The sequence below is a fragment of the Boleophthalmus pectinirostris genome, unplaced genomic scaffold (assembly GCF_026225935.1).
Source record: "Boleophthalmus pectinirostris isolate CB_2022bp ecotype Guang Dong unplaced genomic scaffold, ASM2622593v1 HiC_scaffold_12, whole genome shotgun sequence".
Classification (NCBI taxonomy): Eukaryota; Metazoa; Chordata; class Actinopteri; order Gobiiformes; family Gobiidae; genus Boleophthalmus; species Boleophthalmus pectinirostris.
Window position 1 is genome coordinate 12,646,742 of NW_026571018.1, and position 144,179 is coordinate 12,790,920.

Below are 144,179 nucleotides of genomic sequence, written 5' to 3' on the forward strand. Positions count from 1 at the left end.
TTAACAAAGGCTCAAATTAGGTAAATCATTAACAAAAAAGTCAGGTCCAACTGGGGTAACTTAAATTAAACTGAACAGAACAAAACTAATCCAACCAGACAAAGAAAAGTGGTGTTTAAATACATGAGGACCAAATAAAACTGAACATAAGAGGAGGAATTACACTAAATAATAAACTAAAACTACTAACTTAATCAAGGTAACAAGAAGGCAAATAAGTGTAATACAGAAAATAATACACTATAATAAAGTAACCTTAAACAAACTACACAAACAAACAAAATAGTGCTCCCCTCCCTTTGTTCGGTGTGGATGGTCTCTGCCAAAGGTCCTCCGTCTGGCAACTCAAACAACAACAAAAAAAAAAAAAAAGTGTAAGTAAATAATTCAGACTTATATTAACTAAAATGTGTGCACCCAAATTAGAATACAAGTCTAAATAAAGGAATTAAATTAAATGATGTGTGCCGTAATTAACTTAATGTAAATGAAATGAAATACCAACACAGCAGACAAAACACTGAATAGATTTGATTAAGCAGGAAAGAATAATTTAATATTTATGCCGCACTGAAAAAAAATCTGTTCATTTCCATCCACGGCACTTATCAAATTGAGTTTTTATTTACGTATTTATGTTTGCGCCCTGGCTAGAACAGATGGTACAGTTCACGAATGAATCATCCAATATAACTTACTTATTTACTTTTGCTGAGTCTGTATTTCCACCAGGCTGGCGTTGGTTATACATCAGATGCCCTTCCACTCCCTTCCAATCCATTCAGACTTTGAAGGTGTACAAAAATAAACACAGTTGACACTCGCATCTGTTACGTGCATTATTCTCTAAGCTATAACATCTGTTCTACTACGGCGAAGAGTCCAGGCGGTACCGACACTCGAGAACCACAGTTTTAGTCTAATTATTCACGGCTTAATGTCTTATACTCTTCTTAAATATATATATATATATATAAACCCTTAAGCGATAAAGTCAGAAGCACGGTGTTTAAAAATCTATAGGGCTCAATTAAAATAATCCATCCAAAGTTCATTTACGACGGCTACAATTTCTCACAATGTAATTATCACGCGCAGACATCACGACGCGTTACGTGGAGCCGCGAAGACCCGCAAAAGTGTCTGTAATTTTGCCATTGAATTGTCCCTAATTGCAAATCTATGTATCATTGTCTAGCAGGACAGGTTTTCATTATAAAGCTTCCGCGATGAGATTAGCGCCTCGGCAACAATGGGAGCAAATTGGAGTTTTCCTTTTGGGTTAATTGAATTATTCCTATCCGTCAACTCCGAACTCCAGCTATTATAGGATTAACCACGAGGCAGTAATTATATCATAGCTGAAAATATCTGTCAACGCGGTGATTGATGGTGCTTTTAGCTGGAGCTGTCTCACTGTATCATGGTGGAAGAGGTTCATCAAATGCGTTATCATATGGAATACTAATGCTTATTTTAAAGATCTGCAATGTGACTTTTCTAGTGATGGTTCTACTCGATTGTCTTCCTAAAATATTCCACAATATTGCATTATTCATAGCTCCATAGAAACAAGCAGATATGATTTTGTTTTGTTTTGTTTGTGTGTGTGTTTATGTTTTATTTTTTATCTACCCTGATATGAAAATGCCAGATTTTGTGTCTTTAAATTACATTTACTTGAGTAGTAGTTTTCCCAAACACTTTTTATTCACGTTTAAAGTCACAATATGTAACATTTTAGCCTTTTTTTTCCATTCAATTGTCTTTATTGCACTGAAAAACATTTCCTTTTTCTTCATTCATCATCAAATGCATTATGATATGGAACACTAATGTTTATTTTAAAGATACAATGTGTAACCTTTCTAGTGGAGGTTCTGCTACTAGCTTATCTCCATAGACAGGTTATTGCGTTTTCTAAAATATTCCACAATATTGCATTAACTCCGTAGAAACAGGCAGGTATGATTTTGTTTTGTTTGTGTGTGTGTTTTTGTTTTGTTTTTTTATTTACCCTGATATGAAAATGCCAGATTTTATGTCTTTAAGTTATGTTCACTTGAGTAATAGTTTTCCCAAATACTTTTTATTCACACTTAAAGTCAAAGTATGTAACATTTTAGCCTTTTTTTTCCCATTTGTTTGTCTTTTTTGCACTGAAAAAGTTTCCATTTTTAGCTGTAATCTTCATCAAATGCATTATTATATTGATTACTAATGGTTATTTTAAAGATGCGATGTGTAACTTAGTAGCTTAACTCCATAGAAAGGTGATTGCTTTTCCCAAAATTAATATTTTATTTTGCATGAAATATAACTGTTTCCAGGGAGACAAGCAGGTGCTGAGTTCAGGCCATGTTACAGTCTGCTGACAGTGAGTTAGCACGTTTATCAAGGTATTTTTGAACAACAAAAACATCCATAGTGAAATAAAAGCTAGATTAGATTTAAAGGTTGTATGGAGGTTTTTTTTTTTTGTTTCAAATTGTCAGTAAAAGTTTAAAATACCATTACAGAGACGCAGCAGCCTTGTAAATATGATGACCAAAAAAAAAATCTATCAACTGTGGATGTAGTGAGGCCAGATAAACACCAGCCAATAGACAACGAGGCTCCCTCTTTATCTATTGGCTGTTAGGTTGTCAATGAAACTCCCTACGTTTCTAATGTAATTGACTCGCAGGTGTGCGGGGATTACGTGGTTTATGCAGTGGTTCTTAGAGGCTTTTTCAAACTGTCGCTTCCTCGCAATTCGCACAAAGTTTGTTGCGATTGCAGATGAGAATCCACGACTGGTTCGCCGCAAAAGAAAGTCAGTTTTTGAGGTCACTGAAAGAAGAAGTGAAGGTGAAAAGGAGCAAAGACAAACTGAGGTGATTCTTGGAGATTCCTTCCAGCGACTGCGTGACTGAAGCAGACGAAGAGTCTAAAAACTGACACGTCGTTCGCTAAAATATTTCTAGACAGGTCATTTCAACAGTAATTCTGAACGTGCACTGGATGTAAACAAGCGTGATTTCTAGAGTAAGGAGGTGGGAGGAGATATTTCTACTGAGGGAGCTGTGGAGGAGGATGGTGGTGTTACGCATGCACAATATTTGAAAAAGGACTGTCGCTGTATTTCACTTCACTTACAAAATCCTCTATACAACCTTTAAATTGAATACTGCGGAACACTGAATCACCAAGGACACGAGCAGAAAAGTTACACAGTGCACCTTTAATTGAATGCGTGGCAGACTTGTAATGTTGAAATTGACTTAAATCTTAAATTCTTCAGTTGTGCCTCAAAGCAGCAATTTAATGTCACACTGTGGAACTTTTCAGACAAAGCAATAAACACACGAGCAGACTTGACCCTCTAGTACTGGAAATGTTACACAGTGTAGCTTTAAATCCATGCATGTTAGGTGGAAGATTTGTAATGTTGAAATCATCTTAATATTCAGGCATCCCTTGGAGTTGCACCCAAATCAGTAATTTAATATCATACTGTGGAACTTTTCAGACAAGACAATAAGCACGTGAGCAGGCCTGACCCTCCACTAGAATGTTTCACAGTGTAGCTTTAAATCCATGCATATTAGGTGTCAGATTTGTAATGTTGAAATTAGCTTAAGCAAATGAGGCCTTGGTTGGAGTCGTGCCCTGAAGCTGTGTTAATCTGTATCGACGCGCTGAAAGCTCATAGAGGGAAGAACAATGAGAGAGGACTGAGCACCAACATCACTCCCACATGTCCAATACTAAACCCACAAAGCCATTATTAACATATGCACGCTATAGGAGAATGGATAAATCACATTAACTCTGTATTGATTTTGTGAAATTGTTGTTCTAGTTGTAACGTCCGAGACTCTGTGTTGTGATACATAATAATTAGAATGGGAATTTATACATGAAAACAGAAGAAAATAACGTATAGAGGGATGGTAGCCTATTTAGAGAAAGCAAAATGTACACAGTATTGATATTTTCTAGCTGCTACCGTATTTTTTGGGCTATAAGGCGGACTTTTTTCATTGTTTTGGGTGGTCCTACGATTTTATACTCAGGTGTGACTTATGGGCAGAAGTAAACAGCAAGGCCAAAAATTCAAGTTAATGCATCTGATATAAAAATGTATTCAACAGATAGCATATGTACTCTAGTTTATGAAACTGTTTACCTTTTTTCTGTACCAATTTTTGGTTCTAAAGTTACATACGTTTTAAACAGACCATGTATGAAACATGGAACAAAAATTATTTCCCAAATTTCAAAGACCTGCAAATCATGTAAATAAATGGATGTATTTCATCATATCTTGTGTTATTCGATCTTTGAACTGTTGATGAAGGTACATGATTTTTTTTTTTTAAAGGCAAGGCAAGGCAAGTTTATTTGTATAGCACAATTCGTACACAAAGTAATTCAAAGTGCTTTACAGAATAAGAAATACATTAAAATCATAATAAAAACAAATCAAAACATAAATAATCATGAAGATTAAAATTAAAAAAGAGAGACATAAATTGGAGAGAAGAGTGCGGAATGAAAACCTTTCAGTTATATGCACAGTTAAACAGAAATGTTTTGAGCCTGGATTTAAACAGCGTCACAGAAGAGTCTGTCTCACATGTTCAGGAAGACTGTTCCAGGTTTTAGCTGCATGAACCTGAAACGCTGACTCCCCTTGTTTAGTCCTGACTTAAATGTATCTAAAATGATAAAAATTAGCTTGGAAGGACTGACATATTTTATAGAAATAGTTACTTTTCATTTTGAAGTAATATTAAAGTATTCGGAAGAAAAAAGCTGACAAAAAATTATGCAAAATCATGCACCTTCTACTTGCTTGCACAATTTTCTTTCCCGTTACTTTTCCCTCCATTACCATGACCTTTCTTAATAAAAAATCTCATTACTCAAAAAGTAAGAGGTTTTTCAAAAACTATATGAAGCAAATATTCAAACCAGTTTGTTAAGGATATGTAAGTGAGAACCGCTAGTTATCACTGTTTGTATTTATTGCCCAAAAAGTGCTGCATATTTCATTCCCTCCATTACCGACATGAGTTTTTTAAATTTTTTGTCAACAACTTGAAAGAATATCACAGGTTTAACTTTACCCTGTTGGAGTGTTAACTCTTTCCTACATTCTGATACTTTACTTATTTCAATAGTCCCTCTAGTTTCTGAGTAAGAGATATTTGAATGTAAAAAATCTGCCCCTGTTTCCCTCCGTTACCGCTTGACCGGACCCTTATGTATTAAAATATATAACTTCACATTTTAATAAGAACAATCACATTATCATCTTATAACGAATCAACCAATGTGTTATTTATAAACCTTCAAACTCTGAAATTTTATGATTTAGTCGACCTTTATACTCTGAAAATCATGTTCAAAGTAAACAACAATTCCTGTCAAAATCGTTACAGAACATGTTCAAAATCCGAAAGAGCCAATATGAGCTCAGAGGTACGGCCATGTTTATCAAAAATAAAATCAGAACAAACATCATGAAATTTTGTATATCTGTTAAAGGGGTGGAGCTGTGGAACAAATGTACAGAAAACCTAAAAGTGTGCACCAGTCTCTTTCACTTTATAAAGAAGTTCAAATGTTTAACTCTGGACAGATACATGAAATATGAGACTTAGTTTGTGCTGTAGTACTTTGTTGTACTGTTACTGATTTGTTTGTTTCCTCTTGCTGTGTTTATGAAGATGAACTGGTGTCAAGAAGACGCTCTGATAAAGGAATAAAGGGTAAAGGCATAATAAGCTTAAACTTCAGTCTACACCTTTTCGGTCTGTGTATGTTAAATATGACTGACTGTGAATTAATATCAAAATATATCTGTGACCGAAATAAATAAATAATCAAACATGTTTGTTATTTTCACACTGACAGCCGCGAGAGGGCGCTCTAGACTTGTGTGCCAGTATCTGCTGCTCCTATTACTCCTGTACTATTGTCACTTTGCTACGGCGCATGTCTCCTGCTGAAAGAGTCTGTCACGTCTTGTAGGATTTTAGCAGGATTTCAGGCTCTCCCGGCGGTGGGGTTAGTTGTATCGAGCAGGTATGAGTCGATGTCCGGCTACTAAACATTGAGACATTTCTTCTTGTCATTTACGCTCTCACCTTTAACGCATATTACGGTTATTAAGATTTATCCTACTCACTAATGTTAATTTAGCATCATAACTTATTTTATCACACAGCGATAAACTGTTAATCATATTCTGCAGATTACAAGATGCAAGTAGCGAAATATGAAGCCAAAAACGGTAATTGAGCAGCAGAAAGAAAGTTTGAAGTGAGTGAGAAACTTGTGAGGGACTGGCGGAAAGCGGAGGATTCTCTAAACTGCAATGAAGAAAACAAAAAAAAGCTAATCGCACGCTAAAAGCTAGATTTAGAGTTGGCAGAGTTGCTCAGAAGTGACACCGAGGATGAAGAATTAAGTGGATTTAGTGATTTGGAGTGAGATGGAGAGTCTGGTAAATTTGTTCTGTTCTGTTGTTTATGCTATAGTTATCTGAAGAACTGTTCATATGTGACTAGGGCTGGGTATCATTAAGACGTTACCGATACGATACATACCTCGATGCATAGGCCATGATACGATACATATCTCGATACAGTGCACGTTCGATTCGATAAAACATATTTCAAATCAATTCAATACGGTTCAATAAAAAATAAAGTCTAAATTGTGCCTGTGACACTAAAAGCATTTGTTAAAGGTTGTATGGAGGATTTATTTTTTTTGTTTCAAATTGTCAATGAAAGTTTAAAACACCATTACAGAGACACAACAGCCTTGTAATTATGATGACCAAAAAGGAAAAAAAGAATGAACATCTAACAACTGTGGACGTAGTGAGGCCAAATAAACATCAGCCAATAGATAACAAGGCTACCTCATTATTTATTGGCTGTTAGGTTGTCAATCAAACTCCCTACATTTCCAGTGTAATTGACTCGCCAGTGCGCGGAGATTACGTGGTTTATGCAGAGGTTCTTAGAGGGTTTTTCAAACTGTCGCGTCCTCACAATTCACACAAAGTTTGTTGCGGTGGTGGACGAGAATCCACGACCAGTTCGCCGCAAAAGAAAGTCTGTTTTTGAGGTCGCTGAAAGAAGAAGAGAAGGGGAAAAGGATCGAAGACAAATTGTGGTGATTCTTGGAGATTCCTTTCAGCGATGGCGCGACTGAAGCAGACAAAGGGTCTAAAAACTGACATGTCGGTCGCTAAATTATTTCTAGACAGGTCACTTCAACGGTAATTCTGAACGCGTACTGGATGTAAACAAGCGTGATTTCTAGAATAAAAAGGCGGGAGGAGGTGTTTCTACTGAGGGAGCTGTGGAGGAGGAAGGTGGTGTATTTCTCATTGCTGTATTTCTCTTCCCTTAAAAAATCCTCTATACCACCTTTAAACCACTTCTTGTGCAAAGTTCAGATGAAACACACCCATTATAATCATCAAAACAGTGAAAATGTCAAATGTGTCACTTCAACGAGTTTCCTTCCTCTAAACAAACAACAAAACTGTAGCTCTGTAACAAAATAATTCAGTAAAAAATACCAAAAAATACTCTTGGCGATATATCGATACAGGAGCCCACAATATCGATACTGTATAATCACATCAAACGATACGATATGTTGATATTTCAATATTTTTGCACACCCCTATATGTGATGTTAACAGCCTGTTGTTCTCTATTATATTCTTACCATAACTTGCCTTTCTGATTTGATAAAATAAATTTCACCCCAAAATGCGACTTGTATATGTTTTTTTCTTCTTCATTACGCATTTTTTGGCTGATGCGACTTATACTCCGAAGCGATTTTTTGTCTGGAAAATACGGTAATATGTGTTTTATTTGAACACAATCTGACCATTAAAAAAAAATGACTTAGCTGGAATTACAACATGTGAGCCGATTTGTGCTGTTAAACAAGTCTCTCACACATAAAATTACAATCACAAGCTGCTAGAATTAGTCAACACATTTTCAGTTCGTCACTCTCACCTTTTTGTTGAAAATCAAACACCTTAACAGGATCATGAACGATCGTCTTCATACTAATAATTTTTTCCCTTGTGTTTTCAGCTAATCTTAAAGAGTTTTTGACATTGTTTGCTTATGTATTCACTGTGTCACCATGGTAACTACTAACCACTGTAGAGATACATGTAGAACACCCCCAGCATGATGTCCCTGCAAAGTATCAATGTATATGTGAGATAAATGTCAACCAGACTCAACCACTATTACAATTGACGAAATCAGTATCAGTATTACAATGTTTTGATTTAATGACACTTTCTCAACCTCTCAAAACTAAACCTCCTTAAAATACCAATAGATATTTGAATTATTATTATTTTTTTCTGTCATGTGTTAAAAGTTATACATTTCCATCGGATCTATAATTCTCATATTTATTGTGAAATTAAATTAAAAAACAGGATTTAACTTGATTCAACTGTTATTGGCTTAATACACATTTTGGAGATTAGAAATATAGAGACATAGATGTGACAAATGTACACAGTTTCTTTATTCATTTTTAAGAATCCACTGTAAATATAGACTTAGACAACTTTAGACTTAGACAAACTTTATTGATCCACAAGGGAAATTATTTGGAAACAGTAGTTCTCACATTGCAATATAATAACAAAGAGCAAAAATATAAATGGTAATAATAAATTTTAAATAAGTATAATAAATTTTAAAAGACAGCAAGAGACAGAATTATATAAATGTAAATGTACAAAGTCAAAATAAAATAGAAAGGTAAGTAATAAAATATAAAATCACAGCTTTATGATGATTGACAGGACATAGGGTTATCTGTTACATAAGGGTGAGTTGTTGTACAGTTGTAGGGAGTATTATCTGTTACATAAGGGTGAGTTGTTGTACAGTTGTAGGGAGTATTATCTGTTACATAAGGGTGAGTTGTTGTACAGTTGTAGGGAGTATTATCTGTTACATAAGGGTGAGTTGTTGTACAGTTGTAGGGAGTATTATCTGTTACATAAGGGGTGAGTTGTTGTACAGTTGTAGGGAGTATTATCTGTTACATAAGGGTGAGTTGTTGTACAGTTGTAGGGAGTATTATCTGTTACATAAGGGTGAGTTGTTGTACAGTTGTAGGGAGTATTATCTGTTACATAAGGGTGAGTTGTTGTACAGTTGTAGGGAGTATTATCTGTTACATAAGGGTGAGTTGTTGTACAGTTGTAGGGAGTATTATCTGTTACATAAGGGTGAGTTGTTGTACAGTTGTAGGGAGTATTATCTGTTACATAAGGGTGAGTTGTTGTACAGTTGTAGGGAGTATTATCTGTTACATAAGGGTGAGTTGTTTGTACAGTTGTAGGGAGTATTATCTGTTACATAAGGGTGAGTTGTTGTACAGTTGTAGGGAGTATTATCTGTTACATAAGTGTGAGTTGTTGTACAGTTGTAGGGAGTATTATCTGTTACATAAGGGTGAGTTGTTGTACAGTTGTAGGGAGTATTATCTGTTACATAAGGGTGAGTTGTTGTACAGTTGTAGGGAGTATTATCTGTTACATAAGGGTGAGTTGTTGTACAGTTGTAGGGAGTATTATCTGTTTACATAAGGGTGAGTTGTTGTACAGTTGTAGGGAGTATTATCTGTTACATGAAGGTGAGTTGTTGTACAGTTGTAGGGAGTATTATCTGTTACATAAGGGTGAGTTTTTGTACAGTTATTGGGAGTATTATCTGTTACATAAGGGTGAGTTGTTGTACAGTTGTAGGGAGTATTATCTGTTTACATAAGGGTGAGTTTGTTACAGTTGTAGGGAGTATTATCTGTTACATAAGGGTGAGTTGTTGTACAGTTGTAGGGAGTATTATCTGTTACATAAGGGTGACTTGTACAGTTGTAGGGAGTATTATCTTTTACATAAGGGTGAGTTTTTGTACAGTTATTGGGAGTATTATCTGTTACATAAGGGTGACTTGTTCTGCAGTTGTAGGGAGTATTATCTGTCAACTTGTTCTGCAGTTGTAGGGAGTATTATCTGTCCCTCTATAGTCTGGTGCAGTGGATGAGCAGGAGTGTCCATGATGGAGAGCAGTTTGTCCAGTGTCCTTCTGTCCGTCACTGTCACAAACGTCTCCAGCTCACGGCCGATCACGTGACCAGATTTACAGATCAGTTTGTCGATCCGCCCAGTGTCCCTTTTCCTGGTGCTGGCCTCCACAGACTGGCAGAAGATCTCCAGTAACTTGCTGCACACATTGAGAGAAAGAAATAGAGTCTCCTCATGCCCTTCTTGTACACAGCATTACAGTTGTTCCCCAAGCCCAGTCTGTCGTTCATCTGGACGCCAAAATACTTGTAGCAGTGATATACACACTACCGCTCAAACGTTTTAGAACACCACACTTTTTCCATTTTTTTTTTTTTTTTACGGTTTTACTGTTTACTGTTGACCAAAACATATTCTAAACTTTTGATTCATGAGAGTGTCCACCTTTGGCAGATATAACAGCTGAACACACTCGTGGCTTGTTCTTTTTACAACAAAAATCAAATGTTCTTCAGAAAGTTCTTCCAAAATCTATTACAGAAGTTTCCATAAATGTGTGGCACTTGTAGGATGCTTGGTTTTCACTCTTCTGTCCAGTTCATTCCAAACAAGCTCAATGGGTTTAAGTCTGGAAACTATGCTGGACACTCCATGTTTTCAAGTTTACCATCTTGTTCTTTTTTCCTGAGGTAGTTTTGGCAGAACTTGGACTTGTGTTTTGTATCTTTTACCTTTTTTTTAACCCCTGGCTGTTCAGTTTTTACCTTTGGGTCCGGTCAAGCAGTAATGGAGGGGCAGATTTTTTACGTTCTCTTATTCAGAAACTAGAGGGACTATTGAAATAAGTAAGGTATTAGAATGTAGGAAAGAGTTAACACTCCAACAGAGTAAAGTTAAACCTGTGATATTCTTTCAAGTGGTTGACAAAAAATTAAAAAACTCATGTCGGTAACGGAGGGAATGAAATATGCAGCACTTTTTGGACAATAAATACAAACAGTGATAACTAGTGGTTCTCACTTACATATCCTTAACAAACTGGTTTGAATATTTGCTTCATATAGTTTTCTACCATATGGTACAAGATTAGGTTTTTTTTCTTCCGAATACTTTAATATTACTTCAAAATGAAAGGTAACTATTTCTATAAAATATGTCAGTCCTTCCAAGCTAAATTTTTATCATTTTAAATACATTTTTTTTGTGGAAAAATCATGTACCTTCATCAACAGTTCAAAGATCGAATAACACAGATATGATGAAATACATCAATTTATTTACATGATTTGCAGGTCTTTGAAATTTGGGAAATAATTTTTGTTCCATGTTTCATACATGGTCTGTTTAAAACATATGTAACTTTAGAACCAAAAATGGTACAGAACAAAGGTCAACACTTTCATAAACTAGAGTACATATGCTATCTGTTGAATACATTTTTATATCAGATGCATTAACTTGAATCTTTGGCCTTGCTGTTTACTTCTGCTTGACTGGGCCCCTTTGTACAATTTCAAGTTCTTCATTGGACTTGCAGGACTTGAACTACAAATAAATAATTATGATGTTCTAAAACTTTTGACAGGTAGTGTATATGGGCTCTATATGAGACATATATGGTGTCATTTTAATCTTGACCTATATGCACTACTGTATTAAACTTCATGGTGCTGCAAAGTACAAAAGGTGCAGTTGTGAGAATTGAAATGCATGCGTGAGAACTGACACATATTCTCGTACAGCTAATGAGGTCCACAGGTGTTTCTGGGTACAGGAAGTACGCGGACAGACATTTTCAACTTTCATCTTTATTCAAAATCCTTCCTTTACTTCTCCAGAAAAACAGGACGTCTCATCTCCCCTTTGCTTCCTTCCATCTTTTCCTAATTTATCCCGATGTGTCTTTATGGTTCGCTTCACTGTTACATTACTACAGAACACGACAAGCTGTATCCTGTTTTGTAGTTAAGAATAAATGACCTCATCTTTGCAGAGAGTTTAATTTTAACACGTGTATGACCAGAGGTGGGTAGTGCACAGTTACATTTACTTGAGTAACTTCTGAAAATACTTGAACTAATACTTGTATGTTTATTGAAGTAACTGCAATCTTACTTGAGTTAAAGTTTTGGTTGCTACAAGTGACGAATTCTTGATGATATTAAATGGTTTGAACAGTTGTGTTTCTGTCCCTGCACCTTCAGATAGGATTTATTTATTTATTTTTTGTGCTCTACCCTTTGACAATACCTGATTTCGTGTATAAATAATAATAATATAGTAATAAATCCGATGCTATGTTCAAAAAGTTAGGCCTAATCTTTAAGTTCATAAGCTTTAAAGGTTGTATGGAGGATTTTTTTTTGTTTGTTTCAAATTGTCAATGAAAGTTTAAAATACCATTAGAGAGACACAGCAGTTGTAATTATGATGACCAAAAAAAAAAAAAAGAAAAAAGAATGAAAATCTATCAACTGTGGATGTAGTGAGGTCAGATAAACATCAGCCAATAGAAAACGAGGCTACCTCATTTTCTATTGGCTGTTAGGTTGTCAATCAAACTCCCTACATTTCTAGTGTAACTGACTCAGGATTATGTGGTTTAAGCAGCAGTTCTTAGAGGCTTTTTAAAACTGTCGCTTCCTCGCAGTTTGCACAAAGTTTGTTGCGGTGGTGGACGAGAATCAACGACCAGTTCACCGCAAAACAAAGTCCATTTTTGAGGTCGCTGAAAGAAGAAGAGAAGGGGAAAAGGAGCGAAGCCAAACTCAGGTGATTTTTGGAGATTCCTTTCAGCGGTGGCGCAACTGAAGCAGACGAAGGGTCTAAAAACTTACGCGTCGGTCGCTAAATAATTTTTAGACAGGTCACTTCAACAGTAATTCTGAACACACGCACTGGATGTAAACAAGCGTGAGTTCTAGAGTAAAGAGGCGGGAGGAGGTGTTTCTACTGAGGGAGCTGTGGAGGAGGAAGGTGGTGTCATGCATGCACAACATTTGAAAAAGGACTGTCGCTGTATTTCTCTTTCCTTAAAAAATCCGCTATACAACCTTTAAGTTCCATATCAACTTGTCAAAGCCTGATCCCGTCAGATCTCAGAAGCTAAGCGCGCCTGGTTAGTACTTGGACGGGAGACCACTGGGAAAATCAGGTGCCACAGTGGGGCGCCAGTCGCAGAAACTGTTGTTGTGTCCTTAGGCAAGACACTTCACCCACATTGCCTGTTATGAAAGTGGTGTGTGTGGTTAGAGGGACCGATAGTGCAGATTGGCAGCCTCACTTCTGTCAGTCTGCCCCAGGACAGCTGTGGCTTCAATAGCAGCTTACCACCACTGAGTGTGAAGTGAATGAATAATGCTTACTAAAGCGTCTTTGAGTGTCCAGGTTAGGTTACTCTTTCTTGAGTAGTAGTTTTCTCAAGTACTTTTTTTACTTGCACTTAAAGCCACAATATGTAAAAGGTCACATTTTTCTATAGCACTTTTCCACCTTCAAGGCACTTTACAACAAGGAACCACTCACCCATTCACACACCAGTGTACGCAGACACTGTGGGCAAGGTGGGTAAAGTGTCTTGCCCAAGGACACAACGACAGCATTCACCTGTGGGAGCCGGAATCACACCAGCCAACCTGTGGGTCAGTGGATCTGACCGCTCAACCTGTGATGTTTTATGTCGAGAGCTGGAATCGAACCGCCAACCTTTCAGATCAGTGGGCGAACGCTCTACCAACTGAGCTACTGCCGCCCCAACGCAACGTTTTTAGCCAAAAAATAGAAACTAAAATACAATCATGTTTTTCTTTTTCCTTTTAGATGTCTGAAAAACTAAAAAAATAAAGTCCAAAAAAACAAAACTAAAAAAAAACCTGCTTTCTTACAGTGAGTGTGCTTGCCTCTCCACAAACCTGACCCCTACTTGGCCTGGAGGAGGGCCTGTTTCCATGGCAATTTTGTTCCTTTAGTTATAATATAATGTCCCAGTATGGAATTAAACATTTATTTCCATGGAGAATGTTTCAAGGTATGATTTTAACCAGAAAGTTATATACTACAGCTTTAATTAAGTAATTCCTTGGACCATTACTTCCACTTAAGTACCATCATTTTGCAGTAACATTACTCTTACTTGTGTACTTTCCTTGTGTACATTATTTTGGCTACTTCACCTACTTCCACCTCTGTCCAAAGACGCAAACGAGCTAATTGAAAAGTATTAAATTGTGTAAGAGATGGGCCTCCCCGGCGCAGAGGTGGAGTGTCACGCGAATAAATCAATAGAGCAAAGTGGGGAGAGACGGAGAGACAGAGAGAAGACTGAAATATTAACCAAGTACCATCAGAGCACGAGCCACAGCCGATGAAACAGCGAATCCATTATGAGGACGGGACGGAGCTGCTGGGAGTTGTCTGAGGAATTGGATTGGTGCGAGCGAAGGGGCGTAATGCACGTTCACCACTTTTATTGAGGATTCGTTGTGCGGTAAAATTGAGAAGCCATTGGGATCGATCAGAGCCAGAGGAGAGAGGGAGAGAGGGAGAAGAGAGAAAGAGAGAGGAGGGAGGGGAGATGGAGAGAAGAGAGAGAGGGAAAAGAGAGAGGGAGGGGAGATGGAGAGAGGGAGAGAGAGAGAGGGAAAGAAGGAAGAGGTAGGGAGAGAGGGAAGAGAAAGAGTGGGAAAGAGAGATGGAGGGAGGAGAGAGAAGGGGAAAGATAAAGAGAGAACAGGAGGGAGAGAGGGAGAGAGACGGAGAGAGAGAAAGAGAGGAGAGAGGAAGGGGAGAGGGAGGAGAGAGGGAAGAGAGAGAGAAGAGGAAGGGAGGGAGAGGGAGGGAGGGAGGGAGGGAGAAGATGGAGAGGAAAGAAAGAGAGAAGAATGAAAGGGAGGGAGGGAGGGAGAGAGAAGAAAGAAAGGGAGAGAGAGGAAAGAAGGAAAAGGTAGGGAGAGAGGGAAGAGAAAGAGTGGGAAAGAGAGAGGGAGGGAGGAGAGAGAAGGGGAAAGATAAAGAGAGAACAGGAGGGAGAGAGGGAGAGAGAGAGAGAAGAGAGAGAGGGAGGAGGAGAGGAGGAGAGAGGAAGAGAGAGGAGAGGAGGGAGAGGGAGAGGGAGAGGAGGGAGAAGGAAAGAAAGAGAGAGAGAATGAAAGGGAGGGAGGAGAGAGAAGAAAGAAAGGGAGGGAGAGAGAGAGGAGGGAAAGAAGGAAAAAGGGAGGGAGAGAGGGAAGAGAAAGAGTGGGAAAGAGAGAGGGAGGGAGGAGAGAGAAGGGGAAAGATAAAGAGAGAACAGGAGGGAGAGAGAGAAGAGAGAGAGGAAGAGAGAGAGAGGGAGGGAGAGAGGGAGGGAATGAATGAAAGGGAGGGAGGGAGAGAGAAGAAAGAAAGGGAGGGAGGAGAGAGAGAGGGAGGGAAAGAAGGAAAAGGGAGGGAGAGAGGGAAGAGAAAGAGTGGGAAAGAGAGAGGGAGGGAGGAGAGAGAAGGGGAAAGATAAAGAGAGAACAGGAGGGAGAGAGGGAGAGAGACGGAGAGAGAGAAAGAGAGAGGGAAGAGAGAGAGAGGGAGGGAGAGAGGGAGGGGAGAGGGTGAGAGAGAGATGGAGAGGAAAGAAAGAGAGAAGAATGAAAGGGAGAGAGGGAGAGAAGATAGAGAGAGAAAGAGCGAGAGAAGGAAAAGAAGGGGGGAGAGAAGGATAGAAAGAAAGGGAGGGAGGAGAGAGGGAGGGAGGGGAGAGAAGAGAGGGGGAGGAGAGAGAGGGGGAGAAGAGAGGGAGAGAGAAAGAGCGGGAAAGAGAGAGGGAGGGAGGAGAGAGAAATGGAGAGATAAAGAGAGAACAGGAAGGAGAGTGAGAATGGGGGGAGGGAAAGAGAGCAAAGAGAGAGCGGGAGGAGAGGGTGGAGGTAGGGAGAGAGGGAGGAGAGAGAGCGGGAAGGAGAGAGCGAGGGAGAGGGAGAAAGAGGGAAGACAGAGAGGGGGAGGGGTAAAGAGAGAACAGGAGAGAGAGGGGGAGGGAGAGAGAGATGAAGAGGAAAGAAAGAAAGGGAGGAGGGAGAAGAAAGAAAGGGAGAGACAGAAGGATAGATAGAATGGGAGGGAGGAGAGAGAGAGGTGGGAAAGAGAGAAAGAGGAAAGAAAGAGAGAGAGAAAAGAAGAGAGAGGGAAGCAAAACAAAACAAAGAGAGAGAGAAGGATAGAGAGAAAGAAATAGAGGAAAAAAAGAGAGATGGGGAGAGAGAGAGGAATGAATGTGAGAGAGGTGGAAAAAGAGAGCAAGAGGAAGGAAAGAGAGGAAGGAAAGCAAGAGAGAGATAAAGAGAGAGAAGAACGAAATAATGGGAAGGAGGGAGAGACGGGTGATAGAGGGAAGAAAGAGAGAAAGAAAAGAAGAGAGGGGGAAGCAAAAGAAAGGGAGGGAGAGAGAGAGGAGGATAGAGAGAAAGAGAGCCAGAGGAAAGAAAGAGAGGAAGGGAGAAGAAGAAGAAAGAAAAAAGGGAAGGAGAGGGAGAGAGAGAAGGATAGAGAGAGAAAGAGACAGAGGAATGAAAGAGATAGAGGGAAGAAAGAGAAAGAGAGGAAAGAAAGAGAGAGAGAGAGAAAGGAGGGAGAAATAGGCCGAGTTAGACGAGTTATTTTTCTTCATTTCCCCAAAGGTTGGAGTTTAGCACAAAGCGCATCGGAAGAGGGCGCAGGTTTGGCTCTGGTAGATTTATAATACCTGACACAGAAGTTCTCCAAGCAGAAAAGAGAAAGAAGACTCACGAACTTGTGAATCAACTCCCCGAATCTTTTGGGTGTCATATTCTTTCACTTTTCTGGAGACCATTAATTAATTTGCATTTTACAGGCACATATATAAATCAAGCTTTTTATAAATCTGTCTCCATTTTATCTGGTTAATGTTCATTTAGGCGTTTTTTTGGACCCTGACCCACAGTTTGAGAACTCCTACTTTAGTCCCACTTTACAGAAAACAACTTCAGAGGAAATCAAATGGTTTTTTTTCAAGTTCATAACATTTGCAGTTAGATGATCTTACTCTGCACATTTACCAGCTGTAATCAAATATGAGCGGTCAGACCTCGAGTCCATGACAAGACCGAGTCCAAGCTCCTTCAAGACTGAGACAAGACCAAGTCCAAGCGCCTTCAAGACCGAAGACACAAGACCAAAGTTCAAGCGCCTTCAAGACCGAGACCAAGAAGCCAAGACTCAAGCAAGCACCGAGACAAGACAAATTCAAGACCGAGACAAGACCAAGACGCCCTTCAAGCGCAACAAGACAAGCCATCAAGCGCCTTCAAGACCGAGACAAGACCGAGACAAACGAGACAAGACCCAAGTTCAAAGCACCTTTCAAGACAAAGACAAGATCAAGTCAAGCGCCCCTTCAAGACCGAGACAAGACCAAGTCAAGACAACAAGCGCCTTCAAGACCGAGACAAGACCGAAGCGCCTCAAGACAGAGACAAGCCAAGTTCAAGACCGAGACAAGACAAGACAAGTCCAAGCGCTTCAAAACCGAGACAAAGTCCAAGTTTCAAGAAGACCGAGACAAGACCAAGTCCAAGCGCCTTCAAAACCGAGACAAGACCAAGTCGAAGTACCTCTAAGACTGAGACAACACAAAGTCCAAGCGCCTTAAAGGCCCAGACAAGGCCAAGTCCAAATGACTTCAAAACCAAGACAAAACTGGGACAAGACCGAGTCCAAGCGCCTTCAAGACCGAGTCCAAGCGCCTCTAAGACAGAGACAAGACCAAACCCAAGTGCCTTCAAGAACGAGACAAGCCCGAGTCCAAGCGCCTTCAAGACCGAGACAAGTGCCTCTAAGACCGAGACAAGACCGAGTCCAAGCGCCTTCAAGACCGAGACAAGCCCGAGTCCAAGCGCCTTCAAGACCGAGACAAGTGCCTCTAAGACTGAGACAAGACCGAGACCAAGCGTCTTCAAGACTGAGACAAGACCGAGTCCAAGCACCTTCAAGGCCAAGACAAGTGCCTCTAAGACTGAGACAAGACCAAAACCAAGCATCTTCAAGACTGAGACAAGACCGAGTCTAAGCGCCTTCAAGACTGAGCTCGAGTCCGAGACGAGACCAAGACTGTAAAAAAGCGGTCTCGAGGCCGGTCTCAAATCCAACGCCGGTCTCAAGTGCTACGACATGCTCATGTTTTTTGGTTCCACTCAAAATAAGACACATTATGATTGAAACTCCACTATTGTATTTACCAACCCACTTTCCTAGAAACGACCTAAATTAGCAATAACAATCTCACCATATAGAGATTTTCTGCCTTTTTTTTTTTTTTTTTGTCCCCTAGCTACATTACAACCTGTGCTTTACTTCCTTGTTTAACTTAATTGCTTATTTAGTTGTCTCAATCCAAGGCAGTATCACCAATCAAGCCCGCACAATCAATTCCCTCTTATTTAAAAGGAATTCTGTGGTGGAGGACGCCCATAACAGCTATTGGACCTGCTCTCCTGTTCCAATCCCCTGTTTCATTTACGCTCCACCAGCACCATGTCTTCTGTCCATTCCCCCTCTCCCCCTCCTTCACCTCTCCGTCGTCTCCTCCTCTTCCTCCTCTCCCATCTCTCCCAGCTCTCCGTGCCTGTCTCCGCTCGGCTCCGAACCGGATAATGACATTGGAAATCCCCAGGTCCAGACTCCAGTTCTGCGCAGAGCTCCATGTCTTTACTGGTTCTTCGCTGGAAAAAAAAAAGAAAAGAAAATCTATCTAGATGAGTTAAAGGTGCGTTACCTGATTTACACTGTCATAAAAATGTGAAACAGAAACGTCTATTTTAAACAGTTTGCAGTCGTCCGAAGTTATTCTTCACTTACCTTATGTACTCCGAAAATCTGAATTACTCACTGTGAAGAAAGTGCTTATCCACATCTCTCAAGGTTTTGCTGTGGTAAAACAAACAACTAGCATGCTAATGTGCACTTTCTGATCACTGTACAATACAGTGCGTACAGTGTGTGCATATGTAGTGGACTTAATTTGACCCCAAGAGCTGCTTATAGAATATATCTGTACTGAAGCAAGACATATTTTGCTGAAACATATGGGGAAAAAATTGTCCATGCAGGGTCTTAACTAAAAGATATATATATAAAAATATACAATAGAGCTTCTTTTTTGTCATTTTTATTTGACTTGTTTTAAGATATTTCAGACTGACCTAAACCACATGAGGGGCCAGGACTGATCCGGGACTGAACCAGGAGGACTAAAACAGGACTAAACCAGGACTAAACCAGGACTAAAACAGGACTAAAACAGGACTAAAACAGGACTAAAACAGGACAAAAACCAGGACTAAAACAGGACTAAAACAGGACTAAACCAGGACTAAACCAGGGCTGAAACAGGACTGAAACAGGACTAAACCAGGACTAAACCAAGACTAAACCAGGACTAAACCAAGACTAAACCAGGATTAAACCAGGACTAAAACAGCTCTAAACCAGGACTAAATCAAGACTAAAACAGGACTAAAACAGGTCTAAACCAGGACTAAACCAGAACTGAACCAGGACTGAGTGTGGGGACAGGCTCGTACGTGTGCCCATGTAGACGAAAGGACCGGCGCAGAGCTCCACACACCGCGGGGCTAAGCGCAGCCGACACCCTGTTGCACTTTGCGGACACCCTGCTCCATGGGCTCGAGGTTCTCTCTCTCACTCTCAAGTCCAAGATTAGGTCTGGTTTAGATTTGGGTTAGTCCTGATTTAGACCTGGTTTAGTCCTAGTAGTTCAGTTCTAGTTTAGACCTGGTTTAGATCTGGTTCAGTCCTGGTTTAGTCCTGGTTTAATCCTGGCTCAGTCCTGGGCACATGGTTTATGTTCTGTCGCTGAATATGAATGTCGTTAATGTTAATAACATGATTCTGCATCATTTGAGTAAAAAAAACAAACAAAAAACTTCAAATATTACAGATTTTTTTTACCTTTCTGGCATCTTTTTACTGCCAGTGTTACGTATCAATTCTTACTTAATGTTAAAAGTACAGTGTGGACACAAAATTTGATAACGTTAAAGCATTTTTAAACAATGAGAAAGAATGTCACATAGAATTATATACAATTACAGATAAAATGACTTAAAAATGTGAAACAAAACAAAAAAACATAATTTATTCCACCTCTTGTCTTTCCTTTACAGAGCCATAATCCACTTTGCATATGTGTTTTTATTTTACTCGGTTTTGTATCAGCGACGTCCAAATCAAATTGAACAGCACATATAAATAACCTTTACTGGTACAACATTTCCATTTTTCAACATAATTCAGTTTTCCGCACGCCAGGAACATCAGATCTCTCCTTTCATATTCTTTCCTCCAGTAAAGTCCAAGAACAGAGCGGACTTCAGTGCCATTATAAATACAGTCCACATTTGTCTCCCCGCATGTGTCTTATCCTCTCTTATGCAAGGCTATGGACCGGCTATTTTTGCACTCTATGCTATATGCTAACCTAGAATTAGTCCGAATAGTCCAAAAGCTTATTTTTCTGGGCTTTGGGAGAGACCGTAAAGGAAAGCAATGAGATTTACAGAGGTCAGATCGAAGTTTGTGCAGGGGACCAGTGTGGACGAGTGCTACAGCACAGACAAAATATGAATCTACTTTTACATTTTATATGTATCGGCAATTTCTGTTTAGCTTGAGATTTTATTCTTCATAAACGATAAACGATCATAAACGAAAACAAAAAAATCCCTAAATTTTTCATTCTTATTACTGTTTATTTTGTACGATCATAAACGATAAACTTTGTGCCTACGATAACATTATTATTAGTATGTACGACCATAAACGAAAACAAAAAATCCCTAAATTTTTCACTCTCTTTAAGTTTATTTTGTACGATCATAAACAATAAACTTTTGTGCCTACTTCATTACTATTATTAGTCTGTACGACCATAAATTAAAACAAAAAATCATAAAATTTTTCATTCTTATTACTGTTTATTTTGTACGATCATAAACGATAAACTTTTGTGCCTACTTCATTACTATTATTAGTTTGTACGACCATAAACGAAAACAAAAAATCCTTAAATTTTTCACTCTCATTACTGTTTATTTTGTACGATCATAAACGATAAACTTTGTGCCTACGATAACATTATTATTAGTATGTACGACCATAAACGAAAACAAAAAATCCCTAAATTTTTCACTCTCTTTACAGTTTATTTTGTACGATCATAAACAATAAACTTTTGTGCCTACTTCATTACTATTATTAGTCTGTACGACCATAAATTAAAACAAAAAATCATAAAATTTTTCATTCTTATTACTGTTTATTTTGTACGATCATAAACGATAAACTTTTGTGCCTACTTCATTACTATTATTAGTTTGTACGACCATAAACGAAAACAAAAAATCCTTAAATTTTTCACTCTCATTACTGTTTATTTTGTACGATCATAAACGATAAACTTTGTGCCTACGATAACATTATTATTAGTATGTACGACCATAAACAAAAATATGTTTCTGCACATATGTATATGTGTTATGCATATGTGTGTAAACATGTATATTGAGTATATGTACTGGATATCGATGATGCGTATAGACGGTGTGCGGGATTTTTCTCTATATCCTTATAAAAATCAAAGCAGCCAACATATCTGAGTAAGTATTTTAATCATTTCTACAACATCAAATTTAATCAACTTACACGGTAACAATTAGTTTGATTTTGTTGCTATATAATTATGTATAGCAAAGTGAAAGCAAATACATTTTTTGACAAATTCAAGGACCAATACCCATTTTTTCCCAATGTATTTGAGCAAAATATATCTTGAAGTCCAAATGTCTACTTTGTCTGACAATATAAAGCTTTATAATTAGATAAACACAGCACAATCAGGAAGTATGTGTGCAATAGCGCTGTGCAAAAATATCGAAATATCTATCTATCGCATCGCTTAATGTGATGATGCAGTATCAATATCATGGGCTGCTGTATCGATATATTGCCAAGAGTATTTTATGGTATATTTTACTCTTGTTACTTTTGTTACAGTGCTACAGTTTTGTTGTTTGTTTAGAGGAAAGACACTTGTTTATGCGACACATTTGACATTTTCACTGTTTTGAGGATTAAAATGTTTGTGTTTCATGTTCACTTTGTACAAGAAGTGGTTTAACAAAGACTTTTAGTAACACAGCCATGATTTAGCCATTATTTTTACTGAACCGTATAGAATCAATTTGAAATATGCTGTAGCGAATCAAAAGTGCACTATGTATCGAGGTATGTATCGTATCGTGGCCTATGTATCGAAGAATGTATCATATCTGCAACTTCTTAATGATACCCAGCCCTAATTAGCAATCTAGTTGTTGTTAGCTCCCCTCTGGCCTCTGAAACTTGTGAAATGTGCTAATCTCATCACACTGAATAATTAGGATGAAATGTGTTCTGAAAGTGAGGATTAAACATGCTCTGTGTAATTTTTCTGGCAGAGGGTCCGCCAACTGTTTGCTTCCATGGAGATGTCCTTGCATTAGGGCTGGGTATCAATAAGAAGTTGCCGATACAATACATATCTCGATACATAGGTCACGATACGATACATAGGACACGATACTATACATATCTCGATATATAGGCCATGATATGATACATATCTCGATACATAGGCTATGATACGATACATATCTCGATATATAGGCCATGATACAATACATATCTCGATATATAGGCCATGATACAATACATATCTCGATATATAGGCCATGATACATAACATATCTCGATATATAGGCCATGATACAATACATATCTCGATATATAGGCCAAGATACATACATATCTCGATATATAGCCCACGATATAATACATATCTCGATACACAGGCCATGATACAATACATATCTCGATATATAGGCCATAGATACATAGATACAATACATATCTCGATACATAGGCCACGATACGATACATATTTGGATACAGTGAGCTTTCAGTTTGATACGATATATTTCAAATTGATTCAATACGGTTCAGTAAAAAAATAATGCCTAAATAATGGTTGTAATACTTTTGTTACTTTGTGAAACCACTTTCTGTGCAAAGTTAAAATGAAAGACATCAATTTTAATACAAATTTTAATCATCAAAACAGTGAAAATGTCAAATGTGTTGCATAAACGAGTTTCCTTTCTCTGGACAAACAACATAACTGTAGCGCTGTAACAAAATAATTGAGTAAAATATACCAAAAAAATACTCTTGGCTATATATATCGATACAGCAGCCCCTGATATCGATACTGTATCAACACATTAAAATATATGATATATTGATATTTTGATATTTTTGACCGACATTAAACATATAAATTTAAAGAAACAATCAAGCAACGCTACCAGGCCAAGTTACAGGTCAGATCTGTGGAGAGACGACTACACTGACAATGAGAACTCGTGTTTTTAAGGCATTTTAAGCGATAAAAATCCCTGTAATGTAAGATAGATACATTTTGAGCCATACTGTGGAACATTACAACCAAAAGCAGTTACATCTCCATGGCGACAATCAGGTGGTGGACCCTCTGTAAGTGAAAAGCTGCACAGTGCATCTTTAACTTCGAACCACCGCACAAATTAGTTCTGCTTTTCACTATAGTTAAGTCAAAATCTGTCAAAAACGTTAAAGGTTCAGTGAGGACACATCCAGTAGCTCTTTGGTCATTTTTATTTCAGAGGTTTGTAATAACAACACGACCACAAACGTCAGCCCGGGACGGTCTTTAGTGTGCCGTGTGAAAAGCATCAATCACTAATACTCACGCTGACGACTGGAAAGCTTCTCGCCGCTGCCAGTATAAGCCCCAGTCTGCATATGTTGGGCTGTTTCATTGGAAAATTATCGGTCAAAAGTTCTATGTACGTGCAATTACGGGTTTATCGTAACCTTCCATCAAACTCCTTTCTACTTAGAGTTATTCAAACAATGTGGTTCTGGGGTTTTGGGTGAAATTCAGTTAACTGTGAAAAAATGAATCCCGAACAAGTCAAGAATAGAATATAATAGAAAACGTATTGTGTTTAAAGACAATATTGAAATTTCATCCCGATTATCACGGGCAAAATAATAAACATTTCACTAGTTTCGAAGTCCCACGTTTAAAGAACTGTTATTAGTCGTTTTCAAAGCGACAATTTATGCAGATTAAGTTAAGTTTAATTTGCCTTTCTATTGCCAAAAATAGAAAATCTTCAGCTAACTGTCTAAATAATCTCACTAAATAATCAATAAAGTAAATAGATCCATTACAGATTTTCTAGTGAAGGGTCCGTCACCTACTTATCTTCACAGAGATGTTATTGCTTTGTCTAGAATAGTCCATTCAGGTTCATTTGGTCTTCTGATAATTTATGTTCTTAGGTTGTTTTTTCAGACCAAGAGTTTGTTTTCATACATGACAGTTTCGTCTGCTCACTAACGCTCTTCCTCAGAGTGGTCACATGTCTGGTCAGCTGATTTATACAGGTTTTGGCACTGTCTTGCTACCGACGGAGGCAGGACGACGGCGCCATCTGCAGTCCGACTTCCTCAGGACAGTGTCCCGGGTATGTGAGAGTAAATAAGCCCCCTCGTCCCGGTTTATCATCCCGTTTGCGCATTTCCGTATTTCAATTGCTTCTTTAATCCAGCAGCGATGTTTGTTTTCCTTTGTCCTAATGATGTTTGCTCTGTCCCAGTCCAAAATGTGGTTCTCTCTTTTACAGTGCTCAGAAATGTCCGATTTGAGTTGTTCCTGTTCTGCGTTGTGTTTTGTTGCTCGTGTGCACGCCTTCGCTGTTTCCTTTTCACATTTTGTCCATTTTTCGTGTACTCAACGCCCTCCCTGTTTCCCCGATGTATGTTTTATTGCAAGACAAGCAGCGTATTTCTTACATGGCATTGTCTAGAATGTTCCACCATAGAGATTACAAGGGAGACACTATAAGCTACATTACAGGTCAGATCTGTGGAGAGGCAACACTTTTCACAACTAGAATTATTGTATTTTTGAGCAATGGAAACACCCGTAAGGAATTAATGCTAGATAAATGTGTTTCATGTCAGTTAAAGTTAAAATAGATGTGTTTGATGACAAATCAATTTTAGTACATTTGTCTTTGATAAATTGTGGGTTAATATTTATTGTGATTTTAACCAAGCGTGATGGATAAATTTAACAAATAATTTATATAACAAACCATTCTGCACTGGAGCTCTGTAACACTTTATTTTGTAATTGTGTTTTTATACGTGTTTATTGTGCATAATGTAGATGAATGAAATGTGAAATGTGGGACCAGCCTCTCAAACCTGCAAAACAAATTTACCTACAGGTACGAATAAAGCAACCGAACCTAACATAAACTAAGACCATCCTCCAGAAAAGCTGCGTAATGCACCTTTAATACAAATCTTTATCAAATAAGACACCATTGAGCGATTAATCTACGATATCAACCGATTAATTGAATAAAGGACTACAGAATTCCAGCCCTGGTGATTTGGTCTTCACTGTCAGATTTCCGCCTCTGCTCTGTATTCAACAAGAAGTGAGATGTTTAATCATTTACTAACAATAGCGTCAGAGTAGCTGCCTTCAATCAGCCCAGTGCTCCAGTGTGCTGCCCTGATGGAGCTATAGGGGAGAGTGGAGGGGGGAGGAGGAGGAGGAGGAGGAGGAGAGGGGCTTCAGAGCCAGCGGAGAGGGGAGAGGGGCTGGTGGAGGAGAGGGGGGAGAGGGTAGAGGGGCGTGAGGTTGTCGACTGCGTGCTCAGAATACAGGAGCCATCCCTGTTGTAACGCGCGTGTAACAGCCCAGTGATCGGAAACCAGGTGCTATTGTGCGCTGGAGACCCGAGAGGCGAGAGCTGAGATAGAAAAGAAAGACACCGAGGTTTAATTTGCTTCTGGGCTCTATAAAGGTTGGTAAAAGGAAAGAAAGTGAGATATTAGACATTAAAAGTAAATATGAACTGAAATTACATATGAAATTATATAGGGAACAAAAATCGAAGAATAATACATCAGATATTTTTCTAAAGAAAGACGGCACGAGCTTAAAGGTTGTATGGAGGATTTTTTTTTTAGTTTAAAATTGTCATTGAAAGTTTAAAATACCATTACAGAGACGCAGCAGCCTTTTAATTATGATGACCAAAAAAAAAAAAAGAATGAAAATCTATCAGTTGTGGACGTAGTGAGGCCAGATAAACATCAGCCAATAGAAAACGAGGCTCCCTCTTTTTCTATTGGCTGTTAGGTTGTCAGTCAAACTCCCTACATTTTTAGTGTAACTGACTCGTCGGCGCTTGGGGATCACGTGGTTTATGCAGCGGTTCTTTGAGGCTTTTTCAAACTGTAGCTTCCTTGCAGTTCGCACAAAGTTTGTTGCGATGGCGGACGAGAATCCAAGACCAGTTCGCCGCAAAAGAAAGTCCGAAGGGTCTAAAAACTGACGCGTCGGTCGCTAAAATATTTCTAGGCAGGTCACTTCAACAGTGATTCTGAACATGCACTGGATGTAAACAAATGTGATTTGTAGAGTAAAGAGGCGGGAGGAGGAGATGTTTCTACTGAGGAAGGTGGTGTCACACATGCACAACATTTGAAAAAGGGACTGTCGCTGTATTTCGCTTCCCTTAAAAAATCCTCTATACAACCTTTAAGTTAACAGCATTATATTATACCTTTAGTTCAAGAGAGATTGTAAATTCCAGGGCTGAAATTATCCAAATGATTCGAGTGAAGGTGTATGGAGCACTTCCTGTATTATCAAATGTGAAAAACAGAACTAAAGCAGATTGCAGTGGTCCAAAGTTATTTCTCACTTTCCTTTAAAAGTGGAAAAAAAAAATGCATAGCACACTCAGATGGCCGATGTCCAAAACCTTTTTTTTTTATTTTTAAATTACATTTCGGTAAAAAGCCTTCGTCAGATCATTTTTCTTACTGTGGTCCAAAGCAAGAAAAATGGGTCTGGAGGGTCATTAAACACATCTATCTAGCATTTATTCATTACAGGTGTTTCTATTGCTCAAAAATACAATGATTCTAGCTGTGAATAGTGTTGCCTCTCCACAGATCTGACCTGTAATTTAGACTATAGTTAAGGTAAAAATCCTTTGTCAGGTTATTTTTCTTGCTTTGGACCACAGTATTTTTTTGCATTTTATAGAATGTTTTGAATGTAAATATTTTGTAGAATATTTTTATGTAAATATTTAACTATTTTGTATACTGTGGTCGAAAGCAAGAAAAATGATCTGACAAAGGCTTTTTGCTGAAATGGACATGGGTCATCTGAATGTGCTATGCATTTTTTTCACTTTTAAATTGCTGTTCTTTGCATTTGCATCTCTACAAGAACTTTGGTGTGCGTTGTCTGTTTCATTTTGTTCCTCACTTTCCTAATATCCTCATTATCCACCGCAATGAATTTATGAGAGATTTTCACAACATTCAGAGAAGACAGAAGTTTTGTAGCCAGGCTGGCGCCACCTAGTGCCTCCGCTCAGTTTCATTTCTCTCCAGCGACTAGGTCAGGAATCTAGACAGTTTGCAAGAACCCTGGAAGTGCGAGTTCAGGCACCAGACAATCAACGAAGAGTCATACATTTTGTGTTGGCAACGATTCCCAAGATCGAGGATTTAAACCCTGAGCAAAGAGAATGTTTGTTGAATTTCATCAAGGGGAAAGACATTATTGCCCTTGTTCCTGTGGGATTTGTGAACCAGTTAGTTCTGTTAGCGGTGCATTACATACGTCACAACCAAATAGCAGCGATTGGTTGAATAAAAAAAGTACCCTCCTACCATCGAGCGAACGAATCCTAATGCTGCGAGGTCAGACGGTTTCCACGAAGTGAAACCGGCTGGTGAATCAGGCTAGAAGTTTTACTATCACGGTAGCAACATTGACAACTAGCATGTTAACAGCAAACTTCCTGGTTTGCACACAATAAAATGCTCATTAAATAGATGTATAGAACACAAAGTCGTCTCATTTTGAAAGACCTGCTTTTACAGTATATAAGTCGATACATTGAACCTCATACCCCCAATGCAAACAGAGCAAACACATCATGCTAAACAATACAAATTTCACTTAAATTTTAAAATGTCAGTTAAAAAAAATGTTATTTCTCTTCTCTATACCTGTTCATTGCAACAAATTATACATCAAATCTTAACACTATTGGACTATTAAGAGTAATATATAATGCATTAGATACACAACACTGTTCCACTATTGTTTACTGACATTCAAACCACTCTACGGGTTTCAGCTTTTTGTTTAAAAGGTGACATTTTGAGGACTATTCACCATGCAAAAGATATCTTATTTAGTACAAAACTATTAATCGCTATAGCAACTGTCCCAATTCTTCATCAGCCTGAACCCAGTGGATTGTTTTCCCATTCCAAACCCTGCCATAGTGACCAGACTTACACCATTTAGAGCTGAAAAACACTCGTAATGCAAAGTGGGTTACTCCGACCTAAAAATCCACTTTCTCAGACTAACAGATGATCCAAATGACCATAGACCCTTCAGAGCGGCAGGATTTATGCTCTTGTTCTTTATTAAGAGCCACACGCCACATCTGAATGACAATGCTTCAGCCATGTGTCGCTCCATCTGGTCTCCACAGGCAGCTTCAACCCCACTTTTACAGGTTACACCACTTATTTCACTAAAACATTGTTAAATCTCCAATATGTTGGCTAAAAATGATTACCTTTGTTTTTCTAGTGTTTAAAATGATAGTTAAGGTTATAATTTTACTTCTTGGTTGGACACTGGCAGCAGATTTGATATATAGTACATAGGCTACTAGTAAATAGAGATACACATAACTGTTACCTAGCAACCATAATGCAACAAGGGCCAAAACATGTCTAAATTGCACAATAGGTATGATTAGTTTTATAAAAATTAATTAAGTTTAAATTGCTAGAAAAATGCCTTCTTTATACATAAATTATCATTGTTTTTATATGAAGTTTTCTGTGTTAATGACATAAGTAGAGAGTATCACATTTAAAAATTCTCCACTATTTCATGTATTTTTGTACTTTTAATCCTAAAAATGCAGTGCTTGTCTACATGGAGATGTTATTTCTTTGCTTGGAATGTTCCACAGTATGGCATTAAACATATCTCACTTACATTTGTTCAATTGCAGATGTTTTATAGCTCAAAATACTTTGATAGACATACATTCTTTCCATGTACAGGCTTGCTTCTCCATAGATCTGACCATTAATTGGTCTTCATTAGGGCTGGGTATCATTAAGAAGTTGCCGATACGATACATATCTCAATACATAGACCACGATACGATACATATCTCGATACATAGCCCACGATATGATACATATCTCGATACACAGGCCACGATACGATACATATCGATACATATATATATATCTCGATACATAGGCCACGATACGATACATAGATACATATATCTCGATACATAGGCCACATATATATGATACATATCATATCTCGATACATAGGCCACGATACGATACATATGATACATACATATCTATACGATACATAGGCCACGATACGATACATAGATACATATTCAGTCCTATACAATGAATTTAAAATCGTTTTGATACGGTTCAATAAAAAAATAAAGGCTAGATCATGGCTGTGATACTAAAAATCTTTGTTAAATCACTTCTTGTGCAAAGTGAACATGAAACACTCCCATTTTAATCATCAAAGCAGTGAAAATGTCGATGTCATATTGAATTGTATCGAATCGAAAGCTCACTGTATCGAAAGAATGACAAAATGCTGCATAAAAGAGTTTCCTTCCACTAATCAAGCAACAAAACTGTAGCACTGTAACAAAATAATTAAGTAAAATACTCTTGGCGATGTATCAATACAGCAGCCCACGATATCGATACTGTATCATCACATTAAACAATACGATATATTGATATTTTGATATTTTTACACGCCCCTAGTCTCTATTGTGATTACCAAGTTTATTTTTTTTTTATAATAATCAAGTCAAAACATTAATATCTCCATGGAGACAAGTAGTTGGCTGACCCTCCACCAGAAAAGTTACAGAGCGCACCTTTAACTTCCTTATTAAGCATGCCTCATCAGACATCATGCAGCGAGCCCTTTTTACAAAACAAACTCCAGTGCAAACCGGGGTCAAACGTCCCCTCCCCTCTCTCCATTCTCTTCACAGAACTGCAGCTCTATTCTCCGCTGCCATCTTGGGGCCCTGCTGTTATGACTGGACATGCCAGGGGCCCCCAGAACTCATTGGTGTCAGGAAATGAATTGTAATTCCATTTGGCCGACAAACAGGTCCATTTGTGTCACGTTGAATGTATATTTTTCTTGAATTAAGCCTTCGGGGGTGAGATCATTTCAGCCGACTGCTCCCGAGTCATTTGTCCTGGAGATGGCTGTGGGCTGAGGCTGTTTTTGAAAAGGATTGAGGTTTTGATATTGTAGTTTTCAGCACCATTGTTTTGTTTTGTTTGTTTTGTTTTGGTGGTTTTACAGAAGAAGATTTTAGTTGTAACCAAGCAAAGTGCAATTAGATTTTAAGTTGTGAAAAATTAAACGAATTCTAGTGTAAATATTTCCACATTTCCACTAAACTCCATACCAATACTACCTTATACTAAACAGAGACAAAATGTAGTCAGCTTTTCTGGATGGGTCAGCCACCTCTTAGTCTCCATGGAGATGTTAAGCCATGTTCCACAATATGGCATTACATTTATCTCATTTCATTGAACAAGACAATGTACAGTGACAAGATGCTTGTACCAGGTTGTAGATTAGGAGTGCGGTGTCTAGGCATAACCTCCTTGTCTCCGTACCGATAAGGACATGGTCAAGTTACAGGTCAGATCTGTGGAGAGGTGACCCTGCTCACAATAAGAATTCATGATTTTGAAGATATCTATAAGAAATAAAAGCTGAATACATTAGAAATAAACATTCAATACTGTGGGAAATTGTAGACCAAGGATGTCAACCTCAAATTCACATAGGGCAAAAATAAAAAAAACTGGAAAGTTGTGGGCCAAACTAAATATTTATTGAAAAATTTCAACAACATCAGCATGTTTTCTCTTCTTTTGAGATATGTAATGTTTCCAGTGAGCCATGTTTCTGATAAGGCAGTAACAGTAAACATATATTTAAAAGAGTAAAGGAAATGTGTGGAATATAATCATATATTGGGCGGCAGTAGCTCAGTTGGTAGAGCATTCGCCCACTGATCTGGAGGTTGGCGGTTTGAATCCAGCTCTCAACATAAACATCACAGGTTGAGTGGTCAGATCCACTGACCCACAGGTTGGCTGGTGTGATTCCAGCTCCCACAGATGAGTGCTGCCGTTGTGTCCTTGGGCAAGACACTAAACCCACCTTGCCCACAGTGTCTGCATACACTGGTGTGTGAATGTGTGTGTGAATGGGTGAGTGGTTCCTTGTTGTAAAGCGCTTTGAGTGCCTTGAAGGTGGAAAAGCGCTATAGAAAAATGTGACCATTTACCATATCGTGGGATAAATTTGGCTCTCGGGCCTGAGTTTGACATGTCTGTTCTAAACTAAATAGTAACATCCCTATAGAACTATTTTAGAATTAATGTGGAAAGCCAAAAACTGATAATTTTCCAACTCCAATCATTTTTATTTTTTAAAAATCGCCCCATTTTCACACACACTTACTCCTTCCAATGTTTTTGACTGTTATATAAATACCAAAACATTTCTTTTTACTATGCATTAGCAGATTTAAGATATAAAATTGTACAAATTTGTGAGCAATTTTTAGCTGAAACAAGGAATTTCCTGGGAACTCCCCAATCGAACCTGACCAAATGTTAATAATGACCCTTTCAGGCTGGTGGTGGTGGTCTTTGAGGAAGGGAGGGGCCGTCTGTGGTGCGATCAGATAAGAGGTAATAGAGGTAGTACAGTCTGTCTCTATTTAAGCACATGTGTGAGGTCACTGATAAGTCTCCACTAATGTGAGTACATTAGCATAGCACGAGCGGCCCACTGATCACACAGGACTATTCATTAGGATTAAACGGGCTTCAGGATGGACCGAGGAGACACTGATACGAGCGGCTTTGAGATCCGCTTTTGATAAACCTCTGAATCAAGAGTGGGGAACTCAAACAGTGTGTTAGATGTTTTTAATTGGTGCCTTTTAAAACTTCTTAAAGCAAATGTGAAAACCAAAACTTGATTAATTAAACTATAACATGGGATCTCTACAGGATAAAGTTTAATTCATAAATTCAGTGTGTTTTTTCATAGCCCAAAATCACAACAGTCTCCTAAATCTATGTTATAATGTTGTTTCCTCATCAAAAACAGGCCTGGAGTTGGGTTTTGTCTCATTCACACATGTGTAACTCACAAATCCTGCATATTTACGCTGAGTTTTCCACCTTCTGACGTCATGTTGTAATACAGGAAGTGCTCCACTGTGTTTTTAAACTCCATACACCTTCACTAGAATCACTGTCATCATGATTTCAGCCTTACACTGTCAAAACACAATACCCAGCTAAATTACAATAACTTAAATTAAGAACATTTTACTTTATTTGAGGTGATTCAACTTGACAAATAAAATTATCTACCAATGGAATAAGTGTGTTTTTCTTCATTCAAGCAACATTACATTTTGTTTCTTATTTTAAGAGCAAAGAGTTTCTTTAGTGTAGTAAAAAATGTATTTTCATATTTGAAGTACAAAAAGTCTTGTTCCACTGGCAGATAATTTTACTTGTCAAGTGAGATTTCCTCAGATCAAGATAAAACTTTCTTTCTTCAAGTCATCTTAACTTGGCTAGATTTTAGTTCAAAGAGGTTCATTTGGTCTTTCAATAATTTATGTCATTAGGTTCTTTTTTCAGACCTTCAGGCCTTTTTAATCCAGCTATTGGCTAGATTTTGTTTTTTGCAGTGTAAAATTGACCATCTTTACTGAACTAAAGGTATAATGTAGCTGTTAACTTGTAAAGTACCACTTCATGACATCAAAAGGTGGAATATTTTTAGATTTGAAGATATAAACAGATTAAAAGAATTACTCATGAACATGTGTGAATGAAACAAAAAACAACTCCAGTTATGTTTTTGATGAGGTAACAGCATTATAACATGGCTTAAAGGTGCATAAAGAGTCCGTCACCTTCTTGTTTCTATGGATATGTCATCGTTCTGCCTGAAATGTTCCATGGTATGACATTAAACATCTCTACCTTACATTTATTCAATTACAGGTAGTTTTATAGCTCAAAAATACCCATAAAAACAGGCATTCTGACTGTGAGCGGGGTCGCCGCTCCACAGATCTGACCTGTAACTTGGTCTGGTTTGGTCTCCATGACGATAGTAAGGTTTAATATTCCAGACAAAGCAATAATCTCCATGAAGAAAAGCTTTTGACGGACCCTCCACAAGAAAAATTACACACCTTCATGCGCCGTTGAATCTCGCAAGAACGAGTTTTGTGTAATATCCGCGCTTTAACCATAAAATGTAAAAATAAAAAAAATTAAAATACATTTCACCTGCTAGAATTACACTTCCTACATCTAGTCTTGATCCTTGTCTCAGCTGTCATTCTACGGCAGCAGTCCAAGCCCTCTGCCCTCATACCATCTGTAATTACCCACTACTGTTTTCAATCAGCGGTCTCCCCTGACAGTGCCCCCTGTCTTCCTCATTGTGCGACTTCACGACTATGATTATTGGCTGATTGGGATGATCGCGCCAATCGATTTTTACACCTCGCATCAATCACCAGCTCACCTGCACCTCCGTGTCCTTGGCTTTTATAACGTGACCTTCTTGTGAACAGTGGGACACAGTGCGGACTGGAGGGCTTAAGAATTGACTTTTTATCCAGTGGAAAAGCCAGACGCAAGTCAAGGTTAAATTCTGTGTTAAATTGAAATTTTTGAGAAATGTTTTAATGGTGTTTCCTCATCAAAAACGCACCTGGAGTTGTGTTTTGATTGACTTGCTGTGAAAGGTAATGCTAGCAGCTATCCCTTTTAGCTTTGTCCATCAAGCTCCAATGTTTAATCAGAGCGAGTGGGCAACCGTGGAGTTTTTATAAGTTCATTAAAATTCATTCTATTTTCCATGCTTTTATGATGAAAAATGTGGAAAACAGGTGCAGAAAGTGGATTCGGAAAGCCTGATTGACAACATGTATTGGGAAATTTTTAGCCAAACACATTACCAAAGACTTAAAGTTGTTTGGAAATGTTATTGCTTTGCCTGGAATGTTCCACAGTGTCAGGAGAAGTTATAGATCAGGTCTGTGGAGAGGTGACACTGCTCATTCTTTTTGAGCAATAAATCATTACATTATATAAATTACAGGTGTTGTGATTGACACTTGCATCAGACTACCACGCTGATCTTGTTGTATATGTCCCTATCAAATAAACAATAAATAAATAAAAACATCACATAGGAAGATTTAATGCTATATTGGGAAACATTATAGGCAAAGCAATAACCAAGCAGATGGTGAATGCTGCACCAGAAAGGCATCTTTAAAGGAGCTTGAAGCCATGTTACCTCATTAGGGCTGGGTATCATTAAGACGTTACCGATACGATACATAGCTCGATGCATAGGCCACGATATGAAATAAATTGTGCCTGTGACACTAAAAGCATTTGTTAAAACACTTCTTCAAATGAAACACACCCATTTTAATCATCAAAACAGTGAAAATGTCAAATGTGTCTCTTAAACGAGTTTCCTTCCTCTAAACAAGCAACACAACTGTAGCTCTGTAACAAAATAATTCATTAATTATACCAAAAAATACTCTTGGCGATATATCAATACAGGAGGCCAGGATATCAATACTGTATCATCACATCAAACGATACGATATATCGATATTTCAGTATTTTTGCACACCCCTATACCTCATCAAAAACAAACTTGGAGTTGTGTTTTGTTTCATTCACACATGTTTGAGTAACTCTTTATTATTAGTCTGTCTTCATCTCCAAAGCTCAAAATATTCTCTTGCACCTTATGATGTCATGTAGTGCAAATTTTCAAGTTTGTATATATCTATTATTTTTTGATCAGTAGAGAATGGCAGGTCTAGGGTTTAAATTATCCAAATTATTCTAGTGAAGGTGTATGGCAACCTCGGGAGCTACCAAGGGATTTCTTGATTATACTGTAGTGGACCAAACAGAAAGGCAAAGACAAGGTATAAAAATAAGGTTAAATTTAATAAAGTCCTAAAAAGATATAATTTAACAAAGGCTCAAATTATGCAAATTATGAACAGAAAAAAGCCAGGCCCAACTGGGGTAACTTAAATCAAACTGAACAGAACAAAACTAACCCAACCAGACAAAGGAACAGGGGGGTTTAAATACCTATGGACCAACTAAAGCTGAACACAAGAGGGAAGAATTACACTAAATAATTAACTAAAACTACTAACTTAATCAAAGTAACAAAAAGCCAAATAATTATAATACAGAAAATAATAAGTGATAATAAAGTGACTTTTAAGCAAACTAAACAAACTAACTAAATAGTGCTCCCTCCCCCTTTGTTGAGTCATGATGGTCTCTTCCAAGGGTCCTCCATCCGGTGCTCAAAACCCCCCCAAAAAGAACAAGTGTACGTAAATCAGACTTATATTAACCAAAATGTGTGCACTACAATTAGAATATAAGTCTAAATAAAGGAATTAAAGTATGTGTAATGCAATTAACTTAATGTAAATGAAATGAACTTATACTGACACTATGGAGTGATGGCAGAGGTGTCCACCACATATACCGTTGTGGTGAATAACAAAAATGTGGTTAATTACATGCCTATTACCATTCTAAATGTATAATTTTGAAGCCCAACTTTGTGCACTTTTAATGTATTTCTTATTCTGTAAAGCACTTTGAATTACTTTGTGTACGAATTGTGCTATACAAATAAACTTGCCTTGCCTTGCCTTGCCACTAATAAATGGACAACGGTTTATGTTTTTTAGGCGTCTAACTGTACCCAAACTGTGCCCTCTTTCTTATACTTGTCTCCATTTCTTGCGACTGCTAAAATGAGTAGCTCTCTGGCATTTTTGTTTTGTAAAGGTAGCTGATCGGAGGAAAAAGGTTGGAGATCCATGGTGTATGGAGTTAAAAAACACAGTGCAGCACTTCTTGTATTACCACATGTCATCACAAGGTGGAAAAGTGTTTTCTGTTTGAGAGAAGAACTCAGCCTAAATCTGCAGGTTTGTGTGTTAAACATGTATGAATGAAACAAAACACAACTCCAGGTTTGTTTGTGATGAGGAAACATTATAACATAGATCAGAAAATAGCGTAATATGGGCTTTTTAAGTAAAACACTACCTTACATCGTATATGATTTAGCAATTTTTATGCCAAGGGCCAGACAGCAGAAAGAAGCGTGCCACAAATGACCCACGGACCACATGTTTGGATTACAGTTTATATCATATTTACTCCTTCGTCGTTTTCTTGTTTGCTTAACTCTATTACGGCTCACACTCAGGTGGTCTGGAGTCAACAGCAGAGCACACACGCCTGTCTACATGTTAGCAAACAAGCGCCGCGATATATGACCTTATTACACCGAAGATGGGATAATTATCGGACCACCACGGGCAGATCTGATCCGTCTGGAGGTTCATGTTACGCGGAGGACATGAGATAATCTGCAGTTACGTGATTGACTTGTTTTGCGCAGAGCAGTGGCAACAGCGGAAGAGGCCAGCCGAGCGCCGATCGATGCCTATATAAATACATACAGTAGGAGGCTCCATGGTCTGATTGGCAGGAAGGGGAGAGATAGAGTTACTGATGAAGTGTCCTTGAAATGCAAACGCGAATGAGCGAGAAAAGTGATCAGTGGATATGTGTAGGCTAAAGTTGTCAAAAGTATCAGAAATCAGGTACTAATCGATGCTGAAACTAGTATCGAAACTAGATATTTGAGCAAGTATCGAGACTACAAATTCACAGAACAATAGACCACTGTGAAATCTACCTGGACGACTGCGGGATTACACAGATATAACAATGATTTAATGTTGAAAATTACACTTTATTGTCTAAAACAGGGGTGAGCAATTATGTTCTCTATGGAGCCACATGAGAAACAGAAAATATAGTGGAGGTCTGTGCCAAAATGCTTAACTCAAGTCTGTATTTCTTTATAAAAAGCAGTAAATAGCGCTGTTTTGACGAGTTGGTAAGAGTGGTAAGAGTTTATGTTATGACTGCTTAACAAAAAATGCATTTATTCAATCAGATTTAGCAGTCCTTTTTTTTGTTGTTGAAAACCCATCATTCAGCATCTACCTTTCTTTTTTTAGCAGACATTTGGTGACAACGAGTGGACGTTTTGCGAGAACAATTCAGTCATGCAGACATCTTGATTTACGTATTGTGTCATTTTGTACATAAATTGAAAAATTAAAAATAAAAACACCTCTAAAATAAAATAATGCAGCTTTAGTCCTTGCATGAGGTAAATTATAAAACATGTTTATTTTGTAATTCCAAATTATCTTAAACGGACGGGTCAGAGTCAACCAAAGGGCTGGAATTTGGCCTGGGAGCTAAACAATGCAAAGTCTGGTCCAAAGGAAGTGTGTTTTTTTCTTTTAATTGTCATGGTATGGGAATCTGTATTGAGGTATATTCTTTAGTATAAAAATATAAAAATATAGTTAGATAGGTTGATAGATAGGTATGGATGGGACTAAATATTGAGATTAAAAATTGCCAGGATTGTGCACACATAGAAAGCGCTTTTGTGGTATTTTTTTTATGAGTTTACATTTGACATTTATGTTGTGTTTACATTTGATGTTTGGCTGTGAGTTAAATCTCTTGAGAACTTATTTGGTCACAGTAGCTCAGAGTAGGTTTTTTCTGTCCAAGACTGACCCTCATCAGAGCAGTGAAACTGAATCCGATAAGCCTTAAGATATTTGTGTCCGAGTCTGACCAAACCCAACACAATTAAAATCACACTATTTTCACAGGCCTGCTATGACACACGCACGATATCGTTCGTGTGGAAGTGCACAAGGTCGGGCCCAGTCAAGTCTTATCGCTCTGATGTGTCTGAATCCGACCATAATAAATATAATAACAAAGAGCAAAAATATAAATGATAATAATTCAAAATAAGAAGCAAAAATAAGGAGAGACTGGTGTCAAATAAGCCATAATTATATAAATAAAAATAAAAAAGATAAAAATACAAATAGTCTATATCGCTCAGATGAACAAAAGGTTATCTGTTACATAAGGATGAATTGTTGTACAGTTGTAGGGAGTATTATCTGTTACATAAGGGTGAGTTGTATGGAGTTGTATGAATATAGTCCTGTATCTCTCACTGTTTGGGCAAAGAAGCTGAAAGAAATTCTACAAAAGTAATAGCTGAGTGAAATAAGCCAAAAATTTTAAAAAGCCCTTTAACCAAAACGAATGCATTTATGAAAGGGGCGGTCGAGAAAATCACAAAACTGAAATTTGTCTCTCCAACTCCGACAAAGACGCAATTACAGCTGAGGTATAAATTAGCGCTAACCTAGCTCGCTAATAGCCGCCCAAAAACTAGCCCATCTCCAGTTTCTATTCACGTTAAAACACCAAATTCATTACAGTTGAAACCGCAATTTTCAGAACCACAAATCTCACTTTATTCCACCTCTTCACTGGCAATTTGTTTGTCTGAAAAACCCATTTAAAACCCCCATTCGCTTATTCCTGTTATCTCTCCACCTGATAGTCCCGCAAACAGCAATTCTCTCCACTATTTTCTGCTATCACAAAGTTGCTTATCTGCGTCGTATTGAATTGAAATGAACTGCCATAAACCGAGTACTGTGGTTACCGTGGTTACTGTTTGGGCTTTCTGAAAGGGTTAATTTTTTTTTGCTCAAGATGGCTGGAAGAGGGGTGAGGAAAGGTCAGTGCTTTTTGCTGGCAGCTCGTCGGCTTTACCGGGACTCGCTGAGGAACTGGGTGGGTTACTAGGGTTACAGTATTAAAGGTGCACTCTGTAACTTTTTGGATTGTTTCACAATATGACGTTAAACAACTCTACCTTACGTTTATTCAACTACAAGTGGTTTTATTGCTCAAAAATACCTTGAAAAACATTTATTCTGGCTGTGAGTGGGGTTGCCTCTCCGCAGATCTGACGTGTAACTTAGTCTGGTTTGATCTCCATGAAGATAGAAAGGTTTAAAAGCCGTAAAAAAGTGTAACTTTTTTGGTGGATTGTCCATGAAATGCTTTTCTCCATGGAGATGTTATTGTCTGGAATGTTTCACAGTATGGCATTAAAAATTTTATCTTCATGGACACCAAACCAGACCAAGTTAATATAGAGGTCTGCACGAGACAGAATTTTCAGTACCGCGCCCACTTCTAACCACATCTGCGATATTTTGTCCCGCTCCCGCCTGCAAACCCTGCAACATGGGAATATTCCCTTTCTGAAGTTGAAGCGGAAAGGAATTGTCTAAAATGTGCGCGAGATTAGACCACACCCACAAGTTTAGGCTGCTTAATCATTTGTATATTTTACTTTACACACATATTTAGTTTGCGGGACTGCAGTTTATCATCCCACCTGCCCACGCCCGCAATGAGCTTTCAAAATGTGTCCTGCACTGCACTGTTTTGCGTCAGGTCCTGCGAAGTCCTGGGTGCAGGGCTCTAAGTCACAGGTCAGGTGAGTGGAAAGGTGACTCCGCTCACAGTCAGAACGTGCTTGCATTTCTTGGTGTTTTTGAGGTATAAAACCACTTGTCATTGAATACATGTAAGGTAGAGCTGTTTAAAGTCATATTGTGGAACATTCCAGGCAGAGCAATGACGTATCCAGAGAAACAAGCAGGTGACGAACCCCAACCAAAAAGTTACACAGTGCACCTTTAAGCAAAACACAACTCCAGATATGTTTATGATAACAATACAATACTGTAACATGGGCCCTTTAATCACAATCAAATCAAAATCTCAATTTGAATGGACGCAATTAACCAATCATAAAAGCTGCAGTTTTTGATGTACCATAATTTCCTCCACAAACAACAAAATATCCTTTCTAATTTTCTATATAAACTGCTAGTCTATAGTTTATATTTGCACACACTCTGAAATACACGTGATTCTTATTTTAGAATGTATTTAAAATGTGACCTTTGAAGAAAATCCATATTAAAACATAAATCGCAACTGCAATTCTTGTAAAAAAAATAATAAAAATAAAATAATAATAATCACAATTCAATATTTTTCGCTAATCTTTCAGCCCTACACATACATACACCGCCTCACACACATGAAACCAGAATAAATGTGCTCAGATATTGTTATTGACTGTTGCGCTGTTTGGATGGAGAGAGGGGATTGGGGAAACGGGAGCGCTCTGGAGTCTCATTTGTCCAAGGGGGAGTTTTTCGATGCCGATATTTTTCCAATTGTCGCTCAGCTCAGCTCAGACGAATGTTTAAAATGTGGCGCAGTTATTAGAAATATATTGATTCAGTCCTAACCAAATATGTGAACGGTGTATTGGCAGTGAATTAATGATCTTCTTATTTGATCTTCATTCATTTTTGGACTGGTGCACCTTATCGTTTAGCTGCATGCATTTACCGTTTATATAGAGCAGTTGTGGTAGGGACTTATTTTTATTCTTACCCATGTGGCGAATGAATATAGCTCACTGTTTGTAGCTTTGGAAATTTCAAGACGTATCTTTTCGTTTTGTATATTAATGTATTTTACTTTTGGCCCATATAAAATGAATCAGTTTAAATCAGGCTAAAAAACAGGTCTGGGAATCACAGGGCCCCTTGTGAATCAACATGATACATGATACATGGTTCACTGTACAATAATTTAGCGATTTTGCGATAATTGATATTTCTCACATGATATTCTGGGATGTTGATTAACTACGATGCTAACTGTAGGCTCTGCTCAATCTGAAGCTCTGTTACTCAAGTTAGACTTTAATCAGAGTTTTGTTTTAACACAGTCGGAGCAAAAAGGAACCCTAAAAAATATAGCAAGTGGCAATGATCAGCCCTCGCGTGCGTCTATGCCACACCCACCTACACCACGCCCAGCAAATGCTGTGCCCAGAAAACGCCGTGCCCAGCAAACGCCGCGCCCCCAAACGCCACGCCCGCAAACCCCGCACTCACAAACGCTGCACTCGCAAATGCCGCACCCTCAAACATCGCCCCCCAAATGCCACGCCCGCAAAACCCCCTACTCGCAAACGCCGCAATCGGAAATGCTGCACCTGCAAACGTCGCGCCCCCAAATGCCATGCCCGCAAACCTTAATATCCGTAAATCCCAACCATGACTCTAACCCCTAGCCCTTACCCTAAACCCCTCTCCTAACCCTGTCATTTTTCTAAAAAAAATAATAATAATTTCTTGTCGTTAAAAAATAAATAAATCTTGGATTAAAAAATTAAAAATTGAAAAGATGAAAAATTGAAAAATGGCAGGGTTAGGCAAGGAGTTAGGGTTAGAATTAAGCTTAGGGTTATGTTTAGGTTACAATCTTCAGACAGTCTTCAATTTTTTTGCTAATGTGTGCATTGTATTACCATGGCAACTCGTGAGCATTCCACCATTAGAGACTCATGTAGAACACCCCCAGCATGATGTCACCGCACAGTATTAATATATGGCTCATTTTAAAGAACCAAACACATTTTAACCACAGAACAGTGTTTCTTTGTTAAACCACTACCTCAACAAATTCATCATAACAGTGAATGTCAAACTGACCTATCACCAACAAAAAAACAGAGCTGTTAATATCAAAACTGATTGGATGTGAAGGCAATTTGAGCACTTAAATGACCAAAAAGCATGATGGAAAAGCAGACTTTAAAAACACAGAGGAGCTCTTCGGGATTACCAAATTACACCAAGCAGCATATTTTGTGTATTTTGCATTGTATCCATAGATAGTGAAAACATCAACATAACTAAGATTGCTATCAACATTAAAGGTGCATTATGTAACTTCTAAGGTGAAGGGGTTGCTTTTTGCTTCTCTGGAATGTTCCACACTATGGCATTAAACATACCGTATCTCCCTTGCATTTGTCCAATTACATGTGTTTTTATATGTGTTTTATAGCTCAAAATAACATGAATTCTTACCATGTTCAGGCTTGCTTCTCCACAGATCTGACCAGTAACCTGTCTCCACTGTGATGACCAACTTTATGTCCATACTGAGGAATAATCACGGCAGAAAATTTACACAATGCAGCTTTAACAGGCATAGTGCGCTCGTAAAAATTCACTCAATCCTGGATGTAGAAAATATCCAATAATCACACCTGAACAAAGAAGTACCTCCCGTTATATACTGTACAGAAAAGTGCAATGCCCTTTTATATTGGATTGTTTGTGAGTGCATGTGGTAGACGGAGCCACTTGTTGTATCTGCAGTCAGTGGGGCCACAGCTAATTTGCTATTCATGAAAAAACCCACTTGAATAAAGCCACCGTCCGCTGCGGCAGTCTCTCCTGAATCGTCCAATTACACTAATGGAAGCCCCCCATTCCTATGTTTAGACACTAAAGTGGGAGCTACAGGTCGGCTGGGAAAGGTCCGGAAAAAAAAGAAGACACGGTGCGTTTATAGACAATATGTTGGACCCAGTGGCGGAAGAAGTGCTCAATTGTGTTACGTAAAGGTGCACTGCGTAACATTTCTAGTCGAGATTCCGCCACCAGCTTGTCTCCATGGAAATTACTGCTTTATCTAGAATGTTCCACAGTATAGATTAAACCTACAGTATCTATCACGAGGAAGCACTACGCTACATTACAGTTCAGATCTGTGGAGAGTCGCCCCTATTCACACCCACAATAAATAAATGCTAGATGTATATGTTTAATGTCATACCATGGAACATTCTAGGCTCAGCAAAAACATCTCCATGGTAGCGGACTCTCCAGCAAAGTTGTGCAACTTTAAATAGAAGTAAATAAGTAAAAAATACTTGTATACCTAAATGTAAAAGATAATTATGTCTTATTTTATTTTTACTTGTCTTATTTAACATCAGTCTCTTGCTCTTTTTTTTTTGCTACTAATTTAGAATTTATTATTACCATTTATATGTTTGCTCTTTGTTATTATATTATATTGTGATGTTTGAGCAACTGTGCCCAAATAATTTCCCTTGTGGATCAGTAAAGTTTGTCTAAGTCTAAAAGTATCACATAAAAAAAGTGTCACATGTTTAAAATGTACTTACAGAATAAAAAGTAAAAGTATTTGGCACAGAGTTTGAGGTCTTATAAGGTTTTAAATGTAGTGATTAAAAAAAAAGATTTTGTTCAATAGAAACAGTTGAATTCATTGTTTTTTTTTCCTAGCTGTTTTTACTTACCGTATTTTTTGGACTATTAGGCACACCGATTATAAAGCACAATATCATGTTGAATTCTCTCGTCTATTTTCATATATAAGATGCACCGAATTATAAGGTGCATTAAGCGAAACAAACGGACGACACTTGAGACTGAGACCTTATCCCGGGTGGCTGATTTAAGTTTGTTTTTTTATTTCCTACAAGAAGGACTCAAATATACATTGAGTAATAATGTGTTTAATTCAGCTTTACGCACATTTGTTTACATTTTACAGAAACAAAACTTAAAACCACATGGCTAATTTGCATAAACTATAAGCGCTGACAAAAAACCACCTCGCTTCTTGTGCGCTGATGCTGTCAGCTCTTGTCTGACTCAAGGACATGGCTCCGTGAGGCTCCTGACTACAGTGGCCATAATGCTCCAACAATCCATCAAGCGGTGCGGCTTTGTAGCTTACAAAAGTCGTACTAAAACATTTTGAGTGTACCTAAAATCGGTTTGAGGTTTTTAAGCACAACCAGAATTAATACATAAGGTGCACTGGATTATGAGGCCGATTGTCGATTTTTCAGAAAATTAAAGGATTTAAAGTTTGCCTTATAGTCCAAAAAATACGGTATATATATTGGTTTCCCCAAATTATGAACGAGCGGAATAATACAAGCATTTTAAGACCAAGATGAGGAGCCTGACTGTTGCAGTTACAGAGACAGGGGCATGTTTTTTCACTGCAACGTGAATTTGATCCAGAGTCAATGGAGTTGGAAGTGCGCCCATGCTCACTTCCTATTTGGAACGCAACAGCTCGCAGGTCAGATATGTCTTTTTAGATTTACAGTCTATGGTCAAAGCAAAACAAACCTGATCATATAAAAAATACAGAGAGATATGGTTTGGATTTGACATACAAAGGCACCTTTACCCTCACAAGAGTTATAGATTGTATCAAATTGCTTGTTCATGTGTATTTGTTGTGTCCAGGCCAGGGGCATGGATAAAGTGCAAAATGTCACTGAAGCAGCTGGAGAGGGGTAATGACGCTAGCAGGGGTTTTGCTATCTCCCATGTACAAAATTGCTTGAAATTGTCTGGAATTAAAAAGCCATCTCTAGGACAACGATGCAACCGTTCTAAAATTATTCTTTCACCTCATTTTTCCGCTCGTGTTTTGGTCTTGTTGGTGCCAGTTCAGATGTCCCTGACAGGGCTGCAAGATTAATCGCAAATGAATCAAAAATGCAATTTGAATGGACACAGACTGCAATTTTTGAAGCACCATAATTTCCTCCACAAACAACAAAATGTGTTTTAAGATGGCTAAGCTTGTAGTTTTGATCTGTTCTCATTTAAAGGTGCACTGCGTAACTTTTCTAGTTGTCTGCCACCTGCTTGTCTCCATTGCGATTTTTCAGATTTTTAGATTTGGCATTTATGGTTTAATAATAGGATTCTGTTGAAACATTATATTTTAAACCAGAAGAATTGACCAAAAGATTGAAATATGAACTTAAAGGTGGACTGGAGGGTCCGCTACCTACTCGTCTCCTTGGAGATGTTATTACTTTGTCTAGAATGTTCCACAGTATAGATTAAACCTGTCAATCATGAGGGAGACAAGCAGGTTCAGCACTACTCTGTATTACAGTTCAGATCTGTGGAGAGTCACCCCTATTCACAGAAGGAATTCCTGTAATGAATACATGCTAGATTGAAATGTTTAATGTCATACCATGGAACCTTCCAAGGAAAGCAATAACATCTCCATGGAGACGAATATTCCGATATTTTTTCCAAACTCAATAGTATTAATTTAACACGTCTTAGTTCGCATTTTGTTTATTAGACATTCATTAGAGATGTATTCAGTGTTACCCCTGCCACTATTTCATTGGCTGTAACAGAGTGATGTCATTAGTGGAGCCAGGAGCCTAAACTGGGGAAGCGTCAGGACAGGGCCAGCACCCGAAGGTGTCGGCTTGAGCAGGCCTGAGTGAAGACGCTGCGCACCAAACTTTGAAAAACTTTTCAGAAGGAACTTAGTTGGCTTCATCTTCAATGAAACTTGCCTTATAATGAGTCGCCGCTGAAAAAGAGCAACTTTCACCACACGTGCACCTCCCAAACGGAGCCTTACTTGTGAGCTGTTAGCAGCCAGACTCTATTGACAATATTCCATGGAAAAATGTACGGACATGACCTCACAAATATCTCATCGCCAACAAGCAAAGGGAAATCTGCTATAAACTTCTACGTCGCTGTTATCCACTAAAGAATCACCTTAGAAGGCAATGAACACAAACTGTACATTTTGTGAACTGAAAAATGAAACCACATCTCACTTATTTTGGACCTGCCCAGACTCTGTGTGTTTTTGGAAAGAATTCATAAAACATATACGTAACTTCTTATCTCATTTTAACCATTTTCTTATAAAGTTGTGCTGTTTGGTTTTTGCAGTGTGCATCATACAGCTGTGGGGGGGTTGGCTGATAATGTCCCCACCAAAGCTGAGACCAAACTTACGCCCTTTGCTTTGAACAGAATCCTATTATTTAAAGCATAAATCACGAATCTAAAAATCTGAAAAATCGCAATTAGATATTTTCCCCAAATCTAGTCAACCATGCAGCTTTAAAATGATTCTCTCTTGTAATTTTGCTGGCTTGGTGTGTGGTCATGTCCATGCCCATTCTCAGGTCCCCGGATCCCCTCACTGTGGGATCTAAAAGGTCTTTGCAGATATTAACATAGTAATGATTGGATGAAGCGCCCCAGGAAGTTGACCAGTGGTTTTTAGTGGCGGTCAAGAGGGAGTCAATGAAAGGTACCTGCTGGGCCTTGAAGTGAAAAACGGTGTAGTCCAGGCTCCTCTCTGTGAAAAAGACTTCTCCTGTGGATTTAAACGTGGAAGTAAAACTGGTTTATGGATTTCATAAAAGGCAGCAAGGGCAAAGGAAATAGGCGCATCGTTATATAAGTTGGTAATACCGACAAAATCAAATTAGCATCTGATTTTTAGGCCTTTAAAGGTGCATTGTGTAACTTTTCAGGTTCGTGGAGACGCCATTGCTTTACCTGTATAATGTTCCACAATATACATTCATTCAACTTATATAAGATGAATTTTTTTGTGGGTTGTGGGTGTTTTTATTACTCAAACATACCTTTTAAAAACATGCATTCTTACCAATTGGGGTCGCCTCTTCACAGCTCTGACCTGTAAATTGGCCTGATGGTGTTTCCTGCTTGTTTCTATGGAGATTCAAAAGTTTAATGCCATACTTAATAAATAATAATAATTACTGAAGGTAGAGTAATAGAGACGAGTAACTGGAGAACCCTCTACCAAAAAAGTTACACAGTGTACTTAATCTGAAAAACGATGATCAAAACAAAATTATTTTACTTGCATCATATTTGGCTGTTTACCTGTTGCTTTAACCATTTTGAAACTTCAAAAATATCATTATAATCTGATTTTGAGTGCCCATGTAAGTGTAGCCAGTGGCCAAATGAACCTGTAGTTAGGTTTAAATTTTGGTATTGCTTTTTACTTTTCCAGGAGAAATGTAATTATCAAAAACATCCGGTGAAATCTGTCAGTTAATTAGTGGATTTTTAGACTAATTGCCCTATTTGGAAGACAAAGTGCAATGGATTTTAGAATAGCTGTTCAGTCCTCAGCTCAGCTCACCTCAGTCTTTAACATTTCTCTTTTATTTTTTGTCTTTGCCACATTCATTTGTAATTTTTTGCTTAATAATGATACATATTTTTACTAATTTACTAGGGATGTAACAATAACTGAAATATTGTGATATCGTATCGTCAAAAGTGTCACAATAATATCGTGGGCTGTCATAATATATTGAATTACAAGTTCCTTTGCTTAAATGCATTTTTATATTAGAAATAAGCTTATGAACATCAGAAACTACATATCCCATGATTCATTTCAGTGCAAACAACATGAAGAAATATGTTTTTTACTTGAATTCTTGGGATTATCACAAATAATTCACACCAAAATCTTGTCAAGGTATTTTAAAAGCAAGAAATTCTTCCATCTACAATTATATCAACCTCTCTGAAATATTGCAATAAATATCGTACTGTGAGATGCATATTGTGATAATATCGTACCGAGAGATTTGGATATCGTTACATCCCTATAATTTACCCAATTTCTGTAAACATTCAGAGAGAAATCAGATTACAATCAGATTTCTCATGAGCATAAACATTGCCACTGTCTATCTTACTCAAATAAAACAGTTCTTAGGAGTTTTGAATGACATACATTTGAGTTTTCATCAAATACTATAACAGTAAAAAGCAGACACCAAGTAGACAGACCCCAGATCCACTCATTTTGAAGTCCAGAAGTTATAGATACCCTAACAAACCAATTAGGACACAGAGAAGAAGTACCAAGTTAAAACCTTGACAACTGCCTCACCAAAGCAGAAAACTTCGCTTTGAATGGCATTTGTTTCTTAGAAATAGCATTAAATTGTTAGAACGAATAAGTCGTGCTCAGTAAATGTGATTTTTTTTTAAAGGTGCAAGGTGTATGTAAATAAGATGGAGGGTCTGCTATATGTTATTTCTTTGCCTAGAACGTTCCACAGTAGGGCATTAAACATATCTGCCTCGCGTTTATTCAGTTAAAGGTGTTTTATAGCTGATAAATACCTTGAAAATTTATTCTTAACCATGCGCAGGCTTGCTTCTCCATAGATCTGACCATTAATGCTTTTTTCTTTTCTCCATTGTGAAAATACTGTGGGATAATCAAGTCAAAATGGTAATATCTCCATGGAGACAAGCAGGTGGTGGACCCTCTATGAGAGAGGTTACACAGTGCACCTTTAAGCAAAACAAAATGCTTTGAAATTGTAGCCTGTGCATGTATTTACTGACTTCACTGCGATATTAACCACTACTTTTATTTTAATTATTATTATGTCTTCACAATTTTATGTTTTCCTCGCATACAGAAAGATGCTCACTGATGCGTCGCGTTTATTGTTCTGTGATGAATTTTGAAAATTACGGCGGGAATATTATAAACTTGCTGATGTCGAGACCATATGCTGAGAAGTAATAGTGGAAAATAATTAGATTCTTACACGAACCGACCGCGTTTTGTAAAACTGCAGCTAGTCCAGAAATGTTTTTAGACAAATACCATTGAAGACGCTGTACGTGATCTTAAAAACGTTAAAAACAAAACGAGTTCATTTCACTTACTCTACGCTAATCCTAATTATTCCGTGTAATGTGTTTATAAGCACTTTTTTTTTCTTTTCTTTTTTTACCACTGATACAAACCAGAGTGGAGTTTTGCTGTGATGGTGAAACTAATAACAACTAGCATGCAAATGGTAAATAGTCACGTGCTTTTCCACCTTCAAGGCACTCACAAAGCCCTTTACATCAAAGAACCACTCACCCATTCATTCATTCACATTCATACATCAGTGTAATTTGGGGAGGGGGTGGGGTTAAATGTCTTGTCCAAGGACACAACAACATATTCATCTGTGGGGGATGGAATCGCATCGCCAACCTGTAAGTCAGTGGATCGTACTGTTATACCAATGAATGCTTACGTCGAGAGTAGGGGTGTGTAAAAATATCAAAATATCAATATATCATATCGTTTAATGTGATGATACATTACTGAGATCGTGGGCTGCTGTATCGATATATTGCAAAGAGTATTTTTTGGTGTATTTTACTAAAATATTTTGTTACAGCGGCTACAGTTTTGTTGCTTGTTTAGAGGAAGGAAACTCATTTATGCAACGCATTTGACATTTTCACTGTTTTGAGGATCAAAATGTTTGTGTTTCATATGAACTTTGTTCAAGAAGTGATTTAACAAAGATTTTTAGTATCACAGCCATGATTTAGCCTTTATTTTTTATTGAACCATATCAAATCGATTTGAAATATATTGTATCGAATCAAAAGTGCACTGTATCGAGATATGTATCGTATCGCGGCCTGTGTATCGAGATATGTATTGCATCGCGGCCTATGTATCGAAATATGTATCGTATCGCGGTCTATGTATCGAGATATGTATCGTATCATGGCCTATGTATCGAGATATGTATCGTATCGTGGCCTATGTATCGAGATATGTATCGTATAGCGGCCTATGTATCGAGATATGTATCGTATAGCGGCCTATGTATCGTATCGAGATATGTATCGTGTCGTATGTATCGAGATATGCGTATCGTATATGTATCGAGATATGTATCATATCGCGGCCTATGTATCGAGATATGTATCATATCGCGGCCTATGTATCGAGATATGTATCGTATCGTGGCCTGTGTATCGAGATATGTATCTTATCGCGGCCTATGTATCGAGATATGTATTGTATCGCGGCCTATGTATCGAGATATGTATCGTATCGCAGCCTGTGTATCGAGATATGTATCGTATTGGTGACTTCTTAATAATACTCAGTCCTAGTCGAGTGGGATTTGAGCTACTGTCGCCTCAATTCTGATTACTGGAGAATAAAATACTTTTTAATTTGACAAACTCAACAAACTTATTTTCACGTTTACTAGGACATATTTTGCTCAGATACCAGGGAAAAACTGGATACAAGCCATTTAATTGTACAGTACGCAAACGCTAACACTAACTAAACAAAGCTGACAGCACTAGCATATGGCAGCAACATAATTACTTACATCCACCATTTGACCTGTACACGCGTTCTGACATTTTCTTGGTGACAACTACATCGGTAACTAGAGCGAGCTACAAAAGGCACACAACCAGAAGAAGAAAAAAAAAAAACAACAGACTACGCAACCTCTCCAAGTTGCTATAGCGATATTCCAGACAGCCCTGGATCTAAACAGAAGCATTATGATTCCAGACCGGCCTTCACTGCACCTGCCACCGAGCCGGATAATTGGTGCGCGTTCCGAAACAACTGCTCTCTTCATTAGCATTCACGGTTAATATTGGTTCAATATCATTCCGGCGCAGTCCAGTCCACACCCAAGGCCCAGATCATCGTGAATATAATGGTTAAAAAGCTAGCATGGGCAGTATAGTGTGTAGTATTGGACATTGTTGAAATCTGACTTGGGAGTGTGACGTTCCCATAGCGTCTGCTCCAGTCAAATGAAGCTCACGAGGCTAGTGGTTATAGGAGCGAATTTGGAGCCAGGTTAAGGTGACCAGATGTCCCTACTTACCCGAGACAGTCCTAGTTTTGGGCTCTGTGTCCCCTGTCTCAGCAGATTTATCCAAAACCACTGATATGTCCCTTTTTTTTTTCAAGAAACGTCCTAGGTGTCTCTGTTTTGGAGAAATTTTATACCTACCAACAGTAAAGAGGGGTATAAATTGAAATTTGTTGAGGTAAAATATAGAAAAGCTGCTTAAAAATGCCCAAAATACGAAGAAAATGTGACTATATTCACTCACATGTTAGTCTTGAATGATCTAAGAGCAGAGCAATCTCCTTTTATTCTTAATTTTATTATTACCAACTAGGGCTGGGTATCATTAAGAAGTTGCCGATACGATACATACCTCAATACAGTGAGCTTACGATGCGATGCGATATATTTCAAATCGATTCGATATGGTTAAAAACTAAATCAAAACTAAATCATGGCTGTGATACTAAAAGTCTTTGTTAAACCATTTCTTGTGCAAAGTGAACATGAAACACTAACATTTTAATCGTCAAAACAGTGAAAATGTCGAATGTGTCGCATAAACAGGTTTCCTTCCTCTAAACAAGCAACAAAACTGTAGCACTGTAACAAAATAATTTAGTAAAATATACAAAATAATACTCTTGGTGATATATCAATACAGCAGCTCACGAAATCGATACTGCATCATCACATTAAATGACATGATATTCATCGATATTTCAATATTTTTGCTCACCCCTATTACCAACCATCACAAACAGAGAGTGCCCCAGTTTTTCATTTTGACATTCTGATCACCCTAAGCCAGGTTCATATTAGGGATAGGAATTTGTTACGTACAAAATAATGAAATAAAAACACTAGAAACACATAGAGAGGGTTAATACGAATATTTTAAGACCAAAATGACGAGGCTCACTGCAGCAGTTACAGAGAGGGTGTGATAGTTTTTCAGCGTAAAGTCAATTGGAGCCAGAGTCGATGGACCCCGAAGTACACCCGTGAACACTTCCTATTTGTGGCTAGCAGGTTATCTATGTCCATTTATATATAGACTCTATGGACAATACCCAAACCAACAGGGTTCGTCAATCGCGTCCATTCAAATTGAAATTTTTATTTGATTGCGATTAATCTTGCAGTCCTAGTGGATACTTTTACTTTTACTTCTACTTTTAAGAGTATCAGTACTTTCTTCTCCACAATCTTTTTAACTGGACTGAAAAGTAAATGTATTTTCCTAGTTCGAGACCCACTGAAATGGCTGAGGAGTTCATTTTTATCACTCTAATAGTTTGAGAAAACACATAAAACAGCTAGACAATTTAACAAACTGATTTAATTCTTTATCAAGATCACTGGTATTTTGTCTCAATCATTTAACATGCAAAACTGTCTTCTTTTCAACATCTCCCACAATGTACAGTAATTCTGGATAATTGGTAGCAGTAAAGTAACTCCAGGTCTCCATGCTTTATGACTGTGGCGGTTGCACGACACCAAATCCAATTAACGCCATAGAATGAAATCAAGGCTATAGCTACATCTGGATATGGTAATTCCCAACCTCTCGGAATTTGATTTGATCCCAAAGGTCACTCGCAGACATGCCTGTAGCGTGTAGTGCATGTGTTTCCACTAGTTTGCCCCCTTAGGACGTCTTCCAGGGGAGTCGTTTGGCAAAACCTGGGCCCCTCGTTCATTGGATAAATTTCAATTAAACACAATTACAACCTGTTTGAAGTAACTGAGGGAAAGGCAATGGTAGCAGTGCGTACATTATGGGGTAGACTCGCATATGGGGGGACTGGGTGCGTGGGAGGGTGGTGGGTGTTTTTTTTTTTTTTTTTTTTTTTTTTTCATCTGCTGTTATGCATGAGCACGTGCAGAAAGATCCTGCCAGTTTACAGCCAGATCTGTACATGACAATACAAAGAACATCCATCATTCAGGTTTATGGAGAGATCATGATGAATATGTAATGTGGAACCTCATGGAAAAAAAATTAATAAAAAATCTGTGTTCAGACTGAAGCTGCCACTGGGTATTCTTGAAATCTGAATTTTGCAACAATTTTTTGCTATGAAATGAGTTTTGAACAGTCATATGAACATGATTTGACCATAACAGAGCATTGGGTTTCTATTATGCAAGTTTTTCACCCATGTTATAGTTGTTTCTACATCTCATTTACCCTATTGAATTTGTATTTGGATGGTTTCGTGCATGTTTGAGCAATCTTGAATCACTTATTTTCCGATCAACCCTTGTTTTCACCTCCACCAGTTCATTCCCAGCGCTCTCTACTTTGTTCTCCAATTTTATTTTCATAATCAACGATAGACGTAGGGTTTAGCAGCGTCTTTGTGGTACAAATGAAAAAAATAAATAAAAATCCACTGCTGGTGAGTGTGATCTGCAGCTATCCATCGGAGTTTCCCGTTCTTTGTTGAGATGACATTTACGGCGATGTCGGCTCTGTTGTGGATTTTCTAAGATGCAATTAATAAAAAAAACTGGAGAGGTTGTCTTGAATCGAGGAGTCAGGGTTTATTGAAGCAGTCGTGCAGCACAGTCACAGAAAAAATAAAAATGACTCCCTCGCAGAGTTGTCTCACCCTGTTCTGAAGCATTTTGCACGTACACGATTTTATACCCTATGAAGTCATTAACAATCATCAAACATAAAGATAACTTAAGATTAATACAGTGTGAAGAGGTCACCATACGCTATAAATAAGTCAAAACCAAGTCAGTACCTCACGCTCATGGCAGATTTAATAACAAGGATTGATTAAAGGAATAACATGCAAAGATACATGCTCAGATGACCTCAAGACCACCACTGAACACCACAGTTTTCTCATGTGGACTTTTCTTTTTATTAAGTCATTTTAGATGAATATTGACGTTTAAAATGTGCAAATTATAATATAATAATGCACGGTGTCATAGCAAGCTCAAGCACAATATTACAGTGATAAATCATCTTTAAGAAGCTGCTTTCTTCATGTAGTCTGGACTAAAACAAAGCAAAGGATCATGGTATATGTAGTTCCCCCTGTACTAGTATAATGCAGCAAAGATTCTTGTACTTTAAATTCTTGGGTTCTTTTTAAAGGCAATACAGTAAAGTGTATTTACCTTGTTGACATGTTTCGTCTGCTGCTGCGAGCCATCTTCAGAACTGTCACCGGTGTTGGTGGTGACGTGTCGTATGTCAGCTGTTGTTACTTCCTGTAGGCGTGGTCAGTCTGAGCAACCTGCCAGGTCCATCCGAGGAGGAGGGTGTCCCAGGTGTGTGAAAGGAAGAACGCTCCGTCATCACGGTTAATGCTTTCCATGCCTCGTTTCCTGAGTTCAGTGGCTTCCCTGATCCACAGTTTGAACTTGTTGTTTTCCGATCCAATGACCCGATTCCCCGTCCCAATCCAGAATGCGGTTATTTCTTTTACAGTGCTCTGATATGGCCGACTTTAGGTTTTCCTGTTCTGCTTTGTCTTTTTGTGTTCTGGTGAGTCTCCCTGATGTTTCCTTCTCCCATTCCTTTTGGTGTTCCTTTTTTCAAATGTGGAACGCCTGACCGGTTTCCCCTGTGTATTTATTGCACGATTTGCTTTGGATTTTGTAAATGGCATTGCATTTTTGTTCTTGTGGTATTTCATCTTTGGGCTGTAAAAAGAACCCAAGAAGTTAAGGTACATAAGAAGACAAAAAGAACATCGTTGGCTTAAAGATTCTTGTACTTTGATATATTATGATGGCCCACCACGATATAATTACGAGACTTTTGACGACGTTTTTTCAGCTACAGTTAAATCCCTATGTAACAGTAACATACATCGAATCTCAATCTTTAATCTCAATGTCAGTCTAAAATCGTGCAGCCCTCCAGAGCACTTCTTCCACCTTTTCAGTATGCTTACTTATAGTCTTACATTCACACCCCATGGCCTTCTATCCTATTTACTGTGCAAACACATGGATACAGTGCAAACAGGCCAGTGGCTCTGCTCCCTCTCCCCGTTTCCCCCTCACTATCCCGGGGTTTTGTTGATGAAGCGAGCCCGAGGTGAGTACCACACCCCTGGAGGAGAGCGAGCGCACTGCGAGGCTACCATGAAATATTTATGTCTTTCTCTCTAGCGCAGTCGCCAGCCTCACAAGGTCATCTGCTTTTTTTTCTTTTTTTTTTATTGCCGCGGAAACACGTTGACGGCTTGGGCAATTGAAACTGAAGAGATTTCCACCCCCCGCAACGAATTAAAGTGAGGGAGCTGTGGTTCTTTTGTTGGAGTGACCTCGTGAACGTTGTACCTAGACGGAGGAAGTAATGGCCACACAGCAGCAAAAAAGATGGAGGATTTGATAGGCTGGAGCAGGTTTATTTATCCGTGATGTGTGGAGGTTCTTCTTAGCCAATTTGTTTCTAATAATGATGACGGAGAATGTTTTTGTACAAATGGGGTGATTCTGTAATTTTGGTAGCATGGTAATTTTACAAAATGTTCAAAATCAGCTTCAGAAATCTATTGTGTTCTGATTACTGTGGGAAGAAACATTGCCATTTTGCAAATTCATGAGATTTTTGTATTATTAGTTTGTCAGTTCATCCGCTAACAACAGGATTTGTGATCCAATCCTCATCCCAGTGCATACTTTACCTATATTAACATTACTACGAAGTATTAAAGTATGATTCAGGCTGAGTAACTACATAATGAATGCCTTAAAGGTGCACTATGGAACTTTTTGGAGGTCTGTCACCTGCTTTTTTCTATGGATATGTCATTGCTCTGCCTTAAATGTCCCACAGTATGACATTAAACAGCTCTGCCTTTATATTTATTCAATTACAGTTGGTTTTATAGCTTAAAAATACCTAGAAAAGCAAGCATTCTGACTGTGAGTGGGAATCGCCTCTCCATAGATCTGACCTGGGAGAGGCAATCTGGTTTGGTCTCCATGAAGATAGATTTAGGTTTAATGCCATACTGTGAAACATTCCAGACAAAGCAATAACATCTCCATGAAGAAAAGCACAAAAAAGTAACACAATGTACCTTCAACTCCTTAATGAAGCACTTACTATTCGTGAATCGTTCCTAATTGACTATTTATTTATTATGAAGTCTTTATTTATTCTTATTAAAGCTAATTAAGGTATTATAACGTGTTCTACTCTAAAAGTAAGTGCCTCAAGTAGCCTTATAAACTAAATTACAAGATATTAAAACAGACTAGTTAGAAGAATATGCACTAAAATACTCTTCAAAAAATAAAATTAAAATGAAAACTTAGACAGAGATTTATGCTGCGTGTGCACTGCGATATGTTTGATCTTTTCACTCAACCCCAGCTCAAATTGTACGACCCAATCGCAGGGTTTAAAAGTTCAAAGCTAGTGGAACGACTTCACCTGTGTGAAACCCTCACGAGAGCCGACTGGATTTCTATTTTGATATTTTTGATATTCTTGCCACCTACGATTGCCGATCGGGAGCTGGTTTGTCATATCAAGTATTAATTGGTTCTGTTTACTCAATGTATATGACACGAAGCCAAAAGCCAAAAGATTAAGCCAAAAGTCAGTTCAATCCCAAAAACAGTCGCATGAGTGAAAAATCATCTCAAAAAGGGCCAAAAATTGCAAAGTGTACACCCAGCTTTAGACAAACTCCACAAGGGAAATTATTTAAATAATAATTAATTAATATAAAATAATAATAATAATAATAATAATAATAATAATAATAATAATAATAATAAGTTAAATTACATTAAATGAAAATAATAAATAAATAATTAATATAAAAATGTAAAAAATACATAAATTTTTTTATTAAACATAAACAAAATTAGAATTAAGTTTACAATTTGAATTAAACAAAACTATCAGCCCCTTCCGTCATTTCTCCGCCCACGCCATACCTCCCTATGCACTTTGCCTGTTCCGTGGCCCTCCTCAGTTTTGAAGGACAGACTCGATCAATAGCCGAGATCAATGTTGCATGAAGACTGGAGGGGAGACTCTGCTCGCTGCACTGTCCCTCTACCACTTACATTACATTCACATACTGTAGCACGTCCCCAGGTTCAAAGCAGAGTACACAGCAGTTATAAGGCACTCCAGTCTGCTCGTATTTACCTCTATATTCAACTACACAGACGTTTCTCTTGGTTTTTCTCCCTTTCATCTTTGTAGCTCTCTGTGTGTACAGGCTGATAACCCAAAAGCAATATGCCCCGTGTGGTTCCAGTGCTCAGGTGGGGGCTGGTGAAGCGTTGCCAGTTTGGAGGCTCAAAAAGAACAAGTGAAGGTAAACATGAAAACAATGCTCCGCTAGTGTCAGTGCGCTGTACCGGTGTATTGTTGCTATTTTAGGCAGGTGTTTGAAGAGAGCGCAGGGTTTAGCTCGAGAGACAGTTTAGCGTGAGAGGCTCTGAAAATACATCGTTGTGATATTACAAGAATACACAAACTAAGAAATCAAATAGTAAGTCAAATGAAATAGTTAATTAAAAGTGGATTGTGTAGCTTTTCTGGTAGAGGGTCTGTCACCACTGTACGACATTACACTTATTTATCTCTACAAAGACAGCAGGTGACGCCATGGGACCAGGTTACATGTCAGATCTGTGTAGAGGCGATCCCATTCAGACTGCAGGGTTTAATGCTCAATTCGGATCTTATTGGGAAATCCCGTTTTTTTGCAGGGTCGTTCACATTTCCAATTAAATGCGACTTGTATGTGATCTCCAGTGTGAACTTTAAACGCCCCAAAAGCATGCTCAGTGTTTATGGAAGCAGCCTAAACATGGACACAGCATTGAGCACCTTGAGATTTTAAAGTTGCAGTTGTACCGGAGCCAGAACATGTACAGCTTATTTGTTTTAAGGAGGAGATTGAGAAGGAGACGGACAAGGTTTTTGGCTGTGGTGTTTTGTGGGGCAGTGGCAGCGACGTCAGTAGAAACGAACGTGTGGGTGTGGAGTCGCAGCCAAGAGTGGTGGGATTGACACGTGCTTCTCTGCTTCTGTTCGTACACAATTTTCATATGACGACAAGAACGTTTGTGTACATTTGTGACATGTAGGTGGGATGAAGGCGACCTGGCTGTTCAGACTGAAGTCGCATGTCAAAAGATCGGATACGTATCGGTTTTTAAGTGGGCTGGGTCACATTTGAAAAAATCTGATCTGTGTCGTTCATTAAAAGATCAGATACAGGTCACATAGGAGCAAAAAAAGCAGATTTGGGTCACTTCAGGCTGCAGTCTGAACGCAACCTCAGACAGACAGGTGGAGGACCCTTAACCTGAAAAATGGAGATGTCACTGCCTTGTTAACCAATATAGCATTAAACGTATCTGACTGGAGACAAAGTGTAGTTACAGGCCACATTGTTGAGAGGCGAGCCCACTCACACCTAAGGTATTTCTCAGCACAATAAAAGGTTCCTCAGTAAAAACAAGCTCAATCAGAGAGAGCAACCTGGTCCCGTATGAGGCATCGGTGGGGGCAGTTCATCACCACGGAAGCAGCTTATGAGGAGCCCAACCCATACCCCGGTTATGTGTGTGCCAACTAGTGTGATGATTGGGTGAATATTTTAGCCCGCAGATGGTTCAGAAATTGCCGAAATTGCCAATCCTTGATAATGGCGTGACCTTTCAAATGACCCAGGTGACCTCAAATGACCGCGGATCGTCACCAAACTTTTTTTGCGGCATCGGGCACGAGGGCTTGACCCACGTATCAAATTTGGTGACAATTGGTCCATAAATAGCGGAATTATCGCAAGTGGACACACAGACACACACACACAGGGTGAATACAAAACCTGGTCAACTCTTCGGGGACTAGGTAACAATAACATCTCCATGGTGATTAACAATTGCAATCCTTACTAAATGCAGACAGATGTGCATTGCTTTTTTATTTCCCCAAAGTTGGTTGAATGATTGCGGTTTATCACTATGAACGACACACTCTGTTGAACGTCGAAAAGATAACTGTCAAACACATGTATTAGACTGCAGTCACCGGGATTCACTTTCAGCGTGACAAAGTACTGATGTCTCCTCGGTGCTGTTTTTCTAGCCAAGAACTCACACTTTACTGTCATCGAATTGTTTTCAAATTAGGTATTGCTCCGACGCTGCCCTCGCCTCTCCCAGTGTGTGAAAAATAATACCTTTTAAAGCCCACCCAAAAAACTGGCTAGATTTTTCGAACAGTCTACGAAAATGTTCTTTTTGCAATTGATACTTTGCAACAGATTGTAGGCTCTGCTCTGTCTGAGGCTTTGTTAGATTTTAATCTGATCTTTTTTTTTCAACACAATTTGATCGTAAAGAACTGACTTGAGCTGGAACTACAACAAGCAAGATGATTTATCCTTCTTACATAATCAAACACCTAAAGAGGACAATGAATTTTTTGTAATCAATTCTGTACATGTTTTCAGACGATCGTAATATTTATTTGGCGGTTTATTTGGTGTTTTCTAATGTGTGCACTGCAAATAAATATATAAAACTGTATGTTCGAAGAAAGGACAAAACACGTGCAGATTATTGCGTAAGGATTTCGACATTTTGTATTCAAACATACCTATTTGTCGTCGTTTCGTAGAAAGACTTGCAAACATTGCTTATAGAATTTAAATAAAAACCGTAGAGGAACAAAGCTTTGCAGAATATGAGAAAATGCAGAGGACTGGTCTGGTTGAATTTCCAATTTTTCAGACCTATTCCTGTTGCTACTGAGAGGACGAGCAAAGATAAGAGAGAGACACTCACTGGAGGTGCTTTTGTTATGTAGTGCTATTTCCTGGTTGCCGTGGTTACGGTTTTGGATGTCTCCCGTCTCGCAATTTGGACGGTAACCCTGCATGTTAATAAGCACGATGGGCTTCTCATTTACACGAGTCTGTTCTCCCAATAACATTACAATTCATTTCGTGAGTTTTATTTATTACACCTTTCTCCAAACTGGCTCCCGAGAAGATCGTGTTTACCTGATTTCATAACGAAATAAAACTATACTTCAAAACTGAAATGAGGGATAGTTAAAGGTGCACTATGTAACTTTTTGGTAACTAGTTTCTATGGATATGTCATTGCTCTGCCTGGGATGTTCCACAGTATGACATTAAACAGTTCTACCTTACATTTATTCAATTACAGTTGGTTTTATAGCTCCAAAATACCAAGAAAAACAATATTCCACAGTATGGCATTGAACTTATCTTGCATTTATTCATGTATGGAGGTTTTCATGGCTAAAAAATACATTGAAAAACATGCATTCTTACTGTGAGCGGGGTTGCCTCTCCACAGATCTGACCTGTAACATGGCCAGAAGGCATTGTTTACTTGTCTCCCTGGAGATACATATGTGTAATACCATACTGTGGAAGATTCCAGGCAAAGCAACACCAAGATCCTCGATTATGCACATTTATTATTAGTCTGTGTACATCTCCAAAGCTCAAATTGCTCTGTTCCACCTTGTGATGTCATGCAGTGGTAGTTTTCAAGATAACAGCTTTACCTCTAGTTCATTAGAGATGGGCAATTCCAGGTCTGAATATCCAAATGATTCTAGTGAAGGTGTGTGGAGTTTAAAAAACACACTGGAGCACTTCCTGTATTAGGGCTGAGTATCATTAAGAAGTTGCCGATACGATACATATCTCGATACGTAGGCCACGATACGATACGAAAAAGATATTTATGTCACAGATAATAATCTCAAGACCCACCTGTTTAGCTTAACTTTGTGGAGGGGTGTGGAAGGAAATGTGGGATTGTTTTTTTTATTTTTTTTTTTGCTTTTTGCACTCTGAGGTCCAAGGGTCAGCTCTAGCTCATGGCCCCCAAAACGAGACTTAAAACCCCGAGGGACAGGGCCTTCTCGGTGGCCGGCCCCAAACTCTGGAACGCTCTGCCCCTCCATGTACAGACAGCCCCACAGTGGATTGTTTTATGTCTCGGCTTAAAACCCACTTTTATTCTCTGGCTTTTAACACCGTGTGAGTTGTGTTTTCCTCTGTGTGTTTTATTTAATGTATGTATTTATTTATTTATTGGTTTTATCTATTCTATTTTTTAGCTTTTATGTATTGATTTGATTACTTTTGTTCATTGATTTTATAATTATTATTTTACTTATTTATTCTATTAGTTTCCTTATGGTTTAAACATAATTCTGCTGATTTATTTTTATTTTTTTATGTTTTTATTGTATAGTAAAATGTTTTGCATTGCTTTGTGAAGCTCTTTGGAAACTGTTTTGTTTATAAAATGTGCTATACAAATAAAGTTGGATTGGATTGTTCTTAATCACTGTAAAGTGCTTTGTGTTGCATTTTTGGTATGAAAAGTGCTCTATAAATAAAGTTTGACTGATTGACTGATACTTATCTCAAAATAGTGCACTTTCAATTCGATACAATATATTTCAAATTGAAAGGCTAAATCATGGCTGTGATACTAAGTCTTTGTTAAACCATTTCTTGTGCAAAGTGAATATGAAACACAAACATTTTAATCATCAAAACAGTGAAAATGTCAAAAGTGTTGCATAAACGAGTTTCCTTCCTTTAAACAAACAACAAAACTGTAAGCTTTAACTAAGTCATTTTGTAAAATATACCAAAAAAATACTCTTGACGACATATCAGTACTGTATCATCACATTAAATTATAAAATAAATTGATATTATGATATTTTTGCACACCTCTATCCTGTATTATTTCTGTTTGAGAGAAGAAGTCATGCTAAATATTCAGAGTTTGTGTGTGAATGAAACAAAACACAATTCCAGTTATATTTGTGACAATGAAACAACATTATAAGAAAATCAGAAAATAGTATAATACGAGGTCTTTAATCAGAAGACAAAGTGAACGGTGCGCGCAGGTGGAGAGCAGCAGGGGGCGCTGTACAAGAGACAGGCGGACATGTTGAATGAGAGGTGCGTGTCATAACAGGGGATAAGAGAGTCGACACAGGACCCCCCCCCTCCCCCGGGTGAGTCCTCTCCAGAGTGTTTGAGATATGAAAATTTAAAATGTGTGGAGGCACCTTTGGCTCGTCAGCTTTAATAATTAACAAGAGCAGACTTTGAACGGAGCTATCAGGCGCAACTCCTCATTTGGATCAAAAGATGAAAGAGGGGACTGTTTGGGAGAGAAGTCCGTTTAACACAATGAGAGGGCTGAAAGTGTAATGTGGAGATTTCAAAATGGTTGTTTAATTCATTCTAAACTGGCGCCAAATAAAAACATTTTCTTACAACTAATATTTTCACTGATGCAATTTTTGTTCATATTAAATTCACAACATGATTTATTCCCATTTTAAGTCAATATACAGAATTTATAATCTCAAACACTAAATAAAATATCCAAAACCTCACCTGATTTTATATTTTATTTATTTATTTTGCGTTTGTTTCTTTTTGGTATCCATAGTAATTCAACAAAATCAAGCAAAAATTTTAATTCCGACTTTATGAAAATGTTTAAACCCATTTTGTATTTTCTCTTGCATTTTCAGACTTAGAGCTTAAAACCTTTTTGGACAGTGTTTACCAATTTGAGCATTGTGTCTCCATGGAAACTGGTGAGCATTACGCCAATAGAGATGTACGTAAAACACCCCCAGAATGATGCCAACAAAAACCCATCTTAGTGAATATATGTGATTGTGGGAGCAGTTAAAAAAACTGAATTTCCTCAGGGATTAATAAAGTTCATCTATCTATCTCTCTATTTATTTATTTATTTATTCATTTATTTTATTTATCTATTATTGCACATCAAAAAACAAAATCAAGTTAAGATGACTTGAATTAAGAAAGTTTCATCATGATTTGAGTAAATTTAGTGCCTCCGCTCAATTTCATTTCTCTCCAGCGACTAGGTCAGGGAATCGGAATACACTAGACGGTTCGCAAAAACCCCGGAAGTGCAAGTTCAGGCACCAGCCAATCAGCAAAGAGCCATACATTCTGTGTTGGCAACGATTCTCGAGATCGAGGATTTAAAGCCGGAACCAAGAGAATGTTTGGTGAATTTTATCAAGGAGAAAGACATTATTGCCCTTCTTCCTATGGGATTTGGGAAAAGCTTAATATACAAGTTAGATCTGTTAGCGGTGCATTACATGTCATGATAAAAAAGCAGCAATTGGTTAATTTTAAAAAAAATTACCCACCTACCGTTGAGCGAACAAATCCTAATGCTGCGAGGTCAGATGGTTTCTACAAAGTGAAACCCACCGATGAATCAGAGTAGTGAATTTCACTTGACAAGTAAAATGATCTGCCAGTAGAATGAGACTGTTTGCAGTTAAAATAGGAAGCAAAATCAAATGTTGCTTAATTAAGAAAAACACACTTATTCCATTGGTAGATCATTTTACTTGTCAAGTTGAATCAGCTCAAATAAAGTAAAATGTTCTTAATTTAAGTCATTTTAACTTACGTAGATATTGTTTTTTCCATTCCATTATTTATTGGCATTAATTTAAAGACAACAACAACAACAAAAATCTGACAATCTTAACATAAATACATATTCCAACCATTATTTTTTGCCTTATCTTTGCCGTGTAAACAAAACAAACAGGAAGAAGATAAATCTGATAAACCCTGCTTTTACAAATCAAAACAGAACAAAAAAGTAAACATTTTTTTGATGATCCATCCCCACCCCAAAACCAAACCAAGTCACCAATGAGCCGTACGTATGTTAGTTTACATTTACTTTAAACTATCTATCTGTCTATCTTTCTATCTTTCTTTCCTAGTTTACTCCTGATATTCGAAGTATTGAAAGTAGTACTATGAAATCCTTACTTGCTTCCCTTGAAATAAACAGAGTACTAAATTAGATATAGACTATTAGTTTAAAAAGTCTAACCTGAGTGACAGATTTTACTCTTACGTTTTCTAAATTTCTATCCATATCTATGTATATCCATCCATCCGTCTATTTGAATGCATTTTATCACATCGCATTGAGATGAATCACACCAGAACATCATATTCCCCATCTCTTCTTTGTAGTTCTTACTTACACTGGTCCATCCCTGGCTCTTCTCGCATTCGTTTTCCTGATAAACGCTCCTCCAAAGCTTCGGTCCAACTCCCACGTAATTAACACATTTTCACCGCACCGTCCCCGAGCATTCCAGGCTCTCCAGGCAGCGTGCCCGGCCTCTGTTTGGGTCTGAGCGAGCGGAGGAGGATGAGGAGGATGAGGAGGAAGAGACAGAGGAGTGTATGTCACGCAAAGCTCCCATGTAGTTTTATTACATTTAGCCACAGTGTGAAAACGTCCAACGAAGCCAATGATACTGACACAGTTTCTTTTAGTGTGAATGACAGGCTTTTTTGGCAACGAAAGTAGCTTCTACATGGAGATTTATGTGGAGAATTGTGTTAAAATATAGTGAGATTATAAATTTCAAGTGCTAAGGGTTTAAAATGTGAAGTGGTGCAATTTCAATGTCTCACTCCAGTCAGAAAAGAAAAATTGTATCTGTATTTTATTTGCCCAACAGCAGTGGAGTTCACATTTTAAGGTGCAATGTGTTTTCTGGTGGAGGGTCTGCCCAATGTTTTGCTCTGTGTGGCATTAGACCTTTATCTTCATGGAGACCGAACCAGGCCAAGTTACAGGTCAAATCTGCGGAGAGGCGACCCCGCTCAGTCAGAGTGTTATTTACGTAGGTATTTTTGAGCTATAAAATCACCTGTAATTGAATAAATGTAAGGAAAAGCAATTACATATCCACGGAAACAAGCAAGTGTCAGACCCCCAAACCAAAAAGTTACATAGTGCACCTTTAAAGCTGCCCTATGTCACATTTCTGGTGAAGTGTACAACACCTTCTTGTCTCCATGGAGTTATTGCTTTGCTTGGAATGTTCCACAGTAGCATTAAACTTGTCTCTCTTGTGCAATTAAGTATTTATAACTAGGTGGTAATGATTCGCTTTTTTCAGTTTTCGATTTTGTGTTTAAATGAATAATGGAAAAAACAGATAACGACCGTTTCCCGTTACCGTGACTTAAACTGCAATGCCGGACTTTTGCGACGTATACAGACTGAACCATGACTGGTCTGGGACCAGACCAGAACCAGACCGGAACTGAGACCAGGACTTAGACCAGGACCAGACCAGGAGCAGGAGTGAGACCGAGACCGAGGCCGGGACCAGACCAGGACCAGATCGTGATTGAGACAGGGACCAGACTGGGACCAGACCGGGACCAGACCGGGACCAGATCGTGATTGAGACAGCGACCAGACTGGGACCAGACTGGGACCAGACCAGGACCAGACCAGGATCAGACCGGCACTGAGACCAGGACCAGACCAGGAGTGAGACCAAGACTGAGACCAGGACTGAGACCCTGACCAGACCACGACTGAAAACGGTTTAGTCCTGGTTTAGTCCTGGTTCAGTCCTGATTCAGTCCGTATGCAGCGCAATAGTTCCGCATTGCAGTTTAAGTCACGTAAAAGGGAAAAGGTCGCTATCATTTTTATTATTTTTTTTTTCCATTATTCATTTAAACACAAAATTAAAAAAATAAGAAACTAATCATTATCTGTTTTTTTCATTATGGGTTTGGAGACAAATAATGAAGAAAACTGTTTCTTATTATTGGTTTTATATTGAAAAACGAACGAATGATACACAGACACATGGCATCACTGATTACCAATTAGAAAAGGGTGCACATGCCGCAGGGTGGCAGTCGGGGCTTTCGGTGACTAGTGGAGGCAGCGTGTAAGTCTCTCTCAGTGTTTTTAGAACTTGCCTTAATGCGATGTTTCTGGTGACTACGTTAAAGGTGTAATCTGGAGCGGGCGGTGGTGATGGCGGCTCTAGGCCCCATGTAGGCTGCCCCCTTCTAGAATCCAGGTAGAGGCCCTTGGTGGTGTATATTTGGGGTGATGGCGCTTGATGGCGTTTGTGGGGTAACCTGTGTATGTTTACGTGGCACATTACGCTGCTGCTGATGTTTTCTCTACTCTCAAATTCTTTTAAATTTCAAACTCTTTTAAATCCTTTTGAATTCTCTCTCCAAGTTTGAGCTCAAAGTTCACCCACAAGTTCTTTTTATCAGTGTAGTTGTTATAGTGCTTATATGAATTGGTTTGGGGGTATTTTGTGCAGTAGAGGACAGAGCAATGCACCTTCTAATATCTCAGAGCACTTTAAGGCCACACTCCTAGCACTTTACATCTAAAAAGAAAGAAACTCTACTGCAGCACCTTTTTATATTTGCACAGCACTCGCATTTTGAGTACTGAGATCTGCTTCTACACGTCTACGCCTGGTGAAATCTTCTGCTTGCCTCCATGAAGATTTAATAGGTTTAATACTGCAGAACATTCTAGGCAAACAAACAAGTCAGAAAAGCTACATAGGTACATATTTAAAAGCCCGATATGATGCTATTTTCTGATTTACAGTATGTTATAATGTTGTTTCCTCATCGCAAACAAACCTGGAGTTGAGTTTTGTTTCATTCACGCACGTTTAAAACACAAATCCTGCATATTTAAGCTGAGTTTGTCGCTCAAAAGGAAAACACTCCGCTCCGATCCTTTATCTCATTTCTAGCCACGCCACTGATCTAAACCTATCTGTGATCAAAGGAATGAAGCACAGGTAACGGCATATCTCTGCTACTATCGCTGTACCAGCCCCCTCCTCCTCTCCCTCCTCTTCTCCTCTTCTCCTCTGTGGACTGACCTCTTGGATTACACCTTATTGACGCTCATTGATCAAGGGCCCAGATTCAAACGGATTCTTCTGTTTCGGTTTGACAGTCGGTTTTCATTTCCACTAACGCTGCCACACAGATGCCAAATACCATAGGAATGTTATTGACTGGTTTAATTTAAAGGGCTTTTATAATGCAAAACTGACTCTTGTGAGGAGGGCTGGGTATTGTTCAGAAATTGCCGATACGATACATACCTCGATACGCAGGCCATGATACGATACATACCTCGATACACAGGCCACGATACGATAAATATCTCGATACACAGGCCACGATACAAAACATATCTCGATACACAGGCCATGATACAATACATACCTTGATACATAGGACACAATACGATACAATACATACATCGATACAAGGCCATACATACGATACACAATACATTACGATACGATACATAGAATACAATATTATCGATACAGGCCACGATACGATAATATCTTGATACATAGGCCACGATACAAAACATATCTCGATACACAGGCCATGATACAATACATACCTTGATACATAGGACACAATACGATACTTACCTCGATACACAGGCCACGATACGATACATATCTCGATACAGTGAGCTTACGATTCGGTACGATTCAGTATGATAAGTTTCAATTTTTCGATACGGTTCAATAAAAATAAAGGCTAAATCATGGCTGTGATACTGAAAGTCTTTGTTAAACCACTTCTTCTGCAAAGTTAATATAAAACACAGAAATTAGACAGGCCGAGTCTGTGTCTGTTTTTAAATCACTCCTAAAAATGCACCTTTTCTCACTGGCTTTTGACAAGTGACATGTACATTTCTTGTTGAGTATCTTACTGTTTTCTATGTTGTTTAGTAGTTGTATTGTGTTTGTACTGTATATTTTTCTTCTACTGCGATTGTCATTGTCTGTCCTGTGTTTGTGTACAGCACTTTGGCCTACTGTAAAGTTTTTAAAGTGCTTCATAAATAAAGTTGGTATGGTATGGAAAAACCAAACATTTTACTCATTAAAACGGTGAAAATGTCAAATGTGTCACATAAACAAGTTTCCTTCCTCTGAACAAGCAACAAAACTGTAGCGCATTAAACGATGCCATATATTGATATTGTCAATATTTTTGCACACCCCTACCCTGTGTTATTTTTTTAATCTATCTTATAATGTTGTTACCTCCTCAAAAACAGACCTTGAGTTGTGTTTTGTTTCATTCACACATGTTTTGCCAGGATGTTCCAGGACTAAAATCATCCAAATGATTCTAGTGAAGGTGTATGGAGTTTAAAAGAAGAATTCATCTTAAATATGCAGGATTTCCGCGTTAACTTGTGCGAATGAAACAAAACACAACTGCAGGTGTGTTTTTGATGAGGAAACATTAGAACATAGATTAAAAAACAGAGCAATGTGAGCCCTCTGAATAGTTTGTCACAGGACATTTGAATATTACTGAAGCTTCACGAAGGAAACTAAAGACATATGTTCTTCAAAGTAACAATTATGCAAATTTATGGATTAAACTTCATATCTTGGCAAACTTATGTAATGATTCACCCACTTAGCATCCTTAATCTCCTTATATTTTGATGGTATTAAGATAAACAAGATAAGACCTAAGAAGCCACGCACGGGCGGATAACATTGAGAGGAGAGATGGCTGAGATTCAAAGACTGTTGAAGGTGACTCCGTGGGACCAGATGTTAGCGGACATGACAGCTGAACACAGGTTATCAGGTTAGCAGATAGCCTTTTGGTCCGGTACACCTCAGCACATCTCATAATATCACCTCTATGACTGGGTTTAACTGTGGCAGATACAGCAGGAAATACTACAAGAAGTACTACAAGACTATGGTTCTACAAGATTATGTTTTATGCCAGGGGCGGAAATAAGTAACTAAAATTGAGTAGAGTTTTAAACCTGTTTTTGTCCTTGTAAGTATATAGTATAATTTTAGCATGTAAATGGTAATGAGTCTATTTATAATCATAGCAGAAGTCCTTGTCTTACTGCTGTCTCTGCTCCTACTATGTATAACTATAACTTTAATGCTTAAGGGTCCTATATTATGCAAAATTGACTCTTGTGAGCTTTAAGACATGTTATAATGTTGTTGCCTCATCAAGAACAGACCTGGAGTTGTGTTTAGTTTCATTCACACATATTTGAGTAATCTCCAAACCTCAAAATGCTCTGTTCCACCTTGTGATGTCATGTAGTGGTAGTTTTCAAGTTAACAGCTGCTTTTTACCTTTTGTTGAGTAGAGATTTGCAATATCAGAGCTGAAATGATCCAAATGGTTCTATTGAAGGTGTATGGAGTTTAAAAACATAATGGAGCACTTCCTGTATTACCACTTGACATCACAAGATGGAACAGAGCGTTTTCAGTTTGATAGAAGAACTCAGCTTAATGGTATGTTTGATTATCTATCCAACTTGGAGGTCCGAGGATTTTACTGAGCGACATGCACTGACACGCCCCTTTTCCTCGGACGGCAGAACTCGGAAGAGCTCGGAGGAGACTGAGCAAGGTTTCCGAGATAGAATCCAAGACTGCCGCTACCAGTGTCACCTTTAAGTATGAACCGTACACAGTTTCAGTCACTCGTATTACTGCAATATTGTACTGCGTCTGTATCACTGCCTATGGGTGTGGTAGTCGTTGTGGTGAGGCTAATATTGAACAAAGACTTATTCTAAACGGGTGTTGCTAAACGTCCCTAGAGTCACTAACAGAAGATAAACAACAACAATAACAGCTTTCTGGTTGGCATCCACGTTTCCAAGTCGGAAATGAGAAACCAGAACGGTGACTAGCGCTTTAACAATGTCCATTCATATATACGGTCTATGTGCGAAACATAATAAAACGCTTGAAGTGCGGACGTGACGCCAAATCCGAGATCCGAGTGGGAGATGGATTGATAACTGAACGCACCATAAATATGCAGGGTTTGTTAAACATGTGTGAATGAAACAAAACACAACTCCAGGTCTGTTTTTGATGACGAAACATTATAACATAGATCAGAAAATAATGCAACATGTGCCCTTTAATTACAGTTTTAAAACCAATTTAGTACCAAAGACAGATTTAATAGAGCGCACTACTAACATTACACTGAAATGTCACTATAACAACTATTATTTTCATTAGTATTTTTCTTGTGTCTACGTTATACTTCATACTTTTTACTTAAAGCGTGATTAGCATGCTAGTTGTTGGTGACAATAAAACTCTCCACTGGTCTCTGAAAGCTGTGAAAAGCGCTGACAAACTAATCACAGTGAATAATATAAAAAGATGCTCTGGATGCAAAAGGTTTTTTCCTCTGGTTTTAAGTGCAGCAGACACAGGCAATACCAAAAGACTGAAGATGACCGCCGCACGTTACGATGTTAGCCGTTATGAGACCACCCTTATTTTGAATTATTCCGCCCTTTCACGTTAGCCCAAATTAGCTTTGTAGCACTGCACTGAGCACGTATCATTTGTAAACACACATTTGTGCCGTGGCGTTGCTATGACGAAAAACAAAGCAATGGGAGGGTAGTTGTGAAAAAGATAATTGTGTATTTTAATTGAATCCCTCGGGCACCAAACGCCGTGAGGGTGATACGAATCAAATCATGCACATCTTCGTTTCCAGTTCCCCTTTTTTTTGTTTTTAAATGAGAGCAATGAATTCTGGGTAATTATCATTTGTGCTGTATTGGCGTATAGTGGCTCTGCTTTTCCATTTGGCATCGTTTTAATATTTCCTTGTTAGCTGTTGACATAGGCCGAGCTGAGCCTCATGGAGCAAGTGAAAAGTGTATTGTGGTGTTCAGGAATATTGGTGTGTATTTTTATCTTACTGCAGTTGGAAAATAACTAAATTATAAATATTTGTGTTACTGTAATTGACTTGATTTTTTGGGGCAGCTGTACTTTGTGTGTACATTTTTAAACATGTACTTATAATTGGGTATAATTTTAGCCATGTAAAAGTCCAAAAATGATCCCCATTCACGGCTGTCTCTGATTGGCCAGGGTTCAGATAGTATGCGTATTCTGGTTTATTTAAAAATACTTATTGAGCTTTAAAGGTGCACTATGTAACTTTACTGGTGTGGAGTCCTTCATCTGCTTGTTTCCTTGGAGATATAATTGCTTTGCCTGGACTGTGTGTAAAATCCCTCAGTCGTCCAGGAAGTATCTAGCCAGGCTGGCGCCACCTAGTGCCTCCACTCAATTTCATTTCTCGACTAGGGACTAGGTCAGGAATCGGAATACACTAGACAGTTCGCAAAAACACCGGAAGTGTGAGTTCGGGCACCAGCCAATCGGCGAAGAGCCAGACATTCTGTGTTGGCAATGATTCCCAAGATTGAGGATTTAAAGTCGAAACAAAGAGAATGTTTGGTGAATTTCATCAAGGGGAAAGACGTTATTGCCCTTCTTCCTATGGGATTTCTGAAATGCTTAATATACCAGTTAGCCCCATTAGCGGTGCGTTACATACATCATGACCAAACAGCAGTGATTGGTTAAATTAAAAAAAGTACCAGCCAACCGTCGAGCAAACAAATCCTAATGCTGCGAGGTCAGACGGTTTCGACGAAGTGAAACCAGTTGATGAATCAGGTTAGGTGAAAACCATGGCAAAGGAGAAATTCAATTGGTCAACTGGAAAAAAAGTTTATTTTGCTGAAAAAACTGAAAATAAACTCTTGTCCAGTTGAAAATTGAATTTCTCTTTTGACTTTGCCTGGAATATTCCACAGTAAGGCATTAAACATTCATTCTTTGCATTTACTCACTTAGTCATGTTTTATTGCTCAAAAGATATGTACATTTTTACTGTAAGGGGGCTCGCCTCTGCACGCCTCTGATATGACTTGTAACTTGGCCTATGCATTGCTGCTTGTTACCATGAAGATATAAAACCAGAAAAGTTACATAATGCACCTTTACACTGTTTCATTAATCAGGTTTTGTATTGAAGACCGGTATGAAATTGTGTAGTAGTAGTAGTAGTAACAAATACTTAGAGTAGTATTTTACATTCATATTTTTATACTTTTACTTAATGGTGCACTATATAACTTTTCAGTGGGGAGGGTATGTTGCCAACTTGTTTCCATGGAGATGCTATTACTTCTGTCTGTAAGGTTCCAAAGTATGGCATTAAACATTTCTGTCCTGCATCTTTTCATTGTGTTTTTATTGCTCAAATCAACTTTAATTCTGTGATTGGGCTTGCCTCTCCTCAGATCTGCCCTGTAACTTGACCTGGTGGCGTTATCTGCTCGTCTCCATGGAGATCGATAAGCTAATTGCAATATTGTGGGACATTCTCCTCAAAACTATAACATCTGCGCTGCACTTTACTAGAATCTAAATTTTCCACCTCTGGCCCGGTCTCCTCCCCCTTTTCTTTGTATCGCGCTCCTCTAAGGTCTAATTAGGGAGATTCCTTTCAGATCAATAGAGCGCCCCCTAGGGAGTGGACCGGAGCAGGGCTGGATGAGTGCACGGGAGAGGAGTGTGTGCGTGCATACAGAGCAGAGTCACAGGGTTACAACCTGAGCGGGCTTTGCTAACACACAAAACGTATGTGTGTACACGGAGCGGCGCCCAGCGTGTATTACACCTCCAATTTGTTCTGCATGATTCAGTAAGAAGTCTGATATGTGTCTGTTTTTATTTATATATATTTTATTGTTTCAAAGTTGGGTTGACATTCCAGTGGACACAATATTTATGCTTTGTTTGATGTTTTTTGTCTTCATTTTTCCCCCCACATTTGTGCTAAAATTTACAGCTTAATATTGTGAACAGATATGACCAAATACGAACATACACATAATAATTTCAAAAATACATTTATACACAATTACACAATTAAATCTACATACACATAAGTCCATCAGCTCTTTTTTCTTGTAGATTCATTCATTTCTGTACACAGTGTGATGCAAAACACATATTTCCAGTCTCCGAGATCAAATTTGTTTCACAGTTCAGCAGAGCGAAAATACTAAACTGCTTATTCCTCCAAATGAATCTTAAGGTTATTATTTGCTTTTACATATTTTTTGTGACAAAACGTTTGAAATTTATCTGTTATATCATTATGTTGTAAAAAAATATAGTAGGTACTGACTGAAAATGGGCAAGTTACAAGGTTATACGCTCCATCCATCCTTACATGACTGAACATCAAAAAAGCTGATCGCCGCTAAAGACCTTGGCAGCTTATTACAAGTGACCTGTGAGTAAATACCTTTACCCTTTGGACAGTGGAGAAGGCTTCATCAGCAGAATGTTATGGCTCATTAACTGAAATTATGTTTCCCATCCAACTAGAGCTGTCAGAAGTATCAAAAATCAGATACTAAAACTGGAATCGAAACCGGATACTCACATGAGCAGGTGTCAATACTAAGAAAGTCACATTCACAGGACAGAAATGAACCTTTTCTTATATAGCTTTAGAATGATTTTGACCTGTATCAGAATAAGTATAAGACCATAGACTTGATACTCAATACTCAATCAAATGATAATGAAAACCCTCTTTATTTAGACAATAGAATAAATGATTTTCAATGATCATAGTGTATTTTTTTTATATTGTTGTGTAGGGGTGTAATGATGTTTTGTGAGACTATAAACACTGCGAATATGCTACTCTTTTCTCTTAAAATGCCTTGACAAGACTTAATCCAAAGAACTAAGACTTAAAAGTGCTTAGAACTGTTATTTCTTCTTGTAGTCTACACTGAAATGGAGCAAAGGATCATGGTCTATGTAGTCCCTCTTTTTTTTTTTTTTTTTTTTTAGCTATTGCTGCACCACAACTCTTAATTCAAGTATAGAGACTTGGAATTCGATATATTGTGATGGTCCACGATATCATTGTGAGCACTTTAACGATACGATATCACGATATTTCAGTTATTGTTACATCCCTATTACCGTGGTCCATGGGCGTATATTAGTCTATGTGCTCTTATACTTGTTCTGATACAACTTAAGGTCATTCTAAACTAGTACTGAAACTAGATCCTCATTCGAGCAGGTATCAGTACTAGAAAGTCACATTCACAGGACAGAAATGAACCTTTCGACTGATCTTGGGCTGTATCAGAACAAGTATAAGAGCACATAGACGAGTACACGCCCATGGAGCACTATGGGACCTACCTGGACGACTGCAGGATTACACATATATAAGACCACATGGTAATACTATGACTCTATTGTAGGGTGACCAGATTTTCAATAAAAAAAAAAAAAAAAAAATGGGACTGCCCTGATTTGTGGTGGTTAGTAATAATAAAATTGTGAAACTAGTGCATAATTAAGGAAAATTTTTCTGCACTCAGCTCATTCAAGACTAACATGTGAGTCAGTATAGTGTCATTTTCTTCAGGTTTTGGTCATTTTAAGCAGATTTTCTGTATTTTACCCAAACAAATGTCAATGTTTGCCTCTCTTTACTGTTGGCAGGGATCAAACCTGTTCAAAAATAGGGACAACTGGGACATTTCTTGTATAAAACTGGGACATATCAATGGTTTTGGATAAATCTGCTGGGAGAGCGGACACAGGGCTCAAAACTGGGACTATCTCGGGTAAACAGGGATGTCTGGTCATCCTATTCTATTGTCTAAATAATTTGTGTTTTTTATTATCATTGTGGTATCGAAATTAAATTAGTACCTTTAGTATCTTGTAGGGATGTAACAATAACTGAAATATCGTGATATCATTTCGTAAAAAGTCTCACAATAATATCATGGACTGTCACAGTTTATGAAATTACAAGTTTATTTGCTTAAATGCATGGTTTTATAGTAGCAACGGCTTATAAACATAGGGAACTACATATCCCATGATTCATCTCAGTGCAAACAGCATGAAGAGAGATGTTTTTTACTTGAATTCTTGGGAAATAATTCGCACCAAAATCTTATCAAGGTATTTTAAAAGCAGAAATGTATTTTAAAAGGATACTGTTACATCCCTAGTATCTTGACAACAGTACATCCACCCCATAGAGTACAGTATTTATGATGATGCTACGTGCACTTTCTGTAACAATACCTCTGCTACTCTTTGCACATAATTACACTACACTGTGCTAATTTCCCCTTTTTAAGCTGACGAGAGACGCGCCGTGCCTCAAGGTGACCGTGAAGGCACTTTATTAAATTTTAATGGCATTCATACACAAAGATTTAAAGTGAGAAGCACAGCGCGGGGAATTAAGCCAGCGAGCACGCACCATAAAGAACAAGAGGGGGCTTCTAATGAGTCAGGAGTGACAGATGTAAATGCATTTGTGTTTGAGAGCCCAGGGCCAAACGCAGAGCTGTTTTCGACTATCTCACTCTATAGCCACGAGCGCTGTGCCTTTTGTTGCTGTTTAGGTTCTCATGTTTTTATAATTATTACTTGGTTTGGTGGGTTTGTGTTTGTGGTAAATGTTTATCATAGTTTTACATGGGTTAAGTGGCAGTTTGTGGGAAAAGGTTACCAGAAAGGAAAGAAAAAAAAAGGGAAGTTGTAGTGAGTGCTTAAACAGAATTTCTCTATCAAACACTGAAGACTACATCCAAAGTGTAAGGACAGTTTAAACCTTCATTTAACAAAATAAATGCGTAACTATTTAGACAAGACACAAAGCACGATGCAGCTTTTCAGGTGCAGGGACAATCCTTAATAGTTCACATGGAGTTGTTACTGCTTTGCCTGAAATGTTCCACCTTTTAAAAGCATTAACGTAGGGAGTGTTCCTATGTTTCCTCAGCCCTATGTTTCCTCATTTCTAAGTTTTTGTTTTCTTCTTTCCAAAATTAGGCCCTATGCTCCCATATTTCCATCAGCCATCATCAATTTGCATCAGAATTTATCTCAATTTTTTTCCAATTTGGTCGTCATTTACACCCAACCTTTTATCCAGCAGCAATGGGCTACAGATGTAATGTAGAGGTCATGGTGCAAAGGACCCTAGGTTGAAATTATTCTAAATCATCCCTTTAAATGTGGTATAAAAATAAAAATGACTTGACATAGAGTTACATTTTGAGAAAAATCTTAGAAATAAGGGAACATAGGGCTGAGGGAACATCGGGCTGACCCCTAAACATATCTGTCCTAACAGAAAATCCATTACAAAACATGCATTCTCATTGTCAGTGTAGTCTCATCTCCACAGATCTGACTTGTGACTTGGCCTTGTAGCATCACTTGATTTCTTCTTTGGAAATTGATGTTTAATGCCATGCTGTAGAAACTTCTAGGCAAAAAAGTACATCTCAAGCTGTTGGCGAACCCTACATTACGAAAAGTTACACATTGCACCTTTGCCATGGTTGCTAGGTAACAGTAGAATTACCTTTACGTATGTCACATCTGCTCACCGTTTACCAGGAAGTAAAATGATAAACTTCTCCGAAATAAACATAAAAACCTTTTAAAAATGTGTGCTTTTATTTCTCAAAAACATACATTAGTAGCGTGAGTAGGCCCACTTCTCCACAGATCTGACCTGTAACTTGGCCTGGTCATGTGGCCTGCTTGTCTCAGTGGAGATAGTTAAACTAAATGCTATACTGTAGAACATTTCAAGAAAAAAAAAACAGGCTTACCATTAGGCTTACCATAAGGGACCAGCGTCAAAACATAAAAAATAAACAAATAAAAGCTTAAATGTAATGATTTTAACAATCCTTTAGTGAAATCCGTTGTCTAACTTATCATATGTACTTTAAAAATGCATGCGTCTCCCTATAGGAAGCCTTAATGCTGTTCTCCAGTTGTGTTGTTTTCATGGAAAGCCTTTCTAATCTTGCAGGAGGAACACAACAGCCAATTAAAATGACTGTATGCAAAAGGACCCAGGCCAATTTCCCCGTTCCCTTTTATATGCAGAGCTGAGACTTGACTGTGAGTAAGCATTAAGCTGAACTCTGCTGAACCAGAGTTGAAAAACAAAGCCCGAGATAGAAAAGACTAGCCACGCTTCACAGACTCCTGAGATCTTCAAAACCCCAACAGCTCATTAGCTTTTTCAGACGGAGAATAAATTTAGTGCCTAGTCAATTAGCGCAGCACGTTGGGTGGTAGTTACTGGCAGTTATCCAGGTTACTACTGTATGCGTGTGGGTTTTTACAGGCTCGGCTGGTTTACTTAAAGGTGCACTGCATAACATTCTAGTGCTTCTCTCCGTGGTTATTGTTTTGTTTGGAATGTCCCGGCGTGGCATTAAACGTATCCATCTTGCATTTACACAATAACGTGGGTTTTTATTGACCTAAAAACTTAAAACTGGCCCTATAGTGTCACCTGTTGTCTCCATAGTGATTAATAAGTGTAATTTTATACTGTGGTACATTCCAGGCAGTATCTCTATGGAGAAATGCAGGTGATGGACCCTCCACCAGCAAAGTTACACAGTACAACTTTAAAAACGTTCATGTGACATTTCTCAAGCCTACGTGACTAATGCTGCGTCCGTTTATCTATCTGTTTTCCACGTGGATCTCAGATTTGATGTCATGTCCACGCTTCAACTGTTTTAATATTTTTCTTTTGACCGACTCGGAGAAAAACGTGGACGCTAACCGGAAAGCTGTTGTTGCTTTAGATTGGCCAAGTACCAGGCGCTTCAAAAGAAGTCTGTGCTTCAACTACATATCCTCGAGGAAGAATTCAGTATAAATAGTATAATTCAGTATTTTAGTGAAGTGAAACCGTTGGTGTCGTGTGATAGTCGATCATTTTGGCACGTTGGCAGGAAAAGGGCTAAAAACATTGGCGACACAACTACCAAACCCACAGGCAGTGGTACGGAAGCAGGAAAGTTCTGCAGTAATATGAGTGACTGAAATTATCATTTAAACCACCAAAGCGTCAAACACAATGAAAACAGTTCATACTATAAGTCACACTGGGCACAGCCGTCTTGGATTCTATCTCCCAAACCTTCCTCGGTCTCCTCCGACCTCTTCCGAGTACCGAGTTTCGCCGTCTGAGGAAAAGGGCGTGTCAGTGTGTGTCGCTCAGTCCTCCAAGTCAGATGGATAAACGAATGCACCATAACCAAGATTCTGAATTTCTGAAACACTGCACGTAAACACAAGAAATGGGCGGGGATAGGGGGTAGGTGAAACAGACATTTTTTGAGCAGTCAAATCTCAAATGCGAAACAACACAGAATTACTCAAACATGCAAGAATCAATCAAAATACAGGTTTAAAGGTGCACTTCCATTTGCCTTCTGCTCATCTCCAAGGTGATGTTATTGCTTTGCCTCGGATGTTCCACGGTATGGCATTAAACAGATCTCAAATAGCTTGTATTTATTCAATTACGGGTGTTTTTTCATTTCTCAAAACTACCTCCATGGAGATAGTTAAATAAATTTATGCCATACTGTAGAACATTCAAGGAAAAAATTGACACCTGCTACCAGGAATATTACACAATGCACCTTTAACTAGACTTATCATAAGTAGGGGTGTGCAAAAATATCCAAATATTGATATATCATATTGTTTAATGTGATAATGATGATATCATGGGCTTCTGTATTGATATATTGCCAAGAGTATTTTTTGGTATATTTTACAAAATTATTTTGTTACAGCGCTACACTTTAGTTGTTTGTTTAGACACATTTGACATTTTTACTGTTTTGATGATTAAAATGTTTGTGTTTCATATTAACTTTGCACAAGAAGTGAAGTGTCACAGCTCTGATTTAGCCTTTAGTTTTTATTGAACCGTATCGAATCGTTTTGAAATACATCATATCGAATCAAAAGTGCACTGTGTCCAGATATGTATCGTATCATTGTCTATGTATCGATGTATGTATCGTATCTGCAACTTCTTAATGATAATCAGCCCTATTCCTAAGGGACCACACATTAAAATCTCATGAACGTGGATACAGCATCACATTTTAACCTCAAAAACAACACTCTGTAGACCTATACTTACCACACTTATCGGGCGTGATCAAACCTGCCTCTACCTTATTAACAAATGAACACACCTCCCACTTTTTACCCACCGTTTATGTACATTAGCCAACTGTCTGCTTATGTCACGCCCGCCTCTCTCACAGAGATAATAGCAGACCCATTACTCCCCCATATTTCCATCAATTCACCCCAATACCCCACTGAGGGTCCCACCTGTTTTCCTCTGTTGTATTTACCCACATATACCCCCATCACAGCTTCCTATTGCCCCCCGAATTACAATCCACCGCCTGCAGGGATGGCCTCATTCTTTATTTTATTTATGAGCGCGTTTTAATTGGGCTCTGGGCGGATGCTGGTCTCCGATTGGCTGCCGCTCCATCAGGACTATCGGCCTATCTACAAAGAAAGGTGAAGCTACAGCAATTAATGGGGAATTCAGTGCTTTGCTAGACGTATATGGAACAACTGAGACGCTATAGCTCTATCTAATCCTGGCGTTTTTATGTGGACATTTGGTTGTAAACAATTTGCTCATTCCATTGGCGAGATGATTGCTTCGTGGATGTCTTTATTAGCGGTACTACGCATTACCTTGGCTACCTACGTGACCGGAATCAATAGCAATGAATGAATAAATACCAAGCGCTCCAGTTAATTTAGACATTTGCAGGCTTCGGTCTCATTTCGGACTTCTTTTGTGCTCCCGGATCACAAGGGAAATTAATATTATAAAGCTCGCAAAGTGTAGAGCTTGTGGAGAAAGGACCTCGTAACTCTGGCAACCCGCTGCTATGTATTGTGTTTGTATTCTATTGAGTTAAAGCACTATAAAGATTGTAAAGATTTCATTAGGTGGTAATTTAGAGGTATTTTTCTTGATTTTCAAAGATTAACTTGTACTGCCTTGGTGCTTTCATGCATTTGAACTGTGTCCATGTATTGTGACTAATAAAGTAGAAATTGTCAATGGGACATATATACACCAATCCACTTTTTATAACAAATGCGTTCACAAATCAGAATTGACGGCTTGTTTTTCAGGTGAAGCCAAACTTTTAGCTAACTATTCACGGTAGAATAGCGTTAGACCACTTGAGACTCTAAAGGTAAAAGGTGTTTAAAGACGCACTATGGCTACGTTCAGACTGCAGGGCTTGGTGCGCAATTTGTTTTTGTTTTTTTCGAAGTTGTTCACATTTCCATTTAAATGTGACTTGTATGTGATCTCCAGGGTGAACTTTAAATGCTCCAAAAGTGTCCCACATGTGCATTGGAGGAGACGACGACGTCACATGCAGCGAATGTGCTCAGTATTTATGGAAGTAGCCCAAACACTGAGCTTGTCACCTAAAATACGGTCCAGTTCTCCGTAAAAAGCACAGGTTACACGTCTACGGCCGCTTCGTTTGTTGTATTTGGCTCGCAGGCTCTCGGCCATTTCTTTGGCAATCATTTAAAAAAAACACTTGGTTCCTTCCAATTTGGCCTGAGTACAGCGATCCCCCCAAATAAACTCGCTAATATCGCTTTCCTTCCATTGACTGGACTCGCATTTGAAAAAATCGGATCTGTGTCTTTCAGACTGTCATTAAAAGATCAGATACAGGTTGCATAGGGGTGAAAAAATCTGATTTGTGTCACTTCATACTGCAGTCTGAACGTAGCCTGTGTAACTTTTCTGATGAAGGGCCATTGCTTCAGTTGGAATATTTCATACAATGGCATTGAACTTATGTATATCCATGAAGAAAGAGTAGGTGGCCCCACCAGACCGATGTACAGGTGGAGGTGTGGAGAAGTCAACACACAAACATTGCTTATTTAGGCTGAATTCTTGTCATGTCATGTGATGATACAGGAAGTGCTCCACTGTGTTTTTAATCTCCATACACCTTCTCCAGGACATTGTTTCTGGGTCGCAAGAGATATTTTTGGGGTCGCCTTGTCACGATCTGCATATAATTATATACATGGATCTGTGACCTTATCGTCATTCAGGATAAACATTTCGTCAGAATATCCTGTTTTCAGTCGGGCCAGTATTTCTATGCTTATTCCTTTCACTGCTACATACATGTGTGAATGGGATTTTCTGTGCTCACAAAAATGAAGCCAAAGCACAGAAACAGACTGAATGCTGTGCTTTGATCTGCTGCTGCGATGTCCTTCTGCACCCAGACTGGAACATGCTACAAAAAATGCAGACAGACCCACCTATCTTATTAGAAATATTGAAATGTTAAGACATGTTTGTATAATTTCTAACCTTTTTGTAATTATTTTATTGACCATTTGTTCCAGTATTTCTGATTCAATTGAATGGTGAAAAGAAAAAGAAATGGGCTACACTTAAGTCCAAATAGGTGACTTATGGATACCTTAATGTTTTTCATTGTTAAAACTTGAGAAATAATAATTGTTTAGAAAGACACGATCACTCAGTCAACAATAAAATATCCTCATTAATGTTCAATAATGGTCAAATCCACTTTTAGTTTGTGATTTATGAATAATGTCTGTTGACTTGGGTTGCGAAGGTTTGTGACTTTTAAAAATAAGGGTCCCCACAGAAAAAAAAAAAAAAAAAAAGGAAACACTGCTTTAGAATCAACTGGGTGATTTCATCCCCGGAATTACCAGTTTCTATTAAACAAAAGATAAAACGTAGCTGTTAACTTGAAAACTACCGCTTGATAACATCACAAGGTGGAACATAGCATTTTGAGCTTTGGAGATGTAGACAGAGTAATATTCCAGGATTACTAAAACGTGTAAATGTAAATGACACAAAACACAACTCCAGGTATGTTTTTGATGATATAATAACATTCTAACATGTCTTAAAGCTCACTGGAGTCAATTTTGTGTAATATAGGACTTTTAAACAGCGAAAAGCAAGTCACAAATTCATACTAAATAAACCATGCTCTCACAGCCTTCAACTGTCTCTGATTATAAAGAATGAACTTGCCAAGACTGTCAAACTCCATCGCAGAATGTTACTGCTGAACCCGGCAAGAAGACAGCCTCTATCTTGTAATAAAATGAAAATGAAAAGTGCCTTATCGAAATCTTCCTCTTTGCAGCCCATTTCCATGCGCTTACACAGTACAAAAGTATAAGTACTCAGAGCTCTCACCTGAGGCAACAATAAGAGCAGTTTCTTCGATTCACCTATAGAGAGGCACAAGGTCAATAAAAGTTACAGTCTCCAAGCTCCTTACCTGAATAATTACTCACCGTGGAGGATTTCATTGTTTTTGTCCATTCTCGCGCCCTTTTCAGATGAAGTAAATGCCGAATCAATACATCTGCCCTGAGAGAGATAGCTGGACAAATAGAGGATATCTACATTTTGCCGTGACTATGGAGAAAAAAAAAAAAACATTCAATCAATTCTAATTTTAGTGTATCCTTGTCAGCGGGTTCAAGGTAGACAAAAGAATCATTTTTTGTTATAAAAGCCTGTCCTCCACATTTCAATTAACATTCAAGTTAAAGGTGTGTTATGTAAGTTTTCTGGATGATGGACCTCCTGCTTGTGTCCGTGGAGATGTTATTGCTTTACCACTACCCCATTAAATAAAGTATATCAATCTTGCATCTATATTGCAACTATCCACCTTGAAAAACATAAATTCTAACAGTGAGCTCCACAAAGGCAAAGCAATAACATCTCCATAGAGAAAAGCCACCAGAAAAGTTACATATTGAACTAGGTATGGGCATGATTTTTCAACTCACTGATAATTGATCATGAAGAATTTCGTCGATCACGTACATTTTTAATCGACAAACCGAACGTAGGTTGCTGTGCGTACTGTAAGGAGGCAAGGCTGCGTCTGACAGTTGTGGTCTCACAGTCCCACGTTTGGGCTCTTGGAGACACTGTACCATTCCATGAGTGTGTTTACGTGCACATCAGTGTCCAGGTATGATCGGGTTTTTTGAGTATTCCGGTTTCGTCATGGTGCATGTAAACGCAGTATCCCGGTTACTGCAACATAAAGTGCACGCGTCCAAAAGACAAACACTTTTCAGTCTTTTCATCATAACAGTAGCCAAAATAAATAAAGTGACCAACATAAATAGAGTGAAATGATGTTAAATAAAGAACAGCGATAAGAGCTAAGAGCAGAGCTTTTAGTTTATGCAAATGAGTCATGTGGTTTTAAGTTTTGTTTCTGTAAAATGTAAACAAATTTGGCAAAACTGCATTAAACACATTATATTATCAAACAGGCTGATGTAGCTCTATAGTGGTTATAGTTTATATGTTGTAAATTTGAGTTTATTTATGTAATACTAATAATAAGGATGATCATTTTAATATAAAAACATTCATGACCAATTGAAAATCGATCGTTAATTCTTCCGAAGAAAATTTTATCGAATGCCCATCCCTATAGTGAACCTTTAATCGCAACATGGAAGTTCATTTATCATGTCTATAAACTAGAGTTGTCACTATACTAAAATTTCAAACTCGATTTCGATACTAAGGAACAGACTCATTGCACAATACTGATTCCAATAATGATAATAAAACTGTCTTTATTTTGACAATAGGCTCTATTCACATTACGTCACAAACCAGGAAGACGTTTGGAAACATGTGATGACAACTTCCGGTGTAGTTACCCACTGAAGTAAATATCAGCAGTAAAATGAAGACTGAATACGTGCTGCTTGGAATAATCTTGAATTTGGCGCCCTCACCTCTTCTAATCACGTGTACCCAGTGCGTTCAGGGTTGTGTGTCAACATAATGGAACACTACAAAGACGTGTAGATGAAGAAAACTGGGACATTTTCTATTTTTTTCTAGATTTTGTCAGATTTACTACCGCGAACAGAGCCCCGCCTGAAGTTGTCGTGTCATGTTTCCAGACGTCTTCCTGGTTTGTGACGTAAGCGTGAATAGAGCCTATAGAATGTGATTTTTAACATAAATAATAGTAGTTTCTTTTCTTTGTAAGTCCTCAGTCACCCAAGCTCAAGATAATTGTAAAACTATTCAGGAAAGGTTCATTTCTGCTCTGCTCTGTGACTTTTGAGTATCGATACCCGCTCAAATGAGTATCCAGGTTCGATACTAGTTTTAGCATCAGTTAGTATCTGATTTTCGATACTTTTGGCAACCCTACTCTAAACAGCAGAACGCACACTGTCTGTCATCACGCTGTGCTTCATAACCCCATTCGTCTCACAATCACTATAATACATTGTGTAGAAAATGAATAGCTATTTGTTTGTTTGTGCTTTGGTGGTCCGGCGTCATTTGGGGGACTCAAAATGCATCCAGACCCTGGCAGACTCAACCAGTTCACTCCTGAAGAGACACTGGCACGCTAGCCTTCTGCACTGCCCAGAACCAAAACACACAGGGAGATAATTGGCTCGTACCACAGCAGAGACGGACCAGACTCCAGGCGAATTAACAAGCTGACCACCGCAATATAACGCTCCAGCTCAGAGAGGAGACCGAGCCTGATGAGCCTCTACAAAGCTAATGATGTCTGCCATTAACAGTGCAGCATGAACAATGGGAACCAATACAGCTCCACCGGCCATTGGGTTTATACCGCTGTAATGGGCCAGTACGTGTTTTTATTTCATGTATTTGAGCTAAATTTGGCTCGCCCCAGTACAGATATATTGTAAAAGTAGCTCTCGAGGTCAAATATGTAAAGAGCAGGATGTTGTTTATTTATCAGGTATGTCCAAACTATGGCCCGAGGGCAAAATGTGGCCCGCAGAGCATTATTTCTAGGCCCGCAGGCTTCCAAGTAAATTGAGCCACACTACAAAATCTTGACTTGAATTTAGAAAGTGTTAATTATCTACCAAAGGAACAAGTCTTTCTGTAGTTGAAAGAGGAAAATACACTAGTTACCCTGAAGATGAGAAAAACAACTCTTTGTACTTGAAATAAGAAATGTAGCAGTATGTTGTTTGTTTTAAGAAAGAAAAAAAAAACGTAATTGGTAGACCATTGGTAGATGATTTTACTTTGAGAAATCTACTCAAATCAAGTTAAATCTTCTTAATTTGAGTAATTTGAATTTACTCAGATATTTCTTTTTGTAGTGCATATTACAGTAAGCAATACACAATAATGCAATAATATAGGTAAGGTAAAATTACTTTATTAGTAGATTCAACTTGACAAGTAAAACTGTCTACCGATGGAATAAGAATGTTTTTCTTAATTCAAGTATCATTACAATTTGTTTATTATTAGTGCAAAGAGTTTTTGTTTTCCTTGTCTTAAGTGGAACAAGATGTATTTTCATATTTCATATAAATACAAAGATTAGTCAGGTTGGTGCCACCTAGTTCCTCCACTCAGTTTCATTTCTCTTCAGCAACTAAGTCAGGAATTGGAATACACTAGGCGGTTCGCAAAAACCTCGGAAGTGCAAGTTTGGGCACCGGCGAATCAGCGAAGAGTCATATATTCTGTGTTGGCAACGATTCCCAAGATCGAGGATTTAAAGCCGGAACAAAAAGAATGTTTGGTGAATTTTAACAAGGGGAAAGACGTTATTGCCCTTCTTCCTACAGGATTTGGGAAAAGCTTAATATACCAGATTACATGCGTTACGACCAAATAGCAGCGATTGGTTAAATTAAAAAAAGTACCCACCTACCACCGAGCGAACGAATCCTAATGCTGCGAGGTCCAAAGATTTCTACAAAGTGAAACCAACTGATGAATCAGGCCAAAATCACATAATTTGTCAAGTGAAATTTACTCAAATCATGAAACAAAGTAATTTTAACAGAATTTTAGCTTTCACAGGATACTTTTTGAAAATGTACCTTCATAAAGTCGTAATGAAATATGTAATGTTTCTTATTGAGGATCTAAGCGTGGATAAAGATCTTGTGGCTCCGTCTAACCTATTATAAATGCACATATTTTAATTATTCACTGTAATGACCATCAGTCTGTGGCCCTAAATCAGCACTCTGCTTCAACTCTGTTTCAATATGTGGCCACCTGACTTACATGGACTCTCTTTGTCCTGTATCGCTGCTGATTCACAGTTGTAGTTCTGTAGCAAAGGGAGTTATGTCGTATTTATGAGCTGCAAAGAATGAAGTAGACCAGAGTTTGCTTTGTTGTTGTTATTTCAGCGCAGGCAAAAAAAAAAAAACAAACGAAAAACTAACCCTAAAAACGGGGAAAAAAATTGTTTCATGGATACTGAAAGCTTCACAAAGTTTCACACTTGCGTTCACACCCTAGTGGCTTTGGCGAGGAGCTTAAACTGACAAGTGAATCGGATGAGGAGAAGTGGTGCATTCAAGAAATCAGATCTAACAGACTTTGCTCTTGTATTGCAGACGATTTATTGCACAGTTAGAGTTTTAACAGTCTGGTTTTATCGTCTGTGCGTTCATAAAATGTGCAGCGGAAACTAGTTTTGTGGTCGTATACGGAAAAGCTACCTGGGAAAGAGTGAAAAGTTTATGTATTACCGTGGAAAAAATCTCAAATCCACGTTTTTACAACAACTGCAGATACAAATAAAAAATGATCGCTTGTTCTTATGTCCAACTTCAGAACACATTTTGAACGGTAGAAAAGCATGTGACTGCGGTAATAGAAAAAGGTATTTAAAGCTGTATTCTGTTTCATAGTATTATTTGTTGTGTATCTTCTCTCTGTTTGAAATGTTAGACAAATGTTAAATATGGACCCCTTGAGTTTGAAATTAAGCTTCCTTGATTGAGCCATGGTATTTAACTTATTTATCACCATGGAGACAAGCAGGTTGCTCCAATACGGCAACTTTCGGGTCAGATCTGTGGAGAGACGACGCTACTCACAGTAAGAATACATGTTTTTACAGGTATTTTTGAGCTATAAAAACACTTGCAATTAAACAAATCCAAGATAGATTTGTTTTAGACAAACTTTCGGGTCAGATCTGTAGAGAGACAATGCCACTCACAGTAAGAATACATGTTTTTTGAGATATTTTTGAGCTATAAAAACACCTGCAATTGAACAAATCCAGGACAGATACATTTTGTGCCAATTTCCGAGTCAGATCTGTGGAGAGGCAACACCACTCACAGTAAGAATGCATGTTATAGATATTTTTGAGCTATAAAACAACTGCAACTGAACAAATCCAAGATAAATACGTTTTAGACCAACTTTCGGGTCAGATCTGTGGAGAGGCGCTGCCGCTTACAGTAAGAATACATGTTTTTCAGGTATTTTTGAGCTATAAAAACATCTGCAACTGAACAAATCCAAGACAGATATGTTTTGGGCCAACTTTCATGTCAGATCTGTGGAGAGACGACTGTTCACAGTAAGAATATGTGTTTTTTGAGCTCTTTTTGAGCTATAAAACACTTGCAATTGAACAAATCTAAGACAAATACATCTTAGACCAATTTTTAGGTCAGATCTGTGGAGAGACGATGCTACTCACAGTAAGAATACATGTTTTCTGAGATATTTTGAGCTATAAAAACACTTGCAATTGAAGAAATCCAACATAGACAAACATTTGGGTCAGATCTGTGGAGAGGCAACTCTATTCATAGTAAGAATACATGTTTTTTTTAGATATTTTTGGGCTATAAAACATCTGCAATTGAACAAATCTAAGATAAATACGCTTTAAACCAACTTTCAGGTCAGATCTGTAGAGAAGCGAAGACGTTTTTGGAGTTACGAAAACACCTACAGTTGAACAAATCCAGGATAGATACCATTAAGTTCACAGAATGTGCTGCGGAAACTAGTTTTGTAGTCTTATGGAAAAGCTATGAGGGAGAAAGCGAAGTTTTACAAGTCTCCCAGGGTGTTAACGCCGATATCAAATTGGAAATGCCAGCAGTAGAGTACAGTGGAGGAGGAGTAAGTATACCTAGAGGAGAGAGGTCGCCAGGATCAGCCCACTCGTGATATGGGGTAGTATATATCACATAGACCCAAGACAACCTCAATCCAGGAGTCTATTAAGAATCTCCAGCACATGTTGAGATGGCGTGACCCACAGACATAACAACCATAAAGAAAACCGAGACGTCCGATACCACAGGGCTTGGTTTCCTGAAGTTATTATAAATTGTGAATGAGAGTCTTGGATTGTTTGTATAGTCCGTAGTGAGCAGTGATAGATACTAGGATACGGGTTGGGAATCTGTACGTTTTGGTGATATTTTTACAGTGTTAAGATCAAATGTAGGTAGATCTATTCATTGTGATTAGAGTTGTTAAATTGAAAATCAGATACAAATTAATATTAATACTAGTTTTGAAACTAGATAGTCTCATTCACAGGACAGAAATCAACCTTTCCTGAATAGATTTAGAATGAAGTAGAAGTATTAAGACCACATAGATTAATACACGCTCAAGGACCACTATGGAAACTACGTGGATGACTAAAGGATTATACAGATATAATCAAAGTTTTTAATATAACCTTAAAGGGGACATAAGTAAAATGGATTATTACTGACCATGTTATAACTCACCATAAGCTCAAAGTTGAATTTCAACTGGTTTGTGCTATATCGTCTTGCATTTGAGATTTGAGTGCTCAGAAAATTTTTGTTATCACTTACCCCCATCTCCGCCCACTGCTTTGTATTTAGTTGAAATTCAAACTGCCACATAAATCTAACCAGGCTACCACCACCTAGTGACTAGGTCAGGAATTGGAATACAAAAACCCTGGAAGTGCAAATCCGGGCACCAGCCAATCAGCAAAGAGCCATACTTTCAGTGTTGTCAACGATTCCTGAGATCGAGGATTTAAAGCCGGAACAAAGAGAATGTTTGGTGAATTTTATCAAGGGGAAAGACGTTATTGTCCTTCTTCCTACAGTATTTGGAAAAAGCTTAATATACCAGTTAGTCCCATTAGCGGTGCATTACATACATCACGATCAAATAGCAGTGATTGGTTGAATAAAAAAGTACCCACCTACTGTCAAGCGAACGAATCCTAATGCTGCGAGGTCAGACGATTTCCATGAAGTGAAACCGGATGATGAATCAGGCTATAAATACCCTTATCAACAGTAAAAATATGACTGAAAATCTATAGGTTACTATGGTGATATTTTGCTATGAAAAGGCAGTTTTGCATTTTTAAGCATGAAGGCAATGGATCAAAGAATTATTAAGCCATTTTATGTTTACATTGCAGTTCACAATTAACAAAATGTAAAATAGTGTATAGTTTTAGTATGGTTCAAAGGTGCTCTCAGTAACCTTTTGGTTGAGGGTCTGTCACCTGCTTGTTTCTATGGATACGTAATTGCTCTGCCTGGAATGTTCCACAGTATGACATTAAACAGCTCTACTTCACATCTATTGAATTACGGGTGATTTTATGGCTCAAAATAGCTAGAAAAACAGGCATTCTGATTGCGAGCGGGGTTGCCTCTCCACAGATCTGACCTGTAACTTGGTCTGGTTTGGTTGCTATGAAGATAGAAAGGTTTAATGCCATACTGTGAAACATTCCAGACAAACAAATAACATCTCCATGGAGAAAAAACATTTGAAGGACTTACACAATGCACCTTTAATATACAGAATACTAATTTCAACAAAACTCACATAATATAAATTCTCTTTACAAATAGAATCTTTTGAAATTGAATTTGCTGCATTGTCACTGTCCCAGCACTGTATTATTGGCTCTCCTTTGCGTTGGAACATTAGCAAAAAGCAAATCCCTTTTACACTAGAGGCTCAAAATTGCCTTTGTCATTCTCTCAAAATGACTGTTGTTTCACCGGCTTCCATTTGTTCTACCTGCCTTCCAAAACAAAGCCATTTCAAAATCCAAATGTAAGATCTTTCTGTGTGCATTTCACTAAAGCTCCCATCACATCACAAAGCACCAACTGATCCATCTCTTCATAATGAGACGCATTTGTCTGAAAACCTGCGCCAACATGGCAACCACGTCACATAAACTGCATATTCACCAATCCTCTTTCCTCCTTTGGGTAACTTTTATGAAATCAGAGTAAAAAAACAACACCACTCAAGATAAAGGTATTATCGAAGCTATATGAAACAAAAAACAAAGGCTCTTTTTTACTTTAAAGCCACATTGTGTAACTTTGTATCCCAAATTAGAAGCTTTGTTTTTCATTTTGGTTGTGTTATTGCACTGAAAAACATGCATTGCTACTGCGAGTGGGTTTGCATCTCCACAAACCTGACTCATACTTGGTCTCTTCCAGCCTGTAATATTCCACAGTCCCACACAAATTGTATTTATCTTCATGGAGAATGTTCCAGAGTATGGCTTTATCTCCAGAAAGTAATGTACTGTCCATGAAAACATAAAAGATTGAGTCACAGCCTACATATTTTTACATTTTAAATTGTTTGGAATTAAATTATTTTCCTTTGAGTTTACATGGAAATAATAATTCTGAATTAAGGTTTACATAGAAAATACGTTAAAGCAGCTTTATTTAATTCCACTCAACATCTAGGGGTCGGGGAGGGTTCTGATTTGACAGGGAACGTATTTACGTTTACCAGAAAAAAACACACACTTCAGCTGCTACCGGCTTTTTTGTCATCTCGGTTTGTCGTTACGCCACGGACACAAACATGATACAAACTTTTTTCACAGTTGTTCCAATGATAATAAAATAGCAGCTAGAGAATTCTCGTCTGTCGGCTCAGGAGGAGAAGGGAAGATTGTCGGAGAAGGGAGGAAGAAAACAAACTGAGTCAACGACTGCTCTACCTCAGCCCACTCCCGCATCTCGCTCGCAAATCCAAAGAGCAGTGGATGAAAGCCCTTCTTCCAGCTTACTTATTAAAAAAATTGTTTCAGTTCGAGTCCAACGAGCATACGCTGAACGATTGAAATTATTGTTAAGAAGAATAAACGTTTACATGGTCGAGGAATAAATGAATTTGGCTTTAAAACTGGAATAAACCACCCATTTAATAAGTTTAATTCCGAATAATCATTAGGAATTAAGTGTTTACATGGTCTTTTTAAATCTGAATTCATTTTTATTCTGAATTAAAGCTCTCGTGTAAACATGGCAACAGAAACTCACACAGCAGCAATAAACAAGACGCGATTGGGTTAAGAGAAACAGCGTCAAGAAGAAATGGTGATTTGACACGATGTATTAATTGATTACATATTGTTTACAAATTGTTTAGGTGTTACCGTGGTGACACATTAGTAAACACAGGTAAAAAAAGATGATAATTAAGATGGTCTGAAAACGAAATGGATTTTAACAGCACATTTTCAAGCGTCTGTGATCAATAGAAGCATTCATGGACCTGTTTAAGAGTTTGATTTTCGACAAAAACCGTGAACGTGCTTTGAATATTCCTGAAAAGACAGAAAATGAATACACAAAAGTACTATATGAACTGCAGTATCACTTAGCTGTCTGACTGTAAATTACCCACATTCATTTGAAGTATGATTGCTCTGTCCCCGCTAATGAAACCCATTTAAAGCCATTTAAACGCATGGGGTCAGTGACATTTGGCCAGTGTGACAAAAAGATTGGAAAAACTCTCGACGTTAACCACAGCGTATGCTCGGACATGTTTTCAGCTTGACTCAAATAGGTTAGGAAATTGTGAAAATGGCTGATCGAGTCTGGAGAGCATTGGTTGGGATGACAGGGCTGAGTTGCGTGGGCGCTGAGAAGTGCAAATGAACCTTCGTCTGTTTGTTTCATCTGATGGCTTCCATAATAGCTGCATCTAGAGTGTTTTCTACTCTGACTCTGACAAAAAAACTAAAAAAAAAACTAAACCTGCTCTATTTGAAATCCTATGCTCGGTATGGCAATATTGCAGGTCTACGGTAAAATTCTGGTTTGACGATTTTGCAGCTTGTTCTATTCATACTTCGCTATCTGTAGGCACTGCTCTGTCTGAGGCTTTGTTAAATTTTAATCTGAGCTTTATTTTAAAACAATCTGGCCGTAAATTTAGATTTAACTCTCGCCTTTTTGTTGAAAACCAAACAACTAAATAGGACCTTGAACGCTCGAATTTATCACAGCCTTCTGAAAATGCATTGTTTAAATCAATTTCAATAAGTTTTCAGATTATATTAAAACTAGGGGTGTCAAATTATCGCGTTAATTGTGATTAATTAATTACAGTCATATTTAGCGCGTTATGTTTTTTAATCGCGTTAATCTCATTTTTAATCTCTAACTTTAGTGTTTCTGTATGCGAGTTGCTTTATTATAAAACCTGTTTTTATGTGTTGTTGGGACAACAACACACACACACAAAAACACATTTATACATTTTTTTTATTTCGGTAATTCCACTCATTGCCGGAAACCCACACAAAACGCGAGCAGTAACAGCGTAAGTAAACGTCATGTTCAACGTTGGCGGCGTCAGGCACAATGGACGAGGTCGAAGAGCCAGTAGAACAGAGTCAGCAGTGCACAGGTAAAAACACATTCGTGTCTTGGAAAATTATTCTCCCGACGTGAAAATATAAAAGAAAATAACAAAATATAAAATCGCCTACAACTTAAATGTCACTGGTGAAAACAACCTGCATAGACTCATGATGTCTGCACTACTGTCCTATAGTGACCTGCCACATGAGGGGACACGCACACAAACACACACACACAACACACACAAACACACAAACACACACAAACACACACACACGCACACACAAACACAACACAAACACAAACACACACAAACACACCAGGAACACACCACACACACAAACCACACCAAACAAACTACTAAAACCAGGACTAAACACTAAACCAGAACCAGGACTAAACTAAACTTCATCTTTTGTTCTATATCAGTCTTTTGATTTCTGCCACTTTACAATAATGTTAATAATGAATTTAAATGACAATACCTCAAATTGAAGGCTTTTCTCAGCAATTTTTAGGTGAGATTAAAATGAGATTAATTAGATTAATTAATTACAGATCATAATTAATTAATCTCTCAATTTTTTTAATAGCATGACAGCACTAATTAAAACATTTTTGTCAAAATCTAGTCAAGTTCAGATGAAATTTTTCTCATGATTTGATTAAATTTCACTTGACATGCCAGTGAAGTAAAACTTTTTGTACTTAAAATATCAAAATACATCTTGCTACACTTAAAAATCAAATGTTGCTTGAATTAAGAAAAACATACTTAGGACCTGTTTACACAAGAACGCTTGCGGGTAAAAACGGCAAAATATTTAATCTGGAGTGCCTTTTGTTTAGACAGTAACGACATTTTTGGGGCTTAAAAATGCAAAAATCTGAAACCACCCTCCAGAAAAAAAGGAAAAGTTGAATACTCCGCCATAGCGTTTCCGTCTCCAAGACACAAAACTCTGGTCAGATCTGCTCACATCGTGTACGCGTTTACATACATACATACAGTATCACAGAAACCTGGCATGCAAACCCAATCGAATTCCACACACTTTTGCCTCACCGTATACATGCAGATTTCCTCCCAAAAACTTTTGTCTAAACGCGGAATAAAAAGTGAAGACGCGACGCCACTTTTGCGTCTTCTGTTCAGACCGTCATCGTATAAACGTAGCTTTATTTCATTCATATTTTTACTTGTCAAGTTGACAAGTTGAATCTACTCAAATAAAGTAAAATGTTTAATTTAAGTCTTTTTAATTTAACCTAGATTGCTTTTTTCCAGTGTGCATTGCGTCGCCATGGTAACTGACCAGCATTATTTAGTACTAGGCTACAAATGTGCAAAAATCGATGCAAATCTTCAAAACTTTTACTAACTAGATCGCTGGCCACTGCTCCCTCCAAGAACTCTGTCATTAGCAGCGAGTCCAGGGTAATGCATGCGAATGAGGCAGGGTCTAATTGGACGGGCTTGATCAAAATTCCAGTCTCGTCCGATATTCCTTTGCTTAAATGATCCACACCATATTTCCATCAAGCTGGAAGTCCAATTTAAAGGATCCGTATTGCGTCTCATAAATATTAAATAATCCTAATGTATGGACCGAGTATGGCCTTTAACGGGGTCAGTTACGCCGCTGGTCCTGTGCACATAGATTCAATTATAAAGGGGTATAATGTGGGCTGGGTTTCAAATAGCTAAGTAAGAAGAAGTTTGATTGAAACTTTGAAGGGCCTTTGTGTTGTTTCCTCATCATGAACTTACCTGGAGTTGTCTTTTGTTTAATTTTCACACTTGTTTAACACACAAACTTTGCATATGTAAGGCTAGAAGAGTGCAAAAATATTGAAATATTGATATATCATATTGTTTAATGTGATGATACAATATGGGCTGCTGATCACCAAGAGTATTTTTTGGTGTATTTTACTGAATTATTTTGTTATAGTGCTATAGTTTTGTTGCTTATTCAGAGAAAGGAAACTCGTTTATGCAACACATTTGACGTTTTCACTGTTTAGATGAATAAAATCGTGTTTCATATTCAATTTGCACAAGAAGTGGTTTAACAAAGACTTTTAGTATCACAGCCATGATTTAGTCTTTATTTTTTATTGAACCATATTGACTCGATTGAACCGAAAGCTCACTGTATACAGATATGTATCGTATCGTGGCCTATGTATCGAGGTATGTATCATATTGGCAACTTCTTAATGATACCCAGCCGTATTCACAACTAACTTATTGTCTTTAATATAAACAAAAGTTGGGGAAAAATGAAAAAGCCAAAAATACATGGATATATGAATGGCTAAAATGAATAAAATCGGTGTGTTTCATGTTCACTTTGCACAAGAAGTGATTTAACAAAGACTTTTAGTATCACAGCCATGATTTAACCTTTATTTTTTATTGAACTGTATCGAATCGTAAGCTCACTTGTATCGAGGTATGTATCGTATCGCCAACTTCTGAATGATACCCAGGCCTAATTTAAACTGAATTCTTTTCTCAAACAGAAAACACTTTATTCCAGCTTGTGATGTCATGCAGTAATACAAAAAGTGCCTCAACTATGTTTTTAAACTCCATACGCCTTCACTAGACTCATTTGGATGATTTCAGACCCGGAACTGCCAAACTCCACTGAACTAAAGATTTAAAGATGCAAAAAACCCAAGGCACTCACTGGTTAAAATAAAACGCTTTATTAATTTACGACATGTCTTAATGGACAACTTACAAAGTTACAAAGTCGTTTTGCATCTTTAAATTGACTTTCCTTCCCCAAAGAGCACCACTGTATTCTGTCTACTGTGTATTATCCTCTGGAGGTCCAGGGTGCGCTTCTTTTGAAACTTATTTTCTGAAATAAAGATTAATTAAAGGTAGATGATAACTTGAAAACTACCTCTTCATGACGTCACAAAACGGATCAGAGCATTTTGAGCTTTGGAGATGTAGACAGACTAATAATAAAGGGTTATTCATGCATGTGTAGCATGTGTGAATGAAACAAAACAGATTTTTTGTTCATTTTTGAGGAGGTAATGACATTACAGCATGACTTAAAGCTCCCAAGAGTTTTGCCAAATATAAAACCTTTAGAGTGTGACTTTGTTGGCCTAGCAACTTCTGTCTTTTGCCCACCTTTCTATTACTTTGTTCATAAAAAACTTTCTGATACTAAACTTTAATTAACCTTCATAAATCATACCTTACTTTATATTAAAATTTGTTGATCTAAAAATGAAGAATGGTCTTTTTAAAAATGAATGAAAATGTAAATGCCAATATTAAGTCAAAGTTCCTTCCTTCAAACGGATTCAATTGTCAATTAAAAAGACCCAAGACGATCAGTCAAAATTTGATTAATTGCAAACGCCAAATTTCAAGCTTGACTGAAACTTTTGCCAACTCTTTGACTTCTCGCTGTTGTTACGGAAAGCATGAGAGGATGATGTCATGACCAAATCCACAGGAGGTATAGGAAGCGGTAATGGACTGTACCTAATGTGCCGGAGCAGTTGCCCAAAACAGCTGCTACCATTTTAGTTTTTGTCTACGTAGAAAACCTTTCCCAGCCCACTTCCTGTTTATGTGCAGTAAACTAGACTCTCCTTCCCAGCATGCATTTCCTGACAGACTGGACGACTCTCTCTCTGCTCTTTGGCCTGTCCACCTGCTGGAAAACGTGTAGAAACAGGTGTGCATCATTCACATCCTGACCACTTAAAGAGGCGGTGTTTTACTTCTAAGGGGTATTTATTTAAGTCACTCCCCCTTCAGAGCGCTATCACAATCACTGTGCATCTCACTAATAAAAGTACTGCACATCGCATCAGGTTTGTCAAGGTGTTGTGTACGATACACAAAAATCAGGGTTCGGTACATACCTCAGTTTTGAGGTCACGGTTCGGTTCATTTTGGGTACAGTATGGGAACAAAATGCAAAACCATCTACTTGTTGTTTATTTGTGCGTTTATTAAACCAACAATTTGTTTTAACATTATACAAAGAGAAAATAAAATAAATGCAATGTGCTGCTTGGTAATACTAATAACTTAAATAAAATAGTCTTAAATAAGCAACAAATGTATGAAATATCATAAAAAATTAATTCCTTGTGAACAGTAAACAAATCTTTTCAAAAAGTAAAGTGTAGCACTAACATTTCCAGCATGAATTTTTACTCAATGTTCATATTTATGGCCAGAAAAAACAACTTGTCTGCAGCAAGTGCAGATCTGCTGGCAGTTACAATATCCCCAGCAGTTGGATGAAAGTGAAAGGCAAAAGTAAGGACCACGGTGCAATGACCGTAGTTTTGCGAGGATTCACGTGGTTCGGAGGAACGTAGATTGTCGTCAAGGCGACTGCTCTAACTATAAAGCGCTGCGGGAAACACTCCCACCACAATCACAGACGAGTTCCCTCGTGAATTTTAAAGAGACCGAGCCTTTCGTGTAGCTGCACATGTAGTGGCAGAATGTAAACATGCACAAATTGCACAAATTCACTCGTGCACAGCCCTGCACCAAACCATACGTCCCGTACCAAAATGGTTCGGCACAAATACATGTACCGTTACACCTTTAACAATTTTGGTATATTTGGAGAATTGTTGTGAGCATTAGTGATGGAGGCTTGTGGGCATGGCACTGGACAGAATCTTACAGCCAATAGTAAGGAGGGTTTGAATAGGACCCAGAAATTAGGATCCCTAAATTATTTAAATATGTGTAGATGATGTCTAGGAGCTCTTTAGGCATGTTTTTAATGAGGGAATTTACAAAATTATAGAAAGCGAAAACCAAAATGACATATTTAGCATAATACCCCCTCTTTAACAACTCCAAATAGCTAATTCCCTGCATGGGCTCTTTGAAGTCTACAGTCTTGACAATAGTTGCTGACTCAGGGCTGCTGCTCTGTGTGAAAAAATAAAAGAAAATAAAAACTGCTTCTCTCCCCAAGTGTGAGTTAGACAACCAAAGCAGATGAAATAAGTTGTTTCCACTATTTGCTGAGGTGTCACTGCAAAGAAATGTACAGCATACAGGAAAATGGTGACACAGCCAGACAGCTCAAGTCCAGTCGTAATTCTGCTCGGCAGTTTTTGGAGATCACTCGTAGTATTTCTGAGGTGTGTTTGTTTGAAATCAGGAAGAAATGCAGCAGAAATTCAGAGCCTAACTATCCCACACTGCTATAGATCTCACAAGCTTTATTAGCAGAGGTTTGGGATAATTAAAGATAAAAAATAATAGATGTAACTTTTCTAACTTTTCTCATGGACAATCTGTGACTTGATTGTCTCTGGAGATGTCATTGCTATGTCTAGAATGATCCACAGTATGGCATTAAACATAATTATCTCGATGAACAGAGATGAAGATGACCGGGTGGCACCATCAAACCAAGTTACTGTCAGATTTTGGAAAGGTAAGAATGCATTTTTAAGGTATTTTTGAGCAATAAAAACAACTATTAGGTCTGCTGAATTAATGTAAGAAAGGTTAATGCATACTGTGGAACATTCTAGGAAAAGGAACAGCATTTCCATGGAGACAAGCATATGCCATGTGGTAATACAGGAAGTGTTCTACAATGTTTTTAAGCTCCGTTCACTAGAATCATTTGGATCATTTCAGCTCTGGAATTGCCAATCTCTACTTAACTAATGTCCCATCCGCTCTAGTACGTATTTGAGTCGTTTTCGTTGTGAATGCAGTGTTCGTCCGCACTAATCTGATGGAAAACGGCTCCAGAGACGGAACGATCTGGTGCCCCCAGCTCCCACGAATTCAGTACAGATCTGATCTGACACCACATGGACGCCTGAAAACGCTGATACGCTGATGTAGTTCTATGTGCCGCGAAGTAACTAATTCACCTCCAAAATGTTAAGAAGCTAGAATATCTGTCCATTCATATATACGGTCTATGCGTATTATTGTACTGAAAAGTTAACATGAACTATCTCCAACACAACAGAAGCACAGAACAGACTCACCATCAGCAGAACACGCCTCTGTCACAGAAAGAACACATATAATCCACTGTCCATTAGTCCGACAGAAGCTGAGCCGCATCAGCGCACAATAATGAGCTGTGTTTTGAGCTCTTAGTTTATGCAAATTAACCATGCGGTTTTAAGTCTCGTTTCTGTAAAACGTAAACAAATGTGCTCAAAGTTGTGTGGATAGGGGAAGGCTTGCGAACACAGAAAGGAGTCAGTCCTCACTCTGAGCCGCCATGCTCGTCTTCAAATCCAGTGTTACTCTAAGTAACAACTGAACCTCGTAGTCGGTCCATGAAAAGATTGTTTTTACACTTGACATCTCCCTCGGCTCAAAATCAGCTGCTGCAACTTCAGATTTCCTTGTTTTTACCGCTCACATGACGTCAGGATGTCGTGAATACGTGACACCAGCTTATCACGTGACTAGCGTTTCAGGCGGTTTTGCTTTACTGTGTGGACAGGAAAGGCTTTGATTGCGGATACAGAAACAACGTGTCTGGATGCAGATCATTTCCGATACTACCACAAAACTACCACTTCATGATATCACAAGTTTCAACAGAGCATTTTGAACTTTGGAGATGTAGATAGACTAATAATAAAGAGTTATTAAACATGTATGAATGAAACAAAACATCTCCAGGTATGTTTTTGAAGAGTTAACAACATTATAACATGACAAACTCACAAGAGTCAATTTTAAATAATATAAGATCTTTAAACCATCTTCTCAAAAACAATTCATTATTTATATCTTCCATTACACTAAAAGTTGACTTAATTTTGTTGTACATTTTCCATTCACATCTGTACAAACAAGCCATATTTGTTCATCTGATTATTTACTCGGATGCCATCTCTATTCCCTTTAGTCTCGTCGCCTGAAATCAAAGTGTCGAAATTGTTTTGTTCTTTTCTGTTTCAAAATTACATTCAGCGAGCATTATAGAGAAAGTAAACAAACAGCCTCTGAAATATATTTACTGCTGATATAAGAATTACTTGAAGATTGCCCCGTTCAGTGTTTGTGTGTGAAGAACTTAAGACTCTAAATAACTGAAGCCACATTGGTGAGATTTGTGAGGTAATTTACATAGAAATGATTGTTTAAATATGTATAGTTGTACAATGTGCATATTAGGAAACACATTAATGCAAGTTTTTAGGTGTCTGGAGACGTACGGAAAAATACAAAATGGATTTAAATAACACATTTTCAGGAGGAAAAATGTGAAAGTGACTGAAAATCTTGCGACTGCTATGTTATTTCAGAGGGACTCATTCTGTAGTAGGTACATCTAAGTCAGTTATTTATGGTCAGATTGTGTTAAAACAAAGCTCAGATTTAAGTCTAACTTGAATAACAGAGCTTCAGACAGAGCAGTGCCTTTAGTTAGCTATCAAAACTAGATACTTATACTAAAAAAGTCAGAGCAGAAATGAACGTTTCCTGAATAGCTTTAGAAGGATCTTAAGATGTATCAGAACAAGTATAAGAGCACATAAATCTGTGCATCATTTATTCATTAGTTTTTCAAAATAAACTAAAAATAAGAAAATGAAAAAAACAACAGTTTTCTTCATTCTTTGTATCCAAAACCAAAATGAAAAAGTGGATAAAGATTTGCTTTTTTAGTTTTCGATTTTGTGTTTAAATGAATAATGGAAAAAACGAGTAACGGCTGTTTCCCGTTTACGTGACTTAAACTGCGATGCTGGACTTTTGTGCCGCATATGGACTGAACCAGGACTAAAACAGGACTAAACCAGGACTAAACCAAAACCAGGTCTAAACCAGGACTGAACCAAGACTGAACCAGTACTGTGTGTGGGGACAGGCCCAGAAGGTGTGCCCGCGTAAACTGTCGGGTGATCAGGACTGGGACCAGGACTAGACCGGGACTGAGATTGGGACCAGACCAGGACTGAGACCAGAACTGAGACCAGGACTGAGACTAGGACTGAGACCGGTTTATTCCTGGTTTATTCCTGGTTTATTCTTGGTTTAGACCTGGTTTAGTCTTGGTTCAGCTCTGGTTTAGACCTCATTTAGTCCTGTTTTAGTCTTGGTTCAGTCCTGGGATCAGTCCGTATGCAGCGCGAAAGTCCGTCATTCATTTAAACACAAAATGGTAAACTGAAAGAACAGATCGTTATCTGTTTTTTCATATTGGTTTTGGAGACAAATAATGAAGAAAACAGTTGTTTTATCAATACCTTTTTTTGATGTTATTTTGAAAAACGAATGAACAAATGACACACAGATTCACATAGGCTAGTCTACATCCACACAAATATGAAGCCACATGGTAATATAAAAGAAAGTACTCCGATTTAATGTTGAAAATCACATTCTGTTGTCTAAATAAATAATGTTTTTTTCATTACCATCGTGGAATTGAAATCTATATTGAACAACAGCAAATGTATTATGCATTTGAATATGTGCAATTTTCCTTTCCCTGTATCATCAAGGTCTATACACAGTTACGTTGCTTATCAGTGAATAGATTTTTTCCTCTTCCTTTTTTCAGTAGAGCCAAACAAACATAGCCTGCGAATAACCTTTAAAAAAGAACATATAGCTTTCTATCTTTGCAACTGAGCCGTGAGATAAACAGACCTCCTCTCCACACTTGTACATCTGCTCAGAGCCACTCCGAAAACCCTGCCAAAAAAGAAAAAAGAAAAAAAAAACGAAACGGACAGCTGCTTAAAAAAAAAATCGCTTTCACTTTCTGCCCCGTACGAGCATCACGGGCGCAGTTTTCCATCAGCAACATTGGACAACAATACAAAACATATGACACCTTCCCCCGAGGGACAATGTAGGATCACGGCGGCAACTCTCATTGTTACACTTAATGCGTTAAACCTCCCTCTCCCCGAGCCGCTTCCCCCTCCGAATATAACCATTATTCACTCTTCCTGGTCCAGTGTTGCGTGCAGTGCGGTGATAGACCCCCATTCAGGCTCTGCTTCAATCCAGCTGACTCCCCCAGAATGACGGGCAGAGAATCAGGAGGAAGAAGAGGCGGGGGGGGCTATTGTTTTTCCCCCCCAAGTAAAGCCTCGGCATAGGGCACGGATGCTGTGTAAGCCGAAGGGGCCATCGGCGTACTCCCCGAGGTCAGAGCCTGTCCCTGGTCAGGCTGCAAATACCATAAATAAGGAGAGACAGTGGAGAAGAGGGAACAATAGACTAGACCCCCTATAAGTGTTGAGACGGGTTTGGTTGATTTTGTTTCTAAATTAAGTTCAGTGTGAGGGATTAAAGCGAATAAACAAGTGGATTATGAAACATGTTTACTGTTGATATAAGAATTACTTGAAGGAGCTGTAAGGAAGATTTTTAATTTTTATAAACTTGACCTGTGTGTTGGTAGATATGAACAGAGCACGTTCGAATCAAATGCAGCTTTTACTGATAACTATTTTAATCTTGATTTATTTTTAATTATAAAAACATTGGGGTAATTTGGTTTTGTTCTCAAGACAATTGATGAATGAGCCTCACCGTCGCCTCTCGTGTGGGTTGCCAGTTTCAATGCTGAAATTCAGTTGGTTTGAACCGACAAGCTCTCTGTCTTTAATTGATCTGAACCATCAAACTTAAACCAAAGCTCCTACAGCCAGTCATTTATCAGTGCTAGTGCAGCTTTTGTAGCTCAATGAGGAGATTTTGGAGGTTCTGGGCTTTCACATGAGGCCTGTTCATATACTGAGAACAAGGGCGTAGGTTTGGTCAACTGATAGGTTACTTGATTAACAGATTAATTATATAATATTGTTTTCTTTTCGTATGATGCACGCTACAAAAACCAAACTGCACATCTTTATAAGAAAGGGTAAAATGGGATAAGAAGTTGTGTATATGTTTTATGAATTCTTTCCAAAAACACACAGAGTCTGGGCAGGTCCAAAATAAGTGAGAGGTGGTTTAATTTTTCTGTTTGCAAAATGTACAGTTTGTGTCCATTGCCCTTCTGAGGTGATTCTTTATTGAATAACAGCAATGTAGAAGGTTGTAGCAGATTTCTCTTCGCTTGTTGCTCACAGCACATGAGTAGGGCTCCGTTTGGGAATGCACTTTTGGTGGAAGTCACTCTTTTTCCACAGTGACTCATTATAAGACAAGTTTAATTGAAGATGAAGCCAAGTAAGTTACTTTTGAAAAGTTTTTCAAAGTTTGGTGCAGCATCTTCACTCACGCCTGGTCAAGCCGACACCTTCGGGTGCTGGCCCTGTCCTGACGCTTCCCTAGTTTAGGCTCCTGGCTCCACTAATGACATCACTCTGTTACAGCCAATGAAACAGCGTCGTCGTCATATCACTAAATACATCTCAGAACGTCTAATAAACAAAATGTGAACTAAAACATGTTGAATTAATACTACTGAGTTTCAAAAAATATCGGAACAAATTTATATTTTTGTTTATTAAAATAAAATAGCAAATATTGGTAGGGACTATTTTGTCTTCCGCAGATATTGGTTGTGACATGTCCCCACTGTCCCTATGCAGGTTTAAGCACTGGCAACACACAGGCTCAGTTGTGGTTGTGATAAGATCTCAGGCTACGTAAGTCCTTTAAGTCTTTTCAACAAAACTGGTGAGTGCGACAAACGGATAAACAGTAGATTGTGACTTTAATATTATTAGTGACCGACTTGTTTAACAGCACAGATCAGTTCACCTGTTGTAGCTCCAGCCAAGTCTTTCTCTCCCTGAGGTCAGCGCTTGTCCCTGGTCATGCTGCAAATGCCATAAATAAAGAGAGGCAGTGGATAGACAAGAACAATGGCCCCCTGCCTCACTCCCCTCCTACCCCTCTTCTACCCCACTTCTACCCCATTGGCCGCTCCCAGGTCTGTCTGTCCTCCTGTCAGTGGCTGGAGACGCAGTAAATCAGAGAGCAGAGGGGCCAAAGAGAGAGGAACCCGATCCCATTGCCAGAGTAAGGCAAGGAGACATAAAAGTGGGAAAAGGCAGCGCTCCGAGGGGTCCCGAGCCTGTCCTGTCATTAGAGGAGAGCGTGGGAGACGGGTGCTGAGCGGGAACAGAGGAGTAAGGCAGAATAATCCAAGGACAGAAGGACAAGAGGAGTGTATCTGTGCCTTGTGGTTTGTTTATCATTTGAATTGCACTGGGCAACATCTCTTAAATCACAACTTGAAAAAACAAAAACTCAATGATCAATAGGACTGGGTATGATTAAGACGTTACTGATATGATTCAAATCTCGATACATCGGCCACGATACGATACAGTGAGCTTATGATTCGATATGATTCAATACGATATATTTCAAACTGATTTGATACGATTCAATAAAAAATAAAGGCTAAATCATGGCTGTGGTATTAAAAGTCTTTGTTAAACCACCTCCTGTGCAAAGTTAATATGAAACACACCAATTTTAATCATCAAAACAAATCAATGTAAGCAACAAAACTGTAGCGCTGTAACAAAAAAGGTTAGTAAAATATACCAAAAAATACTCTTGGTGATATATCAATACAGCAGCCCCCGATATCGATACTGTATTATCACATTAAATGGTACGATATATTGATATTTCAATATTTTTGCACACACCTAATGACCAATAAATGTTCATGGTTAGTTGTAGCCTAATTAATCTGCATATTAGACGTTATTTGATTTAAACTCTAACTAATGGTAATAACATAGCAATAACAAGGCAAGGCAAGTTCAATTGTACAGCACAATTTGTACACAAAGTAATTCAAAGTGCTTTACAGAAAAAGAAATACATTAAAATCACAAAAAAAACAAATCAAAACATAAATAATCATCATAAAATTAGACATAGCAGCAGTATGCCTAGAAATACTACACAATTAATTGCATTTTATTATTAGCATTAGAGTGTTTGATAATTCTCTGTTGTCAGTTCACTGATTCACACATAGATACAGGAACATCACAGAGACATAAACACAAAGGGCAGTTCAACAAAGACTGTTTCTGCTCATCATGTCTCTCTCTGACTTTACGAATGAAGTTCCTCATTTAGCTTCAGGACAGACTGACGCATAAAGGACTGTCTGAGTCTGACCCTGATAAACCCGGGCGCACAGTATCTACGCCTGGATGGTACCAGCACATATTCTGTGTGTAGAACGCGTCTGGGGTCAGAGGTCATGTTCTTGGCCAGTTGCATGTTATTATTTCGATACACTGCCTCACAGAGTCCATCCAGGGGTTGGCCCACAGTCTTCGAACAGATTTTAATCAGATGTCTGAGTCCAGATTGTGCAGTGACTGAGAGACAGCTGCACCTTACAGCACTACAGAACTACTGCGGCACACTGAAGAGGACAGAGATGATGTGTTTATGCCACGGACCTGAATGGAAATTTCATTGTGCCAAATTTTCTACATGTTTTTGGTTTAACCAGTATGCAAATAACATAACAGTATAGAGTTATATATAACAAAAACAATGTTCATTTGGACTATTTAATTTTAATTTTATTAGTAACATTCACAACTAGGTGTTTGCAAAAATATCGAAATATCAATATATAGTATCAATTAATGTGATGATACAGTATCGATATTGTAGGCTGCTGTATCGATATATTGCTAGGAGTATTTTTTGGTGTATTTTACAAAATTATTTTGTTAGTGAAAGGAAGATCGTTTATGTGACACATTTGACATTTTCACAGTTTTAATGATTAAAATGGGCGTGTTTCATGTTCACTTTGCACAAGAAGTGGTTTAACAAAGACTTTTAGTATCACAGCCATGATTTAGCCTTTGAAATATATCGTATTGAACCGAAAGCTCACTGTATCGAGATATGTATCGTATCGTGGCCTATGTATCAAGGGATGTATTGTATTGGCAACTTCTTAATGATACCCAGCCTTATTCACAACTAACTTATTGTCTTTAAAATAAACAAAAGTTGTGGAAAAATGAAGAAGCCAAAAACTCATGGATATATGAATGGTTAAACTCCTGTATACCAGAAGGGAAATACACTGAAAATAACCCGTAGTGCAGTTAAGCTGTGTGGAAAAACACCACTGGGCCTGTTGGGTAATGCCTCCATTAGCTGTGTATATTTTTACTTCCACCCTCTACTGAATATTCATAATGCGTTTTTTCTTTCTACTCTAATGACGGCCTAAATTAAAATGAATGGCTCTCTGCTAAACCCTATTTGACCACACGCAAATCAAAACATTTAAAATTGTCTCTTCGTGGTCAATTAGCAATGAATAGGTCTAGTCAGAAGAGTCTTTACATTACGGGCGTGGACGCAGGATCCCAAAGCAAAGAAACATGCAGATTTTTTTCTTGAGTTTTCAGACCATCTCAACACTTTTTTGTCTGTGTTTGCTAATGTGTGCATTGTGTCGCCATGGTAACTGCATGGAAAACACCAGGAGCATTTTCTCACTGCGACATATCAATAAATCAACAGTACACTCATATTGTATAGTCTCAAATGACATTGGAGCCGTTCGCGCAATATTAAGATTTGGGCGGAGAAGCTTGGTGATCTTTTAAGTAAACAATACGGAGCTCGGTCCCTCTTGTACCTTCTCCGTCAATTGCAATCGTCACCTACGTCGTAAATCCAACTTGGATGTACGGGCTTTGGCAGTGACAGCACGGAGGGACAAAAGGTAATCCAGCAATAATTTTCCCCTCCGAACAAGGGATTCTGATTTCAAAACCTGTCAGAAGGCGATGGCGGCGGCGGTGGCGATGGTGTGGAGGAGGGGTGGGCCCAAATTACGTACGAAGGGTCTTTCTTACTGCGCTCTTGCTACCTAGTCTACAACCCAGCTATGTCCTTGTATTCAGCGGGATAAAGCCATCTCTGACAATAGCGGGACAGAAGAATGGCTGCTGGAGAGCGAGCCGCCATTGAAAAGGACAGAGGTGAATTCTAGCACTTTTTTTGTATGGTTCCCATCGCCATAACAACCGAAATCACTATTAGAAGTTTGGAAAAATAGCAGCTTTTTTTGGAATTTGAGGATTCCAAGCATCCTTGTCATTGTATTTGACCTTCAGGCCAGATGCGAAGACATGGCGGTGCAATACATGTTTCTTATCACCATAACGACTAAAAAGCATAATTAAAACTTCCATAAAAAAACAAAACTAAATCATTATTATAACTTTAGAAAAATATCAGCTTTTTACTGGGTTTCAGGAATCCAAGTATGCTTATTAGGGATGTAACAATATCCAAATGTCACGGTACGATATTATCACGATATGCATCTCTCGGTACGATATTTATTGCGATATTTTGTAGACGTGAATATAATTATAGATGGAACACTTTTTTGCTTTTAAATACCTTGACAAGATTTTGATGTGAAATATTTCCATCATAATCCCAAGAATTCAAGTAAAAAACATATTTCTTCATGTTGTTTGCACTGAAATGAATCATGGGATATGTAGTTTCCAATATTTATAAGCTGTTGCTACTGTAAAACCATGCATTTAAGCAAAGGAACTTATAATTTGATATATTGTGACAGTCCACGATAATATTGTGTGACTTGTGAGACGATACGATATCACAATATTTCGGTTTTTGTTACATGCCTAATGCTTATCATTACATTTAAAATTTAATACAAAGACATGGTGGCAAAATATATTTATCCCATCACCATAACAACCGAAATCACAATTAAAACTTCCTTAAGACCTAATATCACAATTAAAACTTCCATAACAATCAAAATCACTTTTACAACTTCTGAAAAATACCAGCTTTTTCAGAATTTCACGATTTCAAGCGTCCTTATCATTACATTTGACCTTAAGGACAGATTTTAAGACATAGTAAGGCATGTTTTCCATCACCATAACAAACAAACACACAATTAAAACTTCCATAACAATCAAAATCACTGATACAACTTCAGAAAAATTTCACCTTTTTTGGAATTTCAGGATTTCAAGCGTCCTTATCATTACATTCAACCTTAAGAAAGATACGAAGACATGGCAGCACTATCACCATAACAAATAAAATCACAAGTATAACTTAAAAAAAAAAAATCATCTGGGAAGAGATTTTCATGTTTCCCATGACCATAACAAACTAAATCACAATTAAAACTTCCATTACAGCTAACATCACTATTATAACTTCCATAGCAACCAAAATCATTAATATAACTTGAGAAAAATATCACCTTTTTTGGAATTTCAGGATTCCAAGCATCCTTACCTTTACATTCGACCTTAAAGGTTGTATGGAGGGATTTTTTTTTGTTTCAAACTGTCAGTCAAATATTAAAATACCATTACAGAGACGCAGCAGCTTTGTAATTATGATGACCAAAAAAAAAAAGAACGAAAATCTATCAACTGTGGACGTGTTGAGGCCAGATAAACATCAGCCAATAGAAAACGAGGCTCCCTCATTTTCTATTGGCTGTTGGGTTGTCAATCAAACTCCCTAGTATAACTGACTCGTCAGAGCGCAGGGATTATGTGGTTTACGCAGCAGTTCTTAGAGGCTTTTTCGAACTGTCGCTTCCTCGCATTTCGCACAAAGTTTGTCGCGACGGCGGACGAGAATCCACGCAAAAGAAAGTCCGTTTTTGAGGTCGCTGAAAGAAGAAGAGAAGAGGAAAAGGAGCAAAGCCAAACTGAGGTGATTCGTGGAGATCTCGTCCAGCGATGGCGCGACCGAAGCAGACGAAGGGACTAAAAACTGACGCGTCGGTCGCTGAATTACTTCTAGACAGGAAACTTCAACAGTAATTCTGAATGCGCACAAGGACTGTCGCTGTATTTCTCTTCCCTTAAAAAAATCCTCTATACAACCTTTAAGGACAGATTTTAAGATGTAGTAAGGCATGTTTCCCATCCCCATAACAAACAAAATCACAATTAAAAGTTCCATAACAATCAAAATCACTGTTACAACTTTGGAAAAATACAATATATGCTTGTTCAGAATTTCAGGGTTTCATAACGGTGCAAACACCACTGGAACCAAAACCACACTAATAATTCTCATACATAGACTGTATAAAAAGGTGACAAATTACAGACAAATTAGGGAATAAAAACCTCACCAGGATCACGTAGAGCACATTAATACAAACATCAGAAATGACGAGGCTCACAGCAGCAGTCACAGAGAGAAGAGCGACAATATTCTAATGTAAATCAATGGGAGCCAGGGTCAGAAGGAGCTAGAAGAGACATTAGCCATGCCCATTTATATAGACAGTCTAGGTTTCCATAACAGCTAACTTCATGATATAACTTCCATAGCAACCAAAATCACTGTTATACCTTCGGAAAAATATCAGCTTTTTCTGAATGTCAGGAATCCAAGCGTCCTTATCTTTACATATGACCTTTGGAAGGACAGAAGAATTAATAATACAAAATCAATACGGGCTAACAGAGCAGGGCTTGGCTTATAAAAGTAGAGATTATAAAGATGTGCCCTATGAGTTGAATCATTAGGTATCTTCTTGTATTGATTCCTCAAGGGTGAAGGAAGGCAGGGTTTGGGTGACCTTTATTATAATGGTTTTGTTACGATACTAAAATTTCAAATTCGATTTCAATAAGGAATGGATTAGAATAAATCATTGGACTTTCTTTCATATTTCCATGTGGCCTTATATCTGTGTAATCCCTCAGTCGTCCAGGTAGGTTCCATAGTGTCCATGGACGAATACTTGTTCTGATACAGCTCAAGATCAGTCTAAAACTATTCCGGAAAGGCTCATTTCTGTCCCGTGAATGTGACTTTTTTAGCACTGATACTTGTTCAAATGAGTATCTATTTATATATGTATATTATAGTGTGAAAACAGAAGGAAAATCTGCAGGTACTCGATCTTACACTTTGAAAGAGAAAGTTGGTCATCTCTGATTACCCAGTATGAATAAGTAAAACACAAGAAACTGAACGACAATGCCTGTACTGACAAACTAACCCGACAGGTAATGTGATCTATGTAGAAGAAAGGCACATACTTCTTTTGTACAACTAATTACCCTCCTTAAGTGAACTGCTGCATAGTTAAATATATTTTGACTCCTTATACACTTCTCAAGGATTTCAACACACTCTCATTCAGTGTTTTTAATCTATTTTTAATACTTTTTACATTTTATATACATATAAAAGGCAAGATGAAACATATATGAAATTATGTAGCAAAGACAAAATGTTAAAGAACTGTATAAATGTTAAATATGTACAGAATATATATATTTATATACTGTATGTTATATTCAAATCCTCAAAGTAGCCCCCCTTTGTCTTCAGTATGTATCTAAAATGTAGAAATTAGTAAAGTAGTTGTACAAGGTTTAAAACTTCTTCTAACTTATATGATAAAGACGCAAATTTCTACTATTGATATATTTTTTTCATCTTTTAAATAAGGAGACCCCAACTGCTGCACCAAGGCCCAAAACAAGCCCACGGGCCATCTAGCCCTGGGCCCCATACACAGGGTGACCAGACGTCCCTATTTACCCAGGACAGTCCCAGTTTTGAGCCTTGAGTCCCCTGTCCCAGCAGATTTATCTAAAACCAGCGATTTGTCCCAGTTTTATACAATAAACATCCCAGGTATCCCAATTTTTGACCAATTTGAGCTAAACCAGGACTAAACTAAGACTAAACCAGGACTAGATCAGGTCTAAACCAGGATTAAAACAGGACTATCACAATTTTTTACTACTGTATTTTCTGGACTATAAGTCGCTCCAGAGTATAAGTCACACCAGCCAAAAAATGCATAATGAAGAAGAAAAAAAACACATATAAGTCACACCTGAGTATAAGTCGCAGGACCACCATAACCATGAAAAATGTGCCACTTATAGTCCAAAAAATACGGAAATCTGATGCCTGCTGACCGTAAAGAGGAGCATAAATTGTCATTTGTTTAGCCAAAAAACAGAAAACCGTTTTTGCGAATGACCACAAAGGAACGAAAATGTCCCTCCAATTATGACACGAGAATGCACAATGTTACACACTCTTTTTTTTTTTGAGAGACACATTACACATCTTTTAAATTACTGAGCGAAATCTAATACAAATGACTTCTCACTCTTACAGTAAGCCGCTCCTCAAGCTTTTAAACTTGACCAAAATCCACTTAGTTTGTAGCCATTCGTAACTTTAACAGTCTTTTCCGAGCAGACAAAAACAGCATCAATCTGGAAGTCTCTCTTACTCATATAGTTTATCTAACCTGTCAGACTGCATCACTTAGTTAGCTCCGTTCGCTCTGGGCCAACACTGATCGCGTCCCTCCAGGCCCTGTATCTCAATGATGGAGCTAAGCCTTGTGGAATGCACCTTTAGCTGACCTCTGCAAGTGTACGGACAGTCTCGCATTTTACCCCAAAGGAGGCTTAACCCTGACAGACTAAGAAGAGGTTTGAAGTGTTGTAAAAAGAAAATCTACTTTTTTTACCTACCGGACTGCGGGGCTGCTTGGGGCAAGCATGGAGCGCAGTGCAAAAAGAGACATTTCCTAGAGGGACCTTTTGGGGAGTTATTCAAATCTGAGATTGGGGAGAGTTTGAAATGCAAGATTAATCGTAATTGAAATGGAATTTGAAAGAACACAATTAGATCACAAAGACAAATTTAAAGGGCCTATTACGCGATTTTCTGATCTATGTTATGTTTTTTCCTCATCACAAAAATACTTGGAGTTGTGTTTTGTTTCATTTACACACAAACCCTGCATATTTAGTGGGGATGTAACGATATCCAAATCTCTCGGTTTGATATTTTTACAATACATCTCACAGTATGATATTTATTGTAATATTTTGTGGAGACTAACAAAATTGTGAATGTTATCTTTTCCTTTTAAAATGCAAGCCTTAGGTTCTGTCATAATCCAAAGAATTAAGACTTAAAAGTGCTTGTAGCAATTATTTCTTCATGTAACTGGCACTGAAACGGAGCAAAGGATCATGGTTTATGTAGTTCCCTTTGTGTTTGTAGCTATATTACTGCACTATAATTTAAGAGACTTGTAATTCGACATATTGTGATGGTCCATGATATTACTGTGAGACTTTTGATGACACAATATCACAATATTTCGGTTATTGTTACATCCCTAATAATTACTTTCTTCTCTCAAACAGAAAACATGCTGTTCCACCTCGTGATGTCATGTGGGAATACAGAAAGTGCTCCACTGTGTTTTTAAACTCCATACACCTTCACTAGAATCATTTGGATACTTTCAGCCCTGGAATTTCTAATCTCTACTAAACAAAAAGTTAAAAAAAATAGCTGTTAACTTAAGCTAGAACAGAGCATTTTGAGCTTTAGAGCTAGAGACAGTTAGCCAGGCTGGTGCCACTTAGTGCCTCCTCTCAATTTCATTTCTCTCCAGTGACTAGGTCAGGAATCGGAATACATGGTTTGCAAGAACCCCGGAAGTTGTATATCGCGCACCGGTCAATCCACAAAGAGCTGTGAAGCCATAACGTCAAACTCAAACTCCTGTTTGAGTCTCTTTTTTGGTACAACACAACAGTAAACAAAGCGGTCGAGATGGATGTAGACAAAGACATACATTCTGTGTTGGCAATGATTCCCAAAATTGAGGATTTAAAGCCGGAACAAAGAGAATGTTTGGTGAATTTTATCAAGAGGAAAGACGTTATTGCCCTTCTTCCTACAGGATTTGGCGCATTACATACATCACAACCAAAAAACAGCAATTGGTTAAATAAAAAATTTACCCACGTACCATTGAGCGAACAAATCCTAATGCTGCAAGGTCAGATGGTTTCCACGAAGTGAAAATCATGTTAGTAGACATATAGACAGACTAATAATAAAGGATAATTGAAACCTGCATGAATAAAAACCTCACAAGAGTCAATTTGGCATAATATAGGACCTTTAAACTACCATAATTTCCTCCCCAAACAACAAAACATCCTGTCTTATTCTGTGTAAGTATCTGCTAACCCTGTACTTCAGATCTGTACAAACATGCTCTGAATTCTTGTATTAGTTTGTCAGTTCAGTCTTTTTGCCAATTTTTCTGAACGTGTTTACAATGTGAACTTTGAACTGAATCTCATTATTAAAATATCAAATCTTATCGCCAACAGTTGTCAGAGAAATTCCAATTAAATATTTTCCCAACTCAATCAGCCCTAGGGAGAGTTGTGTAGACTCTGAACCTGATCTGCCCTGCTAGTTTTTCACTCTTGTTTGTCCCTCTGTTGTGAAGGCGCATCCACCTCCAGGTTCCGCGGTTTTGATTTCAGCTAATTAGTTAACAAAATGCTCCCTCTTCATTACAGAGAAGCTTTCCCAACGCGAGGTGTGTTCAGTGGAAAGGAAAACGTAAAATACAATTAGCGAAGACAAAAGGGAAGCGCGGTTCAACAAAGTATCTGTAATTGATTGTTGTTCACGGTAGACTGTAGACTGAAGCTTGCATCAGGGTATGGGAGAGTTTTTTCTTTTTTTTTTTTACAGAGTTCTGGGAGGATGAAAGGCTCTATATACTGTATGTTTTGAAAGTTTAATAAGGCGAAATTATTGAAGGATTTAGCTGCATGATGCAAGAAATACAAGAATCATTCAAGTGTTTGGAGAGGTGTTTAGAGAGCGAAGTTGTATTGACTAAACTTCATCTTTGAAAATGCTTAGATTGTGAGTTTTAGTTTTGCAGGCCTATAATATTACTCATAACTGTATATACGTCTTTCTACATTTTCTGAAGTATTGAAGTATGTAGTAAAGAAAAAAGTGAAATAACTCTATTTACTGTATTTTTCAGAATATACTTTTTTTATGGTTTGGGTGGTCCTGCGACTTATACTCTGGTGCAACTTATATATTACATTTTCACACTGACAGTCGCAAAAGTGTGCTCTAGGCTTGTGTGTCAGTATCTGCTACTCCTATTACTCCTGTACCACTGAAAATATTACATTTTAACAAATTTATGAAGACAACTGAGAAGACTGAACACAAATGCCTCCCAAAAGAAAATCAGATTACAAGCTGCTCCTGAATGTCATTGGATGGAACGACAAAGCCTGAACTTCAGTGAAAACTGAAACCATCCTGTTGGGATTCAGAAAGGCCGGAATAATTCTGACTGATACTGAAACTAATACTGAAATCTGACGACAGCTACGCAGAAGAGGAAGTGGCGCTCTGTTTACCTCTGTTTAAGGTCAGTTATGATACAGAGGATGAAGAATTCAGTGGATTTAGTGATTTGGAGTGAGATAGAGAGTTTGGTAAACTTGTTCTGTCAGCCTGTTGTTCTATATTCTATTGTTATTACTATAATTTGCCTTTCAAGGTGAAATGTCGGTTCCTGGTCTCTGATTTTATAAAATAAATTTCCCCCAAAAAGTGAGACTTATAGTTCGATGCGACTTATATATGTTTTTTTTCTTGTTTATTACGTATTTATTGGCTGGTGCGTCTTATACTTCAGAGCGACTTATAGTCTGAAATATACGGTAATATTTTTCGACAAAGCAAATTATGGCTACTCTCAGGACTGTATAAAGTTAATGAAGAGCAGTTTTACAATTACAATTCCTACTACTTTGCAGCTGAAATCATCAAAATTCCCTGGAGGTGCGATGCTAACTGTAAGCACTGCTCTGTCTGAAGCTCTGTCACTCAGTTTAGACTTTAATCTGAGCTTTAATTTAACACAATCTGACCAGAAAAAGCTCACTTGGCTGGAACTACAAGGACATCAAATTACAATCACAAGCTTTCGTTGCCCAACAGTTTTCCAGTTCAGTTCACTCTCACCTTTTTGTTGAAAATCAAACACCTAAACAGAACCACGAACGCTCGCATTGATTACAGTCTCCAGAAAACGTGTTGTTTAAGTCCATTTTATATTTTTTCTTGAGTTTTCTGACAATCTTAAATAGCAAACCATTCTGCGATAGCTTTTTAAAATAACAGTAATCATTTTCTCTGCCCTCCATTAAGTTAAAAACTACTTGATTGAGCGTAGATGCAGTATTACTTTTCAACAAATGTCTTCAGATTTCAATACATGTTTTGGACTCATCATTTCCATATAAAATTGTGGATATTGATGTCTTACGCCTACACAGCCTTTTCATATACTCCCTTTTGGCGGACTCTCACAGCCTGGGCTCGGAGCTTGCTTTCCGAACGCCGAGCAAAGTGGATGGGAAAGCTGCCGTTAAAATGTCAACAGGCGGAGGATAATAAGGTAAAATCGCTCAGTGTCCCGCTCCTGTCTGAAGTCTGGCTGCTATCTGCTGCTTTTAGCCGCAAAGAGTCCTGATTACAAGTAATGTGTGGTGCTCATGCAGGTTGGAGATGTGAGAGGTGAATACAAAGGAAAAACACCAATATACCGCAATACAGGCCACAGATCTTTTCATGGAAGCGCGATTATTGGCTTCTTGCAGAGTTTGCTAAACAAATTTTGATGTCCACAATTTCGCGCTTTGAGAGACGGGTAGTTGGTGCATGAAGTTACTGCGTGACAACCTTAAAAAACATCACACAAGCTCTGTATGAATAGATACTGCAACTAATAAAAATATTTAGAGTAATTGTAGTTTTTGAATTAGTTATTGTACTGTTATTAGTCTGTAGTAGCAAAAATCTAAATTGTATAGTTTTTATCTGTTCATTTTAATTAGGCCGAACTACCTAACATTTTAGAGCTTTGGAGACAGGTATATATATTTTTAGAAGGTAAGGCAAGTTTATTTGTATAGCACAATTTGTACACAAAGTAATTCAAAGTGCTTTACAAAATAAGAAATACATTAAAATCACAATGCAAACAAACCAAAACATAAATAATCATAAAATTAAAAAGAGAGACATTAAATGAGAGAGAAGAGTGCAGAGTGAAACAGATCTATTTTGAGCTTGGATTTAAACAGCGTCAAAGTAGAGGCCTGTCTCACATGTCCAGGGAGACTGTTCCAGGTTTTAGCTGCATGAATCTGAAACGCTGACTCCCCGTGTTTAGTCCTGACTCAGGCCGGTCCCTGAGCTCCTCAAAGTGCGAGTTGGTTCGTATGATACTAACATGTCAGAGATGTATGTTAGTTCTAGACCATGGAGAGATTTGTACGCAAGCAGAGCAGCTTTAAAATCTATTCTCTGAGCCACAGGAGCCAGCGCAGAGACCTGAGCACAAGACGCATGTGCGCATACATTCTGGTTCGTGTCAGGACCTCACAGCTCGTCTGGAGAGGCCAGTGAGCGGTCATTACAATAGTCTAACCTACTGGAGACAAACACATGGATAAGTCTCTCCAAGTCTGCTTTAGATAGTGTACCTTTGATTTTTGCTATGTTTTTTAGATGGTAAAAGACTGCAGATGTTATTGATTTGATGCGACTCTTAAAGTTCAAGTCTGAGTCCATTATTACCCCTAGATTTCTTGCCTTGATTTGAAGGTTTTAGAGAGAGAGACTGTCTCTGTTTCTGCTGGCCAAAGATATAAACCAAACTATTCACATTATTCCAGATCTAATCTAAGCCTAAAAGTTTAAGAGTAAAGAGTGGAGTGGATAAAATATCAACTAGACAAAACTCACAAACTGAAGAGCTGTGAAAATAGCACCTGAAGAAGCATCTACACCACAGTGTAAGACAGACTGATATAAGCCTGTTTATCTGTATAGTATGCTGTGGTTTTTATTTGTACAGGCACAGTGCACAGCAATACATTTACCAAAATAAAAGTCATGGGAAGGATGCTGCTGGCAGGTTACAGCACGAATAGCATGCTAATTTACACCTGTAGTCCCTGAGCAGGTTGGTGAAAATACTGAAAATATGGTTTTAGTGTGCATAGATAAAATTACCACAAATAAATTTAAACAGATATTCCAGAGGGTCAAACTGTTCAAATACTATTCTAAAACCAACACACACCAAACATACCCCTTCCACCCTCCAACAAGGTCCAACATATGCACACACACAACACTTGCGTTCAGACTGCAGCCTGAAGTGACCCAAATCCTTTTTTTTTGCCCTAATGCGACCTGTATCTGATCTTTTAATGACAGTCTGAACAACACAGATCCAAGTTTTTCAAATGTGACCCAGGCCACTTGGATATGTGCTCCTAAAACCGACACATATCAGATTTTTTTGACATGCGACTTCAGTCTGAACGGCCAGGTCACATTCATCAGACCAACACGTCAGGCTCAGAGTCTAGTCAATCGAGGGAAAGCGAGATGAGGGGGGATCACTGTATTCAGGCCAATTTGGAGGGGTCTTATCAGGCCCGAGCAGTTTTTGAAATGATTGACAAAGAAATTGCTAAGCGCGGCTACAGACGGTCCTGGCTCCAATGTCAACGAAAAATAAAGAGCCTGCGAGCCAAATACAAGAAGGCTAAAGTCGCAAATAAACGAAGCGGCCATGAACGTGTCACTTGTCCATTTTACGAAGAACTCAACCGTATTTTGAGAGACAAGCTCAGCGTTTAGACAACTTCCGTAAACACTAAGCTCGCTTGCTGCTTTTGACTTCGTCGTGTCCTCCAATGCTCATGCGGGACACTTTTGGTGCATTTAAAGTTCACACTGGAGTTCACACACAAGTCACATTTAATTGAAAATGTGAACGACCTCGCGAAAAATCCGAGCATTAAGCCCTGCAGTCTGAACGTAGCCTTAGATATGCTACCAACCTTTGCATTATGATTGATTAAATATAAGTTGTACACATAAAAATTAAATTCCTTTGTTAGCGAAGAAGCAAACAAACAAAGTGAACCCACTGACATGAAGTGATGCGCTCTGTTCTTCTTGGTTTGAACATGCAAATTAAACCCTGGAGCTTGTCAGATATTTGTCATTGCTAACGGCGTCATTCACAGCTAAAAGTGGATGTATAGCATGCTGGCATTGTACCCTGTGTCTGCATCTCATTGCCACTTCCCGTTAAAGTAAGAACATATCTCCCAGCTACTGTTCTTTTCTCTTTATTAGATCTATTCTCAATACGTACAAATGAGCTAGCCTGGTGTATTCATGGCGTAATTACTTTCCCTTTCCAATTTGCCAGACACAACAGCCCTGCTCGGGAAACATAATGGGCTATTTTGCATCAAATGTAGCTAAAGTAATAACCGAATATTAGCTTACCTCTCAGCGGGAGTCGGATGCGGCCGGGGTCAAACTCAATGCCGTAGACAAAGCTCCTGGCATTCCGGGTTTTCAGTGTAAGGTTGGCGATCAATAGGCCCGGGTGAATCGCGTTGGTGGGAGTAATTGCTGCCCACGTTCGGATATGATGAAACAACAGGACGGGAGAGAGGATTATAACCGGGTGCATGTGATCTCTGAAGAATTCTATTTCATTTTTCATTTTCTGGGTTTTCTCATCATTCAAAATCAGATCCGCAGACGTGCACTTAACGAACTCTGAGAAACGAGACCCCTGGCAATGTGATGGGCTTATGACAACAGCGTCATGTTTACCCAGATCAGATATGGAATTAAATGTGCAACCAGAGTTTATTTCCTATTTATAAATATTTGTGTTGTCACAATACTAAAACTTCAGATTAAATTTTGATACTAAGGGCAAAATTATAGACAATAGAATGTAGTTTCAGTCTTGGTTGAGATCGTGGTCGAAATCTTGGTTTTGTATCTGACTCGACAGCATTTGGACTCGAACTTGTGTCATTCTTAAAGGCGCTTGGACACTGTCTTGTTTCGGTCTCGAGGTCTAAATGATAGACAATAGAATGTAGTGTCGGTCTTGGTCGAAACTGTTTTTTTACGGTCTTGGTCTCGTATCTGACTCACCCACGTTTGGACTCGATCTTGTCTCGGTCTGGAAGACGCTTGGACTCCGTCTTGTCTCGGTCTCGAGGTCTAAGTGATAGACAATAGAATGTAGTGTCGGTCTTGGTCGAGATCGCTTTTTTACGGTCTCGTCTCGGTCTCGACCACATTTGGACTCTTGTCTTGTCTCGGTCTTAAAGGCGCTTGGACTCGGTCTTGTCTTGGTCTCGAGGTCTAAATGATAGACAATAGAATGGTGTCAGTCTTGGTTGAGATCATTTTTTTACGGTCTTGGTCTCGGTCTCGACCATGTTTGGACTCTTGTCTTCTCTCGGTCTGACAGTCGACGAGACCGATTCATAAAAACTTTGATATATATGTAACAAAATAACTGTAAAATAAAAATGAATGTCCAAAAATTTACAAAGATGGTTTCAATTTGGTCTCAGTCTTGTCTCAGTCTCGGCTTTTAAAAGTCTTGGTCTTGTCCTGGTCTCGGGACCCTGTGGTCTCGTACAGGTCTTGGTCTTGATTAGTGCGGTCTTGACTACAACACTAGAAAGTAATTTCATCACAAAACAATAGTACTTTCTTTATGTTACCATGTGGTTTTATATTTGTTTTGATGTAGAAAATCATTACTTGTGATTCCAGCTTCCACAGATAAATGCTGCTGGGCAAGACACTTAACCCACCTTGCCCCTAGTGTCTGCGTACACTGGTGTGTGTGCTTGAATGGCTGAATGGTTCCTTGGTGTAAAGCGCTTTGAGTGCCTTGAAGGTTGAAAAGCTCCATATAAAAATGTGACCACTGACCATAGATCAAGACTCACTAAAACAATTCAGCAAACATCAGATTTTCTCCGATCTATGTTATGTTTTTCAGTTTTGATACTTGTTCAAATGAGAATCTAGTTTAAATTTTTAGTAGCAATTAGTATCTCATTTTTGATACTTCATTTTCATTTGTTTGTTGATCCAAGAGTCAATATCTTGCAGCATCTAAATCACGCAATCTTATTAAGTTTTGACACGTTGAAATATTGATAAGACAAGATCTCGATTGCTTCGCATTAGCATCAAAATCCAATTATTTCCTTTCTCATTAGTGATTTTTTTTTTCATGTTCGTTTGCCAACACTAACTAATTCCTGTGGATCACTCTTGTTGCTCTAACTAACGACCATTCCCTGGCTTACCAAATTACACAGAAAAACTTTCATTTTTGGTGAGGTGATGCATGTCTACAGCAGTTTTTGTGCATCTCTCTTTGCCTCTAGTCACATACCATGTACTCTGGCAGAAAATAAGGCATCCCGCGCTCACTGGCTAACTGCAAGGCTTGAATGGCTCCTGTCCCACGCTATAATGGCTCCTATGAAAGGCCAGCGCTGCCTGTTAACGCCAGGTGAGAGCACGAATAGAGCTGGAGGAGCTTGTCTCTGCAGCATAGACAATTTTGTTCAGGTTCTCCGGCAGCTTTGTGAGGCAGGCGGGGTGGTGGGAAGTGGGGGTTTGGGGGGTCGGCCTGTAATTGCCGTTGCCCAGAGCCCCCCCCCAAGAGTCGAGCGGGAGAATTGGAATAGTCATTTCATCCGAGGAAAAGGGAACGGATGGGAGCTCGGTGGGGTACGGGGAAGCGGGACTGAAGCAGGACTGGTGAAATTACAAGCCAAAGCGGTGAGCAGAGCTGATGGAGTTGGTCACTACGATAACATGCGGCGACAACTCAGAGTACGCTACAACAAAACAACAAAATTCAACTGTTTTAGTGTGATTAAATATCAAAACACACGTCAAAGATTTTCCAAGGCTGGGTTTTTATCTGATGCAGTTGAATGCTTCTCCTAGTTTGTGCTTATTGGTCACATTTTTACATAGCCCTTTCAACCTTCAAGGCTCTGACAGGATTCAGGAGCTGGAATCGCACTGCCAACTTGTATGTCAGTGGATCTGACTGCTCAGCAAATTATGTTTTTATGACGAGAGTGGGATTTGATCCCCCATCCTTTGCATCAGTGGACAAACACTAGCCAGGCTGGTGCTACCTAGTGCCTCCACTCAATTTCATTTCTTTCCAGAGACTAGGTCAGGAATTGGAATACACTAGATGGTCTGCAAGAATCTTGGAATTTGTAAACACGCACCGGCCAATCAGTGAAGAGCTGTGAAGTCATGACGTCAAACTCAAGCGCCACAACAGTAAACAAAGCGGTCGAGATGGATGCAGACGAAGCCATACATTCTGTGTTGCCAACATTTCCCGAGATCGAGGATTTAAAGCTGGAACAAAGAGAATGTTTGGTGAATTTTGTCAAGGGGAAAGACGTTATTGCCCTTCTTCCTACGGAATTTGGTGCATTACATACGTCACGACCAAGTAGCAGTGATTGGTTAAATAAAAAAAGTACCCGCCTACTGTCAAGCGAACGAATCCTAAAGCTGCGAGGACAGACTGACGACAAACACTACACAAACACAGGCTAGACAAACACACTACCAACTGCTCTTTAATGTACAGTATATTTGATTTTTGGATTAGAATTACGACACTTCACTCATAGTTTTAGGGTTTTCATGCATTTTGATTAATCAGTTTTATTAGACTAGGCCATTTATCCAGTTTTCCTATAAAAGTCATGTCCTGTCATCACTTTAAACCAAAAGTATAGTGCCCATTGAAACGACTGTGCACCCAGAGACGAGAGGGGGCAAACACGATAACACAACATCGGGTTTAATGTTGTGCAATCTACAGCAAACATTCAACTTTTATTTGAATGTCAAAGAGCTCACACAATTGCATCAGCGCATTTTCTCTTTGAACCTGGGGCTCACGAGACGCACAAACAACCTCTCAAAGACACAGGAAGGATATTGTTTTGAAAATGAAATGGAAAAATAAAAAGGAGAGAGGAGTTGCTGTCTTATAAACAATGTGGGGAAGACTTTTCAAGATGCTTTAGTCACGGAATATTGTATACTATATTATAATAACTTGCTGCAGAATACTATAGTGTTGACAAAATACAACATACAGGATTAACAAGAGCAAATTTTTTTTTTGTCACACCACCTTTTATGCATTTATTCATCATTATTTTTATAGTATTTGTTGTTTTCAATTGCATGATCAAGTACTACAAGATTCCCTTTCATGTTTTTGAAAGTACTTGTACTCTTAATCCCACCAAATGAAAGAAAATCTAGTTGAAATTAGTAGATAATATTTTTCCATACATGCATTTAGTTCCTTTACATTTGCAGTTTGAATCCTGTTATGGCCAGTTCATCATTTTGTTGTGTTCTTAGGCAAGACACTTCAACCTTTTGACCTGTTCAGTGTGAAATAGAAGCGGATTTGTGGTCCAAAAATGTAACCACGTCAATTCTTTCGGGTAATTTCAGAGTTATGAGGAGAGTGAATGAATAATAATTTACTATTAATACAATTTTTGCTGCTAACTGATTCGTAAATACGCTTTTTACCTGCTGTTTCCCCAATTGGAAACATTAAAATTGCAAAAACAAAGTTGGAAAATAAATTGTTTCGTTTGTCCATTTTATTGGTTCCACCCCTGATTTAGCAGAGCTCTAATTGCAATCCAATATAATCCAATTATCTAAACCAACCAGGTTAATTTTGTGCATGACTGCCCATTCTAATGACTGTTACCAATATTACATTACCCCAGATGAATAGGTTTTATCAGTGCTTTTCTATGAACCAAATTAGAGATAGTGGACCTACTCCAAAAAGAAAGTATTGAATTTAAGTTGTTGAGAAGGTGATCTTTTTCTGCAAGCCTGGGTACCCTTCCATTCGCACTCAAGTGAGAATCCAATTTTAGGTACAGACTACCTCAGAGCAGTACAATGACCAAATCTGAGAGTACAAAATGACACCGGTGTATAGTCAGACCGTAGCACATGTGAACTACTTAAATCACCAAGTTATACAAAATTATATACAATTTATTACTTTTAAAAAAATTGTGAATTACTATATTTGACCCCTCAAACAAGACTATATTCATATCATACTCCATACACATGTACAACAACTCACCTTTATGTAACAGATAATACTCCCTACAACTGTACAACAACTCACCTTATATAGACCGTGCACCGGCCAATCAGTGAAGAGCTGTGAAGCCATGACGTCAAACTCAAGCGCCGCAACAGTAAACAAAGCGGTCGAGATGGATGTAGACGAAGACAAACATTCTGTGTTGGCAACAATTCCCGAGATCAAGGATTTAAAGCCGGAACAAAGAGAATGTTTGGTGAATTATTTGGCGCATTACATACGTCATGACCAAATAGCAGTGATTGATTAAATTAAAAAAAAGTACCCGCCTACCGTTGGGCGAATGAATCCTAATTCTCCGAGGTCAGACAGTTTCCATGAAGTGAAACCGACTGATGAATCAGGCTAGAAGATCTTTACCCATGTCAAAATAGAGAAAATTCCAGCCAGAATGCAAAGAAATTTTAGACGTGAGGACAGTTTAAACCTCAATTTAAAGGTTCTATATTACACAAAATGTATTATTGTGAGTTTCATAAGCCTCCTCAAAACCATACCTAGATTTGTGTTTTGTTTCATTCACACATTTTAGTATTTTTTTCATTATTAGGCTGCTTAGAAGTCATAAATATCATCACAAGAGCTGCCTTTTACCTTTAGTTCAGTAGATTGGCAGTTCCATGGCTGAAAGGAACAAAATGATTCTGGTGAAGGAGTGTGGATTTTAATAACAAAGTGGAGTACTTCCTGTATTACCACATGACATCACAAGGTGGAACTTAGCTTAAATATGCAGAGTAAATAAGACAAAACACAACTCCGGGGGCGCTTCTGTTGAGGAAACAACATTATGGTTTCCATGAAGTAAAACCGGCTGATGAATCAGGCTGGCAGGTGGCGACCCTCCACTAAAAATGTTACGCAGTGCTCCTTTAACGCCACTATATCTATCATATAATACGGTCTATTAAATCAAACATGAAGCCCCACGTATGTTATCGTTAAACCATTACAACCATGAATATAAAACTGTAAATGGTTGGGCTCACAGTTCCGTGTCCTGCTGCGGCGCCCCCTCTGGTATTGTGGTTAATAGCAAAGCATGACACTGCTCTTAAGAACACGCCATCTGTGTTAGAGCAGCCATTTCTACGAACCAAACTAGACCCAAGTGAACAATTAACTCCGATGTAATCCTTTACCACAGTTAAGCATCCTGGGAGGGACTGCGGGAAATGCTCGCCAGCGATAGCGCTATTAGCCCCCCCCCCTCAAACCCCCTCATTTGCCCTTGTAATCTTTTTAAAGCAACACACAGCCAAGCCATAAAAACTAAACAGTAGTTAAACGTCCAAAATAGCAGTTTTATCGGCCACTTCAGCTGCTGTTCATAAGTGATTATTCTGGTGCTGGCAACGCGCACTTGTGTGTCTTCAGAGGGTGATCCGTGTAGCTCGACGTTCACGCGCCAAAGCTAATCCCCGCTCATTACGAAAAACAATCAGTGCATGATACTGCTAAATTGTGCGAGCCAGACAGCGGTGGAAGAAATGGATGAAATCTCTACTGTAGCCGACTAAAACTATGAAATACTCAAATTAACTGAAAATACAACTCTTTAGTATGTGGGTTTTGCCTGATTTAGTTCTTTTTTATCCACTTTTTTGTTCGTCTTTGTATAATTTCGTGTTTAGAACTACAGTAGCGATGACATAGTCCCCTTTTAGACCTGGTTTAGATCTGATGGTACTTAGAAACTTTACTTTGGTGGTACTTGTGAAATATTTGAGACGTACTACCTACTTAAACTGCTTTAAGTATAGTCATATAGCCTGTGTAAATATTTCTACTACTGTTTTAATTATAGACCACAACTTCTATTTGTACTTCTTTCGGTGCTAGGTCTTGATGCTAGACTAAAATACTACTGCTACTGCTACTACAAATACAACCAACTGACACATCTTGCTACTCTCTTGGTGTTGTGTTTCCTTTGTTAGGGGAAGTTTAACTAAAAATAGCGAATTTATTAATTTACAGTGTAGGGAAGAAGGAAAAAAAAAAGAAATGTGGTGGTGAAATAATGGATTTTTATAAAGGAGTTACCAAACTAAACTAAGTACAACAAAAAAAGAATTTAACTAATTTTGTACTACGAGTAATCAATGTGTCTCAATCGTAAATCAAATAACAAAAGGCACCAGCCGGCATAATCAACAAAAATGAGACACAACAGAATGAAAAAACGGACAGAAATGGTGAGCTGTAACAGGAACAAACTTGACTTGTATCCGCCGATGTATTCCTGTTTTATTTGGGGAGTCATTTTCATTTAGTGACCAATAAAGTAGGTTTATTTGTATAGTCAACAATGCACCTTTCTCTATGAGGCTTGAAGATTGTTTTGTAGTTTGTATCATTCGTTCAGTCATTTTTCTAAATTAAACCAAGAATAAGAAAATGAAAAAACAACAATTTTCTTCATTATTTGTCTCTTTGTCTAAAATGGAAAAAAAAAGGATAACGATTAGTTTTCGATTTTGTGTTTAAATGAATAATGGAAATGGAATGCTGGACTTTTGTGCCGCATGCAGATTGAACTAGAGCAAACCAGGACTAAAACAAGACTAAAATAGGTCTAAACCAGGACTGAACCAGGACTGAGTGTTGGGACAGGCCTGGAGGTGCGCCAGGACCAGACTGGGACTGAGACCAGGACTGAGATGAGGATTGACCAGGACTGAGACCAGGATCAGGCCAGGACCAGACCATGATTGAGACTGGGACTGAGACCGGGACTGAGAGCGGGACCAGACTGGGACTGAGACCGGGACTGAGAGCGGGACCAGACTGGGACTGAGACTGGGACTGAGAGTGGGATCAGACCAGGACCAGACCGGGACCAGACCGGGACAGAGACCAGTTTAATCCTGGTTCAAGTCCTGGTTCAGTCCAAATGTGGCGCAAAAGTCCGGCATCGCAGTTTAAGTCATGGAAACAGGAAACAGCCATTCATTACAACACAAAATCAAAAACTGATAAAAACAAATCATTATCTGTTTTTTCCATTTTAGACAAAGAGACAAATAATGAAGAAAATAGTTGTTTTTTTCATTTTCTTATTTTTGGTTTTATTTTGAAAAATGACTGAACCAATGATACAAACTAGTTTTAGGTTTGGAGATAAATAATGAACAAATGAAAGAATGATAGACGGATAATAAAGAATTACTCAAACATGTGTGAATGAAACAAAATACAACTCAAGGTCTGTTTTTGAGGAGGTAACAACATTTTAAAATGGCTTAAAGCTCAGAAGAGTCCATTTTGCTCAATATATGACCTTTAAATATTCCTGAATATTGTGATAACATGTGAAACACTTATTTTCAACCACATCCAAAGCTCTCTATAGACCAAACGGCAGAGAGGACTATCCCCTCTTCATTACACAACACAGTGCTTATTCTTGAGACCAGCTGAACGCAGAGTGCCACGAATTCCGGACAAGAGGTTAATGTCTCCTTTGGAATGAGTCCAATCTGGCCTTTCCCCTCCTGATGTGCGAAATAGACAGGCGCTCCTCTCCTCTCGCTCTCACTCAGCCTTCAGACCCGAGCCGCTCCTCCATCTGTGGGAAGGTGCGTGAGGGTCTCGCTTCACGGCACCAAAATTAATGGGGCCCCTCTCATTACGGGGAAAGACAAAGGGGTCTGGGGCTGAGAGGGAGCTCCAGAGGTGGATCTTATAATGAGAGCAGAGTGAGAAGAGAAGGAGATGGAATATGTGTGGAGAGCAGAGAGGACTAGAGTCATTTGGGCGTGTTGAGGAATCCAGTGTGACTGCTATTAAAATTACCAGTGTTACTATTATATTAAAGTGTGTACGACAAGTTAGACTGATCATTTTATTACAAATGTAGTTAACAAGATTTTACTAACCTTTTTTCCTTTTTTCCTTTTATTTTAGTTAAAGGGCTTTTATTTTCTGATTTAGGCCTGTATTATAATGTTATTTCCTCAACAAAAGCCCACCCAGAGTTGTGTTTTGTCTTATTTACACATGTTTAACACACAAACTCTGCATATTTAAGATAAGTTCCACCATGTAATGTCATGTGGTAATACAGGAAGTACTCCACTTTGTTTTTAAAATCCACACACCTTCACTAGAATCATTTTGTTGCGCTGGAATTGCCAATCTACTGAATCAAAGGTAGCTTTTGTGATGACATTTATGACTTGTAAGCAGCCTAATAATGAAAAAAATAAAATAAAATGTGTGAATGAAACACAAAAAACACAAATCTAAGTATGTTTTTGAGGAGGTACCAACATTACGGCTTATAAAGTTCACAATCATACATTTTGCGTAATGTACAACCTTTAAATTGAGGTTTAAACTGTCCTAACGTTTAAATTTTCTTTGCATTTTGGCTGGAATTTTCAGGGTTGATGACACAGGTAGAGATCTTCTAGCCTGATTCATCAGCCGGTTTCACTTCGTGGAAACCATCTGACCTCGCAGCATTAGGATTCGTTCGTTCGACGGTAGGCAGGTACTTTTTTATTTAACAAATCGCTGATATTTGGTCGTGACGTATGTATTGCACCAAATCCCGTAGGAAGAAGGGCAGTAATGTCTTTCCCCTTAATAAAATTCAACAAACATTCTCTTTGTGCTGACTTTAAATCCTCGATCTCGGGAATCGTTGCCAACACAGAATGTCTGTCTTCATCTGCATCCATCTCAACCGTTTTGTTGTGCTGTACCAGAGAAGGGACCCAGACATGGCTTCACAGCTCTTCGCTGATTGGCTGGTGCGCAGTCTACAACTTCTGGGGTTCTTGCAAATGGTCAAGTGTATTCCAGTTCTTGACCTAGTCGCATGAGAGAAATGAAATTGATCGGAGGCACTAGGTGGTGCCAGCCTGGGTAGAGATCTTCCACTTTAGAACTCAATGCTACTTCCTGTATTTTTGTACTTCTCAGTTGTTTCACAGAGAAACTGCTCAACTTTACAAAATATAGACCATAAGGAATTTCTTTAATTGAACCAATCGCTGCTATTTGGTCTTGATGTATGTAATGCACCAAATCTCGTAGGAAGAAGAGCAGTAACGTCTTTCCCCTTGATAAAATTCACCAAAATTCTCTTTATTCCACTTTAAATCCTCGATCTCGGGAATGACAACACAGAATGTCTGGCTTCGTCTACATCCAGCTCAACCGCTTTGTTTACTGTTGTGCTGTACAACAAAAGGGACCCAGACAGGCGCTTGAATTTGACGTCATGGCTTCACAGCTCTTCGCTGATTGGTCGGTGGAGGTCTACAACTTCCGGGGTTCTTGCAAACCAATTCTTGACCTAGTCACTGGAGAGACATGAAATTGAGCAGAGGTACTAGGTGGCGCCAGTCTGGTTAGAGATCTTCCACTTTAGAACGCAATGCTACTTCCTTGTTGTACTTTTCAGTTGTTTCCCAGAGAAACTGCTCAAATTTACAAAATATAGACCATAAGGAAATGATGAAATTTTGAGCGTTGGTATGGATAACATAGAATAAATATGATGAAATTTGCCTAAAGAAATATATGCTGTTTCTATAATGGCATTTTCTTGCTCACAATGTCTCTGGTCATGCAGCTAAGCATATCTAACCACTCACTGGGGCTTGTAATCCTGTTAGTGTGGCTAAGTCTTGATAAAAATATTAGCACCTAATCTCCATAAAACGCTATTAAACGCCTATCTCCTGTATCTATAGCTGGCCACTTGAACTCACACCGGTGCCTCCTCCCATTATTCGTAATACGTGTGCACATTTCCTCTGACCCATAGCTGGTAATGGGGGGACTGGCCCTTTAAGAAGCTCCTCTGAAAAGGATTCTATTATAGATTAATTGATTAAGCGGGTGGCGCTCTGAAATGACAATATATCTCTTTATTGATCTGCCTTTCAATGGGCTGTTACCCAACCTCCCCCAGGGATGAAAGAGGGATGAAAGAGGGAGGAGGAGAGAGGAGGGGGGCAGGTACAGAAGACATGCTACTCAGTTACTGGTTCTACATTGGCTTTCTGTTCTGTCTTGTAGATTTTCGTATGGTCCAAAACACTGCAAAAGCAAACTTGAAATTGCAGTAATAGTTGTAGTCCCTCCTTTTTAAAGTTCCTCTATTACACAAAATTGACTCTTGAGAGCTTTAAGTCATGTTATAATGTAGTGTTTTAGTACTAGAGACCGGTTTTGGTCTTAAGACCGGCCTCAAGACAGTTTTTTTACGGTCCTGGTCTCGTCTCAGCCTCAACTGCATTTGGACTTGGTGTTGTTATCAGACACTCTCGAGGTCTGACATTTGATAAGTGATAAAATGAAGATAGATTTATAAAAACATTGACATATATGTGCCAAAATAACTGTAAAATGCAAATAAATGTAGAAAATGACAAAGATGGTCTCGAGCTGGTCTTGACAGGCCGTGGTCTCGGTCTGGTCTCGGTCTCGGGACCCTGTGGTCTCGGACTGGTCTTGATCTCGATTAGCGCGGTCTTGACTACAACACTCTTATAATGTTGTTACCTCTACAAAAACATACTTGGAGTTGTGTTTTTGTTTTGTTTATTTCTTCATTCTAGTACATTTCCAGGTGCTCTGTTCCAACTTGTGATGTCATGAAGTGTAGTTTTCGAGTTAACGGCAACTTTTTACCTTTTATTTAGTAGAAATTGTCAGTTCCGAGGCTGAAATCGTCCTAATTTAGTTAAGATTAGTTTAGTTTATTCAGGTCAATTAACATAATCATACATCATATTACAATGATTTAACACAGAATTATGTATTTTATGCATATCACTAAAGTTATTCTACAGACTGAAGGGGTTTAGGTCGACGTTGAAGTTTTATTTTGAACACTTCATTTTGCCAAACCCTATTAACATATAGAAGAGAATACAAGATGACCAAACTTTTCAGAGTAAACATCACAAAATCATCTTTTATGAGTGCAGGAAAGAATGCGTACTTAATTCTTTTGGTGTACACACATACATAATACAGAGACACAATTCAATACACTTCAATGTTCATACATACACACACACACACACACTGACCCATGTACATGTTAGTATTCAGTATTATTGTTATATAAATACGCAGACACTTTGTACAATTGACGGTTATATTTAATCTGTTCCATGAGGTAAGATATGATTATTGTATTTCTCTGTATTTCTCTATAATTATGGTCATATAAAACATATTTTTAAATGTGTAAATTGTTTTAGTCAAGGTTTATGGAGTTTAAAAACACAGTGGAGCACTTCCTATATGCAGGGTTTGTGTGCTAAACATGTGTGAATGAAACAAAACACAATTCCAGGTATTTTTCTGAAATAGCGTAATATGGACCCTTCAAAGTCATCGTTCATCCATTCATTTCAACGCACACATTTCCGTCACTACACATCTAACCAACAAATACTAGCAGCTACTATTTTAGCCTGATTTTAACTTCGCTCCTCAGTGCTTTTCACTCTGCAAAGTTGAATATCTGTTTACTGAAAAATCCCCTTAAATCTTACCCATAATATGCCCATATAAGAAACTATAATAGTACGTAGTTAAGCTTTCCAGAGCCTATATTGAAAGCTATTATCCCACAGAGAATTACCAAACTGGAAACCTGATCTTTTTCTCCGTCTATCATTATGAAAAGTAGCTCTAAACATTTCTGAAAACCACCTGCACCAAACCCGCTCTATTGGCTGTGTATCTGTCCGTAAAAAACCTTGACATGTTGGGGTGAGGAGCATTCAAGTGCACTGGCATAGCTGTGGTCTCCTTATACATACAATAGTCGCATTCTGTCTGGAGGGTGCATGCTCGGGGCTGCCTTAAGCTAAACAGAGAGCTCCCACTGATGCTATCTTAACACAGAGTTATTTTCGTCTTGGAGCTTTGTATTGCAGTAGCAGTGTAGTAGTTTTAAAAATATTCCGCCGTGGTCAGCCGTGCGGGTTTGTTAAAAGACTCAAAACATGGTGATGCCTGCTGAGGTGAAGTGTCCAGGGAATATACTGCATTGTAAAGAGGATTTTTAGAGTGCACACTGAATAAAATCTAATATTTAATTGGCCACAAAAACAGAAAGAAAGAAAAAAGAATATGTCCTTTCTGTGAACGGGCTTGCATCTCCACAAACCTGACACTTACTTGGCCTGGAGGAGAGGGAGTATTGTTCCTTTGGCTATAATCATCTCAGGTATGGCATAAAACATATCTGTCTCCATCAAGAATGCTCCAGAGTGTGGTTTTAAGTTTTTCATTTTCTAGTTTTGTGGAGTCAGTTGTAAAACTTTAAAGGGACAGTCCAGAATTTTGGACACAGGACCTCATTTCCTAGTGAGCCAGAGTGTTGGAGACGTGCGGAGACACTTTTTTAAAATATTCCATCCAGTCCTTGTATTTGCAGAGGTCGATGGTGCTAGGCTAGTACATGTCAATGGCCATAGTTATCCTGCCACTAAAAACAGTCTTACCCACTCCACAAAGCACCCGAAGTAAAACAGTTATAATGCCAGACTTTCGAATGTAAATGCCTGTTTCGATAGAATAATTTTAGAAGTAAAACCAACCTTGCATTTGAAGGATTTATGTCTGAGCAGCAGCAGCAGCGAGTTGTACTTCCTGATAGAAAGCTTGGCAGCAGTGGACTGATATCACCTAGCATCTATCTTACCGGCAAAGTAAAATTCTGCTGCTGCTGAAAAAATAGTCCCTCAACATGCGACGATTCATGCGATGCAAGGTTAGTTTTAGGCTACCTTTATATGATGACAGTCTGAACAGAAGTGGCATTGCGTCTTCACTTTTTATTCCGCGTTTAAACGAGAGTTTCAGGAGGAAATCTGCATGCATACAGTGAGGCAAAAGTGTGTGGAATTGATTGGGTATTCAGGCCAGGTTTCTGTGTACTGTATGTATATGACGTAAACGCGTACACGACCTGAGCAGATCTGGCCAGAGTTTTGCGTCTTGGGCAGTGTAGACATAAATGCTACGGCGGAGCGTATTCAACTTTTCCACTCTGGAGGATGGTTTCAGATTTTTGCGTTTTTGAGCCCCAAAAACGCCGTCACTGTCTAAATGAAAGTTCCGATAAAATATTTTGTCATTTTTACCCCACAAGCGTTCTCGTGTAAACGGACCGTTATTTCAAACATTATTCTGTCAACCCCGACATTTACCTCGACAGTTTGGGGTAATAATAGATTTAGCTTCGGGTGTTTTGTGGAGTGGGTAAGACAGTTTTTAGTGGCAGGCTAACTATGGCCATTGACATGCACTAGCCTAGCACCAGCGACCTCTGCAAATACAAGGACTGGATGGAATATTTTAAAAAAGTGTCTCCGCACGTCTCCAACACTCTGGCTCACTAGGAAATGAGGTCCTATATCCAAAATCCTGGATAATTTGTCCTGAGCAACAGTTTAGCTGAGTGTAAAAACTAGAATGTTCCAAGAGGCTTAGCCGTTAACTTGAAAACTACCGCTTCATGACATCACAAGGTGGAACAGAGCATTTTGAGCTTTAGACTGTGATAATAGGCACCAAGTCCACCACCAACAAAACGCCCAGTCTTTCCATTTTCATTGACAATTCCTCCATCTGTCCCTCCCCTCAAGTAAAGAGCCTTGGCGTCATTCTGGACAGTACACTTTCATTTCAATTCCATATCAACAATATCACCAAGTCTGCGTATTTTCACCTCAAGATTTGCCATCTTGCCACTTGCCTGGTCATCTTTAGACATGACTACTGCAACTCCCTTCTCCATGGACTCCCTCACAAATCACTCCACAAGTTACAACTCTTACAGGATTCAGCTGCCCGAATCATAACCAGAACACCCTCCATCAACTATATCACTCCAATCCTCCAGCAGCTCCACTCGCTTCTGGTTCACTTCCGAATCCAAATCAAGATTCTGTTACTCACCTTTAAATCAATTCATAATCCGGCCCACACCTATCTCCGTGATCTCCTCCATACCACGACACACTCCCGCTCCCTCCTTCACCCTGGGGGGCAGAGCGTTCAGTCGCTCCGCTCCTCATCTCTGGAACTCACTCCCATCAGACGTCCGAAATCTTGATTCACTCCCAACCTTCAAATCCAGACTCAAAACCCATTTATTTAAATTATCCGACCACCGTTAATGTCCTCATGTTTTAGAACCTGTCCTGTAATGTTTGATTGTTTTTAATTGCGTGTCTTAATTGCTGTTTGTACGGTGTCCTTGAGTGCCCAGAAAGACGCCTTTAAATAAACATTATTATTATTATCATTATTTAGAGAAGTGTACAGAGGGTCACTCAAATGTGTCAAATGTGTCAATGAAACAAATCTCCAGGTCTGTTTTTGATGAAGTAACAACATTATAACATGACTTAAAGCTCAAAAGAGTCATTTTTTGTGTAATAATGGACCTTTAATATAAATTGCACACATAAATTTGCTTATATTATCTGCCTATGCACTGACAGATTACTTTATATGAGGTCTATCAATAGGATAAAGACCAGAACATAACATTTGAACATATCTCTGTATTTCCTATTGTGTATATGTTCACAAAAGAATAAAAAAAAAAGCTCTTATCGGTCAGATCAACATCTGTGGGCGTACTGTATCCCTCCTCTTTATCAGGCCTAATTGTAAGCATGCGAAATTGCCTCTCTCGACTCCCAGCGCTATCGGAGCGGCCATCTCCAGTCTTCATTCGTGCTTATGGTGATTTATGTCGAGGAAGGAAATGGCGCAGCAGTGAGGAATAGGGCTGGAGCTTTGGAGGGAGAACACTTCATAATTTCCTTTGGATTTCTGGTGACAAAAAGCTCTTGTTCGCGTTCGTGTAGCCGACAAGTGCAGCTTTGTGGTTTGACACTGTTTTACTGTAAGTTTGTAGATGGAGATCAGTCTGCGTTCCTGTGTTTCCCAGAGGATTTTAAAGGAGATGGATTACGCAAACATTAAGAGGTTTAATTTATGTTGCTTCCCTCTCAACAACGCACCTGGAATGTTTTGTTTAGTTTTATTCCAGCATGTTTAAATAATCTAATTCCTAGGGGTATCTTAAGGTCTTAAAAATGTGAAAAATACAACTAGTTTATTTAAAACAGTTTGCCGTGGTCCAAAGTTATTTTTAAATCACCTTATGCATTCAGAGTATCATAATTATTCAACGTGATGAATTCATACACTCTTTGCACAGATGTCTGCCGTTTGCCGTCCCAGTAATGCTACCAACAACTAGCATGCTAACAGCACACTTCCTGATTCCACTTTTTCTCAGAGGATTTTACAGGAGATGTATTGTATGTATGAAAAGCTTTAATTCATGTTATATATTGCTTCCTTATCAGAGGGACTGGTGTTTGTTTCAGTCAAGCATTAGTAATCACTTTTCCAGAGGTGACATTTTTGTACATGACTTTTACTCTCTTAAAAACATAAAAAACAGAACAATTTTAAATGTTTTGCAGTGGTCCAAAGTTATTCCTCACTTATCTTATGCATTCAGAGCATCCTAATTCATCATTGTTCACCGTGATGAGTTTATAGGATATATTTTTAGAGGCCAGAGCGGAGGGTTTCCGTCATGATAATGCTACCAACAAGTAGAATGTTAAGAGTGCACTTCCTGATTCTTGGACGATGAAATGCTTACTATCTCAATGAACTGCTTACTATTTCAAGAGTTGCTTGTATAATATATCTGTACTAAGAAATTTTGCTCAAATACATGGAAAAAAGCTTTGTTGTTGTTAGCCGTCCCAAAATGTAATACTCCCAACAGAGGGCTTCAGCCATCAAATCCAAGCTTTCCAAAGTAAAGTGAGAGACAATCCATTTCACATGTGTACTGTGAAACTCATATTTTATTTATTTAAAGGTGCACTGTGTAACTTTTGTGGTAGAAGGTCCATCAAATGCTATTCTCAGTGGAGTTATTGCCTCCCTTGGGAAGTGTTCTGGGCAAGTCCCACCGGAAGGAGGCCCCAAGGAAGAGGAGATGTCTCTCAGCTGGCCTGGGAATGCCTTGGGGTCCCCCTGGAGGAGCTGGAGGAAGTGTCCGGGGTGAAGGAAGTCTGGGAGTCCTTGCTTAGACTCCTGCCTCTGCGACCCGGCCCCAGATAAAAGGAAGAAATTGGATGGATGGAGTTATAGCTTCATCTAGTTTCACAGTATGGTATTAAACCTTTCTATCTTCATGGGGAACAAACCAAACCAGAGTTACAAGTCAGATCTGTGGAAAGGCGACATCGCTCACAGTCCGAATGCTGTTTTTGTAGGCATTTTGAGCTATAAAACCACCTATAATTGGATAAATGTAAGGTAGAGTAGAGCTGTTCAGTGTCATACTGTGGAACATTTCCAGGAAGCGCAATGACATCTCCATAGAAACAAGCAGGTGACGGGCCCCAACCAAAAAGTTACACATATAGTGCAGCTTTAACCTTTATTTATCCAGGTAGATCAATTGAGATTAACTTGGTGAAGAGGCAGTAGCAGCAACACAGTGAATACAGCGCAAAATAAACATCCAAAAACACATCAACTTTTCATCAAAAAAATCAAAATACCTGCAAAAACACCTCAATTGTCTTAGATACAGTGTGATAGGTGTAACAGTGAAAGACAGTGTTGGTGACTGGGAGTCGTGCTCTTCCCTGACGGTCAGCGCTTGTCCTCTGTAAGGTCATAGGCCCGCACACTAATCAAAGCGTCCATTTTTAATCCAAAGAAATACGGCGAGAACAAGTCGACTGTGTCCTCTCTTTCTCTTAATGAGCAAACGCAAGGTCAGCTATTATTCCAGCGCAGGGAGGTGAGTCACGTGTCTACGGCCGGCCCTGGACTCGAAATGTGACAATGTGACAGTCCATGGATCACACAGGCGCAGGTTTGACCCAGTGTGGAATGAAGGTTAGTCTGATTTTAAAGGTGTTTTGTGAACAGTGAAGTTTTATCTTTATTCCTATGCATTTATTAGGTTTAAGACATTTCAGTAGAGCAGGAAACACAAAGATAAAGACATGTTGACACTGGGTATGGCTCTGGTTACTTTATTTGCTCTGTGCAGTTACAATTTCTTTCTATCTTCAATCAAGCAATCAATCTTTTATATTAACATCAACAAATCAAGGTATTTTCTTGATGTTCTCCTCAGATGAAGGTAGAATTATTTGGAAAGTATCTTACAATCAGTTCAAAAGCTAACATTTTTGACATATTTTTGGGCTAATGCCTGAAACTTATGATTATATTTTTACTTTTTTGCCAGTTTAATCAATGTCTGTTATGTTCTGTACTACATATTATATTTGTTTGTAGATGTTTGGTTCAAAAAGTGAAAAACAAACCAACAAAAATAAATTAAATAAACACATTTTTATAATGAAGTTATGGCTTGTGTAAATAAGTACAGTAAAGGTGAGGTACCCCCCGCCTTAAGGTAACACTTTGAATACTGGCTTGAGCGTTCCCCTGACTTTAAAGTCCTGGCTCAAGCGTCTCAAATGATTTTATAGTAAACTTCTGCGTGCAAATAAGGATTATATTGATATTACATACTGAAAAAATGTGTGCCGCTTCGGGAAGATCGGCAAAATGACATAAACAAAGTCCGACATTTGGTCTCTCTACATTCACATTTTATTATTATCATCAGGACTTTCAAGCCAGGGGGAAGTTCGAGCCGGTATCCGTCACATTCTCTCGGTGGGGTCATGGTCCATCCAATATTGTATATTCCTGGTGCCTTTACTGTTTGTACTTGCATCGTGGGGCTTCGGAGCTGTTTTATTGTACTCATATAGAACTTTTCCCCACACTTCTCAAGATTGCAGACATTACCTACACTGCAGTGCTTTTAAATGGTACAGCAGTCACAGAATGTTGTTGTTTTTTTGTTTTTATTTATTTATATGTATATAGATTAACTAACTTAGGCTGCGTTCAGACTGCAGCCTGAAGTGACCCAAATCTGATTTTTTGGCTTCTATGTGACCTGTATCTGATCTTTTAATGACAGTCTGAACGACACAGATCCAATTTTTTCAAATGTGACCCAGGACACTTCGAAATGTGGTCCTGAAACCGATACATATCTGATCTTTTGACATGTGACTTCAGTCTGAACGGCCAAAGAGCATGAATCCGACCTACGCGTTATCAACAAGCCACAAACGTCACTATTCTGCGCTGAAGTAGGTGAAAATTGTTAATGAACTCCGTGTCACTGAAGCGAAGCACATCGCCACTCACCACTCTTGGCTACGTCTCCACATCCACACGTTCCTTTCAATGGACATCACTGCCACTGCCCCACAAAACACCAGGGCCAAAAACCTCGTCCTTCTCCTTCTCAATCTCCTCTTTAAAACAAGTAAGTTGTTCATGTTCTGGCTCCGGTACAAGAGGAACTTTAAAATCTCCAGGTGCTCAATGCTCGCGTCCATGTTTGGACAACTTCCGTAAACACAGAGCACGCTCGCTGTGGTTGACGTCATCGTGTCCTCCAGTGCGCATTCGGGACACTTTTGGGCCGTTTACTGTTCACACTGGAGTTCACATACAAGTCGCATTTAATTGGAAATGTGAACGACCTCGCAAAAACATCGGATTTCACAAAAAAATCGGAATTGAGCATTAAGCCCTGCAGTCTGAACGTAGCCTTAGTTTCATAAAGGGTACAATTCAGGGGGACTTTCCAGCCAGGGGGACTTTCCAGCTGATTTCTAGCACTTTGTCAGAAAATGGGACCACTGCCCACTGTCAGCATCTTATAATAAAGTGTGTTATTGATTCCAAACCCGTAAGTAAGTAAGTAAAAATGCTGATTTAATACTGATTCCTTCTCCTTCTTACCTGAAAAAAGTTGTGCATGTCCAAAAATCCATGCACGTAAATAGTATCCCTAAGACAGATTTAAAAACCTTCTCAAATCTGGTACCACATTTTAAAACTGTATATACATTATAAATATCAGAATCTATTCCAGTTTCATATCAGAACCCAAATCAAATAAAATAACACATATACAGTACCATTAATGTACTGTTTCTTGTCCTTAGCAAAGACACAAGGTAGAAGAATCGTCCTCAGAGGTTTGTCATCTTCACTGTGCCTCCTAATTATTTCCAGACACCTCTGTCCAAAGTGAGTTGTAATGACTGGGGCTGTGATATGCGCGTTGCTCATTTAGTTCTCCGTTTTCAATCCCGACGTGATTTCAGATGGGAAAAAACGGGCATTCGTCATTGCTATTTCTTCTCTATGAAAGCACTTAATCACGTCCAAATGGGGGGGAATAATGGAATTGCTTGTAGCGGCAATCCAAAAAAATAAGCAATCTGGAGGTCAGCTATACATCACAGTCAGCGCTCACTCACAAGTCTATATTCAAGGTTCAGTTAGCGGACACAGCGCTGTTACTGTGACCATGCTCACTGTTACTGCATATGTGGTTTATTTTTGCTAATTTTAGTCCATTTTGATTAGTTACTGTAAGAAAATTTGTGTCATTTTGTTGAAATCATGTAGGTGTTGGGCGTAGTTGGAAATCATCTGGCAGCTGGAAGGTCCTAGGTTTGATTCATAGATATACAGTATGTTATATTTAGTTAACTTAAAGGTGCTGTATCTGATTTTTCATATTAAAAACCATCATAATTATTCACGTTTCATCAGGGTTTGTGAATGTGGTTAGCAAAATTAGTAAGTTCAGTTGCTTTAGTGCACAGGTGTCAAACATAAGGCCCGGGGGCCAGATCCGGCCCTCCAAGACCTTTAATGTAGCCCTTGGGTGATTTTCTACTAAAATATTTAAATTATATTTTCTATTAAAATATTGGTAATTTTCTGCGGTGCTTATCATAGCAGCGTCTCCAGCGCCTCTGTACGTGGCCCCTCCCACCAGAGCAGCACAAATGAAGACTTGTCTCTTTCCAAACGCTCTTAAAGGACGATCGTTTTGACTGTTGACCGTGACACCCTCATCAGAAAATGTCCAACATGAGAAAAGTGGAGCTGAGTGCAGGATTTTCCAAGAAAAATTTACTTGTTCCTGTTTGCAAGTCCATGTGTTGAAATTAAATTTTTCTTAATGTTTCAGGTTGTTCATAATATTATAATATTATAATAAGAAAGTGTTCATCAATTAAAAAAGATTTATGTAATAGATTTGTGTTTCTCTGCACAAATATTTGAACTTATTGTTATTTTTGGGGTTTATATGCCATGAGTTTTCTGATCCGGCCCCTTTGGGATCAAAGTAGGTTGGATACGGCCCCCGGACCAAAATGAGTTTGACACCCCTGCTTTAGTGTAACTCGCTGATATTATCTTACCCCTGGATTTCTCAAAATTTGCAGAATTAATTCATAACTTTAGACTTTTCACAACTTTTAGAGACCAGAGCGGAGTTCTGCCATCAGTAACTAGCATGCTAACAGCACACCAGCCCCACATTCTGGCTCACGAATGAGAAAAAGGCTTCAGATGCACACAGTGGTCCCACATTGACACTAAAAGGTGATTTTACATGATATCTTTCATTATTTTTTCATGTAATAATAATACATTTAATTTGTTGTAATTTGTTTGTACCTTAAAAACAAATTAGAGACCATAATGGCAATAGTTACACTTGATGTGAGCAGTACTGAAGTTGTACTTAAAATGGATTAGAGAATGTGAGAAAAAAAAAAAAAAAAAACACTTCAGGTGTTAGGTTCATAATGATCGGTACAATGATTGTGTGATGAGTGTTTTTCATTATTATTAATGTTATTATTAAAGTGGTGGCAGCTTATAATGTCACACTTCATCCCACTCTCTTTCGGACATGTAAGTATATATTTATAAATGTATATATATATATATATATATGTTCTTGTTTTGCTTTTTGTCGGTTTTATTTTCTACTTTTTCACCCTGATTGTAAAGATGTCTTATATATGTTGAAGACACATGTTTGAAATAAATAATCAGCTTTGAAAAGGTGGAATTTTAAGTGGGATTTGAAAATTTCAGTAGTATTCAGAGTGTAAAAGTATAATATAAAGGGATGTAACAATAACCAAAATATCGTGATATCGTATTCTCACAATAATATCGTGGCCCATCACAATATATCGAATTACAAGTCTCTTAAGAGTTATGGTGCAGCAATAACTAAAAAAAGACAGAGGGAATTACATAGACCATGATCCTTTGCTCCATTACAGTGTAGAATACAAGAAGAAATAACAGTTCTAAGCACTTTTAAGTCTTGTTAAGCCGTTTTAACAAAATATCACAATAAATATCGCAATAAATATATACTGCTTCACATTGCAATGCAACATTTTACTTTAAAAAGAAAAAAAAAAAAGAAAAATCTGCAGAATTATGTTTAATAAAATAATAATAATAAAATAAAATAATAATAATAAAATCAATGAACAAAAATTATAAAATCAATACATAAAAGCAGCACTAAAAAATAAAATTGATAAAAACAATAAATAAATAAATAAAATAAATATCATACCGTGAGATGTATATCATGAAAATATCGTACAGAGAGATTTGGATATTGTTAGATGCCTAATCTTGAAACTCCCCACCATATCATGAGCTTTCCCACGATATTGCAATAAATATCATAACGTGAGGTTCATACCGTGACGATATCGTACCTTGAGACTTGGATATCGTTACACCCCTAATAATATATAAGTCATAAAGTATAATTAGGAAACATTCGGATACATTCCTGATCAGAACTCTGTGGCCGCTCACATTCCTGAACATAAAATACTCCTCATCCTACTTAATCCTTACTCAGTTCATTTAAGGACACTTAATACACAATTTATACATTTAAGGACCCTTCACTACACAAAGATGGTAAATTAGCAATTGTGCACGACTTAAATTGTGCGTTTCATGTTGACTTTGAGCCTATGATGAAGGCCTATTAATTAATTATAACAAAGAGAACATCCCTGCTCTCCTGCCTGTGTGTGCAGCACTACAGCACGGCCTCTGATGTATTATACAATCACACAGTGCATTAGAAAGCCCAGCTCCTGAGCCTCACATGTCTGTATGCGTCTGCTCTATAGTGGGAGACGCACAAGCCATTCTATTTAATTGCTCATTCTAAAACATACACGCTTCTCACGCCGGTGCCAGGAAGTCATTCAGCATTGACATTTCCCAAACGCCAACAACGTTCTAATACCGAACATGGTTAAAGCCTCACAAGAGTCTATTTTAAGTAATCAGTACAGTCGCTTTAAAGGTGCATGGTGCAGCTTTTCTGGTGGAGGGTCCGCCACCTGCTTGTCTCCATGGAGATGTTATTGCTTTGCCTGGAGTAGTTCCCTGGTATGACATTAAACATTTGATCTAGCATTTATTCATTACTGGTATTATTGCTCAAAAATACAGTAATTCCTTCTGAGAATAGGGCCGACTCTCCACAGATCTGACCTGTGTGAAACCTCATAATAGATAGGTTAATCTGTACTGTTTTTGATAGAGATGTAAAAATAACCAACATATCGTGATATTGTATCATCAAAATTCTCACAATAATATCATGGACCATCAAAATATATCGGATTACAAGTCTCTTTGCTTAAATTAAGAGTTATGGTGCAGCAATAGTTAAAAAAAGATAGAGGGAAGTACATAGACCATGATCTTTTGCTCCATTTCAGTGCAGACTACAAGAAAAAAATTGTTCTAAGCACTTTTAAGTCATAGTTCTTTGGATTAAGTCTTGTCAAGGCGTTTTGACAAAATATTGCAATAAATATTGTACCGTGAGATGTATATCGTGAAAATATTGTACTGAGAAATTTGGATAGTGTTACAACCCTAATCGTGAACCTCCCCACCATATCGTGAGCTTTTCCAAGATATCGCAATAAATATCGTACCGTGAGGTTCATACCGTAATGAAATCATATCGTGAGACTTGGATATCGTTACATCTCTAGTCTTTGAGTGTCATGAAAAGAGCTATAGAAGTATTATTATTATTATTACTGTGGAACGTTCTAGACAATGCAATAACATATCCATGGAGACAATCAGGTGGCGGACCATCCACAAGAAATTTACGCGGTGCACCTTTAGCCTAAAATATGAGAACAAATGTGCCATCAGAACTCACATTTGCACACATTTTTGAAAATACTCCTCAAACTACTTAATCTTAAAAATGCACTTTACTATACAAACTATATACTATAAAAGTGCACTATGTCAGGGGTCTATCACTTGCTTGTTTCCATGGAAATGTCACTGCTCTCCTTGGAATGTTCCACAATATGATATTAAACAGCTCTATCTTACTGTTATTCAATTACAGGTGATTCTATAGCTCAAAAATACCTAGAAAAACAGGCATGCTGACTGTGAGCCAGGTCGCCTCTCCATAGATCTGACCTGTATCTTGGTCTGTTTCAGTTTGATGATAGAAAGTTGTGATAGGACGAGACACAAGACGAAGCAAGATATGAGCTTGAGTCCAGATTTTGGCCTCACAATATGTTATTTATTTGATCTCATAGTTTTGTTTCTATTCTAGTTCTGCGTTTTGGAACTGCAAGAGCTGTAACTCACCAACCCGTAACTCCCATAACTCGTTTTTTGTCCAATCCAAGTATGAAAAAAAAACAAAAAAAAAACTCACAAGATCATTTTTCTTTTGGCAGTTTTGTTTCGCGAGATCTTGTGGCACGAGATCTTGTACCAGCCCTGATAGGAAGGTTTAATGCCATGCTGTTTTCCATACTATACCATTCTGTTTAATTGCGCTTTCGAAAACATGCCCGCTTTTCACGCTGGTGCCAGGAAGTCTTTTAGCATTGACATTTCCCGAACGGCAACCGCACACGCCAATACAAAAGATGGAGACGCAATGCTAAAATCAGCTCATAAAACGTGTTCTTTTGTGCGGCGCTGGGATAATTCTATGATGTATAGCTCAGATGCCAGTGCGCGCGGCGGGCCCAGCGTCTCTGATGTGCTGTCATTGTAATTCACTACCTAATGTGGATAATTACTGGAAATTCATGGAGTGCTTGATTCGTGTGACAGCTCCCCCCAAACGTTTGACGAAGGCCCAAAGTAGCTGCATCCGTCACAGGCGAGCGGAAATGCATTTAGCGTTGGGCCCCATCATGTTTTATTCAATCACACAGCGATGCTCAATTAATCAGATTCTGCAATTAAATTAAATGTGTACATGCATAAAACATGGCATGGGCTGTTTAAGTGTGGTGTTATCAGTGGTGGTTGCCTTAAAGGGCCTATGTTACACAAACTGTATTACTGTGAGATTTTAGCCATGTTAGAATATTGTTGCCTCATCAAAAACATACCTGGACTTGTGTTTGGTTTCATTTGTACATATCTGTTTAATAATAGTCTGTGTACATCTCCAAAGCTCAAAATGCTCTATTCCACCTTGTGATGTTATGGAGCAGTTGTCTTCAAGTAGGGATTGGCAGATATTTATTTATATTATCCAAATAATTCAAGTGAAGTTGTATAGAATTACTCCAGCCAAAGATGGGGACTCGCAAGTCGTAACTTGGACTCGAGTCAGATTTGAGTCACTATAAAATTAAATGGGCTGAGACTTGGGACTTGAATTGGACTTGAGGCCTGTGACTTGAGAAGCACTTTTATATCTGAATTCTTTCTATTCTGATCAAGATCTTGTCAAAACATTTAAAAATGAAAAATTAACTAAATTCATTTCTGTAACTCTTATATACTCTATAAATACTGATAATATACTGATATAAATATACTATGATTTAAGTACAATTTATCTCAAAAGTCATATAAATTGCAAAAATCTATATCTATATTTGGTACTTTGGTTTAAAGACTTGAAATGACTTGAAGCTCAAAGCAGACGACTTGGACTTGACATGGACTTATGGGCCATTAACTCGAGACTCGACTTGGACTTGCCTGTATTTTACTTGGGTCTTGACTCGGACTTGAGGTTAAAGACTTGAGACTTGCAAAACGAAGACTTGGTTCTACCTCTGCTTTCTGTATTTCCTCATGACATCACAAGGTGGAACAGAGTGTTTTCTATTTGAAGAACTCAGCCTAATCAGCATTTGTGAGTGAAACGGGTGAATGAAACAAAACATAACTTGATGAGGAAGCTACATCATAACATAGATCAGAAGATAGGAGCCTTTGAAAATTTCCCATTTGGCTCTGAGGCTGTGAGGGCATCTCCGCTGTCAGAGCTCACCTCTGTATCCACCTCTGTAAGAGCACAATGCATTTCTCTAAATGTCAGAGCTGTGTGTTTACACTGACCCCTCATATTTATTCAGCTCTGCAGCTTTGGTCAATGGCTCTTATTGCTCCATTGCAGGATTGTGGCTCTTAGACCGTCAGCTCTCATCGCTGCAGTTGACGGTGTTTCTCTTTGCTGCAGTTGGCGCTGTCTCGTGGCATGTGTAATATTGCTTTTCTCTCTCCATCAGGAGCACAGTGCCAGAGCCTCGACATTTTATCAGTGGGTTTGTTTGTGTCTCTGGCTCTGACTCTTCCCATCTCCTGATTTGTATACATAGCACTGCCGCTCAGGATCAAAGCTCTCACATGTAACACACATTTGCATGTGGATCCAAACGCTGCCAAATCCTTCATCTGTCTGTGATCGCAGCTGTAACATAAATGTTGACATTTGCTCCACAGTGTGCAGTGGGACTTCAGTAAAAGGGATATTTACGAATGAATTTAATCCAAGGAGAGTCTGTAGGAATCAGACTATAGAGTGAACTCAGCATAATGACAAGCATGTGCACAACAGTGTAGGTAGTACAAATATGTTTATTGTTTCTATTGATTATTAAACTTATGGATCTGAAAAATGAGCATTGCCAAGGACAGTTATTTCATTACATGTCCATAAAAAGGTTAAACATTTGCATATTTTCAGACACATTATTGGTTTGTGCTTTAATAGACTTGTAAACCCAGAGCGTAGCTAAACTCCCATGAATCAAAAGTGCTTTTAAGGCACAAAGCCTAGTAAACGCACTGGCCCTTTAAGAGCACCGCTGGGACGGTGAAGGTGCAAAAATTTAAATTGGGGGAGACAGAAGAATGGGATGGGACCCTTCAAAATAAAATGTT